This window comes from Balaenoptera physalus, assembly GCF_965194825.1.
Source record: "Balaenoptera physalus genome assembly, chromosome: 2".
Lineage (NCBI taxonomy): Eukaryota > Metazoa > Chordata > Mammalia > Artiodactyla > Balaenopteridae > Balaenoptera > Balaenoptera physalus.
Window position 1 is genome coordinate 18,076,530 of NC_138883.1, and position 144,179 is coordinate 18,220,708.

The 144,179-nt window shown below is 39.8% G+C and overlaps 1 protein-coding gene across 11 annotated transcripts; it reads right to left on the reverse strand.

The window, feature by feature from the left end:
* Window positions 1–3,131: 3,131 nt before the first annotated feature.
* FLRT2 (fibronectin leucine rich transmembrane protein 2) lies at window positions 3,132–99,267 on the reverse strand. 11 transcript variants are annotated; one of them, XM_082451314.1, is made up of 5 exons: window positions 94,830–95,684; window positions 94,176–94,262; window positions 93,427–93,536; window positions 69,801–69,840; window positions 3,132–10,015 (listed from the first exon to the last, which is right to left on the reverse strand). In XM_082451314.1, the coding sequence occupies exon 5, from the start codon at window positions 9,637–9,639 to the stop codon at window positions 7,657–7,659; it is 1,983 nt and encodes a 660-aa protein (XP_082307440.1). In that variant the 5' UTR covers window positions 9,640–10,015; window positions 69,801–69,840; window positions 93,427–93,536; window positions 94,176–94,262; window positions 94,830–95,684; the 3' UTR covers window positions 3,132–7,656. The 11 variants fall into 11 exon arrangements, 10 of the variants coding, with proteins under 10 accessions (XP_082307440.1, XP_082307439.1, XP_082307442.1 ...); XM_082451313.1 differs by lacking the exons at window positions 93,427–93,536; window positions 94,176–94,262 and adding an exon at window positions 76,074–76,245; XM_082451316.1 differs by lacking the exon at window positions 69,801–69,840.
* Between the last annotated feature and the right edge of the window lie 44,912 nt (window positions 99,268–144,179).

Consider the following 144,179-nt stretch of genomic DNA (forward strand, 5'->3'; position numbering starts at 1 on the left):
TGCTCCAATCACACTTTCTCCAAAAGCACATACAGGGCAGCTGCCAGGGGCTGGACACCATACTCAACACTGGATGAGATACAATTGACAGAATATGTGCTCTGTCTCTCCTGGAGTATAGTCAGGAAACAGACCCATGAAAATTTACAATGCATAGGTGCCACAAATAAAAGTATTTCAAAGTTAGATTAACTGCACAGAGAGGTCAGATCATTAACAGGTATGATTCAAGAAGCTTTCCAAGTGTTGGGGGTGGGTGTGCATTTGAATTGTATCTTGAATAGTCAACCAGACAAGGAGCTTGAGATCTCTTATAGATAGATTGAAAGATTTTCATTCGTTTTTTAATTTAAAATATATATCTAACCTAGAGCACATAATGAATGAGGAGGAAATACTGGTAAGGAATACCAGGCAGCAATGTGTAATAGGACGTGTATGTCACACAAGGAGTTTGACTTCTCTCTTAAAGTAATGATAATGGAATATTTTGAAATTGAGACAGTGTCACACCAAGCATTCTTTATAGATTATCCTTTGTCCTGCAATGTGTATACGAGGCTGAAGTGGGAACAGACTGAAGGAAGGGTCTTAACCATGTCAGGGTTAGGAAGCTGAGAGAGGAAAACACATTTGAGAGCGTGTGTAAGTGCCAGAACTAGTATTGTTAGCTGATGATTTAAATATAGGTGCGTGAGCGCTCCAAGAAATCAAAGAGTGTGGGGAATAGCCTAGGCTGTGAGTTGAATACCAGCGGCTTCCAGGAAAGATTTTTGATGATGCAAAGTTAAGTCTCCTGGAAAACTGTCTTACTCAGCGCCAAAACTTACCAGGCCTTAGCGAATATTTGCTGAATGAAAACAAAACTAAATTACCTAAACCTGGGAGTTTAACAGACCCTCTGATCCATCACATTTTTATTTTTGATTAGAAAAAGATGGACCCATTACGGAGGTTTATTATATCAAATGATAAGAATCCCCCTAAGGGTATATTGAAATGTTCATCTAGTTTAGACTTCATACCAAGAACCTGGACAGACGGTATCATCAGTTGGTGTGTGTCCTACAGTGACGTCCAGTTTGGAGTTTTTAACATTAAAAATTCTTTATCCTTAACTTTCTGTATAACGAATGAGATAAAGCTTGTATAATATCCTCTAAAGCACACATTCTATATTTGTGCTATGAAATACAGGTATAAATCCAGAAGCCAGTTTGCTAACAACCTAATAGATTCTGATGTATGAGCATCTTCAGTAGGATTTACAAAATATTTAGAGCAACCTCTCAAGTATGAAACAAATTCATTACTAAAAATAACCTGACTCAAGTTTTTTGAATAGTTCTCTCAGCTCACCCCATGGATATACACAGAGCTTGCTTGATTCCATCTGAAGCTTTCAAATCAAATCCATGTGCAGGTATCAAATGATCACAAAATCAGAATTACTATTAAAATATAGGAATGGATGACCAAGGGAGTTCAAAGACATAGATATTTTGAAGTTTGTAGAAATACTCCCTTGATGGGTCACAAACAATCAATGGATGAATCCACTGGGTGAAGCTGTGGTATCTCCATCACTGAAAATCTTAAACACTAAGAATTTGTCCTGAAGGCTAGTCAGTCTTAAGGCTAGTCAATTGATTAAGAGGCAAGAAAACAGTTAAGAAGAGTCCATGGAGCCAGGTACCATTATTATGATTATTATTTTGGATTGATTTCCATTCTGGTACTCAATGGGAATTTAAGAGGTTGCCTTTGTAATTACCAAATACAATTCCGAAATTTTCAATTACTCGGTGTAAATTTGAAAATTTAATTCAATTGAATTCTGATCTTATCAAAGCACTCTCTTTGTTTCATCTATTAAACACCAAGATCATCTAACCTCTTTCTCTCTAGATATCTAATATATAAATTTGATGCATTATCAAATTTACCAACAGGTATATATGTCTCTTTTGTTATCTTAGATATTCCATTGAGTTTAATGAGAGAACGTAAAGTTATTACATGGGCTCTGAGACACTGGAACGTGTTAGAAAACAAGTTTATTACACGATCTGTGGGCTTCCTAGCAGCAGAGTCATATTTTTCTCTGAATCCCCAGTAGAACCTAATAAAGTACTCTGTAAAAAGTAGATGAAAAGTAAACATATTGGATGAACAAACATTTTTAGGAACATGGTGGAGTCGGAAACACACTTGGTTTGGTTAAGACTGTATTTTATTCTTCTATGAAACCTCTGAACTCAGACCAGTGTCTGGGACTTAGTAAAAGTTGTTTCATAAACTCTTTTGAATGAAAGGTATTCCTTGACTAAGGGTCTGGTCTCCACAGAGTAAAGTCTGTAACTCTTGGCAAAAGTAACCAAGAACACATAGACATTATTTTGCATAAAATCTCCCAGATGTAATATGAATCACCTGTTACAACCGTCTTTCATAGTTAATTCTCCAACAGAGATTCTGCAAGTCATTAATAGTAGTAACTGAGTGTCATCATTTTATTTCCTGATTCAGTCTCTGTCAAATACACTATTAGTAAAATGGCCAAGAGGGGTTAGAGAAAGGGCTTCTGGACAATCAGGAGATTAATCCTGAATTGAACTTGAGCATATGAATACATACATTTTCATGAGTGCTTATTGAAAGTATGGGTGGATGAGCTATAAACAATTCTGAAGTAGAAAGTACCATGAGGATTCTTAAGGAAAAGTGACATTTAAAATGGACAGTGTATATTATGAAATAGGGAAAAAGACTATTCTGATGAGATAACTACATTGGCATTTATCTATATTCTAAACAACACAGATTTCACAAACACAAAATAATATGCTCCATGTATGTGTGTATATTCAAAAGATATTCATAGGAACAAACAATTTAGTCAGGAAATAGAAAAGAATGTGAAGATTTCATATAAACCCCTCACACAAAAAGAGTCAAGTGGCCTTAAAACACAGAAGTTGTCTTCAAGGTAAGAGAAAATGAAAAACCCTACTACCTCCTTCATTCCATCCATGGTCCTGTATCAGGAAGTGTCCCTCATTTCTCTTTGACATGAACCAAGCAAGGATGGGTAGTATCCCAATGAACTTACTCAGATAAACACAATGTGGTTTCTTTTTAAAATAAGCCTTTACTGAGTATATCAACAAGGTACTGTATAGTGTAGAGTGAAGTTTGTAGTTAACAAAGTGTGTGACACAGTGGGTCTCAGGGGATGTGTGATGCAGAATCTTCCAGCCCCTTGCAGTCCCTTGTCAGCGAGAACACACTACACAGAAACCAGAAGCAAATCAACATACGGCTCAAACAATAACAAATCATCAGGATTAACTTTCAGCGAATATATACTGTTCCCACGAGGGACACACAGTGGCGACGCCTTCACCTTGCCTCAGAAAGGTTAAAAATCTTACATCCCATGGATGTCTTTACGAATACCCCTGTGTGTGGTGTGTGTGTGTACACAAGTGTGTGTTTTATACTAGTTAAAAAATGTCTGTTGTGATGGCCTTGCTTTGTGCTCTTCTGGTGGGTGTGCTGCTAGAAAAAGAAAAAAACTTAAACTATAGCAAAAAGAATGTGATTTTTTTGTTGTAACAGTATCCTCAGAATAACAGTGTAACAGTACATGTTATAACAACATGTACAAAACTTTCTCCTCACAGTCAGGGACAAGCATCCCCCATTGTCAGCAATTGTCTTTCGACCCCACTGAAGAAATTAGAGAGGGGTGTAAACTACTGCTTCCTACATTAGTATTTTGACTTAAAAAAAAAAAAAAAGCAGCAGGCAAGGTTGGACAAAACTAATAATGAAGAGGAGTTTTTTGGTTTGTTTTACGTATTTATCTCTTTCTCTTTGGGGCTCCATTTTCTGCTCTGCTTTCCCATGAAGTTGGAAAGGTAAGTCATGAGCAAAACTATTCTCCTCATATTCTAAAGTGAAACAATGTCTCCTTGTTATAGGGTAGAGAAAGATGCTAGAAGCTAAGAAGTAATGGAAATTGATCACTTCACTGTTGAAAGTTGTAATGGATTCTGCAAGTGAGGTTAGCTGACCAAGCTATCTGCTCCCTGTGGACGGCAACTGTATCGTCTTGTGTCTGGAATGGATGCTGTGTTCACAACATGGAGAGTTTGTTCTCCTCAGTGAGGAAGGAAGTTCTAACTCCTGTGGAATGACTAGGACAATTATGATCTAGTAGGAAATGGAGCCATGACATTAGCTATTTCATTCATCCTTTTTACCAGACTGGTCACATTATACTTTTTTTTTTTTAATCTCCGGGAAAACATGTAATATATTTTCAACAAACATCCAGATAACTAGAAATTGCATGATTTCTCACAGGGTAGAATGTTTTCCACTTCTCACATCAGAAAAATAGGCAGGAGGACACCCTTTGTGTCTCTGCTTTTGATTGTCCCATGCGATAGGTTGTTAATGCATTTGACAGTTTGAGGGAAGCTAAGAGCCTCTTGCTATTCAAATATATCTCCCCAAACAAGTAGGTATTCATGACAACCCTGGGTATGAATAATGGTCAGTAATACCTATGTGCTCATGGCTATGCCTTTTCCTTTTGGAATTTCTTCTGCACAGTGACAGTTACCTAGCTCTGAAAGTAGACACATAGTATCTGAAATCATTCGATTTGGTCAGACAGCATCGAGCTCTTTACAAGCCGGTACGTATGGCTTGGTACCGGCTCATGGTCTTGTCCTGCACCTTGAACTGTGACTCTTGACTAATCTCAAAATGCATAATAATGTATGAGCGCAAGAGAGGTCCAAAATACAGAGTTGATGGATCAGTAAAACATTCTCATAACAAGAACACCATTCAAAGCATCATCCACCACTGATGGTTGTTACAAATTCCATGATGTGCTTTCTATCCTGGTGTAGGTGACAGCCTCAGGTATTATAAATGGGAGACTGATCTCAATTTTAACAGTCTCTGTCATGTTGTGCACAAGCTCAGAATTAAGCCTATAACTAGATTCTATCTCTTCAGAAATGTCTTCTAGCAAAGGAACCATTTCAGATCATCCTAATCATTTCACATGACCAGGTCTCCGTCGTAGGACTTAAGCCCCAAATAATTCTGTGAATCCCATAAGACATTATAGAAGCCTCTCTAACCTTGGTCTTCTTGGCTCAAAGCAAAAACATTTGCTTCAGCAGCGAAATATCCAGCTGGAGGTTATACACACAATACAAATAAATGAGAATGATTATTTTGTGGATAAAAGGAAAAAAAAAACCCTCAAAAATCAAAGTACCATCATTTGAACACATAGTTTTATCTACACAGCCAAGGAGAAATGGACAGTGGAAGGGAATTATCCAGTTAAATACACAAAACCCCATGTCATGGTCCTGCATTTCAGATGGCTTACTGCTACACTGATCACTTTCACAGATTGTCTTATCCCTTCAGTGTGTGGATCAAGCTTTAAAAAAGCAACAGCCAAAATGAGCTAGCTAATAAACTAAAATGGAAACCAATGTCACTTTAAAATTAATTCAAATTAATTAGTAGTTAATTTCAGCTCAACTGACTGCACAGTTTCGATTCTTGTGTCTATAACATTATAACTTGTTATATTTTCTGCTTATTCTGAGGGACAAGGGAAATTAAAACATATGAGTTGGGGATATATTATTACAGAAAATAAAGCTCTTACTATAAAGAAAAAACTTGCATAGCATTTTATACCTAAACTCTTACAAAGTAGACACATCACAGTTCTATTTTGTTAAAAGTAAGAGGGATAGAGAAAGAGAAAGAAAATGATTGAGACATTAACTTCATAGGTTCCTAAAATAATGGCCGGTGATCAAGGAAACATGCAACACAGACTGAAATGCCTAAATTTGATTTTAAAAAGAATTTTCCAAGAGTGTATTTTTTAGATAATATATGTATGTGATCGATAGCCCTTCTACAACTAAGGGATGGAAAGGAGTACATTATACATGCTTTCTGAAGATGGACGTTGCTTCAAAAAATATCTAGAATTAAGTCTGGACATCCTTCTCTTCTCTATGCCCTCTGTTCTATGCCCTGCTTTGCCAAGATTAGGGGAACAAGTCTTCCCTCTCAGACTTGATCATTTTTTTCATCTGTTATGCTGTTAATATAAGATTGATTATCCCTCCACAATTCCCAAAGAAGAAGAACATCCACGACTGAAAAGGAATAAATGAAATTTAAAAAATGGAAGAAGGTCAAAGTCAGTTCAAGGCAGAAACTTGGTATTGCTTTTTAAACAAATACGTTATTTCGCCAGCTTTGATGTGTCCTTACAGAATTATTAGCAAGGAGAATTACTATACATTTTAAAGTGTATATGGATATTTTGTGCAACCAAGACTGGCATCCATGATTTTCTTTTGAATTTTGAGCAGAGGGGGAACGACAAATGTTGCCTCTACAGCTAATTACGAAAATATACGTGAGGTGGTTGGAAGACAAGAATTTCCGAGGGGATAAAAGTATTAATTCAAGCTATTTCAACATGATACTAACAAAGTTAGTTGATATAGTATAACAGAACCACTGATCACTTGCTTTTGTCTAAATGGTATCAATAATTTTTACATAACAAGTTTAGTATATTCCAAACATTGATCCCTTGTTGGTCTAAATATCATGTTGACATAGCTGCAGTGAATCTACCCAAATAGTTCTCATTATCAAAAATAATTCCATTCAATATAATTCTTCCCATTATTTTATTAGCCTCTTCTAAAAAAGTATTCTAGAATATATCTCTGTTGAATGTGATTCAACCTGACATATGATTTGAACAGTAACACTTTTAAAGGGCATTTTCTTGCTGGGACATCCTACCTGCCCCCGAAGGTGACTGAAATCAGACTCAGGTCTCTCACTGTTTCACATAGGGCCAGGGAAGCCTGAAGAGTGATTTTCAAGTTCCCAATCAGAAAGTCAACCCCTGGGTTTGACTGTCTTTTCAAATCTTATCTCATTTTCTTGATTCTGCCAGGATGGGTTAACTTATCTCACAGGAACTGACTTCCTCAAGAGATGTTTTCTGCATTTCCTCCTTTGGGTCAAATCAGGGTGACTACCTCCTTTCTTATATTCTAGAAGTTTTCACTTTTCTTCCAGACCAGGAAGTATACAAATAGCGTGAAGATATCTGGGGTCATTTCTGGTTTTATGCCTATTATTTATCCTACCCTGATGAGTCCATTTTAACCTGCCCTTTCATCTGACCACCGATTCTAGGAAAGGAATTTGTTCTGAAGCTTCAACAGCAAAGTGGTGAATTGCATCAGGAGGAAGAATCACTCGTTCTTTTACCTTGGCATTGGGTTCTCATTGTACAACCCTGTACAGTACTTCAGCAACTATTTTTTTGTTTTTTTTTAAGATTTAAAAAGCAAAGAGTTACAAAACTGTTTGTAATTAACTTGGAATAGAAAAGATAGCACTTTTTTTAAATCCCATTATATAGTACACCGTATAAATTACAGAGTATTCAAATGCACAAATGCATCTGTGTAACATTTATCAAATGTAATTCGCGTGTCTTTATGTGCACACACGAGTGTGTTCTCGAGAGTCTTACTGTCCGCGTTTGTAATGCTGGACCTCTGGCTGTCACGTATGGCAGTGCTCCAAGTCTGGCACACTGCTGTTGCAGTATCGCATGTTGTTGGGGATATGGCAGTCTGTGTAATTAATGCCCCCATTTGGGGTGTAAATGGGCTGCAGTCTGAAATCTCCTTTAAGGAGCTGATCGTTATTTAAGGAGACGATCTGAAAGCTGGTTTCTGTCATCTCCAGGATGGAATTGTCCTTTTTGGTGCCTGCCTCACAATAGTCATCTTTCCGCCGGCCTCGGTTGTATTTCCACTTCTGGGAGGTGTAGCGCCCCTTTTTGTGCATATGCCAGCAAAAGACACTGAGCAGGACCACGAGCACAAATATCACCGCGCCCCCGATGAGTCCCGCCAGAAGGAAAGGGGAGCCCATGCTGTGGGAAGTCGTCTGCTCGTGGCTGGAAGCCGTGTTGCTGCCGTTGTTCACATAGGAGGCGTGGGTGGTGGCCTCAGAGCAAATGGTGTCTTCTACAGCTCGGTAGTTAAATGCATCCAGTGGCACTAAGCAAATCCGATAAGTGGATCTGGGCTCTAAATTGACCAGACTCAGATGCTGCTTCTCACCACTGACAATGCGTTCCTGAACGATGCCCCCCACCAAACTGTGGCCCATTTTCACCCATGTGAGTTTGTACGCCATCACAGTAAAGAGAGAGAGCCAGCTGACTTGAATGGAAGTGTCATTCACAAAATGGATAGAGAGCTGGATCCGTTCAGAAAGAGGCGGGGTCACTCTTTCTCTGCCATCCCAGTCGGGAATCGTGGGGAGTTTCGATGCCATGGGAGTTAGAGGCATATAGCTTCTGCTAGGGGTCGGGACAGAGAGTGTGGGAGGCTGAGTCGTGGGCAAAGCTGAACTTGGGGCTGGGGTGAAGAGAGGCAGGCCGGGGGTGGTGGTGGGACAGGACAACAGATTCATATTCAACTCCCGGACTGCCATCCCCCGGACTTGTTCAGGACCCTGGCACATGAAACCTCGCACGTTGAGAGATGAGGGTATGTGTTTGAGCCATTCCGTGACCCATTTAATACTGCAGTCACAGAACCAAGGATTATTCCGAGCAGTGAGCTGCTTCAGGTTGGAGAGGTTATCGAAGACCCCTTGAGTCAACACGCGCAGCTGGTTGTTGGATATATCCAGCCGTTCCAGCTTCCGGAGATTCGAGAAGGCTGTCAAAGGGATGTGGTTGATCTGGTTGTCCTGCAGATAGAGCCTGATCAGGTGCGTACCTGGGAGATCAGAGGGGGGATGGGAGAGCGAATTCCGGACAATGGAAAATTCCTTGAGCTTGGTGAGGTGGCTGAAGGTGCCCTCGGCGATGCCCTTGTTGGTCAGGAGGTTGCCATCCACGATCAGACGCTCCAAGCTCGTGAGGTTCTGAAAGGCCATGTCTGATATGACGGCAATTCGATTCTCATCCACTCTCAGCTCTTGCAGGTCCACGGGAAGCCCCACAGGCACGCTGCTCAGGTGATTCTTGGATAGAAACAACAATTTGAGGCTAATGGCCTCCCGGAAGGCCCCATCTTCCACCCCCACCGTGGATATTGAGTTGTCATCCAGGTGGAGCTCTTCAAGCTTCAAGAGCTGGGCCAGGGCGGCCCGTGAAATGGTCTGAATATTGTTTTCCTGCAGATGGAGAACTCGGACGTTCTTGGGAAGGTTCATGGGGAATTCATCCAGTTGGTTCCCGTAAAGGTACACAGTGTGCACAGACTGTACGTTGTGCAGCTCTGCAGGAAACCCAGCATTATTAATTTGGTTGTTGTGGAGGTAGAGTACAGTGACGCCCTCCGGGATCCCAAGAGGCACTGAGGTCAAGCTTCGCTCGTTACAGTAGACAAAGTTCCTGTCGCAGCGACACACGCTAGGGCACGCCAGGAGTTTTGACACTTGTGAGTAGAGCCCCAGGGAAATGAGAAGCCAAGATTTCAGGAAAAAAGCCCCCTGGCTGGGCCCCTGTGTAGTCTGTAGGCCCATTTCTGAAGTACGGAAATAAAATACGATGTGGTAGTGAAAAGAAAAAGAAAAAAAAAAAAAAAACAGATAACAAAACCAAAATGATTGAATGCAGTTCTTTAAAAGTCCAGAACTCCAGCTAGAGGAAAAGTCCCGAAGGCTAAGGTCAAAGAATCTTCCTGTGGTCTCTGGTCTTATCAGCCTATGTTGCCCTCTTTGCTGTTGTCCTCCATGTGCAAAAAAATTTCAATAAGGAGAACTTTCCACCCAGGCAACAAGTGAAGCCAAGTTATCAGCGGTCAAAAGGGGCCCAGCTGGGTAGGCAGAATCCCTTCTTCTGTGGTCGGTCAGGTCAGTGTGGATCAGCCTATGAACTTGGTTAAGTTCAGTCTGCAATCTGTTGTAGGAAAGTAGAGAGAAAAGAGTCAGTTAAGGGTAGTGAGTGGATTAAGTGCTGATCTGACTGTGGCTTTTCAAGAATGCTGTGATTCAATGTTCATTGCAGCACTATTTACAATAGCCAGGACACAGAGGCAACCTAAGTGTCCATTGTCAGATGAATGGATAAAGAAAATGTGGCACATATATACAATGGACTATTACTCAGCCATAAAAAGAAATGAAATTGAGTTATTTGTAGTGAGGTGGGCAGACCTAGAGTCTGTCATACAGAGTGAAGTAGGTCAGAAAGAGAAAAACAAATACCGTATGCTAACACATATATATGGAATCTAAAAAAAAAAAAAAAAAAAAAAATGGTTCTGAAGAACCTAGGGGCAGGACAGGAATAAAGACACAGACGTATAGAATGGACTTGAGGACACAGGGAGGGGGAAGGGTAAGCTAGGACGAAGTGAGAGAGTGGCATGGACATATATACACTACCGAATGTAAAATAGCTAGCTAGTGGGAAGCAGCTGCATAGCACAGGGAGATCAGCTCAGTGCTTTGTGACCACCTAGAGGGGTGGGATAGGGAGGGTGGGAGGGAGACTCAAGAGAGAGGGGATATGGGGATGTATGTATACATATAGCTGATTTCACTTTCTTATATAGCAGAGACTAATACAACATTGTAAAGCAATTATACTCCAACAAAGATGTTAAAAAAAAAAAAAAGATCACTGTGATTGGGACTAAATGCCCAGAGGCAGGGAGTTGGCATTAAGTGACATGCTAAATAATAATAATTCCGTTGAAAAGGTATTCAGGAAATGAAAACGATTCAATTATCTTTATCAACAAACGGAAACCATATTGTTACCTCTCACTATCAATGATCATATTGTGAATTTCACATCACAGTCAGTATCTTCTCTCAGAGATCTATTTGCATATCCGAACAGACAGGCACAAGAGGCCCAGGGCTGAATCCACTGAATCAATGATGACCATCTACAAATGCAACTGGCCACAGTCATATTTCAAGATGAAATGAGTGACTGAGCAACGAATACAATTTAAGGGAAAAAAAAAAAAAAAGTGAAACCCTTTCCAGTTATAAACAAATGCAAAATGGGGACTGATAAAGTTATTTAGAAAGATGCATCCTTTTAATCTGACACTGTGATGAAGCAGTTTAAAGGTGATGCACAGAAACAGAGGTGATGTCAAGTCAGAGAGAAGACTGCTCTTTTCTTCCCCACTCCCCGCCTCCTCTCATCTCTCTCTGCCTCCCAAATAGCCCACACTTGAGTTACCAACTAGAATGACCAAACTCCAGTCCATGACACATTTCTTCTACTTATCCCCTCTTTTGAGACCTCCAGGTTCAGATGAGATACACCATTGTGATTTCTTTGAGAGTTGACAAGCTCATGACTGGGAATAAAATTATTTGCCAACAACTCCACCTTCCTCCCATCTGTGTGTGTTTTCCTGATTTTAGAAAAGGACTTTCAGTAAACTTTGAAATGTTAGAAGACACAGTTGGGGAAGTAAAGGCAATCTACAGATAGTAATCAGACCTTCCTGCTCCAGAACTGTTCCGTCTATTTTTAGATTAGAGAGGTAAAGAAGTTAATTGAAAGGTGCCAGATTTGATTTTCTTACAAAAGAAGCTAACTTGACAGGACATGGCAAGCCGGAAGTCTCTTAATTCTTACCAATACACAGCAATTGAAACAACTTATATCTAAAGCACAGAGGAACTATTTGAAATTGTTCCCTTAGCTATCTTTAGAAAGGTAATTAAAAAAGAAAAACAAAAACAAAAACATTGTAACTGCTATTTAAGTGTCCAGACTATTGTAAATTTGTTCTACAATTTGAAAGATTGTGAGCCATCTAAAAAATGCCTTTGATGACCAGAAACAGTAATATTCATTTTCTTATTGTTCAGAAAACTTAAAAAAAAAAAGAGGGGGTATAGGGAGTCTCTTTCCAGGCAAAACAGATGGATGTGATACTTTATTAAAAATTAAGCATTATTTAATTTGTTAAAAATTACAAATATATGTTTTATCACATGGAACAGGAGTCATCCTCTCTGCCCCAAATCTCCCTATACGCTTAAAGAATAATTTATAATACAACTAAGGGTAGTGCAGGAAAAGCAAATTTAATGCCATCACCTTGATGCCATCCCTAGCTCAGGTTTCAAATTCTCAAACCATCTCAATGTTCCCTAATAGCCTGCTACTCAAGTGTGATCCCTGGTCCAACAGCATGAGCCTGACCTGGGAAGTTGCTGGAAACAGAATCTGCACATTAGCAAGAGCCTAGGGCGTACACGTTAAAATGTGAGAAACACCGCCCTAAACACAGTGCTGTCTTATTTAATTTTTCAAATGTTTTAATTTATTAAATGTAAAATAAATACAAGAGCATGTCAAATGATTCATTTGAGAAGAGTAAAAGCATAAGGCATACTAATCACTTTCGTCCCCAGGAGATGGTCTCAAATTGCATCTTATATGTAAATGACATCTTACAGGTAGAGTAGTGCAATGACTAAATATATCACTTGGCTTCAACAGACCCTTGAAAATGTATGTCTGAATGACAAGCACTAATACCCAGTAGGAGCTTAAAGAGCTATTTGTAATCAGAGGGGGCCTACTTTCATAAAGCATGATTTATTTAAGAACAAAAGTCTGTTTGGTGCTATTAGCATTTACTCTTCAAAAAAGGTAGGAGAGTGAGACTAAAAGAATAGAATCTAACATTTTTGAGTATTCCATGGGAATCTTCAAAGTGTGATAATAGCACACAATGAACGGAATTTTCCAAGGGAGAAAACACAGCTGCCCCAGGGTTTTTAAATTCCTTTGTAAAAAGAATCCATGCTTCTTAACTGCATTTACAAGCCAAGTTTTAAGGCCCTAGAAACAACCAACCAGTGCTTGAAGATGGTAGAATTTGTTTAGAAACTTTATCAGTGAAGAGCCTCAAGGCAATAATGATTGGGAGCTAACAAAGTACTCAGGGATCACTGGAGACCATCACTGTGCATCCAAATTGCAACTCTTCCACTTGCTTCAGCTGTGTCCTCTGTAAGGAGAGAAAAAGCCCTATCAGCCAACCCTTTGCCCCAGGCCTTGCTCTCTTGGCAGGTGGACTTTACTCATGACTGGTTCTTGTATAATTACATAAGAAGAGGATGTGGTCCTGAAGAAAGCTCCTAATGGGATTACATGGGGCAAACTGTCACTGTTTATCCACCTCAGTAGGAGAAAAGTCCCATCTAGATCGCACTGTGTTGATCAGCTATGGCAAGTTCAGTGTTGAAAGAAAACAAACTTTCAAGGTTTTCTTTGTGCTTCTTGGGAATTCCATAAAATAACTGTGCATAGTAGACTTGTCCTAATTCCTGGATCAACAACTGCCTACATATTATATCAGCCAGTAGACTGTATCTTTGTTCAAATTAGTGCAAGTGTAAAACTGCAACCACCTAGGCAATAATGATTTTTTTTAAACTTAAGTAAGGCTAAAATCCCCATATTCTCCACTGTAATTCCTACTAAATACTAAGGGGAGAAATCCTTTTAGACCTTAAAATGGAGACTGTATTTATAGAGAAAGTAGTATATAGTACAATGGTCGAAAGCATAGCCCCTGAGTTCTCATCTCACCTCTGGCACTTAGGAGCTAGATAAATTAGTTAAACTTTTAAGTCTTAGTCTCCCTATCTGAAAAATGGGGATAAAATAGTTCCTATCTGAAAAATGGGGATAAAATAGTTCCTATCTGAAAAATGGGGATAAAATAGTTCCTAACTCAACAGCACTGTTGAGAGGATTAAATAGGATAATATTTGTGAAAAGTTATATGGTGCCTGACACATGGCAAGAACATAATAAATAAAATTGTTATTCTCTGCGTACTTGTTATGATTAATGATATCCAAAAAGGTGAACTCCAAAATGTAGAGTAAAATAAAATCACCTTTGACCAACCAAGTTCTCTGTCCTGACACCTCCTCCAGGATTTCTCAACATCAGCACTATTCAAATTTTGAGGCAGATAATTCTTTCCTTGTGGAGCTGCTGTGAGCATACAAAGATGTCTCCAGACATTGCCATAGGTATGTCCCCTGGTGAGGCAAAATGCCCCCAGTTAAGAACGACTGACCCACACCATCTTACAAGTACCTTAAAGGGTTAGTATTTTTATCCTGATTTTATAGAGGAAGGTGATGATAAGTTTCTAATAAACAGAGCCCATAAATGCTTCGTGCCATGGCCACCAGAAAAGCATGAAAATGCAATATGTTTTTCATTCATTTATTCAGCCAATATTTATTGGGCACTGGAATGAGGATACCATCATGCAGAGCTGATATGGTTTTTGACTTTGTGAGTCTTAAAAGTATAATGAGGGGAGAGAAATGAATAAGCAGGGAATTACGGTACTGTGTAAAGATCTCCAACCTCAGGGCATCAGGACATTATGGCACCATGTAAAAAGCTCTAATCTAGTCCATGGGGTATCAGGAAAAACACAGCAGAGGAAGGATTGTCTACATGAGGATCTGAAGGATAGCAAGGTGCAAGCCAGGGAAGAGATTCCAAAAGTTCTGCACATGGACGGTTGTAATGCAGATCAAGAGGTGAAACCCAGCCCAGCTCAGAGAAGGAACAAAACTTTGACTGCACAGCACTTTCGCCCAACTCTTTGCTTCCCACAGAGATAGTCCTGTTTCTAGAAGTTAATAAACAAACCCATGTTTCAAAATCATTAGTCATTTCATTTATAAATCTCTAAAGGTTGATAATAAAAAGATTTTGCTTTACAAGATGGATTTCAAATATTGAGAGCAAAAGTTGTGGGGTTTTTCTTCTTTCCTTCCTATTTGAATAGTGCACTGAATATGTCTCCCCTCCAGGAAATGAGAGAATGTGAAGAATGGCTTAATGGAAGGTGCTAGGTAAAAATAGAAATTTTCATTTAAAGCAGAAAACAGTTTCAAAAGTCTGAGTGTAAAACAACATGCAACAAAGGCTCTTTGGAGACAGCAAGACCCTGACCCTGCCTGTCTGTTAAAGATGACAGTAACGGCAGCAGTTATGCCAGGCTACTTTTTAACTCTTTTCATAGGAACTGAGACTCAAAAGACATAAATCATGGAAGAGCTTTCTGCAAAGTGTTTCTCTCCTCATGTTGCCTAAAAAGTTTTTTAAATTAATTCCAGGAGCTTGCATTCCAGGGGCTCTTAATAAACTCAGACTATAAAAGTCATAGTACAGAAAATAGGCATTATCTATAAGCACTGCCGATTGCATAGTATAATGACACCAGGACAAACCTAATAAAAATCTTAATGGTTTCGGCATTGGCTGGATTGTGCCAAGACAGCACACTGCCTGGAGCGATGCAAGTGAAAAAGCTACGTTGATGAGGGATCCTCCTAGAAAAGTTTCCCTGGATACATCAGACTTAGAGCTTCTGGAGTTAAGTTTGTGCTTAAAATCGACACACACAGGTGCAGAATCCATAGGCCCAACTATACTGCAAATGTCTTTGTCATAATCTGGAAACACTAAAGCAATTTATAGATCTTGTGCACATTTCCACATTCCTCAAGATAGGTTATAAATACTGTTCCTACAGCAATCAGGAGAGTTCTGTAGTTAGCTGGCCAAGATGTGGAGATTAGCATAGGAATGTGGAGGAAAATATAACAATAGCTACCCCCTAACTTGAAACCATTTTTCCATCTCATTCACTGAAGCTCAGTCAAGCTCCTTGAAGTTTTTCTCATTAGACAAATATTTTTCTTTGCCAAAACAAAGGGAGAGAAAGAAAGGAAGAGGGAGAAAAGGAGGGAAGGAGGGAAGGAAAGAAAGGAAACACTTTATTTAAACAGTTGACAATTTTCTGGCTCCAGTCAGTCTAGAATGGAAAACATTAAAATTGGACCAAAAAAAAAAAAAAAAAAGAAGAAGAAAAACGATTCTCCTGACAAGCATAAAATTCTCTAACACATTTGAAGGGTTGTTCTCACATGGTTTCCAATGCAGTTGGTTTGAATAATAGGGCTAAGTTTAGAACAAGTTACAATGTTAAAAACCCAAGTGCATAAACTTTGAGGACACCTTCATTACTGCCAAAGGCTTCTCTCAATCCACTAGGGAGCTCCCACTGACCATCCCCTGGGTTCATATAAATCTGTATAATCTAGGACTGCAAGACTGAGTCTTCGCGGTATTTAATAAAGCCCAGTGGTGAACAGACACTATTAGAGAAGAATTTTATTGAGACAGCGCCAACAGGATTAAAAAAAGAAAAAACTATATGGTCCATAAAGGGTGGAATTCCCTACAGCTCATATCTATACACTCTTCAACCCATTTCAAAGGGAGGTAGTTCAGTCATTCATACATTCATTCACTTGCTCAGATACTGAGCACCTCGTGGTTCGGGCATAGAAAATAGCTGATTTCTTAGACTCAACTTTGGGAGAGATTTTTCCCATCATCTGATCCAGTGATTCCCCATCCCCAAGGGTCATCAAAAACACTTAGGGAAGGTGATGAAACATTAAAGTTCCTGGGTCCCACCCCTGCAGATTCTGGTTTGACTGGTCTTCAAAGAAGGCTGGGTGGGTACATTTTGTCAACTTTCCCCAGATGGGTTTGATGATCAGCCACTTTAGGGTCTTACTAACCAGCCACTCACTAATCAGGAACTGCTTCCAGGGCATCGAGACAACTGGTCCTTCCTGCTTCTGGATCAAATCAACAAGTGGCATGAGGGGCATGGAAAGAGCAAAGGGTTTGGAGTCAGAATTTAGCTTGACATCAGTGTAGCCACTCAAATGGCATGACAATGGACACTTAACCTCTCTGTACATCACCTTCTTTCATCTCAAGAGGAGATAATAAGCCATGCTCATGTTGGGAAGACTAGATATAATGCATGTAAAGTAACAAAAAGCACCAACTAGGCACTCAATAAACTGTGACTTAGGAGAGATAGAGATTGTATAATGAGAAAAAGCTGGGTCTGGGGACAGTTGACCTGGACGGCTTTCCCACTTACTAGCTGTGCTAATTTGGGAACATTACTTCATCTCCCTATGCCCCAGTTAACTCATATGCAAAATGGGGAAAATGATAGTATTACTCTCTCATAGTTGTTGCAGGACTATAAATCACTTAGAATATCATCTAACACATGGAGAACATACGTTCATTGTGTCATTCCTATTTCTAGCATTAAAAAAAAATAACAAAAAGCCCGCTATTCTAGGAAGTTTTTGTCCCTAATTTAGTAGACAAGTCATTCTGTTTAATTCATCAAATTTTATTTTCCTCTGACTTTCATTCTCTATTTTTATCATAGTTCTTTCCTTTGGAGATACACATGTACACCTTTCCATCCATAAACCTGCAAATATGTGGAGACGTTTATTGGGTCTCTGAGATCTCTTCCTTTCCTGTGTAAATGTCCCTTTTCTTTCATTTGCTCCAGAATCTTAGCAATGCTGATGCCTTCACTGGCAATGCCTTTCTTGACATGTGTTGCCCAGAATGGAAAATAAGACTCATGAGGTCTCCCAGCACCAAGTACAGCTCAGCAAATACTCGGGGAATGCCCATGCCCTGCCAGGCATGGAGCTGGTAACTAGAAAGATACCTACGACATGGCCCTTGGTATTGAGAAAAGGTTCATGTTATATCAAGTAACTTTTTGTATAAAGCCCTTTATAATTCCGAAGACTTTTAATATGTTTCATTTCATCTAATCCCACAACAACCCATAGGAGATATTTATATCAACCTCAAATGAAGTCCACAGAGATGAAATAATTTGCCTGAAGCCACATAGACGGTATGGACAGAGGATAGTATTATAAATCTTCTGTATGAAAATGCAAGCTTCAGGTATAATTTTATGAATGGTGTTAGTTACAGTGGTATTAAAACCAACATCCACTTCCCTGAAAAAACTAAAGCCCCTCGCCACTGCTCAAATTTTCAAAACTAGCAGCAGCCTGGCATTTAAAGTGGGTAACACTTCCAAGCTGGCCTGATGCATAAGTAAAAGGTAATTACACCAGGGGGCCCATTATCTGCTCTGCCCACGTGACCCCAGGACTCAGCAGGAATGGGAAATCAAGGGCTCCCCAGCTGATGGGCAGCAGCAAGATGCCAAAAACTGGAGGCGTCTGAAGGACTCTAGATGGCTACTGGTAAGTTGGTAGCAAGACAGACAACAAAGTCTCCTTGCCTCCTTCATAGCCAAGAGTCCCAAGTTTGCTGCCACCACGTTCTACAGCTTGGGAAGGTCTTTATGTGGGGGTCACTGTCAGAAAAGCCATTTAAGGGATAAAACTAACTGCCAACTGTCCTACATACGGCCACCTTCTGTATACTAATTAAATGAAATGTTGTTAAGTGTTGTGAGTTCCTTGAATTCCAAGTGAAAAAAAATCTGTAGAAAGTGGGATCAGTAAGCTACCAAACAGTAATTTTAGGGAAAATCTTTCTACATCTGCTTTTTCTCTACAAGAGACTTTGTTCAGGCAATCCTATAATAGCATTTGACACCAGGAAGTCTAATAGGTTTTCTTTTCCTTCTTCCACTCTGTAACTCAAACATGCAGTGCTCACTCTGAATATGTGTGTCCCAAATGAGAATTTGTCCTCTTTTCCTCACCCTTTCCCTCTCTTTCTTTTCCGAAAGGCAGGCTGTGCAGGGCTAGAACAAAAGATGTTTAAACAGTTCTTGATAATTCAAGAGAAGGAATAAGCAAATAACTATACTCACATTATTCACCACTAGGCTCTTGTACATTTCCAACTGGAGTTCAGATTCAGCTAAATATTCAAATACCTATTGAGAGCTAGTCACTACTAGTCCTGTGAAATGCCTACACAGCTATGAGAAATAAGTCATTATTATTCCTAATTTACAAATGAGGAAACTAGCTTGGAGAAATCTGTGATTTCCACCAGTTCAAATAGTAGCATATCCTAGAAATAGAACTGCAACGCAATTTTCCTGGCTAAAAAACTATCAGTACTCTTCCCACTACACCACATTTCTCTCCTTATCAGTTTAGGGTATACAGTCTCTCATTTCAAAAATTCTTCTGCTAACACCCCAGGTTCTCTTTCCCCTCTATTCTTTCATTACACCAATCAAGCAAATGCTTCCCACCCAATCACAAGCCCAATCTCCCCTGTGTCCACCTGAGTTTCAGATTCCCACTAGAGAAAGTCATCTAACAGCACAGACTAGTTCTACCTTAAATAAGAAATCCCCAACCTAAAGTGAGACCTCACCCCATCTTAGCCCTCCAAACCTTATTCCCCTCACTCTCAGTAGACAACCTGACTTTAATCTGAAGATAGCGGAAGGCATCAGAAAGGATCTCCCACCTCTTTCTGTTGCCAAATATACGAGTTTACCTTTATGTGCACCCACTTTCTTTTCCTTAAAGGTTGATCACATCATCCGTTCCTTGGAGCCCTCGCCCTACAGGCCTCTCTGGAAGATAACTATCTCTTCCTTCCCTGTATGCACAATCTCTCCCTCTCAAACTGGATCCATGTTTAAACATTCCCCAATATTTTCCACTAAAAAAATCCCCTTGACCCCCAAGTTCCCCTCCAGCTATTCCCACATTTCTCTCCTTTTAGCTAAATTCCTGGAAAGAACAGTCCATCACCAATATCTCTGTTTTCTCACCTCCCATCCATCTCACCCCAACACGTTCCATGCTGGTTCCCGCCCCTACTCTCCCACAAGCTTCTCTCCTAATGTTTACATTAGGAGATGTTAACAATCAGCCCCAGGTTGGCAAATCCAAAGGGCTTTCTTTTGACTGTCTTCCTCCCACTTAATCTCACAGCATCATTTAGACTTGTGCATGCCCTTACTGAAACATCCTCATTCCTTGGTTGCTATGACAGCTGCTGGTTTTCTTCCTATTTCTCTTGTTATTTCCTATTTTATAGGTTCTCCCTCTTCAGTGTAGCCATTCAGTGTTAGTCCAATAAGTCTGGGTCCAGACACTCTTCTTTTCTTCCCTTTGTAAGAAATGGCATCCAAGCCTTAAGCTTAAATGATCATATATACAAATGATGCTTGAGAGGGTGTGGAGGGAAGGGAACCCTCCTACACTGTTGGTGGGAATGTAAATTGGTGCAGCCACTATGGAGAACAGTATGGATGTTCCTTGAAAAACTAAAAATAGAAATACCATATGACCCAGCAATTCTACTCCTGGACATATACCCTGAGAAAACCATAATTCGAAAAGATACATGCACCCCAATGTTCTTTGCAGCATTATTTACAATAGTTAGGACATGGAAGCAACCTAAATGTCCATCAATAGAGGAATGGATAAAGAAGATGTGGTACATATATACAATGGAATATTACTCAGCCATTAAAAGAATGAAATAATGCCATTTACAGCAACGTGGATGGACCTAGAGATTATCACACTAAGTGAAGTAAGTCAAACAGAGAAAAACAAATATCATATGATATCATATGATATTTAAAAATATGTGGAATCTAATTTAAAAACATGATACAAATGAACTTATTTACAAAACAGAAACAGACTTACAGACATCAAAAACAAACTTATGGTTACCAAAGGGGAAACATGGCGGGGGGGGAGGGATGAATCAGGAGGATGGGATTAACAAACACACACTACTATATACAAGAAGATAACCAACGACTGTATAGCACAGGGAACGCCACTCAATATTCTGTGATAACCTACATGAGAAAAGAATCCAAAATAGAATGAATATATGTGTATGTATAACTGAATCACCTGACACCTGAAACTAACACAACATTGTAAATCAACTAAACTCCAAAAAAAGTTTTAAAAAATGATCATATATACAATCAGAAACTTCAGTCTCCATCCAAGACTGTCCTCTCAGCTGCTTATCTGTACACCCAAACACCCACCTGACTTACTTCAGTGTTTCAAGAGCACTTCCAACATAGCATTTACAGTTTAGATACTTTAAAAGAAGCTTACATACATGGACTCATAATAAAATTATGCATTTTATACTGTTATTATCCCATAGATGGAACGGAGGTTCCAGGTTAAGTAGCTTCTCCAAGGTGGATGAGCAGAGAAGTGACACGTATGGACTTGAACTCAGGCATGATCTGCAGGGCCTTGCTCCTATCCTGTGTTCTGTCTCTCTGTAAACTCCACACATTCACAGGCTGGTCCCTCCCCAGGGCCGGGAGCAGCACGTGGCAGGCATTCAAGAAGTGTTTGTAGAATAGATGGACGAATCAAAGAACGACCTTCAGATGATTACTTTGTTTGAAGAGGCAGTCTGTGAAAACTCTTCAGCATCTTCAATCTGAGGTCCCATAAGGAATCACTGAGATAATATTTCAGAACAGGCTTCAAGGGTTTTACGCTACACTAACCTAGCTGGAGAGATTGATGGATAAATAGTCCCCAAACACAAAGGAACTAGATGACCTTAGGAAAAGACACAGAACACGCAAGTGGAAAATAACTGTAGTTACTACAGCACTGTACTTCTTTTACAAAATAACATCAAATTCTGTGGTCTTCTTCAGCAAGAGTACTGCTCACATAAGATCAGTCTGATCTATTACTACAAACTGTGTTTGATGAAAGACACATCTGATCATGCTAGATACCTAACACCTCAGTTTTAAAATGGTGATGACCTGAATTCAGGTAAGTCTTTATGGTCTACAGCAAATATGTGTTCTGCTTATATATACCAACAGCTTATAAATATTTACATACATTCAGTGTGACAGTTTAACTGTGTTTTAATTGCACATCACTTTACCACTCCATATAGTTGGAATCAACACAAAATAGGCCAGTAACTTTGAGAGCTATAAAAACGCTTATGAAAAAAAACAAACTGAATCCAAAAATATAAACATGGCCTATTTTTCCCACCAAAATACTGCACCCTATATGTAATAGACATAATGAAACAGAAAATCTTGTGTCTCCTTCACAAGGAGAATACAGATTTCAGGCAGTGATATTGATTAGGTGCGTGAAATGAAATTACATAGTGTGTATTTCCATGTGGGTTATCTGGTTTTGAGTCTAAAAAAACGAAAAATTCACTGCTTAAGCCTATTTCAGTATGACAGTGATGGCTCTGAATGTAAGTGGTATAAAATGTCCTCACTGAATAAACAGGCTTTACGTGCACCTTCTCATCTTCAGAACACCTGTCACACAGAAGTGTCAGGCTATGTTCAGGGGACTATTTCTGGATCTGGAGGATGAGAAGGGACAAGAAACAGAAGAAAAATTATTATTCCTTATCCTTGACCCTCTCCTTCTCTCAAGGAAATTCTCCCCTGCCCTGACCGTGGAACATGTCCAGATATGGATTAAAATTAAATCAAGTGATTTCTAAGACATAAAATAAAACCTCAGATGAGAGCCATCAGTACCATATCCAGTGTAGCTACACAGTTCAGATAAGGAACAATTCAAAGGAAAATAATAAAAACACACACCCACAACAGATTTTAAAAGCTACCTTTAAAAAGTCTATACTGGTGGCCTTTTTCATTTGAATGAATTTTGAAATATGTTCCCCCAATACTGAGCAATTTAAACATATGAGGAGATCCTTTTATAGGTTAATACGCAGTCAGAGCCCTGCTTTCATTTATGAACACTGCAGGTTCCCAACTTTACCCCACATGCGAAAAGAAGCTTGTATTCTCTTAAGTATTGAATATATGCTGCCAATCAATTTCAACCACTTAAGTCTTTGTTAAAACAAACAAAAAAAGAGCTTGCACCAAAAAGTTTTTAAAAAATCAGGAGAACACAATAACATTTTTTCTTTTTCTTTTCTTTTCTTTTTTTTTTTTAAAGAAAGCAAGCTACAGTCTGACTTAGTCCATGTCACCCAGGCCCATGTGCACATAGCTGGCAGCCAGAGGGAGGCAACGCAGCTGTAAGATGATCCCAGTAATACACACACACACACACACACACACACACACACACACACACACACCCATCACATGAAAAGAAAGTTTCGACTGTTTTTTCATCTTTGTCTCAGCTGCTTTATGGTTGTTCAGAAAAGAGTTCCTATCTTCACTTGTAAATAAAACTAAAAACTCAAGTATTAGAGAGTAATGTGAAGTTCGGGATGATAAAGCAGATTTTAAAGATTGAGATTAATGAGGGGAGAATCATATGTTTGAAATCAGATTGGATTACTCTTTCCTTCCTTAGCTACATTTTCACACTTGACTGAAATGTAGGGCCCCTTGGTCCTTGGGAGTACCGCGGTGGGTCTAACAAGGTTTAACTTCTAAAGTATCACATCTAAATGGCAGGCCTGCTCTCTTAGACAAAACACTCAAGAAACAGCTCAAGGAAAAAGACTCGTGGGTGGGCAGCTGCTTAATGTGACACGGTTTCCCAACGGACCCCTGTTTCCACAAAAACCTTTTTACACCAGTTCCCTGACACTTAGAATTTCATAATTGTAAACCAATTTCTTTGGACTAGAATGTTACCCTCTCTAGAAATCCAAATATCCTTGGCAGACATTCTAAATCAAGTGAAGTGTATCAGACTTTATCCTAAAGCTAGTATTTCTCATTCCTTCATTCATTTGTCAAACAAGTGTTGAGTGGCTACTCTGTGCCAGACACAGTGTGAGGCCCTTGGGATACAAAGATGAACAAGACAGATAAAGTCCCTGCAGTCGGAAAGGTTATCTGTTTTGAAAGCAAGACAGAAAAGAAATATCAAATAACAACTACAAACTTGAGACTGGAAATAATAAAATTATGAGCGATGTCATGAAGGACATAGAGAAATATGATAGAGAATATTGGGAGGCTGTGAGTGTGGGTTTAAATATGGCGGCCATGGATGACGTCTTGGAGAATGGGATTCCCAAAGGATGAGCATTTGATACCCATGGGGGAGCTGGGACAAAGGAGGGCAGTGCATGGGAGGAGAGAGGCCAACACAACAGTCCAGGTCTTAGTAAGAGCAGGCACAAAGTTAGTAGGAAAGAAGAGTCTGGTCTTTTCCGGGAACTGAAAGATCAACGTGACTGGGGATGTTTTGTGAGGAATGGGGTGAGTGGAAAGACCAAGGGTTCCGATGGGCCTGGGTACACAAGGCCTTGAGGCTTTGGTAAACCACTTGAATTTTATTCTAAGGACAACTGGAAGCCGACAATTAAATGGACTAGAGCAGGGAGCGTATAGAGAGGGATGGTAAAGATGAAAAGGGATCCCCTGAATCTGTACAGCGTAGAGTGGGAGGAGGTCTGGGGAGAGGAGAAGTAAGGATGAAGTAAAAACAGGAAATTTTATCAAGAAGAGGACAAGCACCTCCAAACTTCTCTCTGAATTGTCTCTTCAAATGTCCTGTTTCAGAGAGCCTTCCAAATACTGCCCCCCCTCCCATTTTCTCATCTGTCTTAAACTCTCTTTGAAAATAGATGTTGTATAAATAACAAGTAAGTAAAAGAAATACGGCTTTGCCTAAAGAATCTTGAGGACAAAGTAAGGTACCGATACTGCATAAAGACAGCCATGTAATTGATGAGAAAGCTCTCCCTGCTTCTATGGTGAACACTGAAGACTGTCACCCTGCTTAGCATAATGTCCCTTCCACTGGGAAAGGCACAGACCACCCGCTGTTCCCAAGCAAGTAGATTGGTCCCTACCTGTAAATTATTCTATGTAGTGAAGAAGAACACTGGCTTTTTTTCCTGAAGTTATGAGCACAGCCTGGCAAACCACCACAGATATTTTGAAAAAGCGGCTTTTCGTGACCCTAGTGACACAAAAGTGGCCAGTGCACTCCAGGGTTTGGCAGGGCTGTAACATTCATGAGAGGCCGGGCTGTCTCACCTGAGTGCAGGGGTGGCATCGATGCCCTGGCTCCCTGCAGGTGAGGTGGGCACCTCTCCAGGGGAGCCCGTGCAGTTTCTGCTTTTACCCGAGATCTGCTCGTACGTTTCTACAGCTGCATCTCCTCACAAGGAGTGAGTTGGGCTTTGCGGGGACTCCCGCGTGCAGAAACTGGGGGTATTTGGTATCAGGACTTAAGGAGGTGAATTCCCAGGTGAAAAAGCCACCGCCAACAGCTCCCTTTGAACGTGGCTAACCCCTGATCCTGGTGTTTTCTCACAAGGTTCTGTCCCCCTGACTCTCTTGCTCACTCTTCAAGGAAGTCAGAGTATGGGGATAATCTCAAAACTAGTGCAAAGGTCCTGAAGGAGTTGAAACTGACCGCAGCATCACCCTCAGACCAAGACCCGCACCCTCCCACCAGGGCAAGGGGTGGACAGGGCCAAAGAGTATGACTGTCTGAAGACTGTACAGTCTCTTCTAAGCTATGTTCTTTGCAGCCAAGGTCCATAATTTCCTGCCCCAAACCTTCTCCCAGGGCCTGGGCGGGCTTCTCTGCTGCGTCTGTCCTCCCTAGGTTCTGACATCTCTAGGTGTCACCTGTTTATCTGGGGGAGGAGAGTGCAGAGCTGGTGTGCGTGGGCCAAGCCCCTTGTGGTTCAGGATGGAACCCCTGTGGGGAAGAGAAGAGGCTTGGGATCAGCTCTCTCTGTGTTGCTACTTTCCATGCAGCACTGGTGGAGTCAGACTTCTAAAGTCAAACCTGCCTGGCCTTCCAGGACATTCTGAAATGCAGATCAGTCATGGTAGGAGGATTGTACGCATTTTATAAACAATCTGTTAATAAGATGGATAACTTTTGAAAGATTAGGTCTGTGGCTGGCCTCTCTCTAACGGCTGCTCAGGGGTCTGCTAATGTTTGGGTTACACCTGCTGATGGCAGAAGCTCTTAACATGATGAGAGGACCTTCCTTCAGGAAGAGTGGTGCACAGTTGCTGAATAAATATGAACATCACCTTGGAATTTTATCTCCTAAGCATATCTTTAGGGTGAAAGAAATATAAAGATTTTGAGAAACTTATTAATAACTCACAAGAATTGCTAGAATTGCTAATTCTGCAAAGAGCAAAAATATAAATAAAAACCCATTCATTCATTCATTCACTTATTATTGAATGCCCACTACCCAACAGGTAATGCATTGTTATGAACTGAATTGTGTTTCCTAAAACTCACATGTTGAAGTCCTAATTCCCAGGACCTCAGAATGTGACCATATTTGGACACAGGGTCTTTAAAGAGGTATTAAGGTAAAATGAGGTCATTAGGGTGGGCCCTAATCCAATATGACTGGTATCCTTGTAAGAAGAGGAGATTATAGGACACAGACACACACAGTAGGCAGACCATCTGATGACACAAGGAGAAAACCACCACCTATAAGCCAGGAAGGGAGGTCTCAGAACCCCGCTGACCCTGCTGACATCTTGATTTTGGACTTGTAACCTCCAGAACCATGAAAAAATAAATTTCTGTGGTTTAAGCCACCCAGTATGTGGTACTTTGGTATGGCAGCCCGAGCAAGCTAACACAGAGATACGCTCAGTTCAATAACTCATAATACAGAGGAAAAGAAAGACATGCCACAACTAGTAAGACCAGGTGATTAAGAACAGCTCACTTACATCCAACTCTCAGAGCAAGACTGAAAGCAGACTTGTTTGTAAACCAAAGGAAGGTTTTTCTTCTAGAAGTCCACTCTAAACCTAATTTCAACTTCCAGGCCTCCCCATCAGGATTTCTCATTCTTGGAACTGAAAACGTTCTTTTCCCAGGTGCCTTGGTCATACCCCCAGCAGTTCCAAAAATCCACCCACCTCCCACTTTTCAGGCCAACAAATAATACTCCATATCTCCAATGACGAGCCATTAACGAAGTACCTATCTAAGGAGGGAAATATCCACAGGATAAGGGAGCATCACTCCCAGGTCAAAACTCGCTCAATCCCATATTATAAAGAGTCAACCCCGCTCTAACATAGTACCCTGATGCCTTGGGTTGGAGGCGAGCACGGTCATCTGAAATACAGTAGACCATGCGTTCCCAACCAGGGCAATGCTGTCCCCAGAGGGTAAGAAAATTTTTCTTAGGGAAAGGAGAAGAAAACCTTAGATATTATGATAGTTTATGACCCTCCACGTGGCCACAGTACATAAGCAGATACACTGCATATCTATGGTATTAAAATGTTATGAGGGGGGGCTTCCCTGGTGGCGCCGTGGTTGAGAATCTGCCTGCCAATGCAGGGGACATGGGTTCGAGCCCTGGTCTGGGAAGATCCCACATGCCGTGGAGCAACTAGGCCCGTGAGCCACAACTACTGAGCCTGCGCGTCTGGAGCCTGTGCTCCGCAACAAGAGAGGCCGCGACAGTGAGAGGCCCGCACACCGCGATGAAGAGTGGCCCCCACTTGCCGCAACTAGAGAAAGCCCTCGCACAGAAACGAAGACCCAACACAGCCGAAAACAAACAAAAAAAAATGTTATGAGGGAACGAGATGTTTAGGAAAAAATATCTAAGCAATCTCCTTAGGGGGACAATAAGGACAAAAAGTTTGAGAGGCACAGTCATAGACTACCAAACAAGGAAATAAGAATAGTAATAGCTAACATGTACTGAGTGCCACCTGCAACTGAAATGCACAGTGCCAAGTGCTTGAGATTTGCCAGCTCATTAAATTTTTCTGGCAAGCCTGTGAGAAAAGTATTATTATTATATTACTATTTTAAGTGACATAGAAACTGAGGCATAAGTGTTTAAGTCATTTTCCCAAGATTACACAGCTGAAATATATGATAGCTGGGATATATGTGGCAGAAAGTTTCTGCCCAATATTCCACTTAATCAATATACCAGATAGTTCTGTGGTCTCATGTCCTCATGAAATGCACTGACCACCACCCAGCACATACTGGGCGTTAGCGGCTGCTCAGGTAATCTTCTGGCACTTCCACACATGTACTCTTGACCGTCAAGCTCTTACCAAACCATATTATGCCAACTATATTTAAAAAAAAAAAAATTACTGGGAAAAAAATTCTTTATATATATACATTTTTTCACATTCTTTTCCCTTATAGGTTATTAAAAAATAATGAGTATAGTCCCCTTGTGGGTTATCTATTTTATGTATAGTAGTGCATATATGTTAATCCCAACCTCCTAATTTATCCCTCCCCCACTTCCCCTTTGGTAACAATAAGTCTGTGGGTCTATTTCTGTTTTGTTAATAAGTTTGTTTGTATTCTTTCTTTTTCAGATTCCACATATAAGCAATATCATATGATATTTGTCTTTCTCTGCCTGACTTACTTCACTTAGTATGATAATCTCTAGGTCCATCCACGTTGCTGCAAATGGCATTATTTTATTATTTTTATGGCCGAGTAATATCCCATTGTATATTTATACCACATCTTCTTTATCCATTCATCTGTTGGTGGACATTTAGGTTGCCTCCACATCTTAGCTATTGTAAATAGTGCTGCCATGAACATTGGGGTACATGTACCTTTTCGAATTAGAGTCTTCGTCTCTTTCAGATATATGTCCAGGAGTGGGGTTGCTGAATCATATGGTAGCTCTATTTTTAGTTTTTTTAAGAATCCTCCACACTGTTCTCCATACTGGTTGCACCAATTTACATTTCCACCAACAGTGTAGGAGGGTTCCTTTTTCTCCACACCCTCTCCAGCATTTATTATTTGTAGACATTTTGATGACCGCCATTCTGACTGGAGTGAGGTAATACCTCATTGTAATTTTGATTTGCATTTCTCTAATAATTAGCAATTATGCCAACTATAATTTTGTATTGTGATTATATAAGAATAAATATTTTATAATGCAATAAAATAGGGGAACAAAAAAGGAGTTACTCATTGTATGAAAATCTACTTGAATGGCTTAGAAACATTCATGAAGGACAAGTCAGTTAAAGTTTCTGGCAAATCAGGGGACATATGGGTAAGGAGAGGGCAGAATCTTAAAAATCTTGAATGATTCTACACTCAAATTACTCTCCAAGTGCCTAAATGTTTTTATTCCAATATAAGAAAGCAAACTGGAAATCAGAGTCGATGCATTCGGGGAAGGGAAACAATATTAACTCAATCAGTGGATCCACATGCAGGCAATAACTTGGACCCTACATCAAAAGATTGCCAAGTTAGTGTCCGTTTAGATGGTTTTGTGTGTATGTGTATCACTCATTAAATATTTTTATGACTTCTTAATTTAACTGAAATTACTGTCCCAATTATGTCTGATAATAGATAACTTGTACACTGTATACATTTTCAAATGTATAACATGGTTCTATTAGCCCTAAAACCTGGAAAATCTGTGACTTATTATTGAGCCAAAAATGTAAGCAGAAGTGCTGAGCTCCATCCAATGGAGAGAGTTACCGTGACCAAAATAAATGATGCTCCCTATTTCCAACTATATTTGCAAGTTACTGAAAGAATAACATAGCTGAGAGAAAACAAGGGGCTTCCTAAATGATCCTTCTTGACAAAAGAGAGCTAGAGACAGACACAGCCATATAGTGACAGAGACAGAGACAGAGATGTGACAGAGAGAAAGAGAGAGGGGAGCAGGCAGAGAGAGAGTCAGAGAGACAGAGAGAGACAGAGACAGAGAGATTGAGATTTTCATCAGATGGAAAGGAGGCCAGGGATAATATTAAAGGAAAAGATGAAAAAGAACAGTTAAAGTCTTCCATACACAGGCACTTCTGACTACCTGAATTATTTATCAGGTGCACTGTAGTTAGGCCCCAAAAGGGCTATGAATTCTTAGTGGTGTCTTCTTTGTGACCTGTGATGATTCTGAACCTTCCGTGTCAGAGTCACGTCTTCGCTAGCAGGCACTGACAGCCAGAGGAGGCTGTGGGGGCCGCTGTGGTCTTCCCATTTTCTTTCCTAACCACCCCCATCCCACCCCTCTGCACAGACACAGCAGGAATGACTAATTTCTTCCCGTTTTCTAAGCCCTCTTTGAAGGTATTTCTCTAGGACTGCTCTGAACTGCCGCTATTTAGAGCAATTTAGTTTATCTGCATCCTTTTATTCCCTCTACCATTAGTTCAATTTCAAAAACAGTAAGAACAAAAAAAATTCTTCTCAGTTTTAAAAACAGTCCTTAGTCTTATTTATCTTGCTTCTGATTTTTTTTTTTTTCTTTTTGGTGGAGCTTTCCATCTCTCACTCAACTTCTTCACCCACGGTAATTTGTGCAAACAAATGCTGCCCACAGCAATCATTAATCCTTAAACGGTGACCTACTGTGAATAATAATGTTCAAAGACTTGGGCTTGGTTGTCAGAGGTCAGAAGAAGTCAAAGATATGATCTGAGTCCTTGAAAAATGTACACTATAGTTGCATAAAGAAAATACACACATTAGAGAAGATTATCAGGCAGCAGGTAAACATGTGAAATATACATGAAATAAGATATAAGTGAAAGATGATCTGGGTAAGAGCTAGGAGATCATGACTTTACTCCTGAACATTCCACTAATACAGGCATGTCACTTAACTTCCCTGGGCATCCTGTCATGCATCTTTATGGAAAAGGATGGACTCCATTACATCTAAGCTCTTATCTTCCAGCCCATCCCACCTACCCAAAATCAACAAAAAACTCCACAGAAATGTTTTTAAAAACTAATAAGACAGGGCAGGATTAATTTAGGTAGGATAGGCTTTGAAGTTCTTGAGTTCATAGAAATATATTAAAGAAAGCAATAGATGTGTATTTCAACCAGAGCAGTACGTTTTAAGGTTATTAAAATGGTCCCATCAAGACACAGTGAAAAGTCACCTTTTGTTACCCAGAAATCTGTACAATTTTAATGTCTGATCCCTTCTCCATTCTTTGTTCAGGTCCCAATTACCTGCCAAGATTTGACAAAAAACAAAAGAGAAGAAAAAATAAAGAGGGAACCCCTTCATCTTCTATCAGAAGTTATTTATCTGTCCTTATCTTGTCCTCAGCAGACAGCATCACTCATCAAGGAACAATAAGACAGGGGCATTTTTTAATATGCTGGTTTTGAGCTTATCAGTTATTCAGACACTGCCGTTATTGTAGAAAGAACTGACACAAGTCTTTTTTTTCCTCCTTAATAATCAGTGTCCAGAACCTCAACTTTCCTCTTCCTTATTGATACAAGCAAAGGGACCTCCATCTACTCTTCTCTGGAGTCTACCTCGTTGCAGCAACAGGAGCAGTTACCAAGCGAGCACGTACTACGTGAAGGGCTCCATACTAAGTGTCTTCAGGGAATTCAGAATGAATCAGTTCAAGTCCTTGCCTGCGTGTTACTTAGCAGACAGGAAGACAAGGAAGATGGATAAATGAATAATTGAAGGCAGAAGCTCATAAATGCCATAACTAGAGGTATCAACAAAATTATATCCAGGCAGAAAAGAAAGGGAATATTTGATTGGGAATATCTGAAAGACTTGAAAAAAAAAGTGGCATTTGAGATTAGCTCCATTTCTAACTGCCCATTGAGTTGTAAACAAGAGAAGCACCTCACAACCCCCAACCCACCCCCCAAATAAATTTGAGCACAGAGATAATCATCAATCTGGGGTTATGACCAATTTTTTCTCTGCAATATATCTTTAAAATGGTCATTAGTTTTATTTTAAACAGGAATGAAGGGCACACACAGAATTTACATGCATCAAAGGATATGCCATCCACTTATGACATTCTAGCAACTTGTTTCCTAATAAATAATTTGCCAGATATGTTCAGCTACAGGGCAAATAACATGATGTGAAGGTAAGGTTCCTAAAGCACAATCACGCCCACCCTTTCTATTTCACTCTCTGTAATAATTGGAGCTTTTGCCAAATCACAGTTTTCTGTACTGAATGTAGAGCTCCATTAAGCTACTCTCACTCTGAAAACTCTGACTTGGCTTTTGAACAAACCCTAATGAAGACAAAGAGAGCACAGAAAACAATCAATCCTGATGTCTTCAATTTGCTTCCTGAGCCACGGGGCGTGGTAATGAAATCGGAAACGCCATCTCCCTTCCAGTGGAGAAGGTGGGAAGGAAGAAGAGCCAGGAGCGGACCAGGAATGATTCTGCAATGGTAACTCCAAATCTGAGCCCAGAGACTATTGCAAGGTTGTTTTAGCAAGGTGGTTAACTTCGAGAAACTGGAATAGATGTATCACTATTTGAAAAGACAGCTATGTAGGAGAGAGCAAAGAAAATAAGGTAGTTATGTATGTATTTTCATGTAACATACATGTAAATGTTTATATGCATTTACAGGATGAGTGCGTGTATGTATATATACACAAAAAACATTTATACCTACAAAATACACTGCACTATCCTTTACTATAAATAAGTATTTCATGACAAATTTCCGATATGGTTTTACAAAAAAGTGTCTATTGCAGAAAGGGCCTTCCTCCATACAGACCAAGAAGTACTGTTTGTCACAGACAATGAACTCTTCTACCTGAGCTCCCATCTGTACAGCCTGGTATTCAGAACACTCCATGATGGACTCAAGGACACATCTCCCATTTCTGAGTACTGTATGCCAGATACATGGCAATCCTTCTGCTAGCACTGTTTCTTAGCCATTCACATCGCTGTGGCTTTACCAACAATAATGATAATGGTCAAAAAACTAATATTTGCGTGGAATGTAAAATTTACAAAGTACTCTCCCATGTATCTCATTTGATCTTCACAACATCTCTGTAAGACAAGTCTGTCACTGGTCCCAGTTTGTAAATGACAGAACTGAGGCTCAGACAGTTTCAAAGATTTGCTCAAGCTTATCTAGGTAGTGGGAAGCAAGGCTGGAGTTTAAGTTCAAGTGTTCTGAATCCAGAGTTGTGCTCTTTCCTTTGGGGTGAGAAGAGCTTCAGGGCTTTTCTCCCCAGGCCATTAATCCATTGCAGCCTGCTATTCCCCAGCTGCTACAGCAGCCTGCTGCTTTCTATTATGCAGAGACCTGCAGTCTCTCCGGGGAATTGGTGATGTGGGGCAGAACTTTAGTCCTGGAAGCCTGGCTGTGCTCCAGGACCTCTTTATTATGATCACACCATGTCATTTAAAGTTCAATAGGGCTTGTAAGCAAGGCTGACAAAATGGCTCAGCAATGGTCTCTGAGTTCATGCAAGTTCAACCCAGCCCTCATCGGTCTGGGCTGCCAGTTTGCGGCCTGCCCTGTGCCACATCCTGTCAGTGGGTCTCTTGCGTATTTTACTTCCCTCCAATCTCATGCTGTTCTCCCTCCAGCACTTCTGCCTCTGTCCCTGCATCCTCACCGCCTTCCTGAGCCTTAGCCCTGCCTGACCATCAGCTGGACCCTCTCCTTTCTGATGTTAACCTGTGTCCTTCATCCAACCTCCTCCCCACCCTCCCGCCGACCATAGGACATGGTTTATATTTGTTTATTTGAGAACATGCTTTTTTAAATTTATAAAATTAAGGTAATATCTATCTTTCTGGTTTGGTAAAAGGCTAAATCAGTCATTCAACAAACATCTACTAAGCACGTACGTGGATGAGGCAACGTACAGAATGATGTATAAGTCAGAGACTTGACCTCAAACTTGGTCTTCTCTGATGGCAAATATGATCAGGTCTCCACTATTCCAAAAACTCTTTCCCAGCACTGGAAGTCCACCAAACTTCCACTCCATCTTTCTCCTGGCATTCTTGTAAATTATATTATCTCTATTTCTTACCCTCTGGATCTTTATAATTTGGCTTAAACTATCCTGAAATATTTTTGAAACTGCTCTCTAAAAAGTCCACATTAGAATTTCATAATATAAAATCGAATAGTCCCTTTGGATCTTCCTTCACCCTGACTTCTCTGCAAGGAATGACACTCCTGACAACTCTCCCTTTCCCTAAGCTCTCCCCTTCATCAGGTTCTCTGATATCCCGTCAGTCTTCCTCTTACTTTTCTGACCCCATGTGTTTCTTCCCAACCCCTAAATGTGGACGGTCCTTACAGTTCTGTCCTCATTTACCTTCTATTCGACGCACGATGAAATGTTACTGCTTTAATCGTATAAAGCTGGATCCCAAATCTTCAACCCAGTTCCAACACCTGATCAGAAATTCAGTCCTACATTTCCATACCCGTGGATGTTAACAGCATTACGTCTATCTGGAACTTCAAACCAACTCTCTCAGGATCTTCTTCTGATTCTTCATTTTGACCAATGGCATCAGCATCCTCTTCGTTACTCACAGTGAAAAGGTCACCACTGCCTCCTACTTCCTCCTAACTTACCACCCAAATGAGTCACTGGTAAGGTCAAGTCTTACTTTAAAACTGCCTCTTCAGATATTTACTGCTAACCTCATAAATAAGCTAAACTGACCTTTCCTCGTATCTCCTTGTCCCCAGTGTGTGTGTGCGTCCGAACACTTTCTCTGCCATTAATGCGCTGCAGGCAAATATTCAGTAAATCGTTTAACTTCTCTAATCCAAAATTTCCTTACAACATGGTTGTAAAAATTAAATGAGGGCATTTATGCAAAGCTTTTACTTAGTAAATGGACTGAATGGAGTAAGTGCTCAGTAAATGGTAATCATTATTTTCATCATTCGACTTAGACTGTGTCTATATGAAGTAACTAAATGAACAGTTTTGAATGAAACAACTAAACTGAAATAGTGACAAGTGTAGAGAAGCCATTAAAGAGAGTCTAAAACTCAGGCGATCAAAGGTTTATTTTCCAACTGTAGACAATTATGTTTTTGACTGTAAATAAATCCGTTTTGCTGGTATAAAAAAAAAATGTCTCCAGAGCATTTTATCTCTGTAGTCCCACTCAGCGGTGACATCCTATCAGTATATAATTTTAAACCACACATCTTACTGTGTAATTCACCAATGCCTTTAAATTTGTGCAGAAGTGACTGAAGTATAGAGAAGCATGGTTTCTTCGTGAACAGATCGTACTTCTCACAAGTTGTTTAAACCCCTAAATATCCTAAAGTTGACTGCATTTTGGTATCTCCAGCATTCAGTTTTAACTATGAAAACAGTGTAATTTAAGAAAAAATAACCCCATAGGCTTTTGTCATTTAGCTGGGAATGGCAGCTGGCAAAATCTGATAGAACAAATAGAGAAAACAAACGTTCAACAGCGCCTCCAAGTCTTTCCCCATAAAGAAATCAAATATCTCCAAATGACTCACCTCATTTACTCACATTTTTCTCTTGGTTAATAGGAGACTATGTACTGAGTACTCTATATATATTAATGTAGTTCATGCCTAAATAGCTAATATTTCTCTTCATCTTTCTTTCATGCCCTGACACATTTTCTCTCATTTTCCAGCTCCTTGAACTACATTTTTCCTTATTATATTTTAATTGACTTTTCATATTAAATTTTGCTGGAAAGGATGATTTGAGTTCAAAAACACCAGGCGTCATACCTTTTGAGCAAAGCCTTATGTCATATTTAATTTGATCCAAACTTCGATAGCAAATTCTGGTTTTCCTCTTTATTTTTTTTCCTATCCACACAATACAATATAATAAAGCATAGTTAATAATAATAAAGAGGGAAGAAATAGTTTCTGTCATTCAAACACTGATTTCACCTTGAGTTTCCCACTAGTAAAACTTTATCATAATTTTAAAATGTTTGCTTGCTTTCTGAGAATCAAATCGTTAAAGCCATATGCTATCTCCCGGCCTGGCATTCTCATTACCATTTAAAGTGTGCTTAAAATCAATTGAAAGTCAACACGTCACATAACAAGGCCCAGCTAACATGTTCTGATCTGTGCAGCTGCATGCTAACTGCTCACCTATGAAACATCTGAATTCTTGCAGGTACCATGGTGAGAAGCAGAAAGAGCTTACACAGTGAAAATGTTTCAAAGAAAAATAAACAGAAAAATCTTCCAAAAGATGACGGGCTCAGTTACTTTAGAATTTCTAAATCTGAAGTTCTTTTATCTACTTGAGCATTGGAGAAATCCATTAAATAAATTCTCACATTAAAGTCCTTTTTCACTTAAAAAAAAAGTTACTTCAAAAAAAACCTGTCTTGTGTTCCCATCTAATCTCTAGTTCAGTCCATGGTTCTACAAGGCATAAATATGACATAGCAAACAAATGTGCTGGAGTGTCTCAAAAAAGAAAAAAAAAAAAAAACTACATGAAAACTGTGTGTCCAACTGCTTTAATATTTGCAGAAATGTCTGATTCATTTGAGGATTCTTGTGAAGATGAGGGCTGCTGGTGGTCATTTAACTGACCTCACCTAAATCCGTGAAGACAGGTTCTATGTCAGTCTCCAGATCTGGAAGAGAAGATAACGTGTGAAAACAAACCACGGGGAAAGTTCACAGGAGTCTGTTTCCTGGCCCCTGGGTGAGATGCAGCCTCGCTGACCTGTGCAGGGAAAGACTGTTTGTTTGTTGGACGCCAGTATTTAAAAAGGCCCTTCCTGAACAGTCACAAAATGAACTGTAATTTCCTGAGAGGCCGCCACAAGCCTGTCCGAAGATGAATGAAAAGAAAGTCCAGTCCCAACAGCAGAAATCTCCAAGCCCTCCAAATCCTCCGCAGGAGACTTACAGAAGTTAACTCCAAGCGACAGACCAAGCAAGGAACAGGCTTACCTCTTGCCAGTCAACTGAACCGTTCTAAGGCACCAAGAGAATACATATGTGAAGACAGGAGAACACAGATATGGCCCAGCTGTCCCACTGGGCCTGTTACTTGGTATTGAGAACTTACCCCCTTTAGAAATAGCTATGGGTTTTGCTTCCAGGCCTTTCTGTATTAGAACTTCAAAGAAAATTAGGAATATTAATCCTATTGATGCTATTTGAACATGGTAGGCACTTATATCTTGGATAACAACAGGGCTTTAATTCCTAAGCTCTTTTCATATAGACTTCAAAAGATTCTTTATTCCTTATCTTTGAAAGGAATCCATGAGTTCTCCTAGCTCTGTGCATATACACGTACAGAAATAAACAAGCATGAATATACATTCAAAATGTGTCTACCAACTATGGACACATTCTCCAGGCCAAGCACTTTCTCTGGCATTTCTTTACATCTTATCACTAATCCTCACAAAACCCATGCAGGCCATTATTTGTAACTCATTATTGAGCTTTTTAAAAATCTAAATTTAATTAAAGTGAAATAATTTGCTCAAATTCACACAGATTATAAACATCAGCTCTCGAACCTAGGATGATGTGAGTACCAAATCCCAGGGTCATTCTGACATATCACAGGTATCCCCTGTTAGGTAATGACTGGGGCTGTGTGTGGAACTATGGAGAAAACTTTAGTTCTTATCAGGATTATACGAAAACTGAATGGGAGGACTTGGACTCCAATGCGCTAAAAGATAAAAGCCTCCTGTATGTTTATCGACTGAAAATGACTGAGATGGGGACAACTCTTTTTTTTTTTTAAATTGATATAAATTCAGTACAATACTTATACCAGAAGCAAATTATTTTTTATCTTTATTTATTTATTTATTTGGCCATGCCCCGTGGCATGTGGGATCTTGGTTTCCTGACTGACCAGGGATTGAACCCGTGCCCCCTTGCAGTGGAAGCATGGAGTCTTAACCCCTGGACCCTCAGGGAAGTTCTGGGGACAACTCTTAAGGTCCAAGTCTTAACCCCTGGACCCTCAGGGAAGTTCTGGGGACAACTCTTAAGGTCCAAGTTCTTTCAGAGCTCAGGGAGAACATTCCCAAATGTTTATTGAGCACCTAATAAGGTAAGAGGGATTTATTTGGGTGTGTGGTGAAGGGCTGAGTGAGTGCAATTTTAAATAAGGCATTTGAGCTGAGACTTGCAAGAGGGAAGGAGCTGGGCACATGGATACCTGGAGGAAGAGATTCAGGGCAGCTCTGCTGACGCACACGTGGCCATACTCCAAAGACACACATTCACACACATTCCATACCATACTCAACAGATCCCCAATCCTCCCCAGAGTAGTGATCGTGGCCCCCATTGCTCCTCCTCTCCCTCCACTGAGGACAAACTTGAAATACAGATAGAACCTGAACAAAACCCTTGCAGCCATGTGTAGTCACTCCACCACGACCTGCATTTCCAACCTCCTGCAAAAAGTGTCACTTCCTGGTACAGACGTGTACTCTCCTCTTGACATACATAGGGTGTGTTTGTGGAATTTTTTCTCCTATTATTCCTTGGCTGTCTCCTCCAGTCAGATGGTTTGTTTCCTCTGCCTTCTCCTTTCCAAAGATACCTCCTCTGGGCTTAATCTAAGTTAGAAATCAATATCATCCCATTTGTAGGGCTTATTAGTATTAGGAGACCGCTTCCAATCAAGATAAACTTTTACTGTAAAATGCTTTCTTATCTGAAGAAAAGCCCTGGGGATCCAAGGGAAGGAAGCCATGCTGATGGGAAAGAGAGGGGCTGGTGTTCGGGGCAGGGCATCCAGCCTGCTGTGTCTCCCGCCACCAGCCCACGCTTCATGTTCTCAACCACAGAAAGAGGCTCACGTTGGTCACATGACACAGAGCCTGGTCTTTTTCATGTGGCTGCTGAATTACCCAGGTCTACCAACTGCAATTTGAATTTTCTAGAGAAACTGTATTGAGGAGCTTAAATCTAGTGTTGGTTCATTAAAATATTCAGAAGACCACAGTTGGAGTGGACTGAAAACCTCATTATGGCTGAAAATCTAAATTTTAGCTTAAATTATTTTAGGTAAAAAACAATTGTGGTCATTCACTCACTGATAAAAGTTTCATTACTAGTTTGCTTAATGTGTTTTAAATAATCATATTTAAGTAGTATATACTTAATATTAAATATTGTCTTTAGACGAGTTTGAAAACAAATTATTAACAGATACTTGTGACTGGAATGTTCTAAATAAGCAGGCAAATGATAGGATCCACAGTATATAAGGCGAATAGAAATCTTTAAAATCTTATTTTTAAAAATCAAATGTTGAGACTTTTTAATGCTCAGAACCAGGCATAAAATAATTTCAATTCAAGAAAAACAAAAACAAAAACAAGAAACACAGGTAACTAAGAGCCCTGTAAACAATGCTAAACAACCAAAAGAAACAGTTAAGGGTCAGCAATGACATAAAGAGTTCACAGTCTATAAAACATTATTAATTGGTTCCCAGGTGGAGTATAAAGACCCAACAATATCCCTCGGTTCCAATCCCCAGAAAGTATATGACATATCAAAAATCCTACTGGCACCTACTGATTTTGACGGAACACATTTTTAATCTTATCAAATCAACAGGATTTCACAGTTGTACTTAAAAAGAAATTATATGAAAGGTATGACCAAGCCTTAAATTAACCTACTGGCTCCGCAGCCAGGAGATGAGGTACAGAAAAAGAGCTTGAATATCATGAGGAAGAAACAGCAACGAGCCTCATGTAATGTCAAAAGCAGCACAGAATAGGGGCACACAGACATCACAGAAAAAATCTAGAAATTTTAGGAAAAGTCTAATAACTCATTGATTAAGCATTTGAAAGCCGCACTCGAAGAAGTGAAAAGTTAATCTACAGATTGTATATAGACATCTGGTCAAGTACTCTTTTTCTCCTTTCTTCTGAAGAAACATTTCTTCTAAATGTTCTTAAAGGGACACGGTATATAACCCAGTGGCAATTATATAGCATAAGATGAAAAGAAAATGTTACCCATATCCAGATGTGTATTGAGATTTAGTGTAGAGTAGATGAAGATGTATTTTGCGTATTTTCCGCCCACTGATTTGCAAATATTATGTGAAACATTTATGTAACTGGAAAAGAGCACGGAATGACTACAAAGAAAGCCCTGTGCTCCCGGGACAGCTGATGCCGCATGTTCCGCACGTCTGGATCCTCCACGGCACTCTGCACAGCATCCTGGACAAACAGGTGCAGAATTAACGTGGTTACAATTTTTGATTGAGCAAGTAATGCCAATACTTCTTTGTATATACCAGATTCCATTTATTTTCAGAGTTGATGCACTTTTATCACCACGGGAAAAGGATGTACCAGTTCTTCTTACCTGATAAAGAAGGAAGGGAAGGAGAAGGTCTCCATTTACTGTGTGTCCCACAATTTGCAGCCCAATTGCTATCTGATTGGGTGAGAAACCAGGGATGTGACTATAGGGGTGTAAAAAGCAGAAAAAAACGAGGCGCTACCTCTGTCCTTCTCTAGAGTTCTCTCCTTCCTTTTCTATTTTGTCTTCCGTCATCACAGAATATACTGATTAACACTAAGAGATAAAGTCGTCTTTATCCTATCACTTTTTGCCATTGCTGTTAAAAAAATAGTCATATAAAAGATTTTTGTTTTCTTCTTGTCACATCTGTTTTTAATGACCCATCTCAGACAGGGTGAAATCAACTACTACGTAGAGAAATATTTAATTTGACACTTTAAAAATCAATTTGCAATTTACTTTGTTACTTCCATTTACTGGAGTGAGTCATTCATTTCTTGACTGTTACATGTGTTTAAAACACTAAGATAAATGCATATTAAATTTATATAGCATTCTATGTAAGTATAATGCCCTTTTATTTTCCACATCCATAAGAGTCAGGGCTTAGCTCATGAAATATTTATTAATCAATAAAAATGCTATATATTCAGCAAACAAAACTCCACCTCATTTATAAATTAGGTACCCTTGTACACCTGTCACTCAGTAAATCAAAAGCAATTAAAAAAGAATTGCATTTAGTTGCCTGCTAACCTAGATTTATACAGATTTGTTTTATTCTCAGCTAACTATTTTATGTACTAACTGGCAAAAATAATTTGATGGCTATTTTGGAGGCCTGAGGTGATAGGATTTCTAATCACCTAAGCGTTCACCTAGGTTACCTTTTAGGAGCAATTGGAACCTGCCCCATAAATTCCCCAAGTAAGGGGCGGGGCTGTGGTCTGTCCCCTGCCTGTGCATCTTTAGATCCTCAGAGCCCAAGCACTTTTCCATTGCAGACTTTCTAACCTAGAGAATAAATTCCCACAGCACAACGCACTTCAAATGCACCGATACTGGAAGAGGGCAAGATGTGTCCTCAGCTTCTGTGAAATGAACAGATGACAACATCAAGACACCACTTATATGTGCTTTTACTACCTTTTTCCAAAATGGTTTTGTATTAACCCAAATCCTCAGCTACTAGAAGGCCTGAGAAAGCTAAAACTAACGATGGCTTGCAAAAGGTATATGTGGCTTTCTTCTGATAGTATTTTATGCATTAATGGCTGACCAATGGACTATTTCATCTTGAAAGTTATCGCCGTGAATGATACTTCTATTTTCCAAAAATTATACTTTTCAATGAACTGGATGTCTTAGAATTCCTTTCAAAGTGTTTCGCCGTTTATACACCACTCTCCAAAGTGTAAGGTAAGAGGACTTGTGATAGAAGGATGGTTCTCAATTTTTCAAAAAGAAAAAAGAGGAAACACAAATGATTCAGTGACTTGCTCAAGGCCACTCAGCCATTCAGAGGAAACAGTGATAGAAGTCTGACTCAGAGGAAACAGTGATAGAAGTCTGACTCAGTGAACACATGACGACTGTGTATCTCAAACACACATTCAGGAAGCGAGCGAAGAGGGATGAGCAATTGAACAGCTGCTGTGTGGTTCTTCATGCACGCTGCTGTGCGTATGATATCGCCTTCACAAGGCGCAGAGCCCAAACCATTTTTAACTGACTACACCCACAAAGAAAATAGAAAGGTGTTTGTCAGTGCACTTAGCCCATCATCAAGATGAACAAGCAGACATTAATGATCACTTACTAAGGGCTAAATCTCTGTGTTCAGAAGAAAGAAAGAGAGAGAGGAAGAGAAAGAGACAAGAAAAGCTGATAGCTGTAGCTATGTGCTATATGAACAGGGAGCGGAATTACAGTAAAGAGAGTAGAGAGGAAGGGAATTAGTCTAAGACATTCCCAAGCTCTGCTACGTAACTAGTACAGCGGTTCTCAGTGGGGCAATTTTACCCCTCTCCCCAGGGGACATTTGGCAATACTGGAGACTTTTTATTAGTCATGGCTGGGGGTGCTACTGGCATTTAGTGGGAAGAGACCGTGGATGAGACCTATGGATGTTGCCCAATGTCCTAGAAGGCAGAATGCAGCTCCCACAACAAGGAGCTATTCCGTTCAAACTGCTGATAGTGCTGTAGTGGAGAAACCCTGAATTAGTGATATGACATTGAAAAGTTATTGAACTTCTGGAAATGCAAGCCTCCTTATCTGTATAATACTATTAATAATACAGCAGTCCCTACCTTGAAGGATGGGTGAGGTACTGAAAGAGATAATTCAAGCAAAGTACTTCATCCTGTTACTGGAATGCTTATAAAACTGGAAGTATTTTTATTATTTTTATTCATAATAAAGCCCATGTCTTTCATTGAACAGCACATGAAGAAAGGAAAATATATAAGGAGGCATCAGAATAAAGACGCATTTTAAGCTTACGATAGTATTAAAAAATAAAATTCAGAATCAAACAGTCACATTTTGTTCAGCCTAGAATATTTTAATCTGATCCCATCCCCACCAATAAAAAGGAAAGCTAAAATAAAAGCAATCTTCCAGAACATTCCTCATCATTTACCCTGTGAGAGTTCCAGAGATTTCCCTAAAAGGATGATTAAGACAATACAGCCTTACAGTTTTGTGGGTAGTATTTAATCAGGAGAAGTTTATGCTAAAAGGGGATGTTTAAAATTATTATCATTTTAGTATCACCTTTGAAATACGTGTTTTTACTCCAAGAGTGATTTTTTATTTCAAGTCTTAAGGGTCCTGATTTCACTCTTTTGAGCTGTCAACTGTGCCCACATCTAAAGAGACAGTTTGCATTTGTCTGTTGAACCTGTGGTTAGAGCTTGAGTAATAGCAAAGTGTTCACTTCAAAAAAAAAAAAAAATTCCACAGTCAAGTCCTTTAATTTGCTGAAATAGTTAGAACTTGAGCAAGTTCTAGTTCAAATGACCTAAGAATCGAATATGTTTTTCTGCTTTAGGTGGTGTAAACCACAAGATTATATATCAAGTGAGCAAACAGAACAAATCTGGAAAACCTCGGACAGCAGAAGCAGCCCTTCCTTGGGAATTCTCTGGAACTGTGGGCAAACTGGTGTCTGCTGTCAGTGACAATTAGAGTGACCAAGATAAGCTCTGTTTTCTTTTTTTTTTTTTTTTTCATTCCTTAGCCAGCTACAAACTAGATGACAAAGCAGTTTCAAGGCTAAAATCTACTTGTGCCCATGTCCTGAAATGCTGAAAGAAAGTAAGTGTGGGTTTTTTTTCGAATATCATTTTGAAAATAAAGTAAAACTGAGCTTCCTCATTTGATGGTAAAACTGGAAATACACCTTTTCTAACACATAACCAAGGGCCAAATATCAAGTAAGATATTCTTTATATAAAATAGTGCAGATTTCCGTATAGTCAAACTGGAGAATACTGATCTATAAAGGGAAGCCAACTCAAAAACAAAAACAAAAACAAAAACCTCTACTATTTTTAACATTCACATGCTACCTGGGAATTCCTTTGATTCAACTCAACTCCATGAGAACCAGCTTACCTTCCTGTGTTGATCTTTTGGATTAGAACATTTTTCTTCTGACTTTGAGAAATATCACGGCCCCATTGTACAAGTGATGGGATCATTACTAAACTGGTTCCATGTCTACTATGCCCATGAGAATTTGCCTGACTGGTGTTCTGGTTTCAACTGTTTAAAAAAAATTTAAACAAAGACCCGTTTTTACTTTGAGATATATATATAATGAAATAGCATATTTTCAATTCCCGAGCTGTGGAAGGATTGGCACATAATCCTGGTGAATTTTACCAGGATTATAAAATTCCGATTTGGGGCATTATTTCATTTATTTTTAAAAAATTTCATTTTATTGTGGTAAGAACACTTAGCAAGATTACCCTCAACAAACTCTCAATTTTTAAGTGTATACTACAGAATTGTTCATACAGGCACGATGTTGTATAACAGATCGCTGGAACTTATTCATCTTGCATAACTGAAAGTTCAGGCTCCTTGATTGATCATCATTTCTTACACCAGCATTATCAATGCAGTAAGCAGAATAGATAAAAGCTCATGCTCCACAGCCCCTGGGACTGAAGCCGGGCTCCACTGTTACAGGCTGTGTGACCTGTGGGCAAGTTACTTAACCTCCCCTGTGACTCATTTTCCTCTTCTGTGAAAAGAATTTTAAAAATCATATATATGTGTTATATGTTTTATATATATATATGTGTGTGTGTTATATATGTTATATAAAATATATATATTTATATATATATAAATCAAAATAATACATATATAATATATGTTATATGTTCTATAAAACATATAACATGTATGTGTGGGTATACGTGTATTAACTATGTATGTGTGTGTGGCATGTAGAACCAATGCCAAGAAGATAAATAACATAAAAATATTTGCAATCATTATCACTGACTATCAGCAAAGCTGAAGCATTGGTACTCCTGAAGAACAACATGAAAGGAAAATGTATATGCATTTATATTCTCATTCTAAAATGAAGAAAATAAAATTCACCCACCCTTGATCTCAACAAACCTTATGTTGCAGAATCCAGAACTCTAAATAACATATTAATATGATACTTAATAAAATACCCATCATATATACTCTCATGCCCATGTGAAACACATACACACACAGGCAATGATTCTTTCTGTGTACTGAGATTATAATTGCTGGTTATTTTACTCTTTAACTTTGGATTTTCCAAATTATCTACAAATAAGCTCACCTTATATGTGTAATCAGAAATAAAAAGGTTCGCAGTTTTCAAGTGGAGATAATTTTGGAATTCTCATTATAACTGAACACGATTGAGCCCCCTTTGAGTGGGAAAAGCCCTTAAAAATGATCATCTGCGATGAACCAAGTGGGACAAAGAACAGTAAGAGAAATAAAACATTTGAGTAACATCTTGCTCTTTGAACCCAGAGGACAGATGCTCACCTCAGTCAAACCTGAGGAGTGGTGGCTTGGAAAGGCTTAGGGGCTAGAGACACTTATTGAGTCCTGATGACAGATAACTTGACAAGCATGATCTCCCTCAATCTCACCTCCAACTTGTAGAGAGCTATTTGGACCACGATTTTACAAATATGGAAACCAGGGTTCAAGGTCAGCAGCCATGGTAGGACACCAGCCACATTTCCCAGTTCTAAGTTACATATCCTTTCATGATGCCACAGAGGCCCTCGTCTGCCTCTTGCCTTTCCTCAGCCCTCTCATATATTTATTCATTGCCCCTACCATGCTCCCTCTTCAAGCCCACCCTCTTCCCTGCTTTTTGGATGTGGTCCCATTTGCAATGAAAAGTCAGCAGGAGTACAAAAGCCTCATATAGCTCCCACACAGAAAGCCTGACTAAGGTAGAGACAGCAATGCCTGAACCCACCAGTGTTCTCACAGACGTGCAGCTGCAGGCATGCACACCGATTCTGCAAAGCTCATAAAGCAGCTTTCAGCGCCACTTAGAACCCTGTGTCAGCAGGCATCTGCGGCGGAGGCCAGCTCCCACAGAGTAAGTGATTCTCTACTGAACCCAGGCAGGACTGCATGGGACCCCAGGGAAGAATGTCTGTCCTCCGTGGCTCTGGAGGGCATATTGTCATATCCCAAAAGATAGGAAGGGGAGAAAGAGCTGCAGAAATGTCTAAGGAAGAACCTCCAAGTCTGACTGTATCCAGTCACCCAACCTAGGCATGGAATGTCTACTGCTTGACAGAAATACAGAATTAAGACATCATTAAAAAAATGCCTTTCATGGCTTTAATTGGCCCCCACTATTTTTTCATTTATACCTTTCAGCATATATTTTTTCATGTAATTTCTCCTGCTAATTATTTGGAGAAGGAAATGAGTGCAATGCCTAAGTCAATATTATAAGGCCTGGTACATGCTCATGCCATTACTAAAAGGCAATTCCTAGTCCTGTGCACATATTAATCAACCCTTGCATTTTATGAGGCAAGTAGCTAAGAAGCCCTAGTTCACCAGTGCTTAAAAAGAGAGGTTAGGACAACAGAGCAATTTAATTGTGGAGCTTTCCTAAGACTGAAAGCTTATAGGTAAGAAAAAGGGGAGTCCATATTCCCTGAGGGAAAAATAAATAAATCCCATCACAGGGATAAAGACAGTCCAGGGAGCCACAGGAGCCCATCAATAACAAAAAACTAGTGCCAATCACCTCCTATTCTTAAAACATCCATATACCCATTGTCAGATTCTGATTAGCTTAAGGCCCATTTTTCTCTTCCTTCTCACTGATTTTCAGGAGGTACAGATCAGTACAATCAACATGCAGCACACATATAAAGTAAGATATATTTTCTTCCTTGCACAATGCCTTGAGGAAACATTCTTTAAGCGAGCCACGAGCTCTGATCTTGCCTTTATCCTGTAGGAACCCTGGGATGTGCTTGGAGGCTCTCCCCATGACATCTACTGCCTGATTCTGTGTGTACCTAGGGCTTCAAGCCACTATTGCCAAAATGGGAGTGTTCTGCTCCCAAAATTCATTGCTTTAATCCACATTTGAATTCTGTTCATGAGACAGAGTGCCCCTCAGTTGCTCCGTGGATTAACTCCTTGATTGTTACTATTGGTGAACTTTGCCCACTCCAGTTTACCATCAGCAAGGATTTCAAATGGGTTAAAAGTGTTTCCTTAAGTTTTGGTCTAACAAAATGGATGAATCTTATCTATCATTTCTCATTACCTCTGCTTCTTTAGCTAGTATGACATAGCATAAAAAATTAAATGAATCAAAATTAATTTAAAATAAATAAATGTCCCTGAAGTATTTACTACTGGAAGGATTGGGACATTCTAAACTTCAGAGCTGATCCGTCCCAGTAACTTTCAGAATCTTACAGAGATTATCTTTCAATGATTTTCCGCACACAGTTCCTAGAGCCCTAACCCTTCACAAGGACAATTTTATTCCTCACATGGGAATTTTCTCTAGGTACTATTTTTTCAGATGGTTTTCTACTTTAGATAAGGGCCAGGAGAGGGGAGTAGGGAGGAACCTTAGCTTTAACCTCCAAAGTTGTGCAGTGAAACGATGTGCAAATGTTATTCTCAAAAAAATATGCAGAATATTATGGAAATATATAGTAAAACAATAAAATTGATCTAACATACACAGAACCCTACAAAAGGATGTCCTTTTTCATAGCTACTATTTAACATCTCTCAAAATTAGGTGCTTTCATCCCAAGTTAGTAATAAAAACAGCTAGACTTTATTTAGCACTCTCTTTCCAGGACAAATTTATGCATAATTATTGCATGTAATCTCCACAGTGACTGCTTAAGATAAGACTATCTATTATCCCCCATTATACATATCATAGTAACGATAATAACAACAAGAGCTATGATTTATCTACTCAGTGCCTAACTACGTGCTAGACACCTTACTTAAGTCATCTTCATTTAATCCGTGCAGTAGCATTATGAACCTGGCTCTCTAGCTTCTCCCATTGTACCGATGAAGAAACGGAGCCCACAGAGGTTAAGTAACTAACTAAGATAAACACTAATAAGGGCCAGCATTTCAACCCAGACTGAACTCTTTCTTGACTTCTTAACCACTTTGCTCTACTGCCTCAAACAAACACGAAGTACAATGAAAATCAGTGAGTGGGGTTGAGGAAGACCTCTACGAGTCTTTGAGCAAATAGTTTCTATCTCCTCCTTAGGTCCCCAACTCAAGATTTCTGCCACTTTCATTGAGCTTCCTAAATCAACACAAACTATGATTACCCATTACACACACACACACAAACACACACACATCATAGAGTCGTAAGGCATATGTATCAAAATAATGCTCATCTTGCTGTTGAATAGACTATCAAAACTCCATTTGTTTTGCCTTACCACCAGCCTGTAGACCTAAGAGCAGGACCTAAGTACACCTTAAACCAGGCAAATCATACAGACAATAGGATGGTAGCTGTTATTAAGTAAATATCTTCCATTGTTAGAGTTACTGCTTCCTATAAATAGCTTCTTCCTTAAGCTTCACAAGAACATGGCAGAAAGACTTCTTTTGTACAATTTAAAACAGGAAGACTCAGATGCAGAAAAATAATGATCACACAAATATTTAAGACTCGCTCCTTCTCCAGTGCTGGTGCTCTTTCCACTAACATACTGTATTAGTAATGCTCCCCACTTGCCACCATCCCCAAGGAAGAAAACAGCTAGTGCAAATGATGCACTCCATGAAAAGAAAAGCCCGCCCTTCACTGTAGGGAAACATCAAAGTGGAAGCCAAACTTGCATCTGTGTTCACAGGTATAGTTTTCATCCATAGCCAAGACTTCATCCCTTCAAAGGCTACGACCCAAGTTGAAATGAAATGATAGATATTTGTCATATTTGTCACACATCCTAATGGTGGACAACACAATATGGAGAAATAACACAGCAGAATGACCCCAAATATTAGACTTTTTTCACTCAAGTGAAACGTAGCAAAGGACCTTTTTGGACACCACCCTCAAACCGGCCCTGCAAAAAAATACACATTTTTTTCTGAATAAAAATAAAGAATGTTATTATTTAAAACCTAGTTCTACAAATTTAAAAATAATGGATACTACAAAACAAACTTTATAAAATATATGTAATGTCACCACTGCATAGGGAGAATTTTTAACCTTTCACTCCAGAAGAAAATGGAAGTCTTCATCCTGGGGTCAATTTTCAATGCTAACGTTACTGGCCTCGTGACTATGAATGCCCATGAGGACCGACTAGGGCTTTGAACCAAAGGAAGGGAATGACCGCCATTTTGTTCCAAGAAGTGGAGACGTGGTAGAATTTTCTAAACCGTTCGAACTAGGGCTCAATGGTACTGTCAAACTATTGTTTTCCTTTCTTTGACCACAAAATATAGAGGCTGGTCTTCTCTGGGGGTCAGTGGCATCCTGTAATGAGCCATGTGAAGCCACCGGCTTGTCATTCAGAGCACTGCTTGCTCTGTTCTAGAATCCTGGAACACCCCATGACTGCTGCTGCCTCCGGACCATCTCCAAACAAATGGGAAGCTTATTTGCATAAACCTCATTTGCATTTTATTCATCCCCTGCCCAAATCTAGATCAGAATGTTTAATATCATCCCCGCTGTGGGAGGTCTCGTGAATTTAAGGCCATTTGTGGTCAATCATGAGAAGGTCTGGGTTCCAGAGTTGGGCTTATATTTGAAATTAAAAGCAGAAACAAGAGAAAGCCTGCTGCAAGATACAGAGTATGAAAAAACAAAAAGACCAGTTACAGTATAAACGTGGCAGAAACCAGAAACCATTGCTGAGGGCTTGCATTTCTACCGATGAGCTAGCAAGTCACCATTCAGGGGCGCCTAAGATGACACCAGGTACTTTACTTGCATTTCCACATTTAATCGTTTTTTACTCCCTGATATACAAGGAAAGTCCAGAGGAAAAAGAAAATCAAAAGGCAGGAGGTTTTCTCAATGTTAAACATCCTCTAAACAGTAGAAGCAAGATTCAAACGTAGTAGTGTCTGGCTGTAACCCCATTCCTTCACCCGCCACCCCAACTCACCTCCCTTCTGCTGACCCCTTGTTTTCTGACATTAGCCCAAAATACAACAGAAAAGTATCCTAGTAAGTGTAAACAAAAACTTCAGCGATTCACTCAGCATTTGAATGTTTTCTTCTCCTTGAAGATTAATCAGACAGAGAAAAACTGTTACTTAAACTAAACTCTATTTAGGTTTATGAGCCAGATTTTGAGGTGTGTGCGAATGTTAGTTACCAAGAATAAATAGGCTCTATGTCATAATAAACACACACATACGTACGTGAACACGTATTTCTTGAGCAAACACAATCCCATTAGAAGGAGAAGACAAAACTACTTGTGAAAACTCTGCAAAAATCCTGCAACAGCATCTTCCTGGATCATTAATTCTGGCCTAAATTTGCGACTATCAGGCAAATCAGGCACACTGTCCAGCAGACACCCACCTGCTATTAGGCTGAATGTGCCCGGCATCTTGACATTCTATTGATTCCAATCCAAAGCTTATGTAAAAAAGGCAGCTCAGAGTCCAAAAGGAATTTTAGCCACAAATACTTTGGGAGAAATCCAAACAACTAAAAACAGAAAGAAAGACAAGATGCAAATCTGAGTGACAAAACTGCGACAACTCAAACCAGACTGGTAGATGCTCAAGAACAAATCTGCAAACGACTCAGGTCTCCCCTTTTGATAACTACTGATTTTAAGAAATCCCAATAGCCTCTACAAATCTGGACCATCACTACTGGTGCATATAGCCACGAAAAGATTTGTTATTACTCCAGGGGTGTTGCTTTCGAAGAGGACTCTGTCAATTTCTGCCCACTAGAGCCCTGTACACATGCAATAGAAATTTGTTGTACCGTAACTATGATCCTGATAATGACAAAGGTTCTTATGCAGTTCAGATGAACCAGCAACTATGTAAAGTGCTTAAGAATACTACATCCTTTAATCTGCAGAACACCCCCATGAGCTAAGAGTTTTATTTCCATTTTACAGATAAGGAAAATTGAGGTTCTGAGAGGTAATTTTCTCCAGGTAGCTGGAAAATGAGACACTAAAGAAGAGAGAGCATCAGGATTCATTTATAAATTTTCTGACACCTCCCAGCCTTCCTCCACTCCCAGAATAGCCTAAGCCTCAATGGGATGGGTGTATGTCCAATTTCCGAGTCCTGGCACTAGTGGCTTCGGTGGCAGCTGCTCGTTACAGCCAACTTTGCATAAACAGGCTGGCTCTAGTGGCGTTCTTTAAAACCAGAATAATTGTGTCTTTACTTTAGCCAAGAGAAGACACGCATTTCAAAATAAAAAGTAAATATATGTTTTTAAAAGGAGGCAAAGGAGAAACCTGTAATCCCATCGAACAACATGGATTTCAGCCGGCCCCCACTCCTCCCCTCCACCCACCTCCCCGCTCCCATCGGCCACTGCACAGCCCCCTCTGACTTCAAAGGCAGCTCCAGGGGGAAGAGGAGCACAAGGTCCATGAGGGCCAGCTGGAAGGGGGACCATATCCCTAGGGAAGGGTGGAGGACGAGTGGAGATTCACTACAGAGGTCGGTCAGCTCAAAGAAAAGAATTCAAAGTGTTTCCAAAAGCTGATTTCTATCAGGACCGCCAGGGCAGATCAGAAGGTATGAGGTCCCAACTGGGAGGGATGAGTTTCTGCTGCTCAGGTCCCAGGTTTGCAGGGTAATCCCAGATTCCTGAGTGCCTGGCTGGATTTGAGGAGCAGGGCTGGCCACCCAGATGTCAAGTAGACTCAGTTTATCCCCACCATGACAAGGCAGCAGTATTTCACCCGCCCATAAAGCTGTCTGTGACCCTGAGCATGTCTATACTTTGAAGCAATACTCTTTTACAAGAATGCTCCTGAATTGAGCTATATAAACTAAAGATGTGACATAACCAAAAAGTTCCTTAAAATGGTTTGTAACATTCCTCAGCCCCCATTTTCCCCCCACTTGCTGCAGCGTCTATTTTTCTTGTCCACGATGGGGGTTGGAGGCCCTGACTGGAAGTCAAGCCAGTGCATCCTTCCCTTCTGCCCTGCCTCTGATTTACAAGGTGACTTCTTCGAGACAACCACTTAGCCGTCTATTCTTGGTTTATCATCCATCCGTTATCATCGTTACTGCTGCCGTTATTATTCAGAATGATTATGGACTTATAAAGATGTTCTCATCTGATAATAATGTATGCAATATGCTTCTACACTGCCTAGCTAACATAGCATGCCTGTGATTTTTGTTCTGGCACAAGTCAAAAAAGCTGCTGCAATGGAATGTTTAGTAGCTTTCTGAACGGTTACACGTAGGACTGGGGAAAAAAAAAAACAGGTGCCAATATACATATTTTTTAAACAGCAAACTGGGTGTACTTTTGTGCATAGATGACAACAAAATAGGTAACACCATATGCAACATTAGAAATATCTGGCCCTTTCCTCCTCAACTCAGTGTGGCAAACTCTCTAAGGGCAGTGATTGCCATTTGCTGTCCTTGACGATCTCACTCAAGTCCTGTTGACAGTAGGGGAAGTAGAACAGGCATACTGAAGGCAGGGCATGGTCCTCAGAGGCCAATAAACTGAAAAATAGTATACTGGCTAGAAAGCAGAATCTTGAAGGAGAGCACGGCTGCAGGGAATTAATAAAAAAATCCGTACATCTTTTTTTAAAGGCAGCAGCAGTGGGCTGTGACTAGAATTCACCTCTTCATGCATGCACTCAACTCCCCTTAGTGTGGACGGGAGTTCTGTAACAGCATTGCAGGAGAAAATGGATTCATACGTCATTTAAAATGAATCATTTCACTTCCTCTCCTCCATTTTTATACATATTGACAAAATATAAAAATACATTTTAAAAAATCGATTCTGCTTTGTAGTTTTCTACAGCAAAAGGAGGCATCAGAATTATAAGATTCGATGGCCTCTGAATAATTATTTAAATGGGGTCACCCACAACGGCAGTCCATGGGCCTCAGATTCGCCAACCCAAAATGAAAAACAGGCAATGCATTACAAATCGCTCCTTATTTATTTTGAGATTTGAATTTCCATTTTATTTTTAACAAGAGCTTCACAGTTCGCTGACAAATGTTCTGAGCTGTATTTAGAGGAATAACTGTATGTAAGATCAGGAGCACACAAGGACAGAATTGGTTTTTCACTTTTTCTAAACAGAAATACAAAACACGTGTGCATTGGGTGAATTTCATGTCAAGGATCTGAATTGGCCCTCAGAATTTCTGCTCCTCTCTGAGCACAGTGGGTCAATGCTCTTGGAAGGATATCTGGAGCGCTTTCGAGGGGTGTCTATAATGCCTTTTCTCTGACCCAATAGAATATTTCTACCATCAAGCAAGCAATTAGTTTTAATATGAAGAACTGCAAATCTGAAATGCATTTGAAAACAAAATCGACAAATGACTTGTTAGCCTCCTCGCAAAAGGTACAAGCAGTTTGTACTGCTATTGCTTTAGGAATTAGATTTTCAGAAGTTGGAAAACACAGTCTTTGGCTTTCCTTGAAAGAATGCTAGGCAATATGCTGATTAGTTTTCAAAGTAGGAAAAGAAGGTGTTGAAAGCTTTTCATAACACGTAAAATTCTGAGTTTGCAAGCACCAAACACAAGACAATGATAATGTTTTGGCACTTTATAAACGTAAGGCACTCTCTCTACTGTTTGGAGACAGCAAATACTTTTAGACAAATTATAACATCCCTGTCTCTATGCCCAAATAGAGGAAAACAGCCAAATACTTTGAGGCATCAAAAGATAAGTATGGTGATGAAAATACAGAGCTCTTATCCCAAAAGGAAAATAAGAAAAGCACATATAATTAAAATAGCAGCAAACCTGAAAGAAATCCGAATAACTGAGGGTTTGGTCATGAGTTTCTGAGACTGCCTCTGACAGAGTTTCAAATATAGCACAGATTGCAAGTAAAGAAAGATCATTTCATTTCAAGATTGGTCACTGGTGAACTCAATGGCAGATTATTAATTGGAGGAAGCGCAGAATATAAACATACGAGGTCGTGAATGATCTCTTAAAGGCTTAGTGCAATAAGCATCCTTCCCAATTCTAGAATATGTCCTCACAAATAGAAGTTTACGGGCAAGAGAGAATGAAGGTTTACTGAACTCCTTAAAAGCCCTGTCCCTCCCAGACATTGTGTTAAGCACTTAACATATATTCCTCGCTTTAATCTTCTGGATAGCCCAGCCAAAGAGGTAGTATTATCGCTTCTTTACAGATGAACAATTTGACACTCAGAAGTGAAGGCACTTAGCAGTGGAACTATGGCTGGCAGGTGGCTCTCCTGGAACAAAGGGGGCCCCCCATTCTGTCTTCCCTCCTGCACCCTCTCGCTCTCTGCATCTTTTTTGTTTTTTTAATTTATTTTACTTATTTATTTATTTTTATTTTTGGCTGCATTGGGTCTTTGTTGCTGCGTGCAGGCTTTCTCTAGTTGCGGCGAGCAGGGGCTACTCTTCATTGTGGTGCGCGGGCTTCTCATTGCGGTGGCTTCTCTTGTCGCGGAGCATGGGCTCTAGGCGCGCAGGCTTCAGTAGTTGTGGCACGCAGGCTCAGTAGTTGTGGTTCGCGGGCTCTAGAGCGCAGGCTCAGTAGTTGTGGCACACGGGATTAGTTGCTCCACGGCATGTGGGATCTTCCCGGACCAGGGATCGAACCCATGTCCCCTGCATTGGCAGGCGGATTCTTAACCACTGCACCACCAGGGAAGCCCCGCATCTCTTAAAGAGGCTTGAAATTGCTGCTGCAGGTTGTTCATTCATTAGCCCATCTGCCCCCTGGGAAGAAGCACAGTCTGGGGCAGGGTTTTCACTACTTGCTGTAAACCACTTTGTTTGGAGCCTCAGGGGTCCAAACCGTTCATGTCTCCTTACTCCATTTAGCTACCCTTGGAAGGGGGTTCTCGTTGTGGGGCGCGATGTGCCCATCCCAGAGCAGAGAACTTTCATTTCCCCATTTCCAACTTAACTTACACATACTTATGAAAAAGGTGAGCTATCTTTTCTTGAGCTGAAGAACCACTTGATCCATTCTAAAATAATGTTTTGAGGGGGAACCAGAGGTATCGGTAGATATTTGTTGAGTTTGAAGAAATATTTCAATAAGAACAAATTGTCTTCAGCTCCAGAAAATGGGAAACAGGGTTGTAAGTCAGAGTCCTCTACCCACACACACTCTGCTCCGAGGTACCCAGAGGTATCAGAAGTAGATATTCAAAATTTACCTTCAGCCTGTTTTAGGCGTAAGGACTGTATAGGATCATCTGGGTCCAGGTTTCAAGATCTCAATGAGATGGTAAAAGCCCAGAAGCACAGCCTGGGAATAAACAACCTTCAGATGATGAAGGTTGGGTCCAGGCTGCTGAACTATTTCCTTGGCAATCACAACCACCTATTACAGGCTCTGTGCCAGTATGGCCATATTCACAAGTGTGCCCATTAAGTGTATCTGAAAACTTACTAAATAAAAGCCAAAGTGAAAATATTTGCTGACCTAATGACCATAAGTCTTTTCTACTGAGTCAGTGAGACTAAGTGTGAGTGGTACCCAAAGATAGTGAGTCAGTAAGACTAAGTATCACTAAGCGTGGGTGGTACCCAGAGATAAATTTCAGTGAAAATGAATCCTGGTGGTGTTGGCCATGACCTGGTCTGCTCTTAAAAAATGGCCCAAGGCCTTTGTTTCCTACCTTACCTAGCATGTCTTGGGTAAATTTTTTCCAAAGTAGACTAAAGAGATGCAATTCACAAACAGTGGGAAAATATTCCATTTGGAAGAAAAACTATTTGGGAAGACAACACATTGGTCAACGGGGAGGTCTTAGGTTCCTCACAAGTCTCATCAAAATAAAGCTCTGAAATTTAGGAGACGGTAGTTGTACCCACATGAGAAACATTGGAACAGTTTTCCACATGAAGTGATGGCTTCATAGGAGCAGTGTGGCTAGATTCCTTTGCACTCTAAAAAAAAAAAACCCTTTAATTTATTTCAGGAAAAAAAGTGAATGCAGCTCTGGCAAAATGCAGCATAAAGGGAAGAAAACGAGTGAAAGATTTAAAAAAGCCATCTTCAAATTTCTTTCTAATACAATGATCTTCCAAAGGTTCAAGACACAAGTTAACAGGCAATACCACAGCTTCCGCAAACCTCTCTTTGTCTAGAGATCATTTTTGACCCCTTGGTATTAACATTTGTAAAAGAACCGGGACTGTACTGGTTTTCTATAGCATGAAAGGTTGCCAGGTGAAAAAAACATAATACAAATAAGGCATGGGACCTATGAATGCAAACAAATATTCACTGTTTATCAGAAAATCAAATTTAACCAGGCATCCTATATTTTTATTTATTATATCTATTAACCCGCTAATAGAACAATCAAGCAGTCATGAGCAAATTTTGAATGAACTATTTTTGAGCTGGTTAATGGTGCAACCAGAGGTCCTTAACCACTATTGTGCTTCATGTTTTCCTGGGAAGCTCTTTGAAAATGCAGACTCCTGGGACCTTCCCCTAGAGATTAGTTCTCCTATGGGCCAAACATCACTGTGTTTACAAGTTCCCAGGTGAATCTTGATGCACACATATTTGAGAATGACTGTTTTAACCCAGACTAATAAAAATAAATGTGGAAGACACAATATGCCGGATTTCTTTGATGGCTCAAATCACTCCATTAGGCCTTTAGAGGTGACTCAGATGCCCTAAATCTTAAGGTAGTGTTAACTTGAGAATGTCAAAAGGAGATAACGTCAACCCAAATCCTGGTTAAGAAAATATTGTCATGGACCACTTCTTCATTACCCACATGAGGACACTGAGGGAGAACCACTCATTCTAAATTAGTAACCCAGAAGCACAACCAAGAATAGAACCTCTGACACCTGATGCCAGAATTCACCCCATGTTGTCATTTCTAAACAATTCCTCCTTACATCCTGTTTCTTGAACAGCTGAGAGAGTTGGCACACCCAACAGAAGGAGCTGAGACATTCTTCTACCCTTAGCTAATGTGCGAACTCCTTTGCCACCATGTAACCGTCCAATCACAGTATAACCTAACGACATCCACATTTGAATCAGGAATTATCTCAACAGATGTGAGCTGGGTCTTCATTGTATCAGTAAATGCTAACATAGCATTAAAAGTGAGTAAAGAAAAATCGAATTTTTCTTCATGGAAAATAAAGCTCAATGACTTTTTGCTTCCAAGGACATGCTGTGTGTGTGTGTGCGTGTGTGTGTGTGTTGCCTATAAATGGGCAGGAATGATGGAGGAGGGAGTGTTTCCTTCTCTTACCATCAGCAGAATTTCTTCTCTGGGGCATAATGGCCGTTGACAATAGCTCCACACACACCCTTGCATTTACAATAGATAAAAACTTCCCTCCCAGGGAGGCTATGTTTGACAATCCTGGGTTGCTAACTACGAGATACAAATGACCAAGAGGATGACCCAGCCAAAGAAAGATGTTAACACAGAAACTGTGGCTAATCAGTCATTAGAATGGCCAAGAACTGGAAAGCTAGAACTGAAGCATGGGTCTGTATGCAGCAGGAATTCAGGAGAGTGGAAAGCAGGCATTAGAGTTCTCTCTTGAGAGTTACTCAGACTTGTGTTCAAATCCGAATTCCATCTTGACTGGCCCTGAGATCTTGGGCAGGTTACTCAAACTCTCTGTGCCCCTTAGCCCTCTGGAAAATATAAGCAACAGCAGCAAACTCAAAGAGCTCCGGTGAGGATTAAATAAATTAGTGTGTGTGAAGTACCTACCACAGCGCATGGTACATGCTCACTAAATGTGAATAATGAGAAGCAAGAATGCACATTTCTGTGGGCCCAGTGGGTCAACCCATCACCATGTATTTGCCAGTACTTAGGCACAGACTCTGTACCTAGCTACATACAGGACGAATGAGCAATAAAAGAATATCAAAGCCTACTTACTGTCTGCATATAACTGTCTTATAATCCATGTACCAATATATGCTTAATAGCAACCCCTGCCATGAACGTGGGACCTGATTAACTGATGTTGATAATACAAAACATTGTAAGACACATAGCCCTGCCCCCATGTCTTGGTTGAGGAAATGACACACACCTGCTGGAGAAGTTAATGAAAATGATGGTTGAATAACAACAAAAGGACAACATAAAAGTACAAAGGGCAGTAGATGAATCACTGATGAGCAGTCAGACAAGTGGTATAACTGATAACCCCATCCATGAGCTCAGAGAAAAAGGGAACTGCCATGAGTTAAAGCAGTCGGGGAATTCTTCATGGAAGATAAGCCACTTGAGACTGGACTTGAAAGAAGAGTAGGATTTAGATAAGCAGAGAAGAGGAAATCCTAGATTTATGATACAAGAAAGTCACAGAAATGAGAAAACACAGGGCTAAGTGATGACTTAGACATACACAGTACATTAGCCGTGCTGTTTGCAGCACTGAATGCCAGGCACAAAAGTTGGACCATTGCTATTTAGGCCGGTGGTTCTCAACATTTTATTGTTTGTCTCACCACTATACAGCTGTCAGATAATAACAGTGATCATTCTCAAGGCTCCACTCAAAAGTATTTGGGGTTGCATAAATAAGACTGATTGGAGATTATATAAAGTCCTAGTAAACTGGCACTAGCATCCCCCCCCAACTCCAAACACACACACACACACACACACACACACACACACACACACAATTTCACTGACTGCAAAACAGTAGTCTCTTGACACATGGTTTACATGGCTGCCTTGGGACAAGAGCCTCTAAGAGCGTTAGCAAGCCAAATCAAGAGACACTTGATAAGGAAAGAAGGTGCTCTCTGTGTTCTTCAAACATCAAGTGCACTGAGTCAGAGAAGGAGAGTCCCCCTATGGCTCTGCTCCAGTGGCCTCCCCCAGCCCACCTTGTTACAATGCCTCCCACTCTACCATGGGAAGAAAGTCAAGGAAATATTCAACACCAGATGAATAATGATTACCTTTGATTCTCATTTTTGGAATCAATCTTTGATACAGCTTTTACCCATGTCAGTGGAAGGGAAGAGCCCAGAGATTAGATAAACCATTTCTCCTTTCTTATGGCCACATCCACCACCCCATCCATTAGGTTATACTTTTTAAACTGACAATTATGGACCACTGAATTAAAATGTCATAATAGGTACTATTTGGCCATCTAATATTTCAATATCCTCCTTACTCCACAAAGTTCTTTATATTTATAGTTTGTTAAAGTTTCTGAAACTAATGTATAAGAGTGTGATAATTTCCATTTTAAAAGAAATTCTAGAATATAAAAATGTTATAGCAGATGCAAATATAAACACATTATAGCCGACCCTAAGCTAACATCATGTTGATTCTTAAAATCATGCACGCTTCTGAGAAAAACCTTAGCAGATAGCATCCTGTGATAAAAATAAAAGTATATCCATTTTAAACAACTTCAGCCTTGAGCAAATCAGATGAAGAAAAGCCCTGGGTTCCAAATCCTTAGGATGTCACCAGGGCCCAAGATACACTGTAATCACCTTACACCCCCCAAAGCCAGTATCACTGAGAACCATAAACAGATACTTTCTAAAGAGAGAAGTCTTACAAACACTTGCAGCAACAAATGCTTTAAAATCTAAACTCTTGATTCATGGCAGACTACAATGAAAATAAGTATAAGGAACATATTAAGACACCAGAGCTGTTCTCAAGGAAATAATGAAAATTTAAGGGAAAACACAAGCATAAAGAATTCCTTAAAACCATGCACTTCACTCTTTGCTCTTTCAGTAACTGTATAAATTAGAGCACATCTATGCAATGTTTAAAAAAAAAAAAAACTCTAAATGTGAATTCATTTAGCTGCTTCCGATACTGTGGTCAGGTTGAGGTGAAAAAGTACAACTATGAATCCTAATGCCTAAAATGAAAAGAGTTCAGTTATTACATGTTCAATTTTGTATGTATCTACTCAGTTATTTACAATATCCTCACATAGATTCTAACCTGGAGTTGGAATTTGAAACCTACGAAAACCAAGGGCTTTCATCTTCAATATTCAGCACGAACTTGGCATCGGAACAAGAGAACATCTTTGAAGGAGCCTAGGTATAATTTGGGACAAAAATGACAACTCTACTCTCCTGGGTGATGGCTGTCAATACCGGAAGCTAGAGAATGGTGATGGTGGCGATACACAGTCTTATGTGGTGTGAAAGCTTGTCACTTTCTGTTCCTGATTTTTTACTAAGGTTGAAAATGATATATCCATCTGGAGAAAGCCTGTTTAAAGAACATGGTAGTAGATGAAATGGACATGTCAACATCCTATCAATACCACTAAGACTGACTCTCTGTCACATTTAATTAGCATGCTCCCAAAATTGAACTGGTCAAAACCTGTATAAGAAAACATCTTGGTAATGGCAGCACTTGTGATGATTTTATCGCTAATGCGAAATCCTTCCAAAGGCACAGAAAAAAAAAAAGCTTTAATAACATTATTTCAGGATTGGTATCCTGCCATTGTCTCACTGGTGTTCAGCAAGATAAATGTATTTTTTAGTAGCTCTGATAAAACCATAACAAACTGGTAACCAAAGGGCCCAGTGACAAAATAAACCTCATCTGAAATTCTTAAAACACACTCCTTTGTGTGACTGTCTGCAGAGCTTTATGAGAACTCTGTAGCGCACTCACAATTGTTCTGGTTCCTACTGGTTCCTTGTCTCTAAGGTTTATCTCTAAGGACCAAGTTAAATGCATCCAGGGTGGTGTTCACTGTAGGAAATGATCTCTTCCTCCTGTTGCTCTTGCACTGCTCTGGTCCACAGTCCCAGCACAGAGGGCTAGGTTCCACCTTCCTCCTTGCCCCTGGTGCCATTTCCTGGTCAGCTCAGGGAACCAGAGGGGCTCAGTTTTGCCCTTCTCTCCATCCTAGGCTAGAAACCTGCACTGACACAGGTCTCCTTAACAACAGCTGGTCAGCTGTCAAGGACGTGGGGTAATGACAGAGCTGCTTTGGGCAGACACATCTCCTCTTTTCTTTGTAGAGGAAACCAAGAACAGTGCCCAAGAACAAAATGATAACCACCTCTACTGGCTAAAGTGCCTTCCTTTGGTCCCACAGAGCCCTCAGTAGTTTCTCACAATGTCCAAAAGGTCCACCATGAATATATTCCTTTTTTTCCGTGAAGGGTTGTGGTTGCTAAGAAATTACTGTCACAATGTTACTACTGATCATGATAGGGTTTACTCATTAATTAGTATCAGAGCTGGAATTTCTAAGATAAAGGCTGACCTGCAAATCCTTAAGACATTAGGATAAGAGGGGATGAGAGGGGATGGAAAGAATGAGAAGCAGAGAGAAATGGTTAATATATACCAGGCACTGGGCTAGACATACATACCATGTCCATTAACCTCTAGGCTTCTCTATTTTACAGACAATGAAAATGAATTTCAAAAGGTTGAGTAACTAAAAGGAGAAAGGTAAAGAGCCTAAGAATAGGAGGAGGGAGCCCCCAAGGCAGGGCTCCACAGTGAGTGTCCTCATTAATTGGAGGCGAAGGCAGGATCAGGACACTGGAGCCCTGAGGAAGTTCATGGAAACAGAAAAGACAAAAGAAACGACAGGTAAACTAAATGTGAAGCTCAGTCACCATCGTTTGTGCCATTTGATTCAGAGTTGCTCCCAGCTTCCTGAGCATGAGTACATTTTTAAGGAAAATCCCCATCTATATTATATAAAGGAGGAAAATTAAATTCAGTTGGAAATACACTTAGCAATGACCACTGTCTCGGTCCTAATGCCTCCCTCACACATGGTTGTTAAGGTTTTCCAATCATCTTTTAATTTCAGCATTCATCCTCCTTACAATAACCCTTTCCATTGTCCAAGCAGGGCAAAGAAACTCTTTACTTTCAGCAGGAAACTGAGTGACCAGCCTAGGGCAGACTTGGAACAAAAACCATGTTTTCTGCCTCAAAGACCCACGTTCCTCCCCCAGCGCCCTCCTTCCCCAAGTCAGCGAGGTTCTACGAATAGAGACACTGTTTGCTGCCTTCTCACTTCCTTGTCTTTATTTGTCCCCTGATGAAACAGGATAAGGGGCAAATTCTCAAAGAACCCACCATGAGGAAGATAGAGATGGCTAATCTCCAAATAAGCAGTAAGACCCTTGCTCTACAGAGGAACTGCGCAAGTCTTCGGCAGACCACCTGCTGGGAGGAGGGTAAGCCATGCTGTCGTAGAACCTAACCAAGCTGAATGTTCCCCTGATCGCTATAGGAAAACGAAATTTACTCATAAGTCCTTTGCCCTATGCTAGACCCCCTTCTAAGTGCTTTACAGATATTAAGTCATTAAATTCTCACAACAAACCTATGAGTAGGTACTGTGATTGTCTGCATTATACAGAGAAAGATACTGAGGCAGAGTGATAAAGACCTTGTCCGAGCTCCTAGGTAAATAAGTGACAAAGCCAAGGTATGAGCCCAGGTGGCGAGTCTGTCTTTGGAATCCATGCTCTTAATCCATATAGTATGGCAATAGGGCAGACATGCATATGACACGTACACAGAGTATGTCTTCCTAGAAAGTTCCACTCTGGTCTAACAGAGGAACTGTGTAGAAGGAGGTCCAAACGACCTTTGGAGTTTCTATTATGTGCAGGCACCATGGTATGATGGGAATACCATGATGTTCAAGACAATGCCCAGATGCCCATGGGGTTCTGAGGGGACGTGTCAAACATGGCAGCTGACCCGGGCTGGTTGCAAGCACTTCTGCAAAGTTCAAATCCAATATCCTGCTCCCAATTGATGGACGCGTTTGCACACACCTCCTCTAGCTCCTTTGAAAAAGATTACCACTGAGCCAGGCATCAACACATTTTTCATTTTAAATAGGTTCCAATAGATGTGTCCTTCCTCCAACTTTCAACGACACTGGCTGAATCATGAGAAATTTTGGTGACCTGTGGAAACTATTTTCATTACTTTCTAGTCCCAACACAAATATTAATATTGTTGAAAGTTCTGCACCATATTACCCTTCATCTGGCAGAAACGGACTGTTTTTTTCATCGTGACTAATTCACAAACGACCAAACTGAAAAATATTTACGCTTGCTTCATTCTGGGAAGCTGATACACTGAAGAGGTCTGTTCCTTTTCAGTCATGCCGAAGATTTGCTACGATGCAATACTGCAACTGTTTTTCAGCCGCCAGATGACATTTTTTCTCCCTGCAACTAGGCCGGGAATATAAACCCTGAAGAGTATACCACACATATTTGGATCAGCTACTGAACAATACTGAATATTGCATTTTCCCAAATGCTTTCACCAAAATAGCAGCAGAAATCTTCATCTTACACACACACACACACATACACACACAATCATGGGAGTGGTGAAGATGGTTCTTTTAGGATTAGACTTGAGAATTTACCAAGTGTTATCTTATGGGCTGAAAAATCAAAATGATCCTCTGGATTCCTTTACAAAGCCATTTCGTTCTTGAAGAACTGCCCCAACTTCAGTCTTGAACGTAGTAATAATGTGTGGTATTCATTCAGTGAATACCTTCTTCCCTGACCCATGAGTGAGTGGCTCATCAGCGTACTCAAGCCCACAACAATACTTTGATGTTTTTCCCTTTAATACCTGTAGAGACTATTGTTTGTTGACTCATGTACACGCCTTAGGGTCCTCAACCAGAGTGAATGGGGCAAGTGCCAACAGGAAAGTGGTTCTCTGTCCAGGTGCATCCAACTTTGTCTTCTAATCTCCACTGTATGAGTTATCAGGATAATTCATGAGAAAACTACTGCTGGCACAGTAGCATTTGCAAATTTCCCTAAACTTGTCATTTTCCTATACTGGTTTATCTGTCAGCATGGCCTAGATCTGGCAGAAAGCAGAGACTCATCCTTCTCATTCTAATGACTGGGGGTATGGGAGAATCTTAACAAAAGTTGATTCGTTTTGCTTATCCACCCTCTGTTGAAAGCAGTGAAGTCTCTGTCTGGAGGACTAACAAAGCAATGGCTTTTCTCCCTTAAGATAACGGCCTGGCGGTAGGCATTTTGTAATAAACTCCATTACAGGTTCTAAACCTTCCCAAGGCCCCATGGATTCAACAGGTAGGAGTACATCAGTGTCACATGTCAAGTACATTTTCCCTCATGATTTGTAACAGCTCTTTTAATCTAGGAGTCTTTTTATGCTATTTCCAAGTGTCTTTTAAGCATGACAATCCAAAATAGCAACCCTTTTTAAAGCTAACAACCTGTATTTTAAAACCAATAACCTGAGCGCAAGGACCCTCAAGCATGTACATCTTATATATTCTCTGTATTCTGAAATCATTTGAAAATTTAAAAAGTAAATAAATTTGGTCACTAGCCATGCATGTACTGGAGCAATGGTGATATTCCCATTAATCAGATTAAGAAACTATCGGGGTTCCAGAGGCTGTATAACACTCCAAATAGCTCCATCAAAGTCATTATTTTTACACCCAGCCCATTAAACCAATTGCAGAATCCCCTTGTCTCATATCCACATTTTAACTGAAAATGGATGTGACAGATTTCTTATGAGAAAAATAATAGCACACAAGTGACATTATGACAAAAGATATTTTTATGACTCCATACATCCTGGTAATATTAATATCACTTCTCTTATGCAAAAACAATATATGACACTGCAGACTGCATGCCATTTTGGTCAGGAAGAATTTCGCTATCCTCGTCCTGATAAAAACAGAAACAAAACTGTTTTTAAAGTAGGGTATTTCATTTCCTTTTTCTTAAGATCCCTGAAAGAAATGGAAATGACAGAAATGGGTCTAGTTTAAAATAAGACTTTAGGATTTCTGTGGCTTTGCATCTTGAATGTTCTGTAAAATATCTTATAAATTCTGTTCCTAAGACTGGTATAGTTCATAACTCTACAACTCTTTTCCTGCTGTCATAGAAATGGTGAGAAAGAAACAAGATACAACCAGAGATCGTATGATAAATATCCTACCTCCTTCTTACTATGAAACAACCAGTGTACATTCAAAATTTCCCTTTCAATATCATATAAATTTTTTGGAACCCAACAATTCAGGAGTTTGAATTCTCTTTTATATTGAGGAAGCAATATTTTATAATCCCAAAGACTTGATTGAACCATAAAATTAAATTGTTTGCTTTCTGGTAAGAACCAGGGATGCAGCTGAGAACTAATTCATGGCTATACAGGAAATATGAGGAGAACAATTTCGTGAAACAAAAGGAGATAAATTTAAATGGGTATTACTGTACAATCTTAAGACAGGACAAGGTGATCCACATGAAATGTGTCTTAATGTATGAACTACCCCATAGAATCAGAATAATAATCACCACTAGGACTTACACATGAATAATAGTCTTCAACTTGCAAATCACTTTTAGATAGGATCTCACAACTGATCACCATAAAAACCTTTGAGATCAGCACTATTATAACGCTCATCATATAGATGAAGAAGTTGATTTGCAGAGCTGCACAGTTTAAGAACTATTACATTAAATTACATATCATTTGTTTCAATCACGAGAGGTACAGTACTATTTTTCTGCAATAGTGTTAACCATGCCTACAAAAGACACAGAAAATGGTTCACGTTACAGGAACTTACTTACAAATACTTTTTTTCATGCTATCTATGAGTCTAATGGGACACTCAGAAAACTAGCCCTTTTTGCCAAAGTCAAAATGTCTTCACATAGATCTTCCATGAATACATTTCGAATGGTCTTGGTTGGAACAACGGACATGTAATGATTTAGGCACTTAATTAGGCACTTAATTACCTAAATATGTTTCTAACTCAGTTGTTACTTTTTGTTTGTTGAATTTTTGATTATCCTGCATCCCTTTAAGATAATCAATTTATACTAAAATGAGGGAAACCAGTGTCCCTTTTAACACTCCCAAGTTGGTCCTCACCAAAGGGTTAAAAAAAAAAAATCACGAAATCTTCTAAACCTATCCATCCAACTCAAGCAATACACAGTCATCAGCCAAATCAATCCATGAGACATGAAAAAAAAAAGTTATTTGGCTATAACATTCTCCATATACAGGCAGAGAAGAACGGGTTGCCGAGTGTCACTTTGGTTTTCCACCATGTTAATACTGAAAACAGTGCACTGAAGTGTGAACTCCCCTGCCTGCCCTATACTTCCCTTGATAACATCATTTATGATCAACTGAAGAAAAGGGATCAATGCCCTGACGTCCAGCTGTCCATTCAAGCATCAAATGTAGGAGTACTTTTTTTTTTTTTTTTTTTTTTTAGGAGTACCTTTTTTTAAGGGCCTTTTCATGCTCGGACTTCTACCTGTGTCAATGCTGTCTTCCTTTTCACTCTATGTCTTCATTGAGATTTAGAGTGAACTGTCATCTATGAAGTTATATACAAATATCAGACGCATCCTCTACCTAGGAGGAAATATATGTAATATTTCATGTTTTTTGAGAGAGAAGTCCAACTCTGTTTTTGTTTTTCTTTCCCAAGGTCATATAAAGTACTGGGGTCTGGAGGTAACAGAAAATCTGAATGATGTCAGTCACAACAGAAGTACCCTTGGGAAGCATTCAATGAATCTGGAATTTGTTAAATAGCATAGACTTTGGAGTCACATAGAGCTGGTCCCATTCCAATCTCATCGTTTTCTGGTTGTGTGGCCCTGGTGACAGAGGTAACTGTTGTGATATTACTTGGGTGTAATTGTAATTATGAAATAATTCTTATTTCATAAGACTTCTGTAATGGTTACACTGAGTAAGGCAACAGTGTCCAGAAGACCATAATTCTCAAAAAATGGTATGTGTTTCTTTTAAGAACTAGATGTCCTATTGATGCTTCTAGCTATCTAACTTTACTTAAGAAAAAACAAAGTTAAAAATACATGTCTTTATTATTTATCTTTATATTTAACACAGTGGAAACAGCCTTCAAAAAGCAAAACAAGAAGCCCAGGTTCCAGTTCACACAGCTTCTCAATCACCTCTGGGTCTCTGGGACTCAAGAGCTTTGTCTCTTCTTACCAGGTTCTGTTACAATCCATTGATTTTTTCCTCACAGTATAAAATTTCCTTTGTTTAATTTCATTGGGCCATTTTCCCCTGGGTCACTCTGACCGATTATGTTCCTTGTTGTTTATACTGTTCAACCTTCAACAGATTTCATTTTGAAGAACATGATGCAATCATGTGATGGCATTCTTTCTTGTTATTGAACTGTCGTTACCTAAAGAATGTCCTAAAGAACAGGAAAATAATTGATGCCCATAAGCATCACAATCTTTAAGACAATTATGAAGTAAATTAGAGATCTTGCATTTTGATTAAAGAAAAAAAAATGTGGAGTAGGGTTGAGAGTTGGGAACTAGCCTCAAGTAGCTGACATTATATACCCATCTACTCTCTCTCCCTCTCTGATATTTATATCTCATTTGATTCTCAGAACAAGGCCATGAGTTGGTATTATTACCTCAGTTTACAGAGGAGGAGACTGTATTTCCAGAAAGTCAAATAACCTGCCTCACAGCCAAAAAAAGGGTAGAGACTGCACTCAGACTTGGTCTTCTTGATGCCAACTGCCATATATCCTCTATGGAGAATCCAGGAATAATATCAAAACTTTACATTGTCTACATTACATTCCGATTACTTTGGGTTTGAATTTCAGAAGTATCCATGTCTACATGAAATGAAGTGTCCCTTTGGAAACCTGAATCAGATGGACTCGAGAAGCTGACCAGGTGTGCAGTAACTTTCAGAAGGAAATGAAGCCTTTCCTCCCACGAATGCTCTCCCCCCGTTGTTCAGAAGCTGCTCTAAGCATTCCATTTCAGAAACTATCTGCATTTAGTCCAAGGCCTTACTTATAGTTTTAAAATGTAAATACTTTCAGAAAACAAACATTGAGCATTGGTGTCAGTCATATTCACTGTAGTGGCAATGAGTTCCAACTTATCTTGAGACCAGTTGTATTGGTAAGAGAGCTTGAGGACAGAAAAGAAACATGGTGACAGAAGTGTCCCACAGAAGGGAGGATGGGGTGCTCTGGAACTGGTAGGGGCACTAAAGCCAAACAACAGAAACAAAATACAAAGACAACAAGAGCCACAACCAAAACAATTTTGTAATTTTACCCAAGGCTTGGGGCTGTCTTAAAGAACTAATGATTTTCAAGGCTCTATTATTATACATTTTAAAATAAGGGAAATTTACCATTCTATTTAGAAAGGTTTCCAGTGTGAGTCTATGTGATCTCACTCCTACTTTATCACTGTATACTAGGCAGCCTTTCTGCAATTTTACTGGTGTCAACAATATCACCTGCTGTAATAATGGGAGGAGAATTTCCATGCAGGCAAAAGCCATGTATTAGGATGCCTTGTTTTCTACCTGCCAGGGTTCTGTGAGTGTTCTAGTGTATTTCCAGCACTTATTCTGCCCAATTCATAATCTAACAGACGGCACCATTAAGCAAGTATCCTCGGTAAGTCAGTCTCTTTGAAAATGAGGGCAAAGAAATGCAGAATAAAATTCCGTTGACTAGAAGAAAACGGGTCCTCACTCCTTACAGTATGTCGACGATGGCTGACAAATTTCTAGCGGATATAATCTCGCAGAACATATGCACGGTAACGTTTTACAGCAACATAAACTGAGATTGTGAGATACCTTGATAAATAGCTACTTTCTCACCCCAGGCTGTGTGCTTCCCTCTCCAGACACATACAGCTCCCATTACCACCCAACAGCCAGGGGAGAATTACACACTGCTCAGGAGACGGCTTCTGAAACAGTGAGGAGATGTTAAAAAGCTGCACTGAAATCAGGGTGGTGGAGTAGAAGCACGTTAGACAGAATGTAATATCAGCTTTGGAGGCAAAGAAATATCCACTGTGCAACAGAAAGGTAATGAGGAAAAAAAATCTAGCATTCCACGCACTGACACTGAGCTATTAACAAGGGAAAATGACCAAATATCGGTGCAATTTGGAGCTTGCATTTTCTGTTTTGGGAATTACGATAATGTGACAAGGTTATCGTTATAATTAGGAGAGTAATTAAAGTAGCAGAGTAATTGCTCTTCCGCATTTTTTTTGTAGTCAAAAAGATCTAATTGTATATAAAAAAAAAGGACAGAAAAGAACATTCTTCATTTACTTTTTAAAATTTCTCACAAGCATCTATCTCAGAACCCAAGAGCAGGCAGACTCGTCACACTGCACCTAGCACCTTTCAATTTTCTTCCCTTGAACCACTTTTTTTTTAGCTGTTACAAATTACTTGTCACATAGCATGGATTTTATGTGTGAAGACTGTCTTTATTAGGAGTCAGTTTCTGGTGTGTGTGATATCATTTCTAAATCTGATAGGTTAAGATGTTTTTCTCCTTCGTGCTTCCTGATTCTGGACTTAAGTTTCGAGTAATTGTATGTTCACACTGTCTCACCTATAAAAATGAGGAAAAACAGAATTGTTTCACCCAGGTGGGTACAGATCCACATACAGTAGACAAGTAAAACTTTAGAAAGAAAGAAATAAACCTACCCATCCCTGAAGAGTCGGAGCTGGGACAGACAAGGTCTGTCTGTCTGGCAGAAACACTTTGAAGTACGGAAATGAGGAAGCAGCATGAAGAGATTTGTTGAAATTTCTGGGGGGAGAAGGGAGTAACTCTGGCAGAGATGCAAGAAAGTCAACATTGTTGCTCAAATCCTATGGGCTTCTTGAGACAGATAAAAAGCCCCATCCATCCGACATGAAGCGAGAGTGAAGGAGACAGGAAAGCCACTAAAAGCTGCTGATGCCAGGGGAAGCCCAGGGTCTGGGGTCTAACCTGTAACCTGACATCTAACCTGTGGATGGCAATGGACGGCACAGACCTGGGGAAGAGTGCTGAGTCCCAAGAACTTCCCTGGAGGGAAACCGAGCCACATGATCCTGTGCAAGTGACAGCACTTCTGTAAGCCTCCCTTCCCTTACCTGAAAAACAGTGATCCTATTCCTCTAATTCGTTGAGCTGCTAAGAGGTAAAAAGAAAAAAAAAAGTGTAAAAAGACTTTATAAACAACAACATCTATATTACATGTACTCATATGTACATACATTACACATATACGTATGTACACACATATATTACATAGCGCATATCATCTTTACCATATGCAACTATGGTTTAGCTCCCGGGCTCCCTTTCCTCTAGGTAGTGCCTTTCAAAGGAGAGCTGAATTATTTAGAAACAAAAGAACTCATATTCATTTTGCTGTCAGTTTAGCCCCAAAGTGATTACTTCCTTTGCCTGGTAGACCTCACACTGCTTATCGGCTTAGCTAATTCTTGTTCCTTCAGCAAGGATCAGCTAAAAGGTTACTTCCTTGTGGAGCCTTCCCAGACTCCCAGAGTAGAAATGAGCCCCACTTCTACTCTGCCTCCAGACCTCTGTGCACACCCCCCCACCCCAGCCTGCCCTCTTATCCATCTACCACCAGACCGTGAACAGCTTGAGACAGGGGCTGAGTCCCCACATCTCCGTACTGCTAGGCTGAGCACGTGTTCAAAAAGTATGTGTCAGCTGAGCTGAATAACAGATTCTTCAGCAGGAGTAACTACGACAGTTATATATGTCTATATATGCGGATGCATATTCACGTGTACATATCTATGTGTATACATGTGCTTTTACGTGTATTTATCTGGCCTCATAAATATATTTTAAACGCAGTTTTCTTTGATGAGGACACTAAACTCTTAGGAAGCCACTAGCCACCCACATTACCAGATCCAGAGAAAGTGATGGGAATAACTAGTTCCTTTACTTCAGATTACCTTATTCCCTAAAGGTTATTAACTCCTCTGGCAATAACAGCATCTCGCGATCACTCTAAAGAAACACCATCCAATATGCATGATGCAAAAGCACTTGAAAAACAAAATGTTGATCTGGAAGGGATTCATGTAGCGGGAACTCCCCGGCGAATAAACACCTTGACACTGATGCTACAGCTGCTGTTCATCTGAGCAACTGCATCTTCCCCGTTCTTTTGTGATGTGATTTTAAACTGAAAGCATTAGGTAGCAAGGAGCACTGTAATTAAAGCTTCAAGCAGAAAATGATTGAAGAAGCACTGAAAAAGACTTCTCCTTCAAAAGTGCATTTCAATTCTCCCCATGTCTCTAGAAGACAAATGCTTCTGACAGTCTATATTTTACCACTGTTTCATTTAATAATGCATATCGACATTTACCCAGGAACGTCAGCCGTTGCTTTACTTCTCATTTTAAATCAGCTAAGCACCTGCCCATTCCCATGACTCCAATCCCCTCCCTCCACCCACCCAGTTTGTTTTCTCTGTTTGTTCTCGTTTACTTACTTTTTAAATTAATTTTTGAAGCAAGGATATATGTTTCAGGGTGAACACACTAATTCCCTAAAAGACCTGAATATAACTCTGGGGGCAAAGGAGAGCCCCTTGCCTCTTGTTCTGCTTACACAATGACAAAATCATAACCCAACTGAAAACATACACACACATGCAGAGGACATACACGTTCCAAGAGCAAAACAGACTACACGGCGGCTTCATTATTCTTATGGTCTGTACTTAGAACACAGTAAGAGATACTGTCTACAAAATTCCATCATGTGCTTTATTTCCTAAGAAGGATTCCAGGTTCACTATTTCTATAATCACCATTTTCCTTCTAATATGAGCTTGTGCTATACACAAGTTAGTTCTAGAAGTGTCTTTTATGTTTTGCTTTTATTTTTATACTTTCTGGGTTTGTGTAGGGATGTTAACTAGCCCATCTCCTTTTTGAAAATCCAGGTACCCTACGAATAATACCTCATAGTTATAATGCGGTAAACTTAAGGAAGAAACCATTTAAGCAAATTTATTCATCACTTCTTTCAATACTCCGGAGCTGTGGAGGTATTTCAAGATAAATATGATATGAACCTTGCTCTCAAAGAATCAGCAAACTAATAACAGAGCTACCTCATAAAAATGCTTTAAAAAAGAACACTCTAAATTAGTTATGAATTTAAGCTTCCCATCAAGTAAGAGGGTCTGCGTTTTTTGAAGGGGTTTATCACTTAGAAAACAGGAAGAGTTCACAAAGTCTTTTACTAGATCAATTTTAAAACGTAAAGAAATTGTGCTAGTAAGGCGTTATTTATAAGTAATAGTCATAGTTATTACTTTAATATGCATGTACTACATGCCAGGCACTGTTCCGAGCACACAGTATTAATTCATTTAATCCTCCCAACACCTTTATGCGGTAGACATTATCTCCATGCTCTAGTTGAGAAAACTAAGGCCCAGAGAGACAAGTAACTTACCTAAGGCAACCAAGTACAATGACGAGGAGGGATCTGAGCCCTCTGGAGCCCGCCTCCAGCGCTAGCTTAATCATTTCCTACAACTGCCTCTAAGCCTTGGCGCGCCCCTGCAGTATAGAACATACGCAATTTACCGGGTCGAAAATGGATTTTCTCCAAGGGACATGTGTGGTCCTCAGACCAAGCTCAGTCTATGATTCCATTTTTAAAGCTACAATATTTTTAGCAATAGAATTTTATCACTAACTTTTTAAAATTAGTAGAGCACTACTTGTAGGTGAATTTAGGGAAAGAAAGCAGGGTATTTGGGATGTAGGCTAGAGCTTGTCAAAAGTTAAGTTAAATATCTGAAATTAAGCTCTTACCAATAAAATTAGTGTGCCCTGCACACACCCATATACACCTAATTTTCAACCACCCAGTGGGAATTCTTTTAGAATGGCGAACTCTGCAGATGAAATCCATATGGTTCTCTAGGATATGAAACTTTAAAAAAATTATGAACGTCCAGACAGCACTGCTTATTACTGCTTTAATTTTAAGAGAATCACTGTATATTCCAGACAGTCTTACGAAAGTACAAATCTTCTATATTCACAAGACTGAATTTATCAACTTAATAGTGAATTTCTTAACTATATGCCTTCTATCTATATTGTATTAACATCTCACTGCTAGAAAATAGAAACATGCATACATCTTTATGCTTATTTCTTCTGCTAATTATTTTTTAATTAATTAATTAATTAATTAATTAATTTATTTATTTTTGGCCGTGTTGGGTCTTTGTTGCTGAGCGCAGGCTTTTCTCTAGTTGCGGCCAGTGGGGGCTACTCTCGTTGCGGTGTACAGGCTTCTTATTGCGCTGGCTTCTCTTTGTTGCAGAGCATGGGCTCTAGGTGCACGGGCTTCAGTAGTTGCAGCACGTGGGCTCAGTAGTTGTGGATCTCGGGCTCTAGAGCGCAGGCTCAGTAGTTGTGGCCCATGGGCTTAGTTGCTCTGCGGCATGTGGTATCTTCCCGGACCAGGGCTTGAACCATGTCCCCTGCATTGGCAGGTGGATTCTTAACCACTGCGCCACCAGGGAAGTCCCTTTCTCCTGCTAATTATTAAAAGTGTTTTTAGTCATCACTTTTCTAATTTTTAATAGTTGGAGTTCTTCCCATTTTCTTCTCTCCTTACCAGATTCATTTTAAGATTTTAGATAGGGAAGAAATAGTTATGTTGCTGACCTGTAGCATCTCATAGGAATTTAGGCATATTCTGACATACTAACTAGTTCATTTTTGAAGGTACAGCAAGATTATTAGGGCTGCTAACCTCCTTTGGCCCCTTAGCTCAAGATCTGAATCTACTGTGAAATGTGACGTGAAAAGACTTCAGTACCTCGTCACTCTTAGATTTTCCCTCCCTTCCTTTCAATAAAGATAGCTTTTACACAGAGTAAACTAGCATATCAAGTGGTCTCTAAGGACCACAACCTCATTACCAGAATGATGCCTGTCTCCATTAGAGAGGCATTATTAGATGATGTTATAGGTCTTTAATCCACATGAGTGTGTTCTGCAGGTGTGATCTATACCCAGTGGGTGAGGGCATGGGTATCAAGCACCACCTCTGACTGCAGGACAGCAAACCACCTTCAGGAAAAAAGGACCTCAGAATCAGACCTTAGCAGGCGTCCAGTAGTGATGTAGAATCGTTCTCTTAACTGGGCCGAGTCAACTGAAATTCATAGCAGCATCTCTCTATTTTTAAATTCAGAAAGGAATGGCAAACATAACCATTCCTCAGATAAGTTAAATACCACACTCATATTCACAATCCTAATTGTTTGGTCAAAGTTAATGAACTAAATTTTACAAATAATGGATCAAGTAGAAATATCACAATTTTAAGAGGGAAAGAGTCTCGGCCCGATTAGGTGAGTTGAATTCATTGTCAGCTCTAACTAGAATGTCAGGATTCAGTTAAGGAAAAGGGTTGGAGGATTCAAAATAGATATTCAAACCACACAGACGTGGTCTGATAAAACCTCAGAGTCATCTGTATGCCACTGGCAAGCTTTGAAAAAAAAATGAAAATGTAGTACATCCTGGACTGTATTTCTTAGGTACACTAATATATCAGGAAATGAAGCACATAATACTTCCACTCTGCAGGAAAGGTGTCTGCACCCTGTGATCGCTCACTGACAAATGTTTATCTTCTACAATGTCTTTTTTGCAAGATGATAGTTTATTAAATCCTGCAGGAAGAACACTAAACTAGTACTTAGAACTTTCTGGTATTTGGGACTTCAATAAGTACTTGTTGATCACTGGCTCAATCATGAATCTTTTTTTACCTAAAAATATTTGGTGTCTTGCAGAGGGTAATGAAGCCCTCTAATAAGTTCAGCTCTTTGAAAAAGAAAAAAAATAAAATGTTTCCCCCTTTCTTCTACATGAGAATGAAAACAAGAAGGGAGGCTTGGCTTTCTGTTACTGATGAGATTTTCCTTTCAATTGAAATCCTCAGAATCACATTTGAAAATATCTGCCTTACTTTATAAGCTGATGCATATAAAACTGAATGTATGCTGTTTTTTGGATAACTGTGTCAAGCACATAGGCAGAGCTGTGTTTTAATGCACTCCAAAGGTCCTCTGTTATGCCGTGTCTTCAGTAGGACAAAAAGGCTGTATCCTTTTCCAAAATTACAATGCAGAACCACCACCAAAACTTATACTCATCTAGGGAGGTAACATGAGATCATCTTTCTTTTTTAAAAAATTAATTAATTAATTAATTAATTAGGATGCGTCGGGTCTTGTTTGCAGCATGCGGGATCTTCGTTGAGGCACGCGGGATCTTTTGTTACGATGTACGGGCTCTTCGTTGCGGCACGTGGGCTTCTCTCTAGTTGTGGCATGCAGGCTCTAGAGTGCAGGGGCTCAGTAGTCGTGGTGTGCGGGCTTAGTTGCCCCGCGGCATGTGGGACCTTAGTTCCCCGACCAGAGATCAAATCTGCATCCCCTGTATTGGAAGGTGGATTCTTAACCACTGGACCACCAGGGAAGTCCTGAAATCATCTTTCTTTTTACCTTCTCCCTCAATCTTTCCTTCCTTCCCCCTCCCTTCTCTCACTCCTTTCCACCACAAATATTCGTTGAAACCCTACTATATCCCTGATCTGTGCTGGAATCTGAGGATAAAAGTGTAATTCAGACAGCCATCATCCCAAGGGTTTCAACAAGGTGAAAGGACCCTTAGATGGTCCCAGTGGCAGAGCCCACTGAGGGAGAGGAAGAGAAAGCAAGTGGATGACTGGGGGCAAGTGTTTGAAAGTCGGCCACTACAAAATACCCTGTTTGCATCCTTAAGAAGATTGTATCATCACATCTCATCCTGATTTTATGTTTTGTGGCCAATAAACCTTTATCACTGCAATATCCACTGCATCCTTTTGCTTTGTCTTAATGCTGCAAAGGAGAACAGGTGTGCATTTCATAACAAAGACCAATGCAGATACCTGTAAAATCTTACTTGAATCAAAAGAAAAGAGCTAACAGGTGGAAGGTGGCTGTTCTCTCAGTGTCCGCTGCCTTATTTACCATCTATTGTGTCTGAAAGTATTTCATTTAAAAAAAATCCGCTAGTTAAAATTTAATGTGAGAGTTCTAGCCTGAGCACTGCATCCAGAAATGCCATTCCTCCACACTCTTCTAAAACTAGACCTAGAGGTTAGGCTGGTAAAATTTTCAGAGAAATAATGCAGTGGCAGAAGCATCAGATACATGAGCAACAAGACTCATTAGTTACAGCAGTGCAGGTCTCTTGGAAGGATTTCTGGAATCATTCCTTCACATCAAAGGTTTCATGATCAGCCTTCTAAATCGCTCCATAAACCAAAAGGTCTCCGTGTCTTACCTGTCTACACCAGGAAATTCCATGCTGTGGCAGAATCATCAACAGTATCTTCATGAAACACTGGCTGAGCTCCTAGAGGGAACGAGAGGGACCACACCTCTCACTGAAGAGGCCTGTGGGATGTTCTTCTGTGATCATCTGCCCTTGGTAGCTTCGAAGGGCATGACTTGGGCTGTTGGGTCAGTAATACAGGGACACATTAATGTCTACTGCTTTTCCAAAACATCAGTGATGCTTGCCTTACCTTTTTTTGAATAAGCCATGTTGGAAGACTTGTTAATATTTATTGAGCATATAACTGCACCGGATACTATGCTAAATGCTCGGCATGCATTTAATCCTCATGGCAACTTGTTTTTTTAAAAATAAAAACGTATTTAATAGAATTCCAAATATGGAAAAACATATGGAAATAATAATAGTGATGATCATTACCAGTATTTGGCATTATACATGATTTATATTTTCCTTTCTATAATTCTTAAGTGTTTAGTTTGTTTTCTAGTTATTGGATGTTGCTACTGCTATATCAATTTCTTTTTCTTTGGCATCTTTCTGTTTTACTGTTGTTGTTGATGGTGGAGTTTTTGTTGTTTATTTGTTTGCTTTGTTTAATTTCTCTTTGTGTGGTATAATCTTCCATTCTTTTATTTTCGAACTTCAGGTATAGTTCTTTAATAGGGGTGAGATGTCTCTTATAAATAGCATAATACCCATTTATTTCATTTATCAAATCTGAGAATCTCTAACTAATGTGTGAATTAAATCTACTCACATTTATTTTGATTACTTATATATTTATTTTCATTTTTTTATTAACATGATTTTTCTTTGGTTTATTTTTGGTTTTGGGGTTTTATTTTTTTTTTCTTTTTTTAAAATTTATTTTATTGAAATATAGTTGATTTACAATGTTCTGTTAATTTCCGCTGTGCAGCTAAGTGATTCAGTTATACATACATTCTTTTTCATATTCTTTTCCATTATGGTTTATCACGGGATATTGAATATTGTTCCCTGCGCTATACAGTAGGACCTTGTTGTTTATCCTCATGGCAACTTTTTAAAGGAGGTTTTAATTTTCCTGTCCCCACTGCACAGATGAGAAAGGTGAGGCTTATAGAGATTAAGTACCTTGCCAGGGTGCCAGAGCTGTGAAGTAGTGAAGGCAGCTACAAGCCCAAGCAGACAAGATCCAGAGCCTAGCTTCTAACCACTAATGCTGGCTCCCTAGATTCTGAGAATTAAAGAATTACTGGAACTGTCCAGTCTTAAACAAATGAAGAAACTGAGGCTCAAGACAGTTGAGAAATTTGACAGAAATCAAAGATTTTTTTTTAGAGACAGCACAAAAACTAGAATTCAGAACATCCTCCCACTGGTCTATTGAGCTTTTGATGATCCCACACTGTTTGTCCAGTCCAGCTCATGGCACCAATTGTTGATAAGATGACTATTTGGTAAATAGCTACACGAAACAGAAATGGACATGACCTTCCCCATTTCATCTTCCTCTCGGGGAATCTTTGAGATAGTGATAATTGTACACACCCCACCTACTACAGGAGATAGGAAAGTAAAATGATATAACCAAACTGAAAGCTTTAAGAAATAAAAGAAATAGGAATTACAAAAATGGAAAGGATTACGAAAAACAGTTCCCATCTTCATGTTTCCATTTCATGCCATGCTTTCTCTCCGGCAATAATTAAATTAAATCTTTAGTTATTCCATTAGGGTACACTGCAATCCTAAATAAAATGAATCCTTTAGGGATTTCAAGGCAGAACATACATCTAAATCCATCCATGCATGCACTCATCCATCCATTCATTCAAGAACTTAAGATACAGTGGTAATTAGCCAAACACACCGAAAACTAACAATATGCTAAGATCCTACTAGGCATAATATTTTGCATAGCTTATTTCACTTAATCTTTATTATTATATTATTATATTATTATTATTATTATTATATAATATTATAATAATAATATATTATATATATAATTATAATTATTATTATTATTATATTATTAATGTCTTCATTTTATACAAGAGGTTGAGATAAAATTTATAATTTGCCCAAAGTGTCACAGTTAGGTAGTAATAGAGCTGGTATGCAAACTCAGGCCCACCTAATTCTAACACTGAGCAACCGTGCTGTCCTTGACATTCCCTCTACCTGGAGTCATGTTTGGATGTGCTGATGACCACAAGGTACTACCCCTCCCAACCTCTCCCGTTAAACAGGACAAGCAGAGGCGACACGGGAGCACCTACCGCTGTCACTTGGACTCTAGAGAGTTAAATTGTAGAGTGATATGAAAAAAAAGCAAACACTGCATTTTTTAATGAATTCTCAATTACTCTCCATTGGAGAAGGCTAAGAGCTACTGTAGGCAGAAAAGGAGATTCTAGAAGGTTATCTCTACCAGCGGCATGTCCGCGCTCCTCTTAAGCTTCCAGTCTACCTCCATTTCCTAATTTTTCCAAACAATCCCGTTCCTTATATCATTTCAATTATGGCCTAATGGTCCTGTTCAGCACATTTCACAGATACCAACTAGCACTCCTCCATCAGCAACGTGTTCTAAATCTTGAAGAGCAAAAGAAATATGGGACTTGAAGTTGCAATCCTTTCATCTTCTTGTTAGGAGTTCTGGTAAAAAGGTGGAGTCACAATCACAGCCAAGCTACCATTAAATGAAGTTAGAGATTTCTCTCGACATTCCATTATTTACAAGTCTCTCTGTCACTTAAGGACAAATAATCAACTGAATACTCATTTCTTCAGGAATCTATTTGCTATATATTTTCATAGAAATCCCATTAATGATCTAGAAATAAAGAATCATGAAACGAGAGTGGGAAGTGACAAGCCAGCTTGTTTGCACGCCTGTCATCAGAAACCAAATTTAAGCTAAACCATCAGGATAATTATTCATGTTATCTGAAAAATCGCTAATGAAGGAAATGCTACAATTCTCCCATGAGAGCCCTTCCAAACTTCCAAAGTATTTTATACAAGAAGATCAAGATTTCCACACAAAGAAAAATACAATCAAGCATAAGCTCTGATACTGGTTTTTAAGGGTAAAAAAAAAAGTCATGTTGTATAGATCCTTCTGTATCTGCTAACATGTATTTTCAGACTGCAGACAAGCCTTTAAACTGAAATCTAAGTGAAGCTGAAACAACATTGACTTTTTACCAGAAAAAAAGTCTACGAATATAATTTCTCATGGCTGTGGGGTTTTGATATGAAAAACACCTTCATAGCTCTGGATGACACTAATATTACGCTGAAAAAGAAAACATATGCATTAGCCAATTATAATCATATTGGTCATTCATGTTAAATGAAATGTGCCTCACATCCCATCATATTTTCCACAATGTGGTCCACAATAAAATTATTTACTTGATTTGCCTGTTTTGCTTCCCTCTTTGTAATAGCTTTCATTTTGTTGTTTACCTGTTTCCTAATAGTCATTCCCTGGGGTTCTTGAAGAGTTAATGTTCATTCTTAGAAGCTCTTCCTTGAGAATTTCACCTAGTGGAAACACTCCCTGCATCGTCCCCACAGAATATATTCCGAGCGTTGCCACTTTCATGTTTATAGTGACAAGCTAAAATTTAGTAGAAAAAATCTTTTTTTGCCTGTTGATAAGCCAGACTCCTCGGCGGGCAGTTGTTTTTAAGAGCACTCTCTTTGAGTAATTCTTTTCTAATAATCCATGATACCCACTGTTTTTGAGATGATAAGACTGCTGGAGAGATTTCTTTTTTTCCCAGAAGCAAAGTGTTTTTAAGAGTTCTTCAACAGTGAGTGTCCTAATTGAGACAGAGTGATAACTATTTCTAAGATACCGTTTCCTCTTCTGCACCCCAGACATAAATACTGTTATGGAGAAATTGGGCAAGAGGCAGTGTTGCCCCACAGAGAGATCCTTTAGGGAAACAGTGACACAGTATTACAGAACTGCCTTATCTATGCAGGAAAAAAGTAGCCATTTATAAACCACAGCACTCATATTATTCCAAGTTGGAGTGCAAAAGGAAGGAGAGCCAAGGCTTACTAGTACTTTATGTGTGTCAGGCATCACCTAATCTATTTGTCACAGTGATCCTGTGAGATGCATATTATTTTTCCTCCATTTAAAAATGGAGGAAGTAGACCCAAGACGAAGAAACATGCTCAAGTTACCCTAGCAGGTTGCGGCAGAACCAGATTCAAAGCCATCCATGTGAATGCAAACTCCATGGCCTTCCCACTACACCCATCCTCTGTCGTTACGCAGCTCCCTTTTTGAAATAATACAATTATGGAGATAATAAAAAGCATGTGATTGTTGCATTTTTCAAAACATCCAGATGTCTTCAAAGATTCCAGCAAGCTGCAGTCTGTGGTTCTGCCACAGACTCTTTAGTATAAACCAGCACACCACTAATTTTGGCTATCCAGCCTCAGTTATAAGAATCCAGCTCAACATAATCAAGTCTAATGCCTCTGATTATTTCTATTTGCTCTTGCTTAGAGGTCTGGAAAGACTACAGATTTTACAAATATAAACAGAGGGTTCATGGTGCTGTTGGAATGTTCTACCTTCCTGTTTTCAAAGCAAGAGTGCACTGCTTTGACAAAGTGTTCCACAGAGGGAACAAGGGAAGCTTCTATTAGATAACTTTGAAATTCAAATGCATGAGTTATTTCTGCAAACTTTTGTTAATATTAATTTGCTCAGTATTGAAAATGATGGGAAGTAGTATATGTTGATGGAGATAGAGACTTGTGCTATAAGTTTCAGAGGTAGGTTGGAGTCAGATACCTGAGTTCAGTGGAGCTCCTCAAACATTTACTGGGCATGGCCTTCTCCCTCAAGGAGCTCACAGACAGTGGACACAAAGCGCCAGGTAAAATTTTACACCACAATGAGACTATTATAAAGATAAAAGTGAGGGCTCACCCTACATTTAGTTCAGAGGAGAAGATTAACTTTCTTTGGGAAGATAAAGGAAAGCCACGGAAAGAATGGCCTTGAGTGTCAAGCTTAAAAGTTTAGCCTTGACCCTGTGAATAATGGAAAGCGGTAGCATCCGCCTGCAAATGAGGAAGAGCAGCTGTGGTGTGCAAGTCAGGGGAGGAAAGACATACCTGGGTTTAACTGCAATGCAGCCAAAGTGAAAGGGCAAGAAGGACAGAATTTTTGAAAGATGCATAAAACTAGTGACAGAACAGTTGAAAGTGAGTGAAAGGGAGTAATCAAAGATGACTCAAAGCAGTGGTTCTAGACAGCAGATCTTGTTTAATAAAGACATATGAATTAAACAGAGTGAGACTTTGTTTAAAATGACATACCGACATTGAATTCCAACAAAATCCAAGTGAGTTCACCACTCCGAGTGGAGAGGGAAGAGTGACCCTGGGTCGCAGACTGATCCTTTATAGGTCTGCGCATGGTCCAAAGAGACCAGGCAGCCATTTCCAGCAAGACTGACACTGGTATGTTTCAGCTTCTTCCACGTGGCCGATCACTTCTCAGCTGCAAACTGCAGAGATCAAATGCTTTGGTTCAATTTAGCTCCTCAAACATTTGTTGGGCAAGGCCTTCACCTTAAGTGAGCTCACAGATAGTGGACACAAAGCATTAGGTAAAATTTCTGCCACAGACAGAAATAACACAGAATTCACCGAAGGGCCAAACAGAGCTGGTGTTTGCATGTGGCCCTGGAGCTGCGGAGCCGCTTATCAAACTGCTGCCACACCTGGGCAGAGCGTGCTTTCATAAATCACCCCATCCACGAGCCCATCCAAACTGACCCAACTCAGAAATCATCTTATGCCACCCCATCCACAGAAGTCTCATGACAGATGATGGGCATGTGGTGACAAAAGAACACAGAAACAACAGCAGCCATGGTCTAGCTGCCTACAGGGAAATGAAAGAATAAAGCAATGGATCACTTAATTTAGACAGAATTAAGAATATTTATACAGAACTAGGAAGGACAAATAATTGCATATTCATAAAATGCAACGAGAATACATGCAGAGATGAGGACATCAGCAGAAAGGGTGAAAAAAGAGGGAGGGTCAAAAATCAAATTCAACTGGGTGACGACTTGTAAGCGCTGGGTTTATGTCCAAATTATCAACATGCAACAGCCTTTCCCAGACCATCTCTGGGTCATTTTTTCACCCAACAGGGTCTACCACCTGAGCAATCACATAGATTTAGAAAAGGAGAGAATCTGATCTATTTATAGCACAGTCAATTGTCAGTCATTTCCAGGCTCTCTCAGAAACCTCTCTCTCTATGTTATTATCTGCCCTTTGGCCATTCCATTGTCCATTATCACCTCCACAGGGAAAAAGAGGTGCATCTCAAATCAGTCCATCTAACTATTTATTAGTAGTGCTGGTAAAAGGGTAAAGACAAGAAATGGAGAGCCTGCTCTCCGATAACTGACTCCTTAATCACTAGGTACTTACCACAGACTTTCATTAGTACTGAAAACATGCTAGAAGTTGTCACACTTTATTTTCTAATTAATGACTCTTCTCTCTTCCCATTTTATAGAAATGCACGGACAGACCCAAGAACTGCTTTCACTCAAAAATGGCAAAGAGCAAATAATGACTTCTTAGATAGTTACCTATTAAAAAGTCAAATATGGAAAGTTGGACCACATGTTGCCCAGGGCACAGTGAGCAATCATCCCGGAATTTGATTTTAAGGCCTGGAAAAATAAATTCAGAGTGGATTTTGGAAATTACCTAGTGCTCACCTATCCTATAAAACTAATTAACTGCAGTTACAAAATAAGATAAGCAATCTGACGCAATTCACTCTACTTCAGTTGCCCTGTGTGTAAACTGGGGTTATTAGCAGTATTTATAAGCAGAACATCTTATACAGGGTTTTTGTGAATATTTAAACATGATAATATACATGAACTGCATAAGCAGCATCCTAAATTAATTGTATAATCAATACAATTACCCCTGTTAATTATTATTACTACTACTATTATTATTATTATTAATCTCCCTAGATGAGAGTGTGGCCTTACTGATACCCAGCATGATTCAAGAATCAGGAAAGCGTATTGTTTCTAAACAGCCCCATAAATTAACCCTGTAAGATCCTTGGGGTGGTGGGGGGGGTTGTGCTTAGCCCCTAGAACTCAAGCAGAGTGCTTTATCAAAAGTCATCTCAGGGGCTTCCCTGGTGGCGCAGTGGTTGAGAATCTGCCTGCCAATGCAGGGGACACGGGTTCGAGCCCTGGTCTGGGAGGATCCCACATGTTGCGGAGCAACTAGGCCCGTGAGCCACAACTACTGAGCCTGCACGTCTGGAGCCTGTGCTCCCAACAAGAGAGGCCGCAATAGTGAGAGCCCCGCGCACAGTGATGAAGAGTGGCCCCCGCTTGCCGCAACTAGAGAAAACCCTTGCACAGAAACGAAGACCCAACACAGCCAAAAAAAATTAATTAATTAATTAATTAATTTAAAAAAAAAAGTCATCTCAGGTCATCCATGGGTCGCCTATTGGCACGGAAAATGTTGCCAGTATATAGACAGCCCAGAAGGGACCAAGGGTTAAGGTGTGGGCATATCAAAATGTGCTCCACTATCTTCTACTCTTTTAGCCACTGAAAATTTTGCTAAAAAAGGGGGAAGAGGGACCAGAGTGTGTTTATATGTGCATACACCACCCCCACCTGCAAGCAAGTCCTCTCTGTCCGTCAGTCGATAGTCTACCATAAATGCAGCAAGGTGTTTGAATTGTCTCTTGGCCAACAAGGACTTCAAGTCCAACTTCTGTCACTACCGTGATCACATTAAACCATGCAAGTTTAGAATCTGTTGCAACCTTCGCATGTACTTTGCTGCATTCAATGTGCAAATCATGAGGACTAGGGTGGATCCTGCTTTGTGGAGACAGAGTGACTAACGATCTATGATTCCTAGTTTTCTTTTCTCCTCTCTGGAGGGCCCTCATTCCTCAGATATCGCCATCAGGAAATAATGTGCCTAAGATAAAATAAACAAAACAAAAACGAAGAGCAACAACATGAAAAAGAGGGCAAACGCACAGCACTGTCACAAGTTCTTTACTTTGCTCTCTTTAATTCTGCCAGGAAAGAGACACAAAGTTAACACTGTAAGTTAAATTTCTCATTTTATGGAAACCACATCTGCGTGAACATCTACTTAACTGATGGTTTTACTCGGTGCCAAGAGAGATACTTCATCAAGCAAAATTATTCCTTCTTTAAACAGACCTTTGAGTGTGGCATTTGAAACTGCCTCATGTGAGGTTTGGAGAGCTTGATGTTGATCAGGGTTGGGTTAACTAAAAGGCTTTTTCCTGACAAACCTTCTTACAGTAAGGCAGAATGGTGGTGGTTGTTATTTTTTCCCCATTGAGCCACCAATCTATAGGCATGGAAAGCACTTCTGAGGAAGCAGCCCCTATCACTAGATTATGAATCTTCTTGTTTTCCAGAATTGTCCAGCACACTTATGTACTTATTCATTCAATTACATGTATGCAGAACCTGGGGCATTGAGCACTATTGTTAGTAACAGGGAGATGGCATGAATGAGCCAAGGTTTTTGGGTCTACTGGGAGAGACAGACACGTGAACAGACACGTTACAATACAACACCAACAGGGAACTAATAAGGTGACAAACAAAATGCTCTAGAAGCCCAGAGAAAGTAATGACTAATTTTGACTGGGAGGGAATGTGTCATTCCTGTGTGTCTTAAAGGAAAAGAGTTTGCCAAATGGAGAGTGAGCAGGTAATATTCTATGTAAAGGGTAAACAGCATGGGGAAGGCTAACTAACTATCAAGAGGCCATACCATCTTCGGAGCATGGGTGCTGAGGATGGGTGCTGGAGAATGAGGTCTGAGTGATGCTTGGGACCCAGATTGTCACGGATCTCACGTGTCACGAAAACAAGTTTGGATGGGCTTTATCCAGGGGGACAGGAAATCCAAATCATAGGACCAGTAATGCAATGTGATTTGCTTTCTTAGGGGATTAACTCCGGGGTCACCAAGAATGGTACAGACAGATGGTGGAGAAACCACACAGGAGACAGTGGCTACCAAGAGTGAAACCAGCCCTGACATCTGGTCCCTCAGAAGGTTCCCCTAGAAGAGTTGGGTTAAATGGAGCAATAGTTCTTATGGGACAAAATATATGGGAAAAATACTTTCAGAAATTCACAAGTTACTCTAAACCAGACAACTATAAAACCACGGAGTCTCTGGGTCGGAAAAAATTCTAAAAATTATCAGTGAGGGATCTCCAATCCCAGGAACTTTTGAACATCCACATTCCCAGGCTTCATCACAGACTTAAAATATCGGGATCTCCAGGCCTCAGGCCCAGAAACACAGATTTTTAACCAGCTCCTTCAGTTCATTCAGATGGATGAGTCTAGTTTGGAAAAGGGCAACTCTAGGTCAATCCATTAGATTTCCTGGGGAGGAGGGATGAGGTCTTCTTTGAAAGAGTATCCCAAATGCTCAGAACAAAACTTAGCATGGTGCCTGGCACATGGTTAAAAAGCAACCTTTGTCAAATTCCCAGTTACAAGCTTGTGACTTGAATGGATGTCTGCCTTGCATTCCTTTGGGACTCAGAGATTATGAGAATTGAGCTTTAAATTCCATTGCTGTCAGCACTATTTGACTGGTTCCTTACCTATTTGGGTAAAAAAAATATTTTAAACCATTTCCCAAAGAATTTTAATCTCTCTTACATGTTCTAAAGAAGCAAAACAAGGTCTTATTGTTTTATGTTGGGTGGAATGTTGGTTCTAAAGCTACTTACTAAGAAGTGAAGAGCTTGCAGAATACACTCTACTGCCTGCTTCTCTTCTCCAATGTGATTGATTATATGTATATGTGTTGCATATATATGATGTGATTTTAACAGGAAAACCTTCTGTGTTTCCAAACTTGGAAGCTGGGGGTTCCTAACATCTTCTTAAATATAACCTTCCTACATCAATTTACAGATTCATAGTGCTAAAAAAAAAAAAAGAACCAAGTCTCAACTGCTCAGTAGAATGCAAAAATTATGCTATATATACATGTAATCATAATGATAACTGAAAAATAATCCCAGCATTGTGTATTTGAGCAGTGCCTTTGAGTGCTGTTCAGGAGTGTCTCACACAGAAGCAGTAAGAAGCTCCTTTACTTAAATTAATTGAAAATGGCTTTCTGAAGGAAATCCTTCCACACGGAAATGATAACCCAAGAGCATCGTTCTGATTCGAGCCTCTACCATTACACAAGCAAGGTATAATCATTCTGTAAGCACAGAATAAGCATTATATAAACAGAGCAATGATTTACATGTTAATCTTCTACAATAAAATATCTTCTTGACTCTGCCAAGAGTCATGTGCGAGATGGATTGTATGAAACAAGTGTTTAAAATGCATTCTGATAAAAAAATCTCCGTAGACTGGCAGAGGCATCATAACCTCGGCTCACTGTGTCCAGGGTCACAGTCTAGACATGGGGCTTGTTGCAAGCTGCAGGTACTGTCACCCTGGAAGGGGGCATGGAGGTGAATGGGGAGGTGGGGTGCCAAAGGTTATGCTTTCAATGACCAAAAACATTACAAGTCAGGCAGGACCCAGCTGACACCACCTTCTGATTCCCCAAACTGAGGCCTCTTTTCTGCCCTCCGTCCCTTCCCTCTGTGCCCTCTCAAACCATCAGCCCACACTGTATCCCACTAGCCATGAGCCCATTCTGCCACTATGTGGACAGCGCTTTCCTTTGCTGTCCCCTCATGCTCTGTTACGTGCATAAAAAACGAAATTGTCTTCTGCAGAAGCTGTATCCTGTTAATGAACAGGTTCAAAGGGTCAAAAGCCTTCTTCGGGATTCCAGGGAAATGCAGAGGTATGTGTAGAGGGGGAGAGTAACATAATGGAATCATTATCATTTCAGAGAGAGAAGGATCTGCAGTCAGCATTTATTAAGCCTCTACTGTGTGCCAGACAGGCAGACATTTTACATAATTATCTCAATCCTCAGAAGAACAGCTCTGCGACTAGAAAGAATTTCCTTCCATTTTTCCACTTGAGGAGACAAAGACTCAAAGATATTTTTAAGGTGTGCCCAAGTTTACATAATTAACAAGGGACAGAGGCAGCATTAGAACCCGAGACTCTCTCTCTCCAAATGTAAAGCTCTTTTCATGAATACTCTGTGCTCCTGGCACTGTCTTCAATCATGGATGAAACTGCCATGCAGATAGGTTTTATGTCTTCCTCTCTCCTCACCAGCCTGGGTTGCCTCCGTGGAGGGATCCTGCATTACCAATGTTTGCCTCTCCAGTCTTACTCCATGCCTGGTACATGGTAAGTGGCAAAAATCATCTCCTGAATGTATGAAAAAGCTTTCTTCATCGTCGGATGTATACCTTCTGCCTCTACAAGAATAATATGTCCTCATAAGTACCACGCCATTCACACAAAAGTATAGTCCCTCGTTACAACGTGTGTGTTTATCTATTTAGAGTTTCCCTAGGACCTATTTGGAAGTGAAAATCTCCAACCAAAAATAAGTTGGGTTATTTCATTGCTCTATTATATTAGGGGCATCTGGGCTAAATTAGCACCACCTAGCATAAGGGTAAAGTAGTGCTCCCATCCCACAGTATCTAAGCCTTAGATTTGTCTGTGCATTTCAAAGACGCACACAAACATATACTACCTCCCCCATATGTACCCACAGGTTCTTCTCATGTTGTTGCAGAACTCTTCAGAGTAGCAGCAAACATTTTTTCTTCAAATATTATATCATTTGGCACTGCCAGAACAAAAGGTATTCAGACTAATTTTTTTAAATTATGAAAATAATTTGTCATGTAAAAATATAGTTCTGTGGCCAGGTCCTTTACAAGGTACTACTAAAATGCTGATCAACTTAAGAAAGAAAAAAGCAAGCATCAGAACTCTGGCAAATAGAAAATCCAGAACTAAAAGGAACACTGTTAGATCCAGACTGTCACACATTCAAATCACTGATAGGAATATTCTCTTCTGATCAAGAATCATGACCTAATCATACGTTCTATAAATACACACTTCGCATATGTGTGTTTTCTGCAGGCTTCAATTAAGTAACTTTAAAACAATTAAACCTTAACCTTTACAGAGGCCTACATGTATACAAATCAGGGAAGTAATATAAACATGCTCAACTCTTGGAACATTTAAAATTAAAAGTGTCTCTGGTTTGACAATTATAAAAATACAACTGAACAATATATGAAGAAATAAGTTGTGAAGAACTGTCCCACAAGGGCTTTGTGACACTCACAAGTCAAAATAAGGCCAAGCTTTGGAGTCTGTGTTGTTTCTTAATAAATGAGGCCAATTATTGGTAATGGGCTCAGGAGGCTTCCAAACTACTGACAGTCTTTTGCACTGGCCTGCCTTATTTTGCAAAACAAAAGTCTGAAAAATCATCATATATTCTAGTAATGGCTGTGTTTTCGCAAAAGGTTCATTTGGATGGCTAAAGTATAAAGCCATCCAAAAAGAAGCAACCTTACTTCAGGGAATGCTGACGGTTCCTTCCCAAAAGATCCCCAGTGGAATCCATCATGTGATAAATTCAGTTTCCAATGTCAAGCCAAGCTGTCAAGGAAGGAAAGTTTGGCCCTTGTGCCCAACTCACCACGGAAGAAGATCATGCACCATTAAATGAAAGGAGGGAGTGATGTAGAGGACCACCAGACACTTTACTGGTTGGGTGGTATCCAGAACATTCACAAAAACAAAAGCTCCTGGAGGGCAGGGCACTCTGTCTTGGTTACCCTTCTATTTACATAAAACCTAGAACTATCCTAGCACCTGACAGTCCTGCAGTGATAAATGTTATCAATTTGAATAATGCCTCTTTATGAGAATATAACACTGAATTATTATCAAGGTATTTTCACACACATTAATCTTATCTGACCCCATAACAATGCTGTTGAACTCTGTAGGGAGGAAATTAAGTCTCCAGAAGATGAAGTAATTTGTCCAAGGTCATCAGTGTAGAAAGGAGTGTGCTGACATGAGAATGCAGGTTTTCTTTCTATAAATACATCTTCTCTTTCCTCCAAAACAGCCTCCCTATTTCTCATTCCCCATTGCAGTAAAAGTCCCAAATCACAAAGCCGACCTCATAAAATTACCCCCATCCTAACAAGCAAACATGCCTCTAGGATAATGGGGGAGAGACAGTGAAGTGTTACTTTAAAATCAAAATATTTACACAATCGCAAGATTCTTTACAGTTTTAATTTAAGAAATCCAACTCCGATCATTTTAGGTGAGTTCGTAAAGAAGGAAACTTCTAAACTGTATCAGAGAATTCAGCATCTATGTAATTAAATGTAATGTTCATGATTTTGTACAAAGTCGAATGGTTTAAAGGAGGGCTCTGTGCAGCCTTAGGTAGCCTTCAACTTCCTCCCAGCTCCTGTTACCCAATAAGAAGCCAGGCGAGTGGGGCTTTCTCAGACCAACCCACAGAAGAGGCAGTTGTGAGGAATAAATGAAATACTGTATGTGAGAACTGAAAAACATAACAGAGGAGGGGGGCGTAAATGATCAAGAGGAATGTGATTTAAAGTCAATGTCATCCCTCAGGGCCTACACAGAATTTTCTGGAACCACTATGTCAAGTGTTTATCCAATCTACTCCCTTAACCTTCAGCGTTTCTTTATCTAATATCTATGAGGAACATTACAAGTTCCTGCATGATTTCCTTCTTCAGAATATTCGAGTCGAAGCTCTGGAGAAAAGTGGGAGAGAAAACTACCATAGAGGTTATTCTGACACTGGATTTTTATGAAAGTGACACCCACGGGCAGCTGGGGCTAAGAGTGACACCAGCACGTGGGCCTATTTCGGGGCTGATATAAGTCTAATGTTTTCCATTCAGCCCTGTGACCTCTGTTGACTTCAATGGACCATATATTCGTGAACCAATTTTAGAAGCCACTGTTCTTTCACCCCCTGTGGAAGGAGCTTTCAGTGTTCTGAGGCCTAATAGTATCGATGAACTTGGAGACCTGATATTTTTCGATGGGTTTAAATCCAAAAGCCCTCAGGTTCTTAAAAGTTTCAGCTGGAAGATTCTTTTATCTGTGTGTTGAAAGCTCTAATAAAGAGAACTGAAATACAGCACACGACCTGTGAACTGAGGGGAACAGAGGACTTTTTGCCAAGTTTCTCGCACATTCCCTTAAAAGCAACCTGGGAAGAAAGTGAGAAAAACTGCCCAGTTCTAATGAGCGCTGAACGGGTAAGAGCATCTGAGATTTATTTTGTGAATGCCTCAAAAAAACGGCTGAGGTCTTCAACCACTAAACTGCCAGAAAAATGTATGCCCTTATTGAGTATCCGCAGAACAATCGATCGGTATTTAAGAATCATGAATGTGGCCTTTTGACCTCCCAAATTATACAAGGATATTTTCTTTGACCTTTCCTATGACAGATCCGTAAATGACACTGCTTTGTTCGGATAGCACATGGTGCTGTACGCTTCTGCAGAAACACATCCCACATTAAATTAAGTTAGAGGTGGTATTTGAAAAATAAATAAATAACAGAGTTCCAATTCACTGCAAATGGTACAGGAGGCCAGTAAGTGGGAAGCCTGCAAGAGAAGGACTTCTTTTAGAAAGACGTTTTACAGGACTTTTTCTGCATCATTAACTCCTCTGGAATCCTGAACATAACATGATGAATTTCCCGAGAAAAGTAGCTACTGTTTAATTTTGAATCACTTCAAAGAGCCACATTAGAAAGAATCAAAGAAAACCAAAAAGACCAGTAGATGCGAAATTCACCAAGGGGAAAAAAAAAAAACCCCATGAAGGTTCTAACAGATTTTGACCATGTACTGAAAATACTGCTGATTATTTTGCCAATACAGTGTTTTACTGTTCCATGCGACTGAAGTAAGTCTCTGTATTCATTGGAACACAGGATATTTTTATTACAATATTTGTGTCATAGTCCTTTAAAAAGAAACATATTTCAAACCTTGAAAAGAATCTCTGTCTTAAAATGGTCCTTGATGTTTACCTGTGTATGTTTTACTATGAACAAGTATTTAGTTGGAGGTCATATTGCTGAAAGGAGTAAAAAGATACTGATAGCCTTACTCCTAGCCCCAACATGTAGTTTTAGAAGAAAAATATAACTTAAAAAAAAGCAAAGCAATTTGTGGAGGGTAGGGAAAAGTAAGAAAGTTGGGGTGTTATAATAGTTGTTTAAGTTTAGTAATAATAATAATAATAATAATTGGTCTTTTTAAATGTCTCTGGCATAAAACCTGCCCAAGGGAAGAGAAAGCCTCCTAAAAATTCTATATTCCCAAATACCACGCGATCAAAAGCCATCTGGAAAATGCCAGATAATGGTATCCGCCCACCTAAGAAAGCCAGCAAACTTTGCCTTCAATTACCATTTAGGATAATCAACTCAAATGGAAATTTTAATTTGAAAACGCTCAGAAGACAAAGCTGGATTAGGAATCAGATTTTAAAAAGTCTCCTTAAAAGACCATCTGTTTATAGACACCCTTCTCACACCCCACCTCGCCCTTGATCTGGACCATAAATTCACAGTAGAAGCACAGCTGAACTTGAAAAGACATACATGCACTGCTACTGTGAAGTCTAGATCCCACATGTATGTTCTGGGCTTGTCTCAAGTTTCCCTTGTTACATAAGCACTTCAGGGCAATAAAATTTCACTTACATCCAGCAGTATTGTGAGTCTCGAAACATTAGTCTACCTGACTGTACTATCCTTTTATTGGCAGTGGACAGCACTGGTGTTTTATTTATGTTGATCACATTGTCAATGCTGTATGGAATAACCATTTAGTGGCCTATTAGCCTGTAACATTTTTATTACCGTTGTTAAATATCATTACCCATTCTGAACTCTGTATTAGAAATATCAAGTCCGAAAATCTAAATACTCAGAGAGAACTACAGAGCTGTTGGGTTCTCCCCCGCACACACACACAGAATCTGTCGACTCTGATGAGAAGAAAAACAATGAGTGCTCACTTCTCACAGACAGAGGTCACTAATGGCCTGAATTTGAATCACTGTGGCAGAAACCACAAAGTTAGTAATCTAGTGAAAAATGAACTTGAATTGAAATGAAAGATACCAAAAGATGGTTATCCAGAAAGGTCTAACCAGAATAGAAATAAAATTACATCACCTTGACCTTTTTTGAATCTTCTAAGTAGAGCAAAACCGAGAGCCACCCGGCACCCTTGCTGGTTTTTACCTTCAGACACTAGGGACCGCAGAAGTGGCGGTTCTTCCTTGTAGACTGAGTACAAAGCTGAAGAGTCAGACAGATCAAATGCTCACACTGGTTCTCTACAGAATAAGGCTTCTGCACTTGTACATACTTGAGCCTTTCTTGAAACCACAGCTTCAAACTGGGAAGATATAGGATTGCTTTGGGGAGATATGTCTAAATCCTAAATCAAACTCTCCAGCAGGCCAGAATATAAATGTAACGGGTATCAGAGGAGGTTCAAATTAGATCCAGGCGGTCAAAGTCAAACTCAAACTCGGATAAGAGCACATCATCTGAAACCTAGCATACAGGAAAAACCACGCCTGCTTTGGGAAACCCAAGGCAGCCCAGCATGGTGTCATTTGGGAATCTACTTCTTCTGTAAAAAGCATCCCCTGGAATTTCTAAAACTGCAATGAAACTACTGAAGTGTTAAGACACAGGCATTTTTTTAAAAACCAGCATTCCTTCCATGCTAGGTTTGTAATAGGTCTGCTACAGTACAGCTAGCTCAAGTCTTTTTACAATTTCTTGTACCTGCTGCCAGAGGCATGGACTAATGTTTGAAATTTCATCTTCCAGCCTCCTCCAGTCACAGATATTTGCAGCTCAACATGACAGTATGGTGTTGCACTGTCACCTGTGATTATTAAAAATCCATAAATGGTTTTGAGGTTTCTGATGAGGCGAGGAAGAAAAGTTGTATTTCGCCGACTAGTGACACTGTGGGAAAATAAGCAACTTTTCATGCTATACATGAAAGATTGATTACCCAAAGACTGATTCTCATCTAACATGGTGGCCTGTCGATCTTATGTATCTGGCGCATGTTGCTCAGTGATTTAAAAAAAAAAAAAAAAAAGTCCAGTTCTAACACTTCAGATACTGATCTAAAATTTTACATTCACACTGATTCATACTGCAAAAACCAAATACATGCCTGGACAAATGCCAACCTGCATTCTATTTACCTCAAAATATCTGGGGGATCCTTTTTTTGGAGATGTAATAAAGTCATACCGCTAAGTCCACAGACAATATCGGTCCCGATATGGAAGGTAGCCTTCATATTACCTTTTGCCTGGGAGAAGTTAGACATAATAAATTTAGCAATAAGCCTGTGAGCGAATGGACATGCCCCAGAGCTCCCTGACCCTGGGTGATTAAAGAGTCTCCCAGCTGAGCGGGGAGCAATAGCTCCCATTTAGAAGAGACTTTGCACAGCAAATGCAGCATGTAAAGAAATCTAATCAGCACCTTGCACTCCTGCGCGAGCATTTACACAGATTTGTGCCTTGCACTTGATTAGCTTACTGTAAGCTTTACAAAAGATTTCCTCCACTAAAATTAATCAGAAGCTCTTGGAGACTGATTTCCATTTACGAGAGACGCCACGATGAGTTTCCAGGTGAATAAATAATGATCATAATAAAGAAGACAGAGAAGCAAACGTTGAGCTGCTTCGAAACTCAAACTCGACTGGGGGAAAGGGGACGTCGGGGAGTTGAGGCTGAAACCTTTTTGCTCTCAGAGTGAAACGCAGGAGCTATTTTATTAGCGTTAAGGAAGGCTGCTGCCCAGGAAACGTGACTGTTTTCTCTCCGCTGCCCCCGCCTTAGTGCACAAACGCGACCACTCACTCCCCCCAAGCCCCGGTGCATCAGGCCACCGAGGAAAACCGGCCTCTCAGCAACACCACTAGCCCCCTAAACACACTTACACAGGCTGACGATCACTGCAAATTCACACCACCAATGGTTAACGTGTTTCATCTCACCCTTCAATCAAAATGTGACTTCGAAAGTTCCTATTTTATGAAGCCAGAGATGAATGCAAGGAGGGAGGGAGGGCTCTTAGGATGTTAAAAAGGGGAAGGATAAATTTTCCCCTTTGCTTGAAATTTTCCCACTCACCCCCCCCCCCATTTGCTTTCCTGCACCACCTAAACCGGGCAGGCGAATGAGAGTGGGTTCGTATCATTTTTAAAAAGATACTAAATAAGGGTGAGAGCGTGGGAGGGTGAAGGTGGAGTGAGTGAAATCTACGCATCATTTCTCTGGATTGAAGAATACTAAAAGCCACTGAATAAACATTCTAAATTTCCTCCGAGCTACAAGATGAGGCACCAGCTGGGGCCGAGGGCTCCCATCCATTCCCGGGCGACATTCGCCTCCCTGCACAGCTGCCCACTCTGCGCAGAGAAGCGCCTCGATCCCGCTATAACGTTCCAGTAGATCTCCCCGTGCTAGCTGCCCATTCCCGGGATCTTCAACTTCGCCTCCCTCTTACTTTCAGCCAGATCTGGAAAGGCGCTAGGAGGGAGCAGAAGCCCAGCGGGCAGGCAGGGAAGGAGAGGGTTGGGGGTGTGCGTTACCTGCGAAGGTTCTTGAGGTCTCCTTCCAGCCCTGGTAGTAATCCCGCTCAGCGTCGCGTCCTCCCCCAGATCCAAACTTTTGCTCGGTCCTCCGGGTGGTGGCGGCGGCGATGGAGGCGGCTGCCGGAGCCCGGCCCTGTCGCCCGCAGCGTCGGGGCGCCGGGATGCGGAGGCCGGAGCCTCAGAGCGGCGCGCGCCTCCCCGCAGCCGGCCGGCGCCCGGGCGCCCCGCTCGCCTCGCTCGCTCTCGCCTTCCTCCCTTACGGAGCCGCGGCATCGTCTTCCCCCGTCCTCCAACACCTCCGCCTCCAGGGCTCGAGCATGCCACTTTCTCTCGGCTCCGGCCGCCGCGGCCCCCGCCTCCTCTTCTCCTCTGCCTCCCCCCTCTCTGCCTCGGCAGAGCCCACGAGTCCCGAAAGAAGGCGGGGGAGCCGGGAAGGCGGCGGAAAGCTGCCCCGCAGCGCCGGGGCTCCTCAGACACGGAGGACCCCGGGGGGCAGCCGGAGAGCCGGGCGGGCGCTCGCGCCACAGACGCCTGTGCGCAGACCGCGCGGAGCCCGGCGTGGGGCGCTGCGCGGGGTGCGCGGGGGCGGCCGCGGGGCTCGCTCCGAGGGCTGGGCCGGCCCGGCGTGGGTGCGGAGGCTGCTCCGACCTTACTGCCGCCTCGACCCAACCCGGCCCGGCTAATGTAGGCGCCGCGGCCCCCACCCCCACCCCGTCTGACACCCCCGGGAGGTGTTTGCAGTAATGAAGGCGCGGGATCGCCTCCGCTGCTCCCGCACTCCTCCTCTGCCTCGGTCCCTCGCGCTCTGGCGCGCTCCCCTCGTCGAGTCTTCTTTCTCTCCCTCCCTCCCCTACTCCCTCCCTCTCGGAGCCCCTCCCACATTTCTGGTTTAAAGAATGCTTGGGAGGCGCGGCTGCAACTCAAAGCTTTCCAAGAGGCAAAGTCAGCCTCGGCTTTTAACCCTGTCCTCCCTGAAGAGAGTTGCAGCGCGAGCGCCAAGGCTAACAACGCGGATGCCACCCAGACCGTGCACGCCTTCCCCTCTCTCTCTCTACCCTGCACCCTCCCACCCCCAGCTCTGAAGGATAGTGCCACCATCTGAGCGCCAAAAGTTGATTTCCCCCTGCCCGCCCGAGGTTGTACATCTAAGCCAGAGGATCTATTACTTAGACACTGAGAAACGATCGAAACGTCACATTAGAGGGTAGAAATATATCACAAGTCTCTCAACCAAGATGGCGTAATTTAAAATGCAGGCAACCTTGGTGATTTGCCCCCCGCCCCATCACTAGTTCTCTGATCCCGGATCTTCTTAAGTAACTCAATAGGGAAAATAATTCGAAGTTTCATATAATTATTTTAAGCCACCCATTTTCTTCCTTCACCCTGGCCGGTGGAAAGAGCGTTGTTCACTTGCCCCATAGATTACAACGAACAACCAAATTCAGCCTCAGAGATTTAGAAAACAGGTTTGACAGTGAAAAAAAAAAAAAAAAGCCTGATTTGCATACAGGCTATGTCTCCACTTCGCAATCTTTTGCAAAGGTTAAAGAGTAATGTAAGGAGAACTAGGTGCACGTCTCTCTCTTGAAAAAGGTTAAAAAAAAAAAAAAAAAAAGCTTCTTGTTTTCTCCTCTCATTTCATTGCCGCTCCTGCTGCCTCCAGTAAGTTGCTGTCATGTTTTAACAAGTCTGGAGAGAGGCTAAATCTGAACAGAAGAGGGAGAGCGAGTTCGCGCCAAGCTCTGGACTGCGCTGAGACGCGCCGTCGGTGGGGCCAGGCGAGAAGCAACCAGCGAGCTTGAAACTGGCTTAGGACCAACTCCCTAGGGATCCTCTCGGTTATCGCGGCAGAAGTGTTAGGCAGGGGCGGTGGCCACAACCAGCTCGGGATGAGTTCTCCGTCCTCAGTTCAAAGTCTGAGTCACTTGGCACCACTTTCCTAATTGTTTTTATTTCCTTCGCATCCCCGTTGTATCTACCGCCTTCACGTTTTTTGAGCGCCTAAATCGCGTTAAGCGGCCTTGGAGAAACGCTTGATTTGCCTCTCAAACACAAACCACGCACGGATCCACCCAGACGCACGCCCGAGACGCACGCTGGCACACGCGCGCACACACACGCACACACGACCCGGGGTCGTGCCCGCGGGTCGCTCCTCCTGTTGCATCCTGAGAAGGTGTCTAGGAAAATGCTTTGACTTACAGATGCAAAGCCGCTCTTCTCCCCAAACTCAGTGTGTGACTAATAAATATCGGGTGGGGGGAGAGGCTGAGGGAGTTAATTGAACCAGGACTGACAGTGAGTGCCATCTTGCTGGGAGGTTCCAGGAGTAAAGCTCCAGGGACGACAGCAACGGTGGCCTCTGCCTCCACCAGCAGCTGCCGCCTTCCGGAGCCCCAAGCGCTCCAGGATTTTACCGGGCATCAAGTGTGGGTCCAGCCCGCCCCAGTCACCCTCTTTCCGGATACTTCCTTTCCCTGGTTAGTGCCCGCACCTCAACTAGCAGCCTTGATCTTGGGCCTGATTACAAATGAGAAGCGACCGAGACAGCGCTGAAAGCGCGAGGACGAGCCCGGGACTGGTCTGCGTGGCGGAGGGATCTTTCCAGGCGGCTCCCACCCCTCCCTGGGACTCCGTGGCAGCTGGCAAGGCTCCACTCCCGCGCTCCTTGCTGTCGCCTCGCCCCTAAACCCAGCGTTGGGAGGCGTTATCCACCCCCTCCCCGCGCCCCACGCACGCGGAGCCGGGAACGCAATCCCAGTTCAGCCTGGTGGGCTCCTCCCGCCTTCACCGTCACCACTGGCGCGCCTACAAGACACGCAGGCCGGAGCTCAGTGCCAGGCTACTGAAGACCAGTAGGGCTGGAGAAAGACTTTGTTTGGGGAAAAGTAACCCCTTCCCCAACTCGAAGAAAAACGAACCAGCACCCTCCGCATCTTCTTAGCCACTAATGGATCCCCGATTGCGGGCAGGGGGCGGGCTGGTGGTTTTAGACGCAACCGCTGGATAATAACGCTGGTGACATTAACAGCAGATGGAGTGGGCGCAGGGGTGGGGGACTAGGGGATTGTTACTCTTGGAAGTTAGCATTCATTCAGGGGAAATGAGAGGTTGGATTCAGGCAAGCTTAGTGGATCTAGAAATCCCAATTTAGGATCGATGCTCCAGCTGGCTAGCTAATTTGCGTTTTGACCCAGAGCTCAGTTAGGAAACTACTTAGAGGAGGTAGATTCGACCTGCAAGTAGACTTCCCTTCCCTAAAATCAGGGGCGAGTTAAGCAGTCTGTTCTTTCTATGGATGAAAGATAAAGCCTAAAACATCCCACCCCAATGACCACCCCCAGCTGATTTCTAATACCCCTTAAGAAACCTCGTGGTGCTCGCTTAGCGGCAGCCAGGTCGGTTACTGGAAACTCCACCTGGCGCCTCAGTCCCTTTACCTGGAGGCCGCGGCTTCTCTCAGTGGGCTCATCCGAATCCGACAGGGTCGGGGAGGTGGAAAGGCAAGAAGCTGGCTCGGCAGCAGCGGGGCTCCCGGGGCATGGTATTATTTTAGGGGTCGCCGCCAAGGTCCCTCCTGCCCATCGTTGAGAACTGCCAACCTGCTCCCCGGGCTGGGTGGACACGGCGGCGGGCGCGGAGCTGCAGTCTCGCAGCTCCCTGACGCACGGGACCGAGGGTCAGAGACGCCCCCAGGGCGGGAGTCGCGCAGCGCCTGGCTCGCAGACTGCGGCCACTGGTATCATCTCCGAGCCCCCGTTCCTCTTCGGTGACAGTGGAAGATGCCAAACTCGCAAGTGACGGCCACAGGTTTCGAACGTACAACTAACTACAAGGTACCCAGCCTGAGACTGTAAGCTGTTTTTCCCCTCCCCCGCCTCTCCCTCCTACCAGGGAGGGAACTAACTTAACCCTGTGTGCGCCCTACACTCCCCGGAGAAGCTGTAATCGACCGGGAAACCGCAGGCGGCGGTTCCCGGGGAGAGAGCTTTGTTCACGTGCGATTCCAGTGGGTGTGTTGCTCTCTGGGGACACTCGCGTAGCAAGACACCAGTGGCAGGTTTCCAGCGCCAGACTTCGCTTCGGCATGGGAAGGAGCCCTAGCGTTTCATCCGGACCAGACCCAGCCCTCGGAATCTATTTTTTGCCTACAGTTACCAGATTTATTAGAGTTGCCAGCGAAGTTGGGTTTTATTCCTTTATTCCCCGCCCCCACCCTCCGGACCCCCGGATTACTTCCTTTCCTAGACGATGTTTTTGAAGTTGTGGGACTCTCTGCTCCTTCTAACTCTAGCTTTTAACTGTTTTGCGTGTGCGAGACGAATTGTTGAAGGCACCCACCCACTCACGCCAAATTTAAATGAAACCGCAAGGAAAGTTGCCTCCCAGTCGCCCACCACCCAGTGTCTGCAGAAGCCAAATATAATAATCTTATATTCAAATAAGATTAAGAGACCAGAAGATGGGGGGGGGGGCGGGGAGGTGAGGGATTTTTGAGATGTGAATGGGGAAATAGGTGAGGGCTGGGGGGAGGGGGAGAGAGAGAAATCCTCAGAATGGAAAAAACGGGAAACACAAACAAGAATGACGATGAAGAAAATATATCTGAGTCCCAACTTTGAAAGCAGCAGGTTAACTTTAAGAGCCTGGATTTTAATAAACATTATTTCCCCAGTTCCTGAGAGAGAAAGAGCGAGAGAGAGAGAGAGAGAGAGAGAGAGAGAGGGAAAATATGAATATGAGCCTCCTCCGCCTTGGCCACCCAGATGTTTTGCATTTTGTAAACATCTTCGACTACTTGCTCTGGACTCCCAAGAAGTTAACTGGAGTTGGAGGCGAGTCATCTCACGGACGCAGAATGGAAGCTTAGACAAGAGAAAACTGACAACAGAACGCCTCTGCTGTCACCGTCATATCCCAAAGAGCCAGAACGTCGCCCAGAGCGCAAACTCAGACGTCTTCAACCGATTCCTTCTTTCTCCATCTGCGTTTCGAACTAAAGAAAGACCGAGCCTTTAAAAATCATTCAGAGAGTAACACTTGAATCTTGCAGAACCTGAGTTATTTTAAATAGGGAAAATGTTTAAATAGAGAAAATCCACCGGATAGATGTTCTAATTTCTCTCTGCTACAAAATAGCCATTTCAAATGCCTCTCTGAGCCAGGCCAGCCCGCCGAGTCAATGGGGACGCTGTTTCCAGCCAGCCGGGTGCAGAATTCCGTTGTAAATCCTTCTAGTTTGCCAAGGTGGCAGCAAAGCATAGGGATAGCTCCTCAAGCCGCAGAATCAACACGGGTGACCACATTTTAGAACAAATATTCATCTACCTGCTTTTTAAACAACCAACTTTGTGTGTGTAAGTGTACATAAGTATCTACACGAGGTTCTTCCTTTGAAACCTTGATGTGAGATAACGGTATTACTATTTCATCTTTAAGAATACATTTTTGTTTAAAGGCAAACGGAACCCTGTTGAGGTTGTGCTTTCTGTTTTATGCTTCGGGAAAATGAATAAGACTGAGAAAGGGAGAGGGGGTGGTGCAGATCTACAGAGTTTGTATGTTAGATTATTGCTGTTTCTGAAGTATAAGAAGAGAATGTCATATGAGGATACTCCCTATTAAAGACGATTGGTGCAGTTATTTAATCAGGACAAGGAAAATGAAGTATGGAAAATATCACACCAAATGTATGAACAGAATCACTGTTACAAATTTCTTAGGCATATGACCCATGAGTCAGCTCTAGAAATGCATGATGGCGGGGCCAGAGGAAGCAAAAGAATGTGGTTCAGGGTCTCCAGGGTATAATAATTTTGCAGACTCACAAAACTGTGATAATTAGGTTACTTTATTTTTATAGGGAAACTATCACTAATGTAGAAGGGTAGAGAAGGAGAGAAACAAAAAGCAAATCTGTGAGCTTCAAAAACCAGAAAGTCAGCTTAGTTATGCTTAGGACTTCAATCTTCAGTGGAGTTTTCAATTGAACTTTGACTGTCATCTCAAATCCTTTAGCCCCCCTCTCCATGTTTCTTGTACCCTTCCCCATTTGCACATGAACACTGACTTGGTGAAAGTAAAAATAACATAGGATTTGGATTCACAAGATCATGGTTTAAGCCCAAGGAACTAAAAATTTTGATCCCGAGTAAGTCAGCTTCAAGCCACTGTTTACTCGTATATGAAATGGACATAAAAATACTCGTTCTACCAGCCTTATATACCGTCAGGTCGTGAGTCAGTGTGTGTGAAAGCGCTTTAGAAATTTTAGTTGTTGTTATTGCTAACAGTATTATCATTACATCACACAGTCCCAGCCTTCAAAACATAGGAAAATGACATCAGTCTAAACATAGTTTCCCCTAACATCATCTTACATTACCTTGGCACGTTTAGCAAAAGGAAGAAACCAACACTGTTATATTGCTACTAACTAAACTCCAGACTTCATTCCTATTTCGTCAGTTTTTCCACTAATGTCCTTTTTCTGTTTCAGGATCTCATCTAGGGTACCACATTGCCCTTAGCCATCGTATCTCCTGTGCTCTGTGACAGTTTCTGAGTCTTTCACTGTTTTTCATGACCCTGAGAGTTTTGAATGAGTAATGGTCAGGTATTTTGTCTCTCAGTTTGGGTTTGTTTGATGTTTTCTCATGACTAGACCCCAGATTAGACTCTTAATTATGGGTTTGGGAAAGAATGCCATGGAGGTGGAATGTCATTCTCATCACATCATATCAGGTGGTACAAGATATCAGCATGACATCACTTATGAAAAAGTCATCACTCCTTAAGGTATTGTGTGCAAGGTTTCTCCACGGTAGAAGTGTTTGCCCATTTCCATACTCTATTGTTTGGAAATGAGTTACTAGTTCCTGCCCACACTCATGAATTTAGAATTTTTAAAGAAGCAAGATAAGTATTTAGGGCAGCTCATAAACACCCGAAATATCAAATTCATCCAGGAATAATCTCCCAGGAAATTCCTCCTGTATTATATGTCCTTAGAAAAGTATTCAACGGTCTCCTCTTGGGTATGTATTTTTAACCCATCTTTACTCCATGCTTTACAGTCCCCAAACCTAGTCATTCTCCAAATCCTGTTCTTTTCTAACGTCCCTTTCCTTTCCAATCCAAACCAACGCCACATGTGGTTGGTTCAGAATTCCAGCTTCCCTATGGAAAGATGACATTCATGACTTCTTACTCCTCTCTTTTTTTCATGGTTTTCTGAGAGTATGGTGTTCATTTCATTCTCCCTCAAAGCCACAGTAGCTATCTTCATATTTGTCTCTGGACTAGATCTAAGTGTCTCAAAGAATTGAGTTGGTCTTACTTTTCTGTTTTCCTGGTAAATACTCAAAATACATGTGTTGACTTCATGAGTTAGCTCCTCCAGCAGGTAGAGAGAAATGCATTCTTTCTCCTACGATGAGAACCATCATAAGGAAATCCATGATTAACATACTGGGAAGAAGTGGCTTTTCATTTTTCTCATGAGTATAAAATACTCCTAATGTGTGACACCCTTTTTGTGAGTGCAGCTTGGTTCATGTGATTCGGTGACATTGAAATGAACACCCTTCTGATTTTGAAACACCATTCTACAGTATGTGGTTCATCCATTCATCCAACAGACATTTGTAGAAAACACAAAACAAGTAGCAGGCATATGCTGAATAGACTCAGTTCCAATCCTGTCAAAACGCTCAGTCTAGTGGAGACACATAGACAAATAATTATATACTCATTAGGTAAATATAACAATTTAGGTGTATGCAAAATCCTTCAGTGCCCTGAAACAGATTCTCTCTAGAGGGAAGACCTCATCCAAGGGATGAGGAGGCTCTTTTGACAAGGTATTGATTTTAGAGGGGACTTTGCAGCTTTATTTTATATCCAGCCTTGTGCATGCGGCAACCCCAGGTACCAGCTAGCGTCCCCCGTCTCCTGGGAAGCTCTTTGGGCCCAGAATTGGGAAATCAGTGTGGAAGTAATTTCTTGAATATCCGTTTCTCCAAGCCTTGGTTTCTTTGACTTTCCATGAAAGTTACAAGATGATTATGCGTGAACAAAAACAGAAGGTACGTACTGACAGGAAACAAAAGCATGTTAAACCATGGAGATTTCCCCTTGCATAAACCTGCCATTTGTTAAGCAGTTGCTCTCTGTTCCAAAAGGAAGCTGGTAAAAAACCTGAAGCAAACACTCTCCAACAGCACTGGGAAAGAATAAGTGAGGGAAACGCCTTTTTAACAAGGGTATAGGAGTGATGTAAAGATCTAAGCCTTTTTAAGAAGAGATGAAAGATCTACCCAGGGATTTATTCAAACCTGGTCAAAACCATTGTAAAAAATGTTACTGAGCCTTCCATATCTGACTGTAGTACTGATGAATACAGAGGTGCTATTTTAATCTGAGGAAACAAAGTCAATTGAATGAGTTTATAAGATTCTGAATTGGAATATATATTTGTATACATTTACATTTATATATATATATATATGTATATAACTTCTCAATACACTATATATATATATATATATATATACACACATATATATGCACACATATATGTATACTTCCCACTGTCTATTAATATATTAGAAAAATAAAATTGCATTCTTTAAAAGGTCAGAGACAGTTTTCTAGACTGACTTTTTTTTTTTTTTTTAATATTTATTTTTGGCTGTGTTGGGTCTTCTTTTCTGTGCGAGGGCTTTCTCTAGTTGCGGCGAGCGGGGGCCACTCTTCATCGCGGTGCGCGGGCCTCTCACTATCGTGGCCTCTCTTGTTGCGGAGCACAGGCTCCAGACGCGCAGGCTCAGTAGTTGTGGCTCACGGGCCTAGTTGCTCCGCGTCATGTGGGATCTTCCCAGACCAGGGCTCAAACCCGTGTGCCCTGCATTGGCAGGCAGATTCTCAACCACTGCGCCACCAGGGAAGCCCTAAACTGACTCTCTTTATGAGAACAAATATACTGTCAGTTAAGTTGTGTGTAGTTTCAACAGCCGTGAACTTGGATTTGGAAGATGGTATTATACTTTAAGCCGCTGCCACGTTATCCAGGAAATCACTTAACTGCAGGAAAACTCAGTTTCTCTTCTATCAAATAAGTATAACCAAAACTATCTTCCAGAGTAGGTATATAAAGAATAAATGAGTTGAGTTATTTCAAAGCTCCACAGTAAGAATAAATTCTCATTATTTATATAATTATAGTGTTTTCCAGGACATAATTTAATTTAATGTGAGATATATTTTGCTCTGTATAACATTAAGCCATGGGTTTTACTTGTGTTGTAGGTTTTGCTTTTCTGGTAACCTTGTCTCAGAGCTTCAACGTACAGAGCTGCTAAGTTTCTGCAAAGGGTCTCTGAACAATATTTTCTGGTACCACTGTTTGCTACTAAGCTTTGAACTACTCAAAAAATAAACATTCTCAGCTTAGGGAGTTCTTAGCTTATCTTCTCACTGTATCATTAAAAAATTCCTATAAAATTCTGTTGGCCAATTTTCTTCCAAAGTTCCTCCACTTAGCTAATAGAGGTGAACTAAAGTTTTTCCAGGGATTCTTTTATTTGCTTAGTTTTTTTGTTTGTTTTTTTGTTTTGTTTTGTTTATTCATCTTATGGCTGGGTTATTTCAGTGCTTGAGTTTTCTGGATTTAGTCATCTCATTTGCTTACTCAGTTGGAACAACTTGGATTTCATGTTTCCCCTTTTCCACTTGAAACATTTTTGAAAGGTAAAATTAACAATTTTACCTCACAGATAAAGCTAAAAAAAATCATATGTCATGAAATTAGCATTTGGTTTTCACTCTTTACCAATAGTACAGGGGCAGAAGTTAAATTCTGCTTCCTAAAAACTGAAGAGCCATTGTGGCTCACCAGTCTGTTTTGTAGATTAACAATGGCAATGGGGCTCGTTTCTCTAAAGAAGTCATTAAGACCTTGAGTTTGAAAGGTCTTCCCATTCCTTGGCATTTTGAAGAGATGTCTAGTGAATCCCAAACACAATGTCAAACCACAGAAAGAAGTAAATTGTTCTGTTCTTGGATTATGTATTAATTTTTATTTTTAAGGATTCTGCTATATTTTCATGTTTATATAGTGGGGTTTCCTCTCCTTTTCACTTTAATGCTTTATAAATGGTATAGTGTTAGATTACTAAGTGCAGCAGATACAAGAATATGGATTATAGATCAGCGTTGGTAGAAAGTCAAGCAGTCAACATAAAGAATACCTTCATTTCTTGAACCTTTATCCCTCACAGCATTTCTAAATTGATGATTTTATCTGAGAGCTGCCACCTTTCCACACACACATCCCGGGTCACAGAACCAGTGAAGCAGCTAGTACTGCATGCCAGGTCTTGAGAAGACTGTACAGAGTTTAGCCCACAGCCCTGCTGTACATTTTATTCTCTCATCAGCAGGGAATTTTTTTCTTGTCACTTTGGATAAAACCAAAGTTTACTTAATTTTTTTCCTAAATGCCTATGAATTAAAAGCAATTTTTTAAAAAAATTAAAGATTCCTTTAAAGACACAGTGTATTCCTCACATGTCTGTCTGAAGCAGACAGGCTTAAAAATTGCAGAAGTAAGCTTATAAAAGCTAAAGGAGCCTCAAGATCATTAGGGAAATGCAAATCAAAACCACAGTGAGATACCTCTTCACTCCCACTAAAATGGCAAAAAAAAGCAAACCCCCCCCTCAAAGCCCCACAATTACCAGCATTGGTGAGAAAGTAGATAATTTGGAAGCTTCATGCATTGCTGATGGGAATGTAAAATAGAACAACCACTTTGGAGAACAGTTTGGTGTGAAGTTTTCTTAAAAAGCTAAACATAAATTTACCATATGACCCAGAAATTCTACTCTTAGTTATATCTACCCAAGAGAAATATAAACATATATTCACGAAACACTTTCACATGAATAACCTTAGCAGCATTATTTGTAATAACTCCAAATTTGAAACAACCTAAATGTCCATCAACTGGTGAATGGATAGGAAAATTGTGGCATATTCATGCAATGGAACACGATTTGGCAATAAAAAGGAACAATGTAGGGATACCTGCTAAGGCTTAGATGAACCTCAAAAACATTTTGCTCAGTGAAATAAGTCAGACTCAAGATACCTCCTATTCTATGATTTAATTTATAGAAATTAAAGAAAAGGAAACATTTATGAAGACAGAGAGCAGATTAGTGGCTGCCAGGATGACAAGGAACTGGAGGAGGGAAGAAGAAATGGGGGACTTCCCTGGTGATCCAGTGGTTAAGACTCTGTACTTCCACTGCAGGGGGCATTGTTTCAATCCCTGGTTGGGTAACTAAGACCCCACATGCCACACAGCGTGGCCAATAAATAAATTAAATTAAATTAAGATTTTTTTAAAAAAGAAGAAGAAATGGGGATTGACAGTGAATGTACATGAGAGATCATAATGCAGTGATGAAAATATTCTAAAACTGATTCATGGTGAAAGGATGCATAACTTGGTAAATTTACTAAAAATAATCATTGAATCATACACTTGAAAAGAGTGAATTATGTGGTATGCAAATATGTCTCAATAAAATTATTTTTTAAAAGCTAAGAGGGTTGATGTCAACATCAATGAATATTTAATCTTATAAATATTCTTGTTAGATCCTCGTACATCACCAATAAATAGGACTTGAATTATCTCAAGAGTGATAAATAAAGAACATGAGAGTATTAGAAATAGTAAACAAATATACAAGTTTCAAGAGGTCTTTCTCCCTACTTCTTCAAAACAGCAAGTCATTTACAATCTGAGTAAATCCACCCAATGTGATCCATAAAATTCAGAAGTAAAATAAACAAAATACAGAGTGATATATCCTTTCCACTCCCTCCTCTGAAAAAAAAAGTAACATTTTAAAAATGTCTGTGGGACTTCCCTGGTGGCACAGTGGTTAAGAATCCGCCTGCCAACGCAGGGCACATGGGTTCCATCCCTGGTTCAGGAAGATCCCACATTCCATGGAGCAACTAAGCCCGTGCGCCACAACTACTGAGCCTGCACTCTAGAGACCGCAAGCCACAACTACTGAGCCCGTGTGCTGCAACTACTGAAGCCTGCATACCTAGAGCCCATGCTCCACAACAAGAGAAGCCACGACAATGAGAAGCCTGCACACCGCAACAAAGAGTAGTCCCTGCTCGCCACAACTAGAGAAAGCCCGTACACAGCAACGAAGACCCAACGCAGCCAAAAATAAATAAATAAACTAAAAAAAAAATGTCTATGAATCACTAAGGGAAAACAAATTTTCGACTTTTGTGTTAAGTTCTCTGCTTACCTGACTCCTCTGTCAAAAGGTTCTTCTGGTTTTACAACCCATAGTACATTTGTTTACTATGGCTCAAGGAAACAGGATGCTTTATTAATAAAAATCTATCTTTCATAGTAGAATTCACCATTTCACCAATTGGTAATTCACCAATTATTATAACATATCCCTTTAACAGTTTACTTCCTTCAGATATTCATCAATCAGGAACCTTCTTTCTCTCTGTCCAGTTATGGCAATATAAATAACATTTTGTGAGGATGTCAATTTTTTCTTTTTTCTGGCAAAACAAGAAAGCATAAAACAGATGGGTTAAGAAGAAAGTCAGACACAGTATCAGTTGCCAAAGGAAAAAAAAACATAAAGACAGCATCTTGTCCATCAAGTAGCTCAGATCAAGAGTCTTTCTTTTCTCAAATGATAACAGCTCCAGACCTGTGAGCAACCAGAAAATAAATAAGCAAAACCACTGAAGGTGTTTCTCCATGGTTTCCACTGAAATGTCTGGAATAGATAAACATGTCATTTTACTAGGAGGATTACCTGAAAAAAAAATTAGCTGTAGCACACAAAGAAAAAAAGAAGAAAATTGAATAGGGGCATGGCACGTCTATTACACTGGGATAAACTGTCATCATGCTTTTCTGGGTACTGTTGATGAACATGTTCAGGAAGAATAATCTATCCTCAACAATATAAAAGGATCTAAAGGACAGATTTGTAATCTTCACATGAGGAGCTTCAGGACAACTGACATAGTTGCTCTCACTTGAAAATGGGACCTGATTGGTATTCTGCATTCATTTTTCTCAAACAGGAGTTTGCCCACTAGATGTGGTGAAATCGAGTTTGTGTGCACTCTAATGGCCTTTTTACAGCCAGGAAGACCTTGTTTTTCAGGCCTTGGGTAACTGTTGATAGAGTGAAGGAGGTTACAACTGTGACTAGATTTGCAGGACCTGTAGGTCATCCATCACCTATTCACAACAGTATCCCAGACGGAAGAGAGATGAGAATGAGCACATTTAATGAGGTGTGAGCTCTGAAGGGACAGAAAAACACAAGTCTGAAGGCTTTGAGATCAACTTCTTGAATTGATGCAATGAAAAATATTTAAAAGATTTTATCATAGATATAAACCACATTTATTTTTCATTTTTCACATCATGTACTCTCAGGCTTTAGAAAAAGACTAGGTTTTGAAGGTATTGAGAAAATTTCTTAATTGGCTAAGTTCTTTGCCAATGCATTATAGGAGGTGTTTAAGTATAAGAGCAGGTTGCAGTCTATTTGGAATAGAATCAGGCTGAGTTCTGGTATCAAATATGTTCCCAACTAGCTGAGTATTTAGGAAAGCCACTCAGTTTTCATAGGCCCCAGATGTCTCATCTCAGAGGTGATAATAATTTCTGGAAAACTTGCTTTACATCATTTTGTAAGCATAGAATAAAATGATAAATGTAAGAGTATCTAAGAGAAAAGCAGTTCCCTAAGCAAAGGTGTCATTCTTATTAAAAATGAGAATGTTTCCTCTTTACCCCCTTAGTTTGCTTGAGGATGAAAGCCAGGGTAAATCCTCTAGGAAATGGTCAGTTTCTGGTTTACGTTTCTTATGTTATAAAGGGGATAAAGGGTTGATCTTTAGAAGTGACAAGTACAAAGTCCTATGCTTGGCCTAGAGTTTGGAGAGCCTCATTAATCACGCTCCATTGTGTTATAGGTTCTGTAAACATTGCAAAAGTATAAAGCACAGCCCGTCATTAGTGACATCTTTCCAACCTAACTCCAGGAAGCCTTTGAGATTTCCTCAAATGACTGGATTTCGTTTCAGTCATTAGTTAACCCTGCCTAGTGGGTGACTATGAATCCCACCAGGCAGGAGTAAGGGGATATGTATTCAAACAGTACAAACATGGCTTGTCCTAGTCACATCGCCATTAAGAACAGTAGGAGGGTTTCCTTTCTCAGGATAAGTCAAATCATTTATATGAATCCCATAATATTCCACATTATTTTTGCCTTTGGAAACTCATGCCATAAAGTTACAGTTAGAAAAAGAATGCTGACAATCCTTCTTATGGATATTTTGGGTGAGATTAAAAGGCAAGTGTTATTTCTTACAGATTTATAGAGTCTATTGGCAAAGTCTTTTCTCAAATGAATGAGCTACTATGAAACAATATAGAAAGTCAGGCCACCTTTGGGAATCAGAGAACACTGGGTATGTACTAGGACTCATCTGCTCAAAGTTCCTTGTTATATTTTGGTTACACTTAGCTTCCAAAGTCTCTAAAATCCTCTTGTTTGTTTTTACAAGATTTTATTATTTAGTTATACATTAATATTTTATTAATAATTTCCTTCATGGAAATGTTTTCAAGCACATCTATCAATTGGAATGTAGTTCTTTTTAGCTACAGATCCCAACAGAATTAATGCAAACAAGGCCATTTAAATAGCTCTGTGTGTGAAATTGGTACAGAAACATGTCAATGCATACTTTAATACTATTAAATTTACAGCTTAGTTGAAGAGGGGTATGTTAAGTCCCAGTTTCCAAGTTGTTTTGTGAGGTCCAGATACAGTAAATTGAGTAAAAACACTCACTTCTTGGCTTCTTTTCTTGCTTTTGACCCCTCCATTCTTTTACACCCCAGGAAAAGCCAGGCTATGGTGGTTAGACATTGGTCTAATAAGGTAAATGTTGGAGTTTATATAATAAGCAAGCTATCGTCCCTCTTTATAGATAACATGGAAAACTTTATATGAGTCTCACAGTAGGATGACATTTTTCACAAGAAAAGAGCTCTTTGCTTGATCTAAGATAATCCATAACCACAGCTCAAGATAGAAGACATTCCAACAATAGGTCACAATTAATATAATGTTTATGAAAAATGAATCATGTATTTGCTATACCCATAACAGTGATTTTCTTCAAATTCGTCAGTGATCCTACTATCTCTCATTCTCTATCTTCTAAATGTTTTTTCCTTTCATACTAATACTCTGTATTATTTCCAAATAGTGAGACTCAAACTAAATAATTACTAAGAATAATAATAATTAATCAAAATGTATATTGAAAAATTGCAGTGGGTAAGTTAGAATCATTAATAACAAGATAAATGGATGTGATAATGTCAACATGCTTAGAATAATGAACTGAGCATTGTGAATTACAGCTATGGAATTTTCTTCTGGTCCTTGCATATTATAATCCAGTAAATATGTCTAGCTGTTCCATCATAATTTCTCATAGCTATAGCATCCTACCTATGCAAATTTAGCTAATTTCCAAAGAAAAAAAAATTTATATTCTTTCCACCATTCTTGGGCCTTGTCTACATCTCTCTAAATTTGGTTGTTCTGTTTGTACTTTTACAAACTTCATATGAAGCATGTGCCTGGTATGCTTGTTTTATTGCTTACGTTATTAAATACTTCTGAAACCCTACAGTGTGCCAGGCACTGTATTTGATGCTGGCAAAGTTGGCAGCAAGAAGTAAATTATTGCAGAAGATTCAGACAAGTAAGTGAAATTATAGTGCAATTGTGGTGAGTGCTAGATTGGGGAAACAAAGTTCTGTGGAAGAGCATAGGAGAGACACCTAACTCAGTCTTTTGGAGTCAAGTGTCCTTTCTGGTAGGATGTGAAATATGACAGAAATGTAAAGTTGTTCACTTTGCTTGGAATATCTATTGTCTAGGAGAGGAAAAAGGGAAGAGACAGAATTAGTAGCAGGGCTTGCAACTCATGTTTATTTTATTTATTTATTTATTTATTTTCAAGAAAATTAGTTATTTCTGAGATATACATTTTAAAGTAATAACTAGGATTATGACTTATAACATTATACCAGAACATATAAGATTTTTAGAAATTTCATGTAATGTCGCAACTCATGTTTAAAAAGTTGAGCTTTATACTGAAGGAAGCAGGGAGTCGTTGAAGGTTTTTAAATGTCATAAGATCCAATTTGTGTTTTTGCTACTCAACTCTGCTGTAGACAATATGCAAACAAATGAACGTGTGTGTTTCTATAAAACTTTATTTACAAAACAAGGCAGCTGGCAGGAATTGACCCACAGGCCACAGTCTGCAAAATTAGAGAGCTGCTGCTGAGGTAAAATTGCAAGGGTTTGGTCACTGGCTAGAAATAAGGGAGAGGGAGATGCCAAGTTTTTGGCTCAGTCAATGTGTGAGAGAAAACTACCAATGGATGACCCTAAAACTCATTAAAAGCAAATGTAATTATATATCACATAGAATATTGTAGAAGAAAGCAAGGACACAGTAAGAGAAGTGATTACAATTTGGAGGGTATCTTTAAATGGCCATAAAATCATGAGTTAGATTAAGCACTGTAGAATCAGAGTGTAAGCTAGTAATTCTATCTTTTTAAAAAAATTGTGATACAAGTTTATACCTGTAAAATGAATAATCATTTTTTAAACATAGGAGTTAAGAAGACAGTATTTGAATGCCAGTGAGTTCTAAGAATAAAAGGTGCTAGATACAGGCAAAGTATTATGACGCAGTAACGTAATATTTTGAAAAGCTTAACAAAGAGTCACACATAAGCTGCAGAGAGGGGAATAAATATGGAAACAGTTAAAGAAAGGACGTGGCTCACAGGAAGAGAGCCAATCTGAAAATTCGAAGAAACGTAGCGAGGAGACCAAGGAGAAATCCAGAGTCAGCTGAAATAAGTGTTTGGGGAACAGATGGTGCAATATCTCATTCTTAAGAGATAAGACGAGTGAAAAATCTGCCTTTTCTCCTTAAAAAGTTATTTTGTATTCCATTTATTTCCTCTTGGGAGTGGTTTCATCTGTAATTTATCTTTCTTCAAGATTGGAATTTTACCAATATCCCATATAATGTCACTGCTGTCACTTTAAAGACCTAGGATTCTCACGCCATTTTTTTTTTTCTTACCCTCTCCATCTCCATTTTTGCCTGCATCCTTCGTGTTCTTCAGATGAATATGAAGTCGGTGAGGTTGCACCATAATATGACGTTAAAATATTTTGGCAACTCCTAATTGCTGGTTTCTGCAAAACATTTGGGAAATATTATATATTATGGGTAAAGGAAATCCTTTCACCCCTCCTTTTTGGCATGCTTCTCTTGGGCAATCACAGACCATCAATGGGAGAAGATGTAGCTTTTAAATTCTTGGCAAATATAACTTGGTACTTCAACCTTCCATTGGATTTAGCATCCCAAATCCAGATATCCTGCCTGTACCCCTCCTCCTTGCCAGTTCACCAATCCCCATTCTCTGGAAACTTGGTGTCAGTGTCTTCAGCGTCTGGAAACTTTTGGCGTGGAAACCACCACCAAGCAATGAAACATTTCCTTTTCATGTACACTGAGTCACGTCAATGTGCTTTAGATCTTGAGAACCCCTCCCAGAACTGTCTAAACGCCACAATTTTAAAGGAGGGCATTGATACAAATGTCAAAAACCAGTGACAGCAGGGTTGATGCCATCCCAAGTTCTTAATTCCAACATGACAAGCCCTGAGTATGTCCAGATGTCTGCGGATAAAGTTTCGTTTAACTTGCCCGGAAAAAGAACTTGGAGGATTACAACTGAAGGCTGTTTATTTAGAGCCTATATGTATGTATATGTATATATAGACATATACATGTGTATAGGTATATGTGTGTGTGTATATATATATATAGTTTACATCTCCAGAGGGAAAAATCCATTGTCCAAAAAATAAAGAAAAATGCATGGATTCTCTATGTTCCAAAAAGCAGATCCTAATGCTTACTTTTTAAAAAATTTTCATCAACGTCAAAAGATCTTCCCAGTTATACTGTCATGTGGAAACAAGTACACAGGTCTCACAACACATCCTTGCTTCTCTTTAATGATATGATTCATTTTAATAAAATAGAGAATAGTTTGTTTGTTTTTTTAAAGGAAGAATAGTGTCAGCTTTCTACCAAGTATATTGTTAGAATGAGGCTGATTCTATCCAGTTTTAACTCCAAGTTCCCTGAAGATTGTTCATTGCATTCAAAGTGTAAAGAATATTTCCATTCTATCACATCTAAAATATAGCTATAAAGAATATCATATATGTTGAGTTGAAAATTTCTGAAGATTCATATATCACATTGTTTTATTGTCTTAAGTTATACTAAAATATCCATTGCTCTAAGTAATGAGAGTTAATGTGGCTTAATCCTAATTTAATTTTCTCACGGCTAAGTGTCTGCAGAGAGCAGGCAAATTACCATATTTCTTTATTAGGTTCATTAAAGCCACTGAAAGGCGATATTTACAATTACTTGTAAAAACTTATTACCTTTGGCTGAAACAAATCCACAATAGGTGATCAAGATTGTAACTCTTCAAAAGTTCGTAGCCACAGTGCATGGAATACATTTTAGACAATTCAATATGCAAAATCAATGCTTAAAAAGTTTTTTTTTAAAGTTATGTCTCAGGAAGATACTACCCAAGTCATTGGACAATGTTCAGAGATTCACTCCTTAAAATATGCTTATTAATCGATATTACAGTAGTTGAAATTTTTAATGTAGCAAAAATCACCCCAACCATGTCAACTTTGCTAATTATATCAATCTATAAATGGAAAGCACTCCTAGCAATCTCTAGCCCCATCGCTCAAAAGCCATCAGAAAGCATAGTCTGCGTGCGTCCCAGACTTTGCATCTACTTGAACATAGATCTTGTGCCCTTGGAGATATCTACAATGTCTCCAAAAAGAAGAGCAGAGCTTTTCAGTCTCCTTCCTGTTCAAGTCTCTCAGATGTAACATACCTATTGCTATTGCACATGATCTAGATACTCATAAAGCAATAACTTTACCTCAGCAAATAATAGCTGAGAATTTACTATGCATGTGCCAGACATCTACGATTGGTGCTGGAGATGCAAAGCTGAATAGGAAGCTCTCCTAGCTGTGATGCTTCAGAGTTTGGTTGAAACTGCAAGAGAGAACATTAAGTTGCTTCAGTTGACAAGAATCGTATGTTAAATATCAGATAAAGCCCATCAATGAATGTCCAACTCCAAATTATCAGTTGGCTTTTGTTCCAGATCTAATCTTTTTTAAAACAGGTATCTCCTAATTTCATTAGCTATCTAAAGCTTGTCAAAGTGACACATTATTCTCGTAGCACTTTTCTGTTGATCCCAAAACAAAATATGCTTTTAAAATTTGTTGTTCCTGTGCTTTGTACTTCACTGTGAGTTTATAAGACAAACCATTAAGTTAACAGTTGAAGCTACAAAGAAATCATTCCCTAGTAATTTAGTAAGTCTGAAAACCTCTAAGTTTCAACAAGGGTAATTGTCAGGGAGAGAGGAGCCAACGGTGCCTACCAGAGATATAGCTATCTCTTGGGTTTTCCTACTTTCAATTACTGCTGCCAATTTACTCCCTAACTCCCACTGGGTCCCTCAGCTGTGAACTCTAACCTTTTACCATAATGTCCCCATGTAAACCAAAAGTCCCTCCTTTTGATCATCTATTGGTAAAACTGAATTACTCTGAAAGTTCTCAAATCTTTACTGAATATTAATAGAGAACACATAGGAACTAAATGTAGAGAATAAAAGAAAAAGAGAAGTATTTCCCTTGATAAGAGAGAAGTATTTGTGTCTACTGTAGCTAGTTTCCTTTAGCATCTGCTGGTCTTCTCTTATTCTAGGTTAATTAGCTCTAGAAACTATCATGGGTAGTGATCTCAATGGAGAGGAAGGTCAAGAGGGAGAATAGAGTGGGTGGAGTTTCTAGGCATTCCTTAGACAGTTTTGATTTTACCTATTCTGTTTATTTACATTTCTAGGTGAGGTTTCTTTTGAAGAAGGTTTTCACAAGCTAAAACATTTTTAAAACCATCACACAAATCACATTGAGTCAGCTACTTTCCGATTCATGTGTGACAAACATGACACAAGGACTGCTTATTATGTCGCTTCCTTCCATGGAAGTTATCACTAAATTCATGTCATCCTCATTGATTCCTGAGGAGCCTCAGAATCTTTCTCAACCTAGCATTTCAGACAGCTACAATAGTTGGTCAGTGTTGGCACATTAGTTTAAACCAAAGCACCATCACCCCTGATCTAGCCCTTTCTTAGAGTTCTTTACTTCCTAGCTCCGGGCCTTTCTTGATTTGTGTAAGAACGTCTTGATTCCTAAGAGTTAAGGTATCATTCTCTGCTCAGTGTCTTAAGCTGGAAGTCTAAAACTTAGTTCTATTATTGAAATATAGATAATATTTAGATGAATCTATTGTCATTAATTTTTTTTTTCTGAATAGTACCTTACATTTCTTATGAAGTGTTCTTTGGAATATGATACCTGTTGCAAGTGCCATGAAAAATATTCCTTAGGCAAATATACTTGGAAAGTGCTACATACAATAGCCCTTGTGAAGAGCAATGTTGTGTAATCACTAAGATTCTAAGTGCTATAGTAGAGAACCCTGTCTGATGTAGTTTAAACAAGCATTTCCCAAACTTATCTGGCCATGGACAACTTTTATCCAATGACACTTTTTAACAAGTCCGGGAACACGTTTTTGCAAACGCTCCAATTACTTGGTCAACTTCTTCACTAAAACTTCTACCTTCAAGCTATCTTATTTTCTGCCACTGAAATTATCTTTCTAAAATTATGTGTTTAATCATATCATCCCTGATTTCAAAAACCCTAAATGGTTTCACTTTAGCTATAAAATAAATCCAAGCTATTGACTACTGTGTTCAAAGCCTGAGGCTTCCTTTGCAATTTATCTTTATCAGTTTTAGTGGCAAGACAGAGAGTATTTCTTTGCACATAGAAGGCACATTTTTTTTTTAAACAATCTTTTTTTAAAAAATTATTTATTTATTTATTTATTTATGGCTGTGTTGGGTCTTCGTCTCTGTGCGAGGGCTTCCTCTAGTTGCGGCGAGCGGGGGCCACTCTTTATCACGGTGCGCGGGCCTCTCACTATCGTGGCCTCTCTTGTTGCGGAGCACAGGCTCCAGATGCGCAGGCTCAGTAGTTGTGGCTCACGGGCCTAGTTGCTCCGAGGCATGTGGGATCTTCCCAGACCAGGGCTCGAACCCGTGTCCCCTGCATTGGCAGGCAGATTCTCAACCACTGCGCCACCAGGGAAGCCCAGAAGGCACCTTTTGAATGAATCTGCCTCTCCTCAATCCCCAGTCTTCCTGATTGTCCTTCAGCAATCCCTGATATACTCATTCATGTTTATGTCTCTCTGCTCTGGATCAATTCATTCCCTCAGCCTGGAGTAGCCTTTTTCTTTATCTCTGTCATCCCAAATTCTTATTTAAAGTATAGCTCAGAGATCACTATTGGTGGGAAATACCTCTTTTACCTTCGCCATATCCTAAAGAAAATTCCCTCAGATATGTTCCCACTGTACTCAGAATATCCTTTTCCACCTGTTTTGCTCCTTGTACATAGACAGAAACTTCTATAAAATATTAGTCCAGAGTTTCTCAGCCTTGGTGCTATTGACATTTTGGACTGGATGACTCTTTGTCATGTGCATTGTATGATGTTTATCACCATCTTGGTCTCTACCCACAAGATGCCAATAGTACCCATACCCTCCCTGCAGCCTTGGCCATCAAAAATATCTCCTGGGGGGCAAAATTACCTAAGGTTAGGAACCACTGTTCTAGATCAAACTTCTGCATTTACTAGTCTTTGTCTCATGCCCACCAAATAGCCACTGAATTCAACTTAATTGAATTGTTCTTATTTGTCCCTTGAGGGTTTGATTGTAGTTGACAAGGGGAAAAAAAAAAAAAAGGAAAAATGTTAAAAAAAAAAAAAAAAAAGAAGGAAATAAGACGTTCTAAACATTCTGTCATTTGGGGAATCTTGTGAGCATCATTATTTTCTAGTTTTAGGTTTATCAGTCAAACCTGAGTGGATGCAGAATGGATTCTCCCCACTCAAAGGTTACCCAGACCTTTCTCATATCTAGGATTTTGTTATGCAAAACTTGTCTTTTGTTTTCTGTTCTCTCAAGTGTTCAGATTTGGTGAAGTGAATATACAATTGAGCCATTAAGAGTCGTTAACTACATTGATTTATCTTTTTCTTTCTGTTTCTCTTTCATTAATGATACATAGTGATTTGTCTCCAGGGATTTTTTTTTTGTTATCCTTTAGGAAAAAAAATCTCATATTTTATTTCTTACAGAGTTGTTTTGTGACATGAAGACTCATCAAAGTAATAATTACATTTGGTTGTCTGCATTGAACTGTCTGTCATGTGTAAGCATTTGAGCCTGGCATGCGTGTGTCTTTCTGCATTTGTACTACATTTTTTCAAGTTACTTACCATCTGAGATGATTCGTTAGTCAGTATAAGCTACTTTTGGCATTCTCTGCCTTTAATTTTCCTGGCCACATAACAAGGTTGTTTATAATTTTCTAGCTGTCCCCAAGCAAAATAATGATGATGTTATTTGTATTTTTATTTGTAAAAATTGCTAAAAAAAAATTGCTAAAAGACATCACTTGTCATTAAACTTGATGTTTATCTGTATACTCCATCTGCACTGGCAATTTCTGTATTTATTCACAAATACCCAACTCCTACTTTAGATGAAGGGGATGAATTTAAGAGGTTCAAATGCATCCAGATGTTTGGATCTTTATCTGAACCTTATCTGAATGATAAGGGCTTTATCTGGGCTTCCTGAATCTTGAATCTCAAATATTGTGCTAGAAATTAGAGAGCAACCTCTCTCACTAGACGTTCTGCTTTTAAGAAAACTAGCTAATTCAGGGGAAACTGGCACATGCAAGGAACTTCTGTATGTGGGCTGCTGGTATTTAGTTAAGGTGACAACAGACACCTTTTCACTTGGCTTTGTTTAGCATGACATATTTTGGACCCAGAAAGAATCTTAATTTAAGATTCATTTGAGAGTCTGCAATCCACAAATGGGGAAACCCTGGTCAAGAGGCATTAAGTAGTTTGCACTTTAAAAAAAAAAAAAAAGATGAAAATCAAGTGTAAAAGAAAAAGGCTTAAAAATATTTTCTACTCCTCCAACTTGACTCTCCAGACTCAGGCTGACATTTGACAATCTGTGAGATTTGATAATAAGACACTTACCATTTCATTTGATTTTGCCCCAGCAGATATACAGATGTAATTTTAACCTAAACACAAAATAATGGCAAAATAATTGGCAAAGATGTCTGTTTATTGCTTCCAGTATGTAGTATCCCGTAGCACGCTTCCCTGACATTTTGATGTTCACTTCCCTAGTTGTGTCTCCCAATTCATGACCTCAAATGATGCCATAAGGAATATCTATATAGCTGAACCTCTACAGACCTCTGGGAAGGAATAGGGGGGACTGCAGGTCAAAGGGTATGTGCTCAGTTTATTTCATTAAGTATTCACAGACTGCTTTCCAGATTGGCTGTTCTGGTTTCTGCACCTGACAGTGTGTCTCTACACCACTTACCAACACTTACTAAGTTTTGCAATTTGAATGACTATAAAGTAACATGATTTTTCATTATAATATGAATTTATCTGATGACTTCCTAATGAGTTTGGATCTCTCTTTTCAGAATTAGTATTTGAACTTCCTCTTTTGTGAATTGCCTATTTTAATATTTTTTACCTTTAAAACATTTGTATTTCTGTCTTTCATTAAAAGGGGGAGTTCTTTGTATATTAAAGCTAGTAATGGTGTGTTTATTTTAGGTATTTCGCATACCTTTCTCCAGTCTCTTTATATGTCTGTTAACTTTGTTTACATTGCCTCTTACTAGAAAAATTCTTAAGATGTTTTTCTCATCTTTACTAAGTTGAGAAATATTTCCAAAGATATTCATGAACATTTTCTCCTGATAACTTAATGGTACTACCTCAATTGTTTTTTATAATCTTTATGGAGTATGATCTTGTGTTTTGCATAAGGTAAAGAACTGTATCTAGTTTTTCTCTATAGAAGGTGACTATTTTCCCAACACCATGTATTAAACAATTTATCTTGTCCCCTTTGCTTTGAAGCACCATCTTTATCACACATTTCTTTGCATGACATAAATTTCTTTGTATAAATAGGTCTATTTATAAGCTATACATTCTGTTTCATTTACATTTTTGTTCCTGCACAATACTGTTTGTCTTATTATAACCATGTAACATATCTTAATATGTGGTGAAGTAATTCAACCTAATCCAGCCTTGGTTCTCTTTCTTCAAAACTGACATAATTACATATAGACCATTATTATTATATATTAACATTAAAAGGCATTTTATCAATTTTCTAAAAACAGTAGCTGAAATTTTTTATTGTTTCCCTTGAATTTGTAGAACAATTTGGGAAGAATTAACATCATTATCATGATATATTGCATCCTCTATATAAATAGTTTATCATTTTTTATTCAAAATTTCTCCTATGATTCTGTAAATGTCTTCTTTGTTTAGATGGTAGCTAAAAGTTATGGTGTTATCATAAAGAGCATTTATCTTCTAATTGGTTATTTCTAGTAAAGCCTAGTTCTTGATGGGTGAGCAGGACTTGGAATGGTAGAGATGGGCAAAGAGCATTCTAGTCAGAGGACAAATCTTAGTGAAAACCCACAGCCTCCAAAGATTAGAAGATATATTGGGAATAGGAAGAATTTCATTTATCTAGAGTCAAAGTTCTCTGGAAAGAGCTATTGGAGAATATGGATAAAGCAAGAGGTAGAAGGACATCGATGGCCCGTTCGCCAGTTTAGTTTTCAGAGGTCGTATAGCATGCTAGTTGAAAGCAGGGGCTCTCAAGTCAAACTGCCCATATCCTGACTCTGTCACTTATTAGTTGGGGGATGTTGAGTCTCTCTGTGCTTTAGTTTCCTCATTGGTAAATGGGGATTATGATGGTGCTGACCTCATTTGAGTTAAGTGAAAATTAAATCAGTTAAGACATGCAACATCTGGTGTGGAATAAGCATTCAATAAATGTTAACTTTTATGGTTATTGTTGATGTTATTATTTTAAAATGAGAAATCATTAAAGATTTTGATGTGATTTGCCCAATGTCAGGAAACAGGTGAGCCATATAGTGGAGAGTAGAGACTTAGGTTTCCTGATTTCAAGCATAGGAATGGGCTTTTAACATGTTGTGGAAACAAATAAATGTATTAAAAACAACTTTGTAAAACCTGGCCATTTATTACAATGTTTTAAAGGGCCCACTAATATCAAAAGTATGAAGTCTATAGTGCTCTTAATGAATGAACTGGTATAATAATAAACCCAAATGCTGTCTGCATATATTTGAAAACACAAATGATGTTTGTGTACCCAAGCATGGAGTGTACTAAAATACCATAAAAACAATGTAAAACTTCCTTGTTCTGAGAAGTAAAGATGATGCAGGTATGTTTTTAAAAGTCTATTCGAATATGCCACCATGTATTATATTATGAAGAAAAATAAATTTTTAATCAAATATTTACTTTAAACCATAGAAAATATTTCAATGGCAACTTAAGCAGTTTGATGGCCTCTTGGAAACTGAGAATGGAGCAATAAAAAAGGATTCAAAGTGAGGTTTATTCATGCTTAACAACATTACCACATCGTTAAAATTAAACGAATATTGGAGACCTTTACAGAAGGTGGCATATCAAGAAAAACTGGCTAGCACTGACTAGCTATGGAACAGGTTCTGTAATTTTAATTTTAAAAATGTTATTTATTTATTTTTTTTAGCTTTTCTAATGAGTACTGAAAACATGGGCATGATTAGCTTATATTTTACCATAACACCCCATAGTCACTTACATATGAATTATCTTATGTAATTCATCAAGGGATCGATAATAAGGGAATCTCTTTTGCTTTTTAAGTCAGCATCACAATTTGTCCCTTTCCAGCCCCTGCTGCCCACTTTACTTCTTGCGTATTTCTGTAGATTACAGGCCTCTTTGAGGACAGGAAATAGGCCTTATACACATTAGCCCCCCCAGAAGGCACTGCACAGGATGGTTATGTGGTAAATCCTCAATAAGAAAAAGCAGTGGCTTGGGCCAAAGAGGGTTGTGATGATTTGTGTTCAGTGAGAAATGACTAATGTTTTTGATTGAAGAGGCTTTAATTTAGTTCAAGATGCAGACGGTACAGGAATCACAGAAAGTATGTGGGTCAGTGTAGGGAGTAGTTAGTGGCAATTGATTTGCAGATTTATCAGATTAGGCTTTGAGTTGTATGAACTAGGTGCTACATCATCTCACTAGGTCTAACATTTCCCTAGAAACCACTGAGTATAAATTCCACCAATGCCTCTTCCTTTGCTTTCAGACCACTCAAATCCCAACTAACCTACCCCCACCCTCCCTTATGCACACACAATATTAATTCTTTTTTTTTTTTTTTTTTTGGTTGTTCCTCCTGAAACATTGATAAAGTGTTGAAAGCCTGAATGGCTTGCTTTGAACAGAACAGCACAAATTCATACACAAAAGCTGCTCCCCCTGAATTCCCTCTGGGCCTAATTCTAGGACCTCTATTCTCTGGGTAATAACTCTAATTTAGTTAATAGCTAGGATAGAAATAGAAAGAAAAAAAATTCAGATAAAACAACCACTTCCCTAAAACCTATCTTTTAATGGATTTGAAGTCTGAAGCCCAAGGACAACTTTTTTATTCCATTCTTTTTCATATTCTACTTCCTTCGTTACTCTCAGCAGGAAATGTAAACTGTGTGTACACAAAAAAATACATATAATTTGGCCTTTACTTTAAACTTGTTTCTCTTGGTCTAAAACTTATTTAAATTTTAACTCAAGGTAACAACAAATGTTTAGAATTTTCCAAGCAGCACACCATGTTGTTTCAAAGATGTATAGAATAAATAATATTTCAAAAATTTCAACTAGCAAATTTATACCCAAGGCTTGGGCATTTTAATTGCTAGAGTTCTAAAAATGATTCATTTCCAAACTCAAACTGACCAAAAAAAAAGAAAAGAAAAGGAAAAATTGAAGAAATGAATATAGTCCATTGATAAATGCCTTTGTTGTAAACAGAGAAAATAGACCTTTAGTCTGCCTTGGCTCTAGTATTTAGCAGTTGGCATCTAATTAATTTGTTATCAGGGGTGGAATCCCACAGAGAAGCAATTCCCTTTTCTCCTGATTATAGATTGCATTTTGATGGTAAAATTGTTGGTTGTGCCCCTCCTTAGTGACAGATTTTGTGTGATTAATGTCTCTAGTATTATTTTTCCTTTGTCCCCTTCTCACAAAAGATGCCACAAAATCAGCACTACCGATCAAAATGTAGCTTTCATGCACTCTCCCCAAATCACCCTCCATCTTCTCTTGTTATGGTTAATCTTTAGCTTAGTGTATTTGAAAATTAAGAACAAAAAGGAAAGACCAGAAAGGTGCTATATTTACTACTGCCAGTTCAATTTAAATTATGGCTGCATAATTCTGAGCTTCACTAGGTTTTTACACAGAGAAGATCACTTGCAGAGTTCATTAAATGTATTATACTTGTTTCAACAAAATGCCATTCAACAAAACACTGTTTTCTGTAATTGACCTAAACATTTAGGCGTTTAACTGTGGTTCTGTACATTGTTGTTTGTCAACACCCTCAAGCAAATACACCTGATTAACAAACATTTGCTCAAAACAAAACAAATAAAAAACCCCTACCATTTGCTCAAATGCATGAGTAAGATACATTTTTTATATAGTTAATATAAATATAACCTCATTATGCACTTAGCTGATAAATTTGTTAGACTGGCTTAGTTGCATGCAAGGTAAAGAGACCTATTCAAGTCACCTTAAAGACTGTAGCTTACAGACAGACTGGTATGTTTAGGAAGCCCCTTGTTTTACTATCACAGCTTCTGTGCTCTTTGGCCCTTGTTTCATTTCCCTGTAAACTAACTTCCTCTGCTTTTGTACATTGTTCTCTGCGCCCTCCTATCTTTGCTATCCACATGGACCGTCATTATCATCTCTGGGTTATTCTCTGCCTTAACTCCATCAGGCTGCTCAACCTCTCAGCTTCTCAAAACCAGCTGCTGAGGAGAAGATTCTTACTGGTTCACCTCACTTTGTAAAATGAGGCTGCCGTGATGAGAGGTTAGTTAACAAGATAGTGGATTTAACTGCCCTTGAGTTATGGCTCATTCTTGGTCTAATCATTTAGGTCCAAGAGGCACATCATCATGTAGAATAAAACATGGCTTCCTTAGCCAACTCTTTAGAGCTGTGTGGGTAAGAGACGTCCCCTTAGAAGAGGGATCCTAATATGGATGGTGCTATCGACTAAATATTGGTGTCCTCCTGCAGATTCATAGGTTGAAGCCTGATTCCCAATGTGATGGTATTTGGAGATGATGGGGCTTTTAGGAGACCATAAAGGTGGAGCCCTCATGAATGGGATTAGTGACCTTATGAGAAGAGACACAAGAGAACTTGCTTATGTCTTTTTCTCTGCTTTCTGCCATGTGAGCATTAAATGGCCATCTGCAAACTAGAAAGTGGGCCTCCCCAGACAGTGGAGAACCAAGAGACTTGCTAATGGACAGGATCTGGGTTGTGAGTAAAATATAATTGGCTTCAGCAGAACTGAGTTTTTATTAATTGAGGTAGGAAAACTGCAGGAGGTATAGAGTAGTTGAGGGGTGGTGGTTTATTAGAAGCTCAGTTTGGAATATGTTACATTTCAGCTGCCTGTTAAACATTCAGGTGCAAATATCTTACAGAAAGTTGGATATTTAGGTCTGGAGGTCAGGGGAGAGTTCCAGGCTGGTGATATAAATTTGGTGACCACCAGCATACAGGTGGTAACTAAAGCCAGGAGACCAGTGAGATCACCTAGGGACTGATGTTAGTTAGTAAAGAGAGTGGATTAGTTGATGTGGAGCACATCAACATTTAAAAGTAGAGAAATGAATGAGAAAAGGAGACTGAGAGAGAGTGGGTAGGAAGATGAGAGAAAAACTTGTTGACTGTGGTATCCCAAGAGATGCACTTTAAGAGAATGTTCAACTGTATTGAATGATGCTGACACATAAAGTAAGATGTAGACAAAGAAAAAAATGATCATTGAATTTAGTAATCTGGAGGTTATATTAGTCAGCTTGGGCTGCCATAACAAACCCCAGACTGGGTAGATTAAACCACAGTTCTTTATTTTTTCTCACAGTTCTTGAGGCTAGAAGTCATAAATCAAGGTACTGGTAGGGTTGGTTTTACCTGAGACCTCTCTCCTTGGCTTACAGATGGAGCCTACTTGCTGTGTCCTCATATAGCCTGTGTGCTCTCGCACTCCTAGTAGCTCCTTATAAGGACACCAGTCACATTGGATTGGGACCCCACCCTTCTGATCTCATTTAACCTTGATTACTTCCTTAAGGTTTTATCTCCAAATACAGTCATATTGTTGGTTAGGACTTCAACATATGGATTTTGGCAGGGTCCTGCAATTCAGTCCACAAGAGAGGTCATTGATGAATTGATAGCTATAGATTTGGTGACATGGGATTCTGTTAAAGAGAACTTGACTTGAGTGGCTTCAAGAAAGAATGGAGGAGAGAATGAGAGACAGTGGATACAGACAGCGTCTGCAAGGAATTCTGCCAGTAAGGGAGGTCTAGAAGTGGGGATGGACATGGAGAGAGAAGTGGAAGGAAGGGAGAGATTTTACATATGTACAAATACATATATATATCTTTTATATTAATTTATTATATATATTGCTACTTATATAAAGCTAGGAAGAAAAGATACAGCTGATGTTTGTTTATCTCGGGTGAGCTGCCTCTTGTGTTGGAGAATTTTCTGCTTTTATTCTGTCTTGACATTGGAGGGACCAACAGAGCTGCTGAAGGCTGCAGAGAAACTGAGATGAGGGCTGGGAGGTGAGTGGAGGATAAGTGATGGGTTTTATAATTCTTTCGATTATTTCAAATGTATGTTATTTATAGGACACTTTAAGACATTATAATATACACGTCTGTTAATTGATTTATAATGTAGCATTTATTGGTATAAACATCGCCCTTTTGCTTTTTTGTTATTGGGGATCCTAAATGATGAACGTTTTTGAAATGTTTGTACAGGTTGTTTGTTATGTATAGTCACTACAACTCAAATGTAAATAATTGCCTTATGTTTAGGTGTTTAAATTGTATTCATTCATGATGGGTAATGAATACATCAATACTTGATTTACTCAATTGATTACATATCCTTGGAGAATTCCAAACTAATATTGGTGTGTGGCACTTTTTATACTACTCCGAAGGGAAGGGAAGTGTCTACTTACCCGGAGCTGGATACTGACTGTTCTCCATGAGTGTTCCTCTCTGGAGGTAAAGTGCTTTTGTAACAGTATATGAAGAAGACCATTGAATTTGGAGTCAGCAAATCCAGATCTGCATTTTACCAGACTTATAACTCTGGTTATCTTGCTATATCTCTTGCCTTCATGTTTCACATGTATACAACAGAGATAATATTACACATTATTATAAATATTATTTGAAACTGTGCTTGTCTGGCCCACACTTAGGCCGAATTTTCCCTGAAATGAAACCAACCTTAACATATGTGGGTCTCAGCATTCTAGACCCATTTGTCAGTAATATGGTCTGGGATTTCCTGTGAATTACTGATCATCTCAAGAATGTAAACCAAGGTCCTCACAGCAGAAGTTGCCATTTAAAAGAAAAAGGAAAAGCAAAAAGCTCAGTGCTTACTTTATGAACAGAGATCTAATGGGGATCAGAGATTTTAGCCTTAAAGTGCCAATAAAGAAATATAGAAAGGCCAGTCTTGAAATTTGTGGTAGACCTATAAAGACAAAGTAAGCCAGAGACTTCAGCTAATTCTACCACTGTAGGGCAGGAAACCTGGACAGTTTTGACCTTGGTTTTGCCATCTTACAAAACTACACTAGCAAATTTAGAAGAAATTGAATGAAATCAATTTTACTCTTGCTTTTATAGACAAAAGGGTGCTTGGCGGGGGAAAAAAAATCCCTGGGAAAATGCTATATAACAAAGAGAATTGTATTGCGATTTATCCCTCCTTCAGTTTTTGGTTATAGAAATAGGTAACTCCAGAGGAAAAAAGCAGAACATAAAGTTATTTTAGAGAATGAAATTATTCAGGTGTTTCTATTATTCCATCATTATTTTTAGCAAGTTGCAATGCATCAAGTTTCTTAATTATTTAGGTAGCTCAAATATATGCTTTATTCTTATATACAGAATAAACTTCTTCCTACAAATAGTAGGCAAGGCTGAGTAGCAATTTATCACTCATATTTAGGTCAGAAGCAACCTCTACTGAGCTCTCTACCTTGTGAGTATAACCTGCTCTAGGAGTGTTAATGAGTCTGTTCTTTCAACAGCCATACCTTTTTTTTTTTTTAACATCTTTATTGGAGTATAATTGCTTTACAATGGTGTGTTAGTTTCTGCTTTATAACAAAGTGAATCAGTTATACATATACATATGTTCCCATATCTCTTCCCTCTTGCATCTCCCTCCCTCCCACCCTCCCTATCCCACCCCTCCAGGTGATCACAAAGCACCGAGCTGATCTCCCTGTGCTACGCGGCTGCTTCCCACCAGCTATCCACTTCACGTTTTTAAAAGATGAGGTTAGTGTATTGTCACAGAGCCCAAGGCTCCTTGTTTCTCTTTCTCAAAAGGGTTGGAAGCATTGCACTGCATTTCTTCATAGGGTTTTGTTAAAGAATAATTGTGTCTTTGAAAGCTGAAAAATTTGGAATGTTTTAAAAGACGGAGAAATCTAAAGGTTTCTGGCTTATATGTGAATGACAAGGAAGAAAATGCTGTATGTTGATGAATGCTAGAATCTTAAGCTATAACTAGATAAGTCATTCCTCTAAGTTCTATTTATGGAACACAATTTCACACATTTTGTGCCATACACTTGGGGATACAGTGATGAATACAGTGAGTGTAATGAGTATAGTGGTGTCTATTAGAGCAGTGGTCTTAAATCAGGCTCTGTGTACCTTGGGGACTTGTAGACGTCCATGGTAGATAAGGGGGACTGGAGAGTTCTACAGATACCAGTGTGTGGACAGTTTACTTCATCTGCACATTTTCCTAAAATTAACCAGCATGAGATGGAATTTCCCCCCTCCCCATTCATAGTAGCCATTCTTCCATGTTACAAGAGACTCTACGGTTTTGCCTGGAGGTGTAAGATCTCCCAGGTACCAAACAATAACAGGAAAATGAATAAGAACTATGTAACAAATCCCTTTGCAAGTCTGGTGGTTTTCAATTATTTGTTTAATTAAAAAAATGAATAAAATCTGATTGAGTTGAAGACTGATGGATCATAAGAAATATTTTTAGATGGTAAATCACCATGTAATTTTTGTTATGAAACTCAAAAGATGGGTCTATGAATTGTCTCCCAAATCTCTTTCATTCCCAACTACTTATTTACAGTAACATGTTTTCTCAGTTCTAGATCTAAAATCAGAGACAATAATGAAAAATAGTGGGGAAAAACTTGATGGTGAACCCTGTTATTTTATCAATAATTAGCATTCATTCACGACACATGAACCTAGGGAAATCACATATTAAAACATCTCAGTCTGTTGGGTTATTTGTATGGAAATATGTTAATATAATGTTTCAGACATTACATGAAATTTCTAAAAATCTTATATGTTCTGATATAATGTTATAAGTCATAATTCTAGTTATTACTTTAAAATGTATATCTCAGAAATAAAACAAACAAACAAACAAACAAAATCTCAGTCTGGGACTTCCCTGGTGGCGCAGTGGTTGAGAATCCACCTGCCAGTGCAGGGGACACGGGTTCGAACCCTGGTCCAGGAAGATCCCACATGCTGCGGAGCAATTAAGCCCGTGCACCACAGCTACTGAGCCTGCGCTCTAGAGCCCACGAGCCACAACTGCTGAGTCCGCGTTCTGCAACTACTGAAGCCTGTGTGCCTAGAACCCGTACTCCACAGCAAGAGAAGCCACCGCAATGAGAAGCCTGAGCACAGCAACAAAGACCCAATGCAGCCAAAAAAAAAAAAAAAAAAAAACCTCAGGCCATCTCATTATGGATATTTGTACAATAACATTTCCCCTTTTATTTTAATCAAAATTTATAAATTAATCACCTTATTTGGCTAATTGAACATTATTAATAATTGTAATGATACCTCAATACAGAAGAAAAAAATAATGTAATATTTATATATTTACAGTTCATGGAAATTTAAAAATAAATTTCAATTTATCTACATATTTTTGTTGTAGGCTATTGGGCAATGAATAAAAGACTTTCGCTCATAAAATATTACACTAGGATTAAAATCTGCAAAGGAAGAGAAATGGAATTTTGAGTTTTAGGATAGATGATGGAATGATTTATAATGAATGTTGGGGGTTGTCAAATTTCTGTTATTTGGGTTTCACTGTATACGTTTAAAAGGTACATTATAATACACACAAATTACACACTTTACAACTATATAAATGCATGATGAAAATTTTGGATGCCATCTTAAAATTGTGTGAGGTTTATATGGCTTTACAAATTATTTAAGGGGGTTCAAGAGCAAAAGATTAGAAGACCACCACCGGAAAGAAAACACAGACAAATGAATAATCAGTTTCCATACATGCGATGGGGTTTAGGGTAAGGAGTTAGCCACAGTGAGTGTAAGAGTGCGTTGGCATGGTGCGAAGCTCCATATTTACAGGGTAAGGGACAGTCTCTTAATAGAGGTGGTGAGCGGGATTTTGCTAATAAGTGGGTGGGTACGGTGGGGGGAAGGGGAAATTGTTCCAGGCAGGCAGCATCAGGACCAGAAACTCAAAGTAGAGACAAAGAAGACATCTTGTTCTAGGTTCTAGAAATAACTGAATGTAACCAGGATTGAGAATATGAGTTGCTAAAGGAGAAAAAGGATGTAGAAGGGGAAATGGGAGGGGTTTTCCCCATTAATTTGAAAGCTGAATTTTATTCATTTACCACTAGGGTCTACCTTTCTAAGGGAGTTATGAATGATTGGTTTGAATTATAATTTTCCATTTTTCATTTACAGCAAGGATTGCAAACATTTTCTGTAAATGGCAGGATAGTAAATGTTTTAGATATCAAATTCTGTTGCAACTACTCAACTCTGCTCCTAAAACCTGAAAGCAGCAATAGGCAATATGTAAATGAATGAACAAAGCACTGTTTCAATAAAACTTTATTTACAGACATTAAATTTTGAATTTCATATAATATTCACATGTCACAAGGTATTATTTGTGTGTGTGTGTGCTTGTTTTTATTCCAACTTTTTAAAAATGTGTAAATCATTCTTAGTTCACAGATTGTACAAAACTGGCAGTGGGCAGCATTTGGTCCGTGGTCTTAGTTTGCTCACCCTGGATTTAAAGTCTGAGCTCAGACTACATGGAACCTCATGAATCCAGCTTTTTTCTTCCCTCTTAACATCAGAGTTGCATAAGAACCAGGACTCTGTGGCACGTAAGTTTGTTTTTCATTTTAAAAGACTTAAATCTTATTTACTTATTGATGCTTCTGTATAGGAAAGCAATACTGAAGTCCTTCTTCATTGTAGAAGAAATCTACTGAAAGACTTTATTCTCCTTAACCACTTGCATTTTGAATTAAACAGCTTTTTATCCTATGTAGTCAGCATCTAAAATTTTATCTGAGCATTTAAAAATGCATTTGAACAATATAATATAATGGAATGACCTGGGCTTCAAAGTCAATGACTAGAGTTTGATTCTTATCTCTACTACTCAGTCTTTGGGCAAATTACATCATGTCACTGGGCCTCAGTTTCCTTGTGGGTAATAATAGATGTGATAATAATAGGCTTTCTTTGTTGGGTTCTTGTGAGAGTCGAGACAATGGATGCAAAATGTATAGCATGTGCCACATGATAAAAACACATTATATTTCAATTATTAACATTAACAGTATTTGTATGAGTACTTCTAATTTTTATTTTAATCAACAGAGAGATTTGGCTATATAGCAAAAGATTTTTAAAGAATTTTCCATGCTTTATTATTTTTGATCCATAACCTGGAAAGCCAAATAATCTAGCTATTTAAACTTACTAGTGACCTCCATCTTGATTACTATTGTCTGGGAAGAGGAAAACTGTTCTCCTGCGTACCGAGTCCTTTTCCCCCTTCCTGATTGAATCAAATGGCCAAGGAATTCCTGAACACATTTCTGGCTGATTTCAAGTCTTGACTGATCCTCTGGTCTCTGGAACCTCTCATTCCTCACAACTGTAGCTTCTTCCTCCTGCTCCTATAAGTTAGTTCCTTTTCCCATTTCCAGGATCAGTTTGAACCTGAAGTTGACTAAATTTGAAGCAGTTCCAAGCCACTTCCCGGTTCTTGGCCTGGAGTCTACCGAACAATTACTCTTTCACTATCCCCAAAGCCTTTCCCCAGAGGACCCTATTCAGGTCCATCATATTTGCATCTGGGTGTCCACTTTGGTCTTCTTCCTATTCTCATCGAAGTAACTTTCCTAGGTGCCCCATTTCCCTCCTGGAACTGAGGTCTTGATTCTTGCAAGTTTCCTTTCTAGAGTATTTGTGTCTTGCTCATGAATTCAAGCCACGTGGCTAGAATCCTGCCATCTGCTAAGATAATTCCTGTCTTTTTCGACAGGCTCTGGTGCCTCCACTTCTGGATGTTGATTTCCCCAGATTTATCCATGGCTGTACTTCAGTTGTATGCTCTGTCACGTTGCTCTGGTTTCCTGTTATGGACTGTTTTGCCAGGACCGGAACTTGATGTTATATCACATTGCCTAAGTTTTCTCATCTGTGAAATGAGGCCAATAATAGTATTTATCTGATGAGAGTGAAGTGAGGTTGAAATGAATTAATCCACATAAATACCTAGTGGAATGCCTGCACAACCATTGCTCACAGGTGCTCAATAAATAATAGTTATTCTTGTTGTTGCTGCTGTTGAAGTTCTTGGAGCAGTTTTTCTGAACTTCTCACTTGAGTCACGGCATGATTTTGCCCCACTGGCAGACTTTCTGCACTATAATTTTTAAATATATATTGTTCATAGGCTTAAAAAATTTTTAAATAAAAATTTTAAGTAATCCAGGTTACTTTGATAAACCATCTTATTTCACTGAGTCTAAGATGTCATTGATTTTATGACACCATTATTTTTGGTAACACTAAGAAAAAGCACTGTCCATTGAACTATGATCTTCCATTAATTTTAAGAGGCAATTAAATTTTCTGATGTCAGAGATGTTAAAATGTCAGTATGTATCTTTGGAATCTTTGGATTAACAGATATCCTTTAAAATCATTCCCTAAGCAATTTTTTTAGCACTATACGTACTATCTCTAAGAGTTCTCAATCCCTCCTGCAATTTAATAAGCACTTGCATTCTCATGACTCCCAGCCCTCTGTGTCTGGGAAAACCCCTGTCTTGAACTTCAGAAGAGTTCTGCTCATCAAGCCACGTGACATCTCTGCATAGATACCACCAAGACACCAGACTCAGCGTGTTCAAAATTAATTCTTTCTATTTCCCCTCATTTCTGCTCCTTAGTCTCTATTGCTTATCCTGATGAATAGCAGCCCCAGGCAATAGCTGCCCAAACCTGAAAATTTGGCCTCATCCGTGACTGCATCCTGCCCTTTATCCTTCCAGCTCCTCAGTCTGCAGGTACTGTGGCTTCCATCTCTTTTAAATTGCTTCTAAATCACCCCGCCCACATCCTCACAACTGCAAATTTAGGTTTGCTCCTCATCTGTCCTTCCTGGTGTTTCTGGGTCTACCCGCTTCCAGAATGCCCTGACTTCGGTGTAGCCGCCTTCTCCTATCACCCATTCCACACTGCTGCCAGCAGACTTGTCTTCCCAAGTCCCACATATGCTCTGTTTGTGCTTCTTTATATAGAGATTCAGTGGCTCCATATTACCTTCAGCGTAAAGTCCCAAACCCTCAGCATACCCAGGCCAAGACCTTGTTTGATCTCACCCAGGCCTGCTCTAACCCCAGCCTCCTTCTCACTCATCAGCGTCCTCCCTAACACACACCCACGGCACTCTTTTCTTCAGCCACGTCAATCCCCTCACCTGGCCCAGAATGAGTCGTTTCCTCCTGTGCACTCCTTTGCAATAGCTTCCTTTCTCTCCTTCCTTCTCGCCCCTTCCCTTTCTTTCCCATCCCTCTCCCTGCCACCGTCTCCCATCTCCCTCTTTCCCACTTCTCCTTCCTTCTTCCCCTTTATCTTTCTCAGCTGTTGCCACTTCTAAGGAGCCTTTACCATACTTAGAGCTGAGGTAGGTGTTGCTGCTTTGTGCTTCCAGAATCTCTTATGTTTATTGTAACTGGTACTGCATTTCTAGGTTATATTTGATTACCACTCTCCTGTCTCCCAGTACAGCTTCTTGTAGGAAGATACTTTAGTTTTATATGTCTGTCTAACAAATCACTGCAAACTCAGTCATTTAAAATGACCAAACATTTACTATTCTCTCTCATGGTTCTGTGGGTTGACTGCGCTCAGCTGGAACATTCTCCCTTGAGGTCTGTTTTGGATGTAGTCAGATGACAGTTTGCGTCATGTGAAGGCTATACTGGACCAGATGTAAGATGCTCCTTCCCATCTTTGGTAGTGATGCTGGCTGCTGGCTGTGAGCTCAGCTGGGTCTGTCTACCAGAGCACCTCCATGTGTCCCATCCTTGTGGCTTGGGCTTCTCTCAGCATGGCAGCAGAGTTCTTAGAAAGAGCCATCCAAGAGTGAACATTCCAAGAGGCCCAAGCAGAAGCTTCTGGTCCCCTGAAGATCTGGACTCAGAAGTTCCAGAACGTCTGCTGTATTCTAGCGGTCAAAGCAGTCACAGAGCCCACCCAGATTTCAGGGAGAAAGAGTGGATTCCACCCACTGATGGGTGTGGCAAGATCACATTGCCACAGAACACGTGAGGTGAGAGATGTTGCTGTGACCATCTTGGGAAACACCATCTACCACAGTGGGATGTTAACTTTGAGCTCTGTCTTCCCAGCGTCAAGCACTGTGCCTGGCACACAGTAAGTGCTAACAGTCCCCTGAATAGAATAATATGCTGATTAAAGGCATGGCCTCTGAAGCCAGATCTGCCTGGGTTGGTATCCAGGCTCTTCCACTTTCCTAGCCCTGGGATCTTTGATGAGGTGTGCCTCAACAGTAATAGTGGTAAAATGCAGGTAGACTCCACCTCATAGTGGGCTCATGAGGAATAACCAGGTTAATATACGTAAAGGCCTTAGGACAGTGCCTGGCACAAGCACCCAAAGTTAGCCACTATCATGGGGAGGAGGGAGAGGAGAAGGGCTCACTCCTGCAGTGTCCCCCCTGCTCCAGTCCTAGTTCAGACCTTCCAAGTCTGTTCTCTTCTGTTGTAAACTGGTGGGCGATACCTGGCTAAGCCCCATGTTACCATGGTAATTAAGTCCCTACATATGATACCCTATTTTGGCAACCTAGAATATTCCTCTAGTGACACACATAATACTGCCAAATGTCTTGAGATTTGTTCAGTGCATACTATATTTTTATTATCTACGTCCTTGTTTCAAAGTACTCAACTTCGAACTTCCTCAGGGGCTAAGATCCTATCTTATGCTGTCTGTGCACGACTGCCTTAGAGTCTGTCACGGTGCCAGAGATACACCAGGCATGGAGTAGAGACTTGTAATTAACATCTCATATTATTGACATGCTGCTAATTAAAGAGCATTTATAAAGAAAATTCTACTTATCCCAATTTAGTAAAAAGATAGTTCTTGGGATTTTCCAAGAGGAAAAGAGGTCATGGGACATCACCCCTAAGGAAAGCCAGAGTCATGTGTTCAGTTCTGTTTCCATGGTCTCCAAGAGAGGAGTGTCTCCTTGCTGGTATCCCTGCTCACATCTGGGCTCCTGTGTTGGCTCTTTAGCGAGAGAGTCCATGAATGGAAACAAGTAGTGTTTGTTTGGCAATAAAAGGTTGCCCCCTGAAATGGCACTCAACCTCAGCGGGATATCTTTTAAGTAACTTGTGCATGAGCCTTTTCTTAAACTCAGTTTCTCCAGGAGTTGTAAACACCCTGAAATTGTATGCTAGATTTTATGCACATGTGTAAAAACATATTTCTTCAGAGAAATCCCATGGTTTTCATGAGGTTCTCCTAGTGATTCCTAAGAAAGAAAAAGTTAGGAACCACTGGTTATGAAAACATGGGCATATCCTTGACACATCCTGGAAGTTGTTTTCATCTGGCCAAAACTTTAATGGTGTATTTACTTACAACTTCCCTTGCTTTTAGCATAAAACTGGAGGGCAGCATTCACAAAAATCCCATAAAATCCATTAGTGGTATTTCCCTATCCTAGTGGTCTGGACTGCGGTAAACAGGAATTTATTGCAGTGTAATATTGGTCTAAAATTAAGACCTTGGGAATTTACGGGTGGAGTGTATGTCTCTGACTGTATACTTTTCTTTAAAAGAATGTGAGGACATAAAAATATTAAGAGAGACAACTCTAGATCATATCAATTAAAAAGAAATTTCTTTTCTTCCAGTACAAACACACACATAAACACACACACATATATAGGCTTTTTTCCTAAAATACATATTCTCTGATAAAGTGCCACAGAATTATTCATTATGTTTTTAAAGTGTTCTTAGTATATGTGATTTATAGGGAGACAGATTTATTTAAAAATGATCAGAGGCCCATAGGTTCTGTTAACTCAGAGAAAACCTTGTAATTACTTACCAGAGAACCCTATCTGTATTATCTTCAGAGGCAGAATTCCTGGGGATTTTAATCCTTAGACAGCTTCTCTGGTTCAGGAACCACATATAATTGCAAGTCAGTTCCCAAGTGTTTCCTTGTAATTAAGACCCACTATTTATAATAATAGCAGTGATAATTATCATAGTAGCTTTTTATTGAGCACCTGCTATGTGCCAGGTTCAATGCTAAACATCTCAGTATTATATGCAATCCTTTCTATATGCCATAATATCATTCAGCAATTGCTTCCTCAGACTTAGGCAAGAATGGCATTGAATTTCCTTCTTTTTAACAGAAGTTGATTGCTGGTATAATAAGACACACACACATCTATGGTAGTGTCTCCATTGGATAGTTGAAACCTCCAGGTGGTATGGTGGTTTTCCCCAGGACTCTTATTTTCTTAACTTTTATTGAGTATCTACTGTCTTTTAGACATGGTGCTGGGTTCTAGATTATGAAAGCGAGCAAGATAGGCACTGTTCCCACCCTCAAGTAGCTTATATTCTAATTGGGGTGAAACACAGCATGTAATGTGAGTGTGAATTTACGGACAAGTTGATAGTTCAAGCTGTGAGGCTAGGTCAAAGTTATCGTATGCTGCTATTCAGTGGACAGGAACAAACGGAGTTGTTTTCTTTGAACTCCACCACTTTTGGAGAATGTGTTGTCATTTCTTTTATTAGGTCTGCAAGAAATTCATTCAAATTAGTGCATCCTAATTGTTCCTGCTGCTGAGTAAACGCTTGTAAAGTTCATAGGGAGTATTGTTACACATTAGTTCCTGGGGTTCACTATGAATGAGAGGAGGAAAAAGGGCCTGTAATTTTGAGTTACTCTTGCTGGTGTTGGTGATAGCTGTGGTCATGGTAGACCAGAGTTCCTTTTGCTGCAATAGAAGACTGTTTTTTCTGAAAACATGACTGTTCCTTGGCCATTTCTAAACATTCTTACTCAAAACAACATATATGTTGGAGTTAGGCCTGGGAAAAAAATTAACACATAAGTAGGTGATAGTAAAAGAGATTGATGGTAAGCCTAGAGCTGTGTTTCTCAGATTGAAGCTTCGAAACTACCTCCTTAAAATTACCCTGGGTCCTTGCTAAAAATGTAGATTTTGATGTCCCACCTAAAATCTCAATCTCAACTGCAGGGATTCATAATCCAAAATATGCATTTTCATTATAGGAGTGGCTTCCCAGACTAGGGAAAATGAGGACGTACCCCTGAAAGATTCAGCATGGTGACATGGAAACCTCATCTTACAAAGTTCCAGGAGAACTAAATATTCAGCCCCACATAGGCAGCTAACTAGCAGGGTGTCTTTAGGCTGAATCATTTTAATTATCTGGCTTCAGTTTCTCAGTCCTCTCCCTCTGCCTCCTCCTCCAACTATCCCCATTAAGTTGTATCAAAACATGACACTCTGATAAAGAAAGATGAGTAATTAGGCAGCATTTTTCACAAACACAGTGTCAGATGAGGAAAGATTCTTCAGCCAATCAATTAGCATTCAGTGAACACATCATGTGGGAGATGTGAGAAATGGATAAGACAAGGTCAGTGTTTTCAAGAGCTTACCATCTGCCTTTTGAAAATAAATTTCATTGAAGCCAAGATAAATAATAGAATGCTGAAACGGTTAATACACACAAGCACTATATGAGATCAGAGTCAGTCCTCAGCAAGGGTTGTCTGAAACGACATCATCAAAGCAGACTTCAAATGAAGTAACTGGGTTTAAACCGTTGGAAAGTTCTACTTGGATATTCTATACAAAAGTCCAGGAAGCTGTGATTTGGTTCTCAAAAGAGAAAAAAAAAAAATGTAGTGTGGAAAGAACACTCTTAAGTCAGTAGACCACAGTCTACTAGCTGTAGAAATTTTGAAAGATTATTACTCTCACCTGCCTGGTCATTATGTCTGTTAATGGTAAACTATACCTATGACATTTTACCTGGAAGAATCTGTCCTTGGATGCTGCCTGTGAGAAAGTCAATATTTACTGCTAGGCAACTAGCAGCAGAAAAGAATAGGAAGGTGTATCTACAGACCACTCAGGGCACAGATGGAGGGGGAAGTCAGGGAGAGGATCCGTCCTGGCCTCCCAGGAAGGCCTTCGAGTGCCAAGATTTCACCCCAAAGCATTGCCCATTCCTCTGGATTATGCTGTGGAAGCTGAATTGCCGAATGCCACCACTGACTACCTGGAATGAGTCCCTTTGAAGATATTAAAGTCTGAGAAACTCACATGGGAAAGTATACTCAGGCAGAGCATAGGGTAGATCATGGTGTAAACCATCTACTGTCCAAAGGGCTAGGGTTTTCCAAATAGGGGACAACTGATTTTGCAATAGACACTAAAAGAAGCCTAGAAGAAGGTAGCATTTTCAGAGCTTGATATGAAAACAAATACTTAAGCAAAATTGGAAACTGGGGACATCTATACGAGGGAACCTCCTGTAAGATGCTTAATTCCTAGGATACCTAGCATCTGCTTTTGGATGTTCACTTCTTCCTCCCTTCTCTGGCTTCTAACAAGGAAAGATTTTCCCTAAACGTTCCTGGCCTCTTGAGCCACTCACTCCCTTACTCTTCCTCCAGAGAAGGGAAGGCATTGTCAGGATGCTGAGCTGGGGTAAGGAAATCCATAAGTACAGAATGGCCCCCTCCCTCTCTTCCTCTTGACAATTAGCCTGCTCACACGAGGTCGCATTCAGCCAGGTCCTCATGCGCCACGTTTGACAGGGACAGACCCCCGATGGCAGGAAGCTTGTGGCTGTTCAGTGCTGCCAGGGCTTGGGGGTGTAAGGCTCATTCTGGGGTTCACTGATAGGAAATCCACTGTGATCACACCTGTAAGCCACATCCTCCAGTCTAATTTTTGTCAGCATAAAGCAGCTATTTTGATCTCCACATGCCTGGCTTCCTTGTTTATCTCAATTGTTTCAAAACTGGGCAGGAAAAATATTATTTACTGGGCCACAGCTAACTTGCCGTATAGGAAAAGTTATGCTTCACATGTAGTTTTATGTTATTTTACTCATTTTGATTGTAATTCACTGAGGTGGGATGCGCGGGCAATAAACCCTGTCAAGGTGTTGCGATTCTGGCCTCACATGTCTCTGTCCACTGACTCCTGTGCAGAGGGCAGCTTCCTACTAGGAGTTAGTGGTGGTCCTTGGCCAAGCCAAGAGAGGCAGGGTAAAGAAGCAATAATTCATGGTCAATAGTTCATGGAGTTTGTAAGCTAAAACCTCTCCTTTCCCATGTATACCAGGAGAAGGTAAACTTGAGGGAGGGAGAGGGAAGGCATTGGGGTTTCTGTAGTGTCTGTACCTTGGAAGGTTTTGAAAAGTTTTGAGAAAAAAATCAACGTTGTGTACGTTTATTCTAACATCTCCAGAAATTTAAAAATAAACTTAGCTTTGGGTTTTCAGGAATGGTAACCGTTACAGGGCATTGTCATCTTTGCTTGCCTCGTTTCCCAGCTTCCATGACAATTTATAACGACGTTGCTACCTTCTAAGAGAATTCCAATAAAAATCTGGTTTGAGTGCAGAACTTTGAAGGTTGAGAGGGCTGATCTACTTATCTTCTGAGTGATGGAGGCCACAGGCACCTCTACATGTTTTTAAGGAAAAGGAGGTCTCAAGATCGAATCCTGACAACTTCCATGCGAATTAGGGCACTTCACTATAATAGACTGAGTCATGGATTTGGAGTTATTCCTTGATGAGTTGAAATGCCAACTCAGCCACTAGGTAAGTATATAACCCTGAGCAGCTTCCTTAACTAACCTCAGCTTTACTACTTTTTAAAATCTGTCAAATTGGAACAGCATTATCTCTTATAGGAAAATAGTCCACGTGAAAGTGAATTGCATGTATAAATCCTCAATACATATTAGTTAAATAAGACATCAGAAAGAGTCACTAAAGGCTCTTCTCAGACCTGGAAGAGTCTAATGACCGTCCTGTCCTTCATCTCAAGGGACAGAGGAAGGATAACAGTGACGGGGTCTGAGGTTTTATAGCATTATAGAGATTCAGTCCTGGAAGTTATTAATACCTGACAATATTTACTACAATGCCCTCGTTTAAGAATCTTAGGTCCACAGATATTAAGCAACTTCTGATAGTCACACAAATCAGAAAGTCTGGAATTGGGCTGAGACACTAGAATATTCCATCCTAGTCTAATGCTTTCCCATGATTTTGTGCTTAAACCTTTATCCTGTGGTTAAAACAGCAGCAGAGGCAGAGGAACGTGGCATCCCTGATGAGTGAGGAAGAATCCCAGAACTCTCTCCCCAGATTTTACCATTGCCAAAGCCAAAGTCAACACAGTGTAGAAATTCCTTTTGTCGGACAGATGAGAAATGTCCCCTGATCACCCCCACCCAAGACACTAGGATTTACAGATCAAACACTTGAATGAACATCATTGGAAGTCAGCCAGACTATTGAATTCACAAACAGGTTTGTCCCTAGAATGTGGATTCTTTTCTTTTATAGGATCATACTAGGGATAATTATACAATAATTTAAAGCCATTGGCCTCCATTTTGTCATTAGGAAAATCAAAACAATGCACGGGATATAAGTTAACAGAGGTCTTGCCGTTTCTCAGACCGCAGGAGCTGATATATTTTCAATACAGTGTTTTAGATGAGTAGCAGAGAGACTTGTATATGACCTTTGATTCAAAATTCCTACCATGCTGGGCATTTATATTACCTTTATGTCTCTGGGAAACGTCCACAACTGTAAGACAGTTAGGTGAAACACCCTCACTTATCTGTGGGTACCAAAAGATTTATGCAGTTCCAAGGAGTCTGAGAGTCAGAACCCAGAGTGTTCTCCATCACTGGAGATGGAAATAGTGATAAATGGGTGACATCACCCTAACTTCTACCAGATGCTGTACGGTGTGAACCCAATTGTCAGACTCCTCTCTCGGTGCCTCTTGGGACTTGAAACCATCAGGTTCTAAATTTCACCTATCCTGTTTGTTCTGTCTGATCCATAATCCTGATAGAAAAGTCCGCAAGCTGGCAGGAAGAGGCAAGAAGCCGCATACCCAAGCTAAGTGCTACAAACATTTTCTCACTATACTCTCTGGCCAACTGCAATGGAATATTGTCAACTTCTGTCATTCAATCCCCTGTATTTGCTTATACTCACAATAAGTAGACTTCCATTTTTTTCCAGGCTTTGATCATTTTCACATTATTATGAACTGTGACAGGAATACCAGACAATCAGACTTCAAACCTGTCAGCCCACAACATTTTATTTCCAATCTGTAATCCTTTGACCAGCTCTTCCCTCACTTCTGGGTGTCAGGCAGATGACGCATCTATTGACTAAGCATGAGTTCCCTGGAGGTACCTTTTAGTTCTTTGTTAAAGCATGGCTCTCATCTCTTTTGGATTCCTGGGCAAGTGTCTGTCTGTGTTAGGTTTTGTTTTGTTTTGTGCGTGTGTGTATGTGTATGTGTGTGTGACGTGGAAAAATAACAGTACTAAGACTGCCTGTTCAGGAAAGAGCAACTGCCAAAACAGCCTCGGAGAAAAGCAGATCTCAGGAGAAAATTGTCCTTGGATTCAGTGGTCATCATTGGGAGCATCTCAAATTTTCAAAGCTTCACAAGATCAAAATGTCACAGCATGATTCTATGTTGTACATACACAGATGATGATTTCCACCTACCAAAACACAGGATAAGCAATATTATCTAAATGTACTTGCTACAGTTTCATCCCAAATGCAGATTTTAAAAAAGCACTTGTGTGTGTGTGTGTGTGTGTGAATTAAGCCATTCTAAATGATGGTAAGACCAATGTCTCCAGTATACACTGGAAATTTCTTGACATTTGAATTTTGTAAATAAGAAAAATGAGACATTTAGAGATTAATATATAGCAGCCAACTTCAAATTGTGTGCATTAAAGACATTAGGAGAGAAAACAACTGACATTTACTATCACTAATATTTCCTAAAGATGGGACTTTTTTTTTCTTTTATAAAAAATTTATTTATTTATTTAAATTTTTATTTTATATTGGAGCAGAGTTAATTAACTATGTTGTGTTAGTTTCAGGTATACAGCAAAGTGATTCAGTTACACATATACATGTATCTGGTACATATATACAATGGAATATTACTCAGCCACTAAAAAGAATGAAATAATCCCATTTGCAGCAACATGGATGGACCTGGAGATTATCATATTAAGTGCAGTAAGTCAGACAGAGAACAACAAATATCATATGATATTGCTTATATGTGGAATCTAAAAAAAAAAAAAATGGGACATTTTTATACCATAAATGGTAGGAAATACACAATAATAATTGTTTAAAGTAAATGCATTTGACTTTCTGAACACTGTTTTATTGTTTTCATTTTGTCAGGGATGGCTTAAAATTTAGACTTGGACCACAAGCAGACCTATGCTTCAGAAACACTATATATTTTCTCCATTCATGACAAAACTAAATTTCCACCACCCTCAAAATTGAAACCAAAACAGCACTTAGAGAATGACCATTTTCACCTCTGCTGATTCAAGGGAAGTTATGCAATGACATTTGCGATTACTTTAATTAGCTAGTAAAAAAATTTGACTCTAAAGGTATCATTAAAAATTCCCCTTTGTAGTCTAATCTAGTTTCAGAGCCTACACTCACTTTTCTGAGTTCTCTTTCCTCTCACAAATATGGTTTTTTTTGAAAAATGAACTTGTTTGGCTTAGAAAAATAAGATAACAACTGATCAGTTCTTACTCTTTCTACTTAAAAACAGGTTTATTTTCTGGGGAGCAGGAACCAATGTATTCCAAATTTGCTCTTCTTTCCTCCAGGGGAATGTAAATTTGGTGTCTAAACAATGTGGCCAGGCTAAGGGGAAACTTGCAGCTAGAACTGAGCTGAGTGCTTTGAAAATTCCCTCCTCCTTGGTTTTCCCCTGCATCAGCTGACATTTTTAGGGACAGAGCACCTGATCTTTCAGGAATTATAGGACCCAAAGGACTGCAGGCAATTTCTTCGACTAGTAGAACCTCTTTATAGTTTCATAACTAGGACCTGTTCTTTAAAAAAAAAAAATCATCTTTTGCACTTTCGCAGTGGTTTCATTTGGCAGAAAATAGCTCTTCCAGATTTGTTACAAATTACCCATGGAGATAAACAGATTGAGGGCATTTTATTTGAAATGCTACTTTTCAAGTTTCTCAGCTTGGGCTGGTCCTTGTAGGAGACAAGGTAGCTAAGTAAAAGCTTGAGAAATGGATGTACAGGCCAAGACCCTAGGAGGTTTAAACATTTACAAAAATGTTTTTAGTATTCTCATATCCAGTTCATTTAAAACACTGCCATTGGATCTAAACATTTGTGATGAATTCTCTTATACATGCATCAGACGATGTGAAATTTCAAGCTTTTCATTTGAAATTTTAAAAAAGGCTAAAATCAGGAGTGATAAAGTACATTCTCACGCACCAGGATTATCATTTTTATATCACATTTGCTCTTCATTAGAAAACAAGCTCTCTTAGCCAGTAAAATAGTTCATGGTTAACCCTTGCATCTGTTTGTCCTTTGATTTTTTTGTGGGATTTTTGAGAAGATCTTGAGTGATTTCGGTCTTTCAATTCCCTCAAGTTATCAAGGAATTGAGTCACACATCAAGGACCCAAGTAAAACCCCGTGCTTCTGTTATAACTTAGCATTGTAATGGTAATGAAGGGAGAAGGTGGATAGAGATAAAATACGGAATTTCAGAACCCAGACATCACAGCCCAAATTACACAAACATCTCTAAGTTACCATACCCTCCTTTTGTTAGTAAATGCTTCACCCCTCCTTTGCATTTACTCCATTCATGGTGCAGATAGTTGAAGGTAAAATATTGTGCAAGTCATCATGTAGGCTGCCCAAGGCATCTCTGTTCTTGGGAATAAACTTCATAATTTTAATACTGACAGTGGGCATGTATCGAGTGCTTTTGTGGTACCTGGCACTTACTCAATTCTTTGTATGCATAAAATAAATTAATCCTCACAATTCTATTATCAATAGTTCCATTTCACAGATGAGGAAACTGAAGTTCAGGGAAGTGAATATCATGTGGGTATCCTCCACCCAGGAGGTAGACCAGAAGAGACTTTGACATATATACTTTTGACTTTTGTGCTGGAGTTGAGGTCGGAAGAAGTTGCATGTCTCAGCACAAATATATACTGACACCATTTTTTCCGTTTATATTTCTGAAGGCTTCTAGGAGCATGGAGAATGTGTAGGAAAATATGGAGAGCAAGGTAGGCAGAGAGAGCTGTGGCCTCTGTGCTCTACATGCTCTGCCTCCCCTCCAGCCCCTCCCAGCTAGACAACTCATCTCCCACACATTTTTTTAGACTGGTCTCAAGCTAGCATCGTTCAGGAGAATTCCCTGCCTCATCAACTCAACTCTCTCTACTCTGCACCTGCCTTGTTTGAACCATAGCCTCAAACTATACTTGGTGTGTGGCTTCAGAAACAGGTTCTTGTTTAGTTTACATCACTTCTAATTTTGCAGTCAGAAAATACGTTCCTTAAGAGTAGATGTCAGATCTTCTATTTCCATTGCCTTCGCCTGCCCCTGACCACTCTCCCCAATGCTTAGCCCTGGACTTAGAGCAGTAATTGTGAAATACGTACTTTCTTCTGTGTGATTATTCTAAGTCTCAGCCAAAAGGAATGGGTTTGAGTTCTGGCAAAATGAATATGTGCTATAATTTAATTTTTCCATTGGAAGTGTAAGGAAATAACACATCTTAGATGATCTTTTAGAAAAGTCAGGCAATGTTCTGGCTTTTGCGGAAACTCTGCCAAAGGCAGAATACTCTCCACCCAACAAAGAATGAAGAGACACCTGCTTTTTTGGAACAGTCTTCTTATTCAGAAACCTATTGAAAAACAACGTGTACAAAGTCATTAAGTCAACACGAATTGAAGGTTTTCAGAACTTCCGGGCTTAAGCCTATCACTTTGTGAATTTAGAAAATTCATTACCATTTTTAATCTTCTTTTATGTTAAAAATCCAGGCAAATTTAATCAACTTTCTCCTTTTGTCTCCCCCCGCCCACTA

Excerpts from the sequence above, each read along its gene's own strand:
- FLRT2 (XM_082451311.1), bottom strand. The coding sequence starts at position 9,639 with ATGGGCCTACAGACTACACAGGGGCCCAGCCAGGGGGCTTTTTTCCTG.